The following is a 115,644-nucleotide window of genomic DNA, read 5'->3' as shown; positions in this document are numbered from 1 at the left end:
AATAATAATCATACGAAGATTAGTAAATATAAATTTCATTCTTGTGTATGTGTATTGTTTCAAATGCGTATATCACATAAATGGTTAAATTAGAGTGTATTCGTTTTTTTTAAATATATATGGAAATGGTAATTATTCGATCGAAACTACGAGAACAAACAATGTATTTTTGCTGTTCATCAAATAAAATCACACCCGTCTAACAAAAAGGAAAGTGAGTGAGTCTCCTGGATTCAATATTTTATTTCTCGTAACCAGACTGCATTAATAATGAAAGGAATCACATCAACTCACTTAGTTTTAACGACGATATTTTTTGTAGAATGAATGCAACACTCAATTGAACATTTCCCCCTGAGTGAATAGAACTGCTTACGTTCATCAAGAAAAGCGTGTTATCTGTATTAAGTTACATTTATTTCACTTGGATATGTGCGTCCACCAGATTTTTTGTAAACTTGTCATGTGTTGTTGTTTTTTTCAGCCCATTGGCTTGACCTTGCTTGGTGCCACATCACGAATGAATGTGTATTGAAACACCAAAAGAGGCAACAGTTGAATCACATTAAGATTTCGCTAAGATAAATATTGAAATTCTGATAACAGTCGAATTGGAGTAAATTCAACATAAATATTGTCTTATCAATATACTCTTCATGAAACGTTTTCATTTTCTCTTGCTATCTGGTAAGATTGTTTTTTATGCCAAATAAATCGTTTGGTAAAGGACTCGAATATAAATCTCCTTATCCGAAGAGGGCTGCCTTATTTACAGACAATTTTTTGCTACAAAAAGACGAAAGACAGATTGGTTATATCTTGTTTACTGACAATTGCGTTTTGCAAGAAACGAAAAAAGACACTGATGTAGGGTTTTATTTTATTTTGTTTGGCCCAAAGGCAAATGAGAATTGTTGTATGTCTTTCGTATTGATTCTGTGATTAATGACGGCGTGCATGACGTGTGAACAGGTCACCATAAAGTAAACTATTGAATTATAGGTCATGTTGCCCAGAGGATATTTGAAAATGAGGCCTTTGTTTATGCTTCGATCGTTAATACAACTATTCATGTACTTTGTGCGACTACGGAATTGAAAGATAAATATTAAACAGAAATATAATTGTGTGTGTCAAAAACAAAATTTACTAATACGTGGTTAAGGTTAAACATTTTTATTTCTATTAATAGTACAAACAGACCGCTAATCATGTAGTGTGAGGGCATGCAGTATGTCATAGTACGGAGGCGTGTCATATCAGCAAGTGGCTATTGGCTGTAGCGTAAATACAAACTATATTTGGTATGCTAATACAATATAAATGTACTCCGTACCCTTAAGAGGGTGTAGGATGTTTAGTAAGCACCCCACCCCCCACCGTAACCTCCAGGTTCACTTTCGTCTGAAATTAGGATTATCTTAGTTGTAAAGTGATATAATTTTAACGTCATATTTTCATTGTTTTGATATGTATTTACATAAACTGAGCCTTGGCCGGTATAAAAGTGGCAACAGAGTTTAGGAAATAAATAATTAATTTGTTGCTATTTGTAACATTGGTACAGATTTATTAGAACTTTTGAAGTTACGATTAAGATCTTTAAAGTAACGAACCCACAAAAAGCTCTTCCTCTTAATAGACTACTAAATTACTACATTTTTACCAAAAATACAAAAATATGCCCTGTTTAGGGACACAAGGTAAGATCGTTCTGTAGCACGAGAGTGTATCATGTAAGCTTTAACCTTCACAATACCTTATGCCTCTGCCAATGACCACGGTTGTTCTAACTTGGTACAGCGTGTTAATGGCTAGACTCTTGATGTGTAAAAAGCGACGTGAGGTCTCCATATATGTGGTTTGAAGTCAAACTAGTGTAATATCTTTTTTAGCATTTTGTCGGAAAGTGCCTACCATAATGTTTATACTGTTTAAACGTATCGACGTACAGAAACAATGGATCTCGCAACTCAACCGTGCAGTGCTGTACGACCGACGAACACATCGTCGCCTGTTGTCGTATGTCCTCGCCTGTTTCTTCCGTGTAAAAAATCAACTGTCTAGTTATTGTTTCGAAGTACGATCGATCCATGCAACCTTTACTCATCTATTGGTCACTGCTCAAGTGTGTACCAGTCTTGTACGAGTTTATATGGTCTTACAATACCCTTTCGAAAACTACGTAATTTGAAGCCATATTTTTTGACGCAGAGGAATCGGGATAATTGATATCAAAGACACGTGATCATATTTTGAACATTGTTTTGTTGGTAAACATAACATCTAACAATAAAGAACTTTCAAGCATTTGTCCAAAATTTATCAACAATCTAACCAGGCAAAGTGGTCTACCGCAATAGTAGTTCTATCTGGCTGGCCATATCGGCAGTGTGACATGGGTACAAAAGACCTACACAATCTACCTCAACAGTCTGTGCGTGATTGTAATCAGTTAAAGGTTCACACGGTGTGCAAGTATTGTTTTGAATTTGCTTTATGATTTCAAATTGAAGCTAGAGCAAATAGCGCAGAGGTTGGCACACTCAATGTTCACCAATACGTACCGGGTTCGATTACTATTGTTTCGCTTCAAAACCGGACCAATCTTAGCGACAAACTACTTAAGCTTTATGAAACGAGTAATGTGTTGCTAGTTTAAATCGGAGAGCGTTGAATTGCGCATTATTTAGTTTTTACCCGTTGTTCAATGCTAATTTGATACAATTTCGGGTTTTTTCACTCTTTCATTTTCACTCTTTTCACGTTTACAAAAGCTCTGTAAAAACGGTTCGATGTCGGATATTTCTGACATCATATAAGTATAATAAGTACTTTTTTGATGTTGTGGATAATCCAATCCTAAAATGTTATTTCACTCAAAAGGAGAACAATAATCCGCTCCGCGTTTATAAATTGAAACGGTACCCGGTTTTGATGGGAGAAAGTTTACGCATGTTTTAACCGGCTGAACTTTTGCCAAACAATTCCACGTATCCCGTTAAACGAGGTTTGGTTAGATTATTCCCAAAAACAGGATCAAGTTACAAAATGGTTATTGAATAAATGAAAGATAAATTAATAAGGCGATCATTGGGGATGCAAAAATAAAATATGCAATGGATGTTCTCAATAGTAAATACCATACTCGTTTGCACAATATTCACACAGAGTTAACCTTTCACGTTTGATAAACTTGACATTGAAAGTTATCCCCCATATTCGCAGTTCACCATTATTATTAATCTTAATAGTGTGTAAAAACTTCCGGGTTGGTACTTGACGTAAATCAATATCGTAGTTAACATTTTGAGGTTAAATATAGCGAATTTCTGGATTTCAGGCCTAAGGTACTCGAGCATGTTATTCGTGAACATGAAGGCATACGGAAGAGAATAGTCACTTTGTTAACAAGTGTTGCTGACGCTTGCTTGTCCAGTGAAGGAGTTTATAACACAGTGTCTACGTCGAGAAAGGTTAGTCTTGAAATAATGGTTTTATGTTTATTATAAAACACATTGCTTCATAAACCATTATTGTAACTGATTATTTTAATTAACAATTATTAATATCATAATTGGTATACCTTATTAATACATGTAAATTCAAATACAGTTATGTAGCCCACTGTAGTTGATATCATGTCGTTGATGATCATAATATCATGATTAAGTTTTGATGTATATTTACTTATCGTAAATGTATAATGTAGCGCAGTCATATTGGTTTGAGTCCACCTTTAAGTTGCAGATTAAGTTTTAAACATTGTTAGGTCTTCGTTTGTACATACGGTCATAAATATCGTTCGCTTTGCTCCCATTCACATGAAGTACAAGTATCTTAAACGTTATGTGTCATAACTAACCTAGGCTTGCTTAACTTATTGTTGAAGTACATTCAATCTCTTATTTTCCTGTTGTGGTTAGACTTCTGTTTAGTTTTAAATGTTTCATTTTTGTTATTGTTGAATAGAAACTGTATTTTATGGCAGTTATTTCAATTAGTTATAAACAATAACTCGCTTTAGTTGTTTTGCATTCACTTTGTATATATAAAATCTTGACTGCATTAAATGATAAATAGGTTAAAAAGTCGTGAAGAACCTTATCATCAGTAATATGTTAGGTAAGGTCGCTTTACATTGTATCTAAATTAAGATAAACAGTATCAAATTCGATCAGGTTCACTTGCAACCATGTGAAGTCATGTACAACACATGTGTCGCTGTATTAACTTACCATCAAGTATCACCAAGCTACATTCACTCCAAGTCAAGGCATTAGTATCATGATATAATCAGTACATTTTAAAACAGTTTGAATAAAACATGGAATGAAATTATTATGTAAAGTATGTTATTAATAGTGTATACAATAAATTCATTTTAATATCTCGTTATTTTGAAAAGAACAATCTTCATATCTGACCAGTGATCGCTATTTATGTCCTTATTAGAAGCTGCAGTCTCACAGATTTACCGTAGCATAAACTTCTGAAAACCAGGGATACACGACTGTTGACAAAAGATCAGAACGTAGTTTTTTATATTCACGTTTAAAAAAATATTTATCGCTAAAAGCGTTACTTACGCTTAAAAATAATGCATAAAACGTCAATATTTGATCAATAATATGAAAACCTGCGGTCTGATTTTTTGTCAGCAGTCTTACAGCACCAGTTTGTATTTTCGCAAATATTGACTCGATCCAAGATAAAAAAAAGTCAAACCTTCAATCTGTTAGAGTGCAGCTGTAAGTGCCATTATTCAGAGATTTTTGTTGCTTCGCTCTCTCGAACTCGTCTAAACCATGATACCAATCTGCTGATTTTAAATCATTATAGTTTGGAGATCACATAACCGAAATATCTTACAGTGATGCGTTAAAAAGTATGCGTTTTAAAATGGAAATGAGCACGACGCAGAGAATTTCAAAATAAACCAATTGTTTTATAAGTACTTAAAACATTAGTTTTAATCTCCTAACCATGTATGCGTTTGGCCTTGATTATTTGCGAAACTAGCTGACTTGAGCCTCTTGTTTACTTTCCAATTTAAAAACTCTCACGTTGTAGCGAAATGTAATTTTATTATTTCAAAACGATTGGAGTGTGTGATTTTTCTCATATCATACTTATAACACTCTAACCAGCAGGAAAACTATTAAATGGTGCAGCAAAGATAGATCATTCTTGCTGCAAACCCTATAACACGCCTACTAAACGCCAGCTCCACCACTTATCGTCGGTGCAATGAAAATTACTTGTCGGCACTTCCGCTGCGCATCTATATGTTTGTTAATATCAACACATGCGAGTATGACTTATATTTCATCTAATATGTTCATTAAATGGACATATTTCGAAGATAATATAATATGGTACGATATAAGAACACCTTTACTGCAGGTTGACTGTGATTTCCTTTCAATATTGCGATTCGAACTTGTTTATATTTTACGATTTGCCAGCATTTCAACTAAACATAGGTGCATAGTTACACCGTTAGAACATTCCGGTGCATGCATATGTAACTGGTAGTACTAGCGCCGGTGCACATCAAAAAATCTTAACTCTTCTTAAACCTTAAAGGAAAAATGCACTTATTATAAAAGTGCTGGCGCTGTTGATCTAGTGATGGCGATGTGGAGTTTTTTTGCGCTTAAGGTTGATTTGCTTTAAAACTATTGAAAGGAAATCAATAGTGTGAAGCATTTCTATGTTTGTATGCGGAATCAATAGGCTATGCGAAATACCTTAACGAAACTGAAAGTAATCCCGAAAAACAGTAGGCTGTGTGCTTATGTTTTTACCATAAAACGTTAGGTTACTGCTTCGGAAATTTGCTTGGGTGATTTCAACTTTACGATGGGTAATCTTAATATTACCCTTTTGCACGGCGAAGGTTTCTGTGAGTTTTTTTTTTCGTTTTGATCACCGCGTATTCCAGGGTGTGCTTGCACTTATTGGAAAACTTGACACGGTTTCTCTTTTTCTGTTTGTCAGAAACACACTTTTTTCCTTGAAAATCCCCATCTGCACTGTAGACGGCGTGATGAATATTTTTGTTAAAATGTACCAAAATCAACGTTTTTTCATTGTCCAACATTTAACTAAATCAGAGTGCAAAATGATATGTGACAGTCCTTCAACGACGATTCCATCGAATGTTCGTGTTTTGGACGTCTGCAACAAAAGACTGCGGGCATTTCTATGTAAATCACTAAGACATACAGCTCTTGGTTTGTGGTTACCAAGCCGTACAAGTGGGTTTCGTCCGGGTTCTCCGGTTTCCCCCACAACAAAAGACCACAATCTCGCGTAACATCATGCCAACGAGATTGATTAATATAATGTTGTTATAACTTGTTTCACAACCGTTGTAAAATTAATAAGTTTAAACTAAACTACATCTCTGATTTTCACTTAGTCTCACAAAAAAACTTTTTATTTGTCCAAATCTTTGGGTTCAAATCATGACTTCTTATTGCGCCCCTACCCCGACATTCCGACATATCAGACTTTATTTCGAGGACTTTGAGACAGAAAGAGGCAGTTTTATGGTAAAATATATTGGCATACACCCTACTGTTTTTGGTATTGGTTAAACGTTGGTTAAGGTACTTTGCACAACCTATTGATTCAGCAACAGACGGACATAACAAGCATTATAACAATTCACGGTAAAAATGGCACATTATTTTATTCCTTCCAAAGGCTTTAAATCTTCTATTTTTTCTGTGCAAATTATATACATATAAATATGTGCAAATTTCCTTTTTAAAAAGAGCTTGTGATTTTTTTATGTATGCCGGCGTAAGTACTATTCATAACAGCTTGATTTGCATGTGCCGGAATGTTCTTACGGTGTGCCGAAATGTAGTTGGAATGCTTGCAGAACTCTAAATATGCACAAGTCCGAATTGGGAGGAAAGCTCGTGGTACGACGATTTGTACTACATGTATTATATTAAAACGGAATTGTAGCCAACCTGTAGTAAAGTTGTTTTACACGGTCCATCACATTTTCCGGCTTTCGAAATATGTCCATGTCATTAAAATATCAATTGAAATATTTTTTACGTATGTACAAAAAAAAGAAAAAAGGCACAGCTGCATCACGGAAGTGTCGACAGCTTATTTTCTTTGCATCACCGTTAGGTGGTGGGGCTGACATTTAGTAGGCATGCATTTATGAATCATATATATATTTAATATATATGAATCATGCAATGTGCCGGCGGATGCTGACCTTTATTTGTTACTGTTTGATATTTACATTTGGTTCCTTTTCCGAGTTACATATTTAATAAATTTTCTACTTTTTTCTTGGCTTCAGATATACTTTGGAGAGCCATAGTTTCATTGCATTATAAATATCACATTTATCTACGCTATTGTTAGAAAAAAGGATGAGTTGATAAAACGTAAAAACGTCATTATTTTGTTAATTTTAGATAAAAATCGGGGACTATAACAGATTAATTTCTTAGAACATGTTAAAACCCTGTATTTAGATACCTGGTGCTCAGATTAAGATCAGAGACAATAAGATACTTGTATGGAAACATGCTATTACTTTGTCTTCAGACTAAGATGGGTGAGCCGGAAGACGACAATATAGATTGGAAAGCGAAATACAAAGAGGACACAGCAAAACTCCAGAAGCTAGAGACACTCTCCAAAGATGGTAAGATGCAAGCTCAGATGGTAAGATGCAAGCTTAGATGGTAAGATGCAAGCTCAGAGCTTAAGTATGATATTTGTCTTTGATAAAGACTGCACTGTCTCAAATTACTGTATTGCTCATGAGATATAGCCGGTCATCATTGGTGAAGAATCGGATGGGGCATATACATTATATTGACTAAATATGAAACTAGTGTCTTCACAAAGTTTGTTATATGTACTATTGTACATGTATATGAAGATGAACATGTAAAGATCGAAGAGAGTGGAGCATTACCCCATATCATGAAATGTTAAATGATTTGTTGCATTTGTTGTAATATTTGGCAGTGTCTAGTACTACCCACCACCGATATCAAATTTAAAGTCAAAAATGCCTAACTATGTTTTATGCATCACCATTCTTCATTATATATATACATTTAGCATATCAGTTTGTCATATCTGTCTGGATTTACTTTAAAAATCTTATTTTTCTCATTACTTTGAAAAACGCTGTTTAAATGGGGTTTTCTGACCGTCCCTGTGTTCTTATTTCAATCAACGAAATTGATTACAATAAGCGGTGGAATAAGGAAGTGGGTCCTTCAAAATGGTATATTTGGAAACCATCGTTAAGAATCAAATAACTGTGGAATCATCTTTCAGATGGTTATTATAAAACATATGAGGAAAAATTATCGTATGTCAATAACGTGTGAACACATATCTCTCTTCCTATTCCTCTAAATATACTTAAAGTTTTACTATATATATATCCTAGTTACGTAGGAGTAAATGATACGACTTTTCATACTATGATTTATTTTGTTATTCGTATTTCAGTTCTAAAGGAGTATGACGATCTTCTAAAGCAGTTTGAGGAGCTAAAGTCAGAGGTAATTTTTGTAGCTTTATATAGAAAGTGACAATCTCAAAATCATGATGAAATTTACATATGTAAGGCAATTTTCAGCATCTTGTCCTTGGCCACTGAGAGGAAGAATACCTTGGAAAACACCATTGTTGTAATGTACTGAAAGGGGGAATATTTATTAAAAAAAATCTGTATAGAGCAAATATTTATTCAATTTGAGAAGGATTTTGAGGATTTTTATTATTATTATTAATTCATTTTTCCTTGTATCTGGTCGTGATCATGACCACAATTTTGAAATGAAAGCGTTTTATCATAATTTGGGGGAAGCGCACATGAAATTCAGATAGATCGAACAGACAATTGAGACTCGGTTTAAGACAACTTAGTCGTACTAGTTTATCTATATGTCAGTCAGTTTGTTTATTTGGTCAGACTAGTTTCCCTGTTTGTTTATTTATTTTCACTAGTCTACCATTGTGTTGTTGTTTTTTCTAATTTACATGTATGTCTATTTAGTTTTTATTGCTTGCCTGTGTGTATATCTGCTTTACTAGTGTACTTGTGCGTCTGTTTGTTTAAACTTGTTAAGATGTGTGTCTATTTGGTTAAACTTATTTACCACAGTGACTTATTTACCTATTCGTTTAACTAGTTTACCTGCGTCTTCATCGTTTAACAATAGTTTACCTGTCGGTCTATTTCGTTTAACTAGTGTAGCTGTGTGTCTATTTCTGTCTTTATTTTTCGTTTGATTAGTTAACCTTTGTGTCTATTTCGTTTAACAAGTTTTCCTGTTTGTCTATTCCTTTCAACATGTTTACCTGTGTGTCTATTTGGTTCAACATGTTTACCTGTGTGTCTATTTCGTTTGACTAGTTTATTTGTGTGTCTATTGCGTTCGACTAGTTTATTTGTTTTTCTATTTCGTTTCACAAGTTTACCTATGTGTTAATTTCGTTCAACAAGTTTACATATGTGTTAATTTCGTTCAACAAGTTTACATGTGTGTCTATTTGATTAAACTAGTTTACCTGCGTGTCTATTTAGATTAACTATTTTCCTGTTCGTTTATCCGGTTTTACTTGTTAACTTGGATGTCTATTTCGTTTAACATGTGTGTTCTTACGTTCAGTCGGTTTTGTTGTAGTAGTGTTCTTGTGTGTCTATGTTTTAACTAGTTAACGTCATGTGACTCATGCGACTTATCTGGTTGACACTTACGTAATGTGTATAATCTGTATGGTTGATATGTAATACTGACTGGTGTCTAGACTAGATGTGCGGCGTTCCTTACTTTCTCGTCTTCGCAATATTACCATAATGATAAACAAATAATATGAGTTTCAGAAGCATATCAATTTTCAAGACAAGTTAGATTACAGTGTTTTGTATGCATTGTAGGTGTTTACCAGGCCGGTTTCAGAGCCGTTAAAACATGTCAATTACGGTTGAATTGTCACCCGATTAACTTCACAATATCAAACTACAGCACAGATTGCTAATTTACGTTGTATTCATAAGTTGATAATATATTTGGTATCTTCTTTTTTCGGTATCTTTTCTTTTTGATATCCGATATTGTATATGCATGTTTAAAAGATATGAATGTTTAAACTTCATTGCAAATAATGTAAACAGGACATAATCTTAGTTTTCACTTCCAGATGAATATAACAGCGTCAGCAATTGCTAGACAATGTAATGACTAACGACTCGGATACGTTCATGAGTGCAGTCTTACTAGTTGGTTGAAATGCGCAGAAAATTTAGTAACTAAAGACAATCTAAAATAATCATTCAACATTAACAGTCGAACCCCGTTGGCTCGAACTCGCTTGGCTCGAATATTAAGTTGGCTCGAACTGAATGATAAGGACTGAATGTTTCTACTTAACATCAGCATTACTGCTTGGTTGGATTTCCCCGAGGCTCGAGGTATCTACGCCTGATTCTTTGAGTTCGAGTCAACGGGGTTCGACTGTATGCCAATGAGGTACATGGTATAACCAAACATCATAGGGTGATGTAACATGAATGCAAACTGGTTTGTGCCATATGCCTTACTTTAAGCATAATTAGTTCTTAACAATGACCGCTCGGCTGGAGGCGCGCTTAACAATGATTTAAGCGCAAAAACAGCGCCACCTATCAGAGAAATATGGGGAAAGAGTGACTTCAGAGAGCGCTTAATAACTATCGTATTTATGTCTTAATACTTAAATTATGTAACACTTCCCTCGTTATCAGTATTATACTTTTCTTTATGTACAAGTATATTATGTGTATTTCCAGAATGCCTCTCTGTCCAAGAAGGTGTCCGAGAAAAATGCAGAAATAAAGACTGTGAATGAATGTACGCATCTTTGTATCCATTTCCTCACTGGTTTAACTAACTGTTTTGATTTATGCTCACCTTCATCAGACAGTTTATACTTTTGTATAACATCTTGTCATATATTTTTGTTGACATGAATGACTTGAGAATGTTTACAATCTGGAGTATTTATTGCATGTAGAGTATAACATATTTAGCCATTTTAAATATCACTTCTTCATTCTAGTTTTACCATGTTTCTGTTTTGGGTATTACATTACCCCAGAGATGTGTTGCTAAAACACTTATTGTTTACATTTGTAACAAAATCTTATGTCAGACAGAATTGGCGTGCACATCATCATCATCCTTATCATCATCATCCTCATCATCATTATCATCCTCATCATCATCATCCTCATCATCATCATCCTCATCATCATCATCCTCATCATCATCATCATCATCATCATCATCATCATCATCATCATCATCATCATCATCATCATCATCATCATCATCATCCTCCTCATCATCATCATCATCATCAACATCATCATCATCATCATCATCGTCGTCGTCGTCGTCATCGTCGTCATTGCCATCATCATCATCATCATCATCATCATCATCATCATCGTCATCATCATCATTGTTATTAAATGAAGCAAATCATCTCAAGGGTCACGTAATAACATTTAAGATATTTAATGAATATATACTTCATAAAGTGTGTTTGTATTATAGTGCATGATACGAGTATTTAATATTTCAGATATCGACCCAGCTATTGCTGAATATGAGAAGCTGAAACTGAAATATGAGATCGAGAAGGGTTGTCGACATGAGGCAGAAATATACGCCTCCCAGGTAAGAGATCGAGAAGGGTTGCCGACATGAGGCAGAAATATACGCCTCCCAGGTAAGAGATCGAGAAGGGTTGTCGATATACGCCTCCTAGGTAAGAGATCGAGAAGGGTTGTCGATATACGCCTCCCAGGTAAGAGATCGAGAAGGGTTGTCGATATACGCCTCCTAGGTAAGAGATCGAGAAGGGTTGTCGATATACGCCTCCCAGGTAAGAGATCGAGAAGGGTTGCCGACATGAGGCAGAAATATACGCCTCCCAGGTAAGAGATCGAGAAGGGTTGCCGATATACGCCTCCTAGGTAAGAGATCGAGAAGGGTTGTCGATATACGCCTCCCAGGTAAGAGATCGAGAAGGGTTGCCGATATACGCCTCCTAGGTAAGAGATCGAGAAGGGTTGTCGATATACGCCTCCCAGGTAAGAGATCGAGAAGGGTTGCCGACATGAGGCAGAAATATACGCCTCCCAGGTAAGAGATCGAGAAGGGTTGTCGATATACGCCTCCCAGGTAAGAGATCGAGAAGGGTTGTCGATATACGCCTCCTAGGTAAGAGATCGAGAAGGGTTGTCGATATACGCCTCCGAGGTAAGAGATCGAGAAGGGTTGTCGATATACGCCTCCGAGGTAAGAGATCGAGATGGGCTGTCGACATGAGGCAGAATTCTACGCCTCCCAGGTAAGAGATCGAAAAGGGTTGTCGACATGGGGCAGAAGTCTACGCCTCCCAGGTAAGAGATCGAGAAGGGTTGTCGACATGAGGCAGAAATATACGCCTCCCAGGTAAGAGATCGAGAAGGGTTGTCGATATACGCCTCCTAGGTAAGAGATCGAGAAGGGTTGTCGATATACGCCTCCGAGGTAAGAGATCGAGAAGGGTTGTCGATATACGCCTCCGAGGTAAGAGATCGAGAAGGGTTGTCGATATACGCCTCCGAGGTAAGAGATCGAGAAGGGTTGTCGATATACGCCTCCGAGGTAAGAGATCGAGATGGGCTGTCGACATGAGGCAGAATTCTACGCCTCCTAGGTAAGAGATCGCGATTGTTTCTAAGCATGATACAAAAGTTTACATCTGAAATGTAAGTTGGTAAGACTTCACAATAGATGTCTATGACTTCCACGAGAGTGTCTGTCTGCACTAGAATGATGATAAAATGCTAGTAGAGGAGTGTCTCTTGAACATTTTCTATGAATGGACTCCCATGTCTTTGAGACCCTTATCTAGTGCCGCTAAACAGGGTATTTATTTTATTTATTAATGTACATGACCATGAAGTATTCATTGTATAATTAGTATTTTAAACAACATCCTGTCAGAATAAATCAGATAATATGTTTTTATCAAATTTAAATATTATTAGAATAACAAAATGTTTACTCTGATATATTAAGTTGCAGATCTGTCAGGTGTTTACATTAGATCATGTTTGGACCATTTCTTCCTTAATACTTCATTTTGATAAAGTTTTTTGTATTTTGTTTACTTAATAAATATGCAATGAAACAGGATACACCACACAGTTCTACCAATGAACACCTAAATCTGAATAATCGAAATAGTGTATATAATCTATCATAGTAACTAAATATTGTTGCCTATTTCATTGGAAAAAGGACACCGAGGACGTAAATTAAAGACGACATACATTTTTATGAAGTAAACTGATTGGCCAAATAAACCCCTCCTATACATTTAGCTTTCCTGCAATAATCCTCTTATCCGATACATATATTTATACAATGATAATCACGTTTTTCGCTTCTAAAGCCTTTTATTTGTATTGGGGTCGGATTGGGGAAATGGGGGGGGGGGTCCTTGCTGGTCTTTTGTAATGAGACAAATTGTTTTCCTTTAAGACAAGTGAATAAAAACCTTGTACCGGTAAACTATTGAAATGTTTTGGATTAATCTTAAATATGGTTATATGTTTACTTTTGATTTTAGTAATAAATGTCGGCGAAAATGTGAGTTTGATTACTCGTTCATCGGTTAGCCCCCGCTGACCTTTGAAAGGCAATAACCAAAACATGTGTTAATACAGATATCTCATGTACATGTTATCTATGTTTGTGATAATTTTATCTCTAAGCAGATTTATCGTTAAATATTTGGCTACTGGGCTTGCCCCTCTAGTTGCTATAACAGTATTATTATACCAATAAGTATAGGCTGCGTCATAAACCTTCAACTGTGTGAACTGTAATTGGACTAAGGCAGCTGTTGAAATGTCCAACTTATTAATCAAATTTTCAATATAAGTAAACATTGAAGAGCTGTTCGAAACCAGTTTTTGAATAGTGAATAGCAAAGCAATGTCAAACAAAATTAAGCTTACCTTTTTGCTATGATACTATTACTATTAACATAGATGTTGTCCCTTTACCTCAGATACACCAACATAACAAGAAACTGAAGCGACAGACGGTTGACCTGTGTTCAATGCTCAGTGCTGGTGGATCGGCTAACTTCAACGTCGTCGATCTGAAATTTGAGGACGAAGATAAGGAGGAGAAGGAGATCGAAAACGGCTACCAGACCTCACTCAATAATACAATAAAAGGTGAAGAACGCTTTGATATATAATGTCTATAAAAACCTAACGTATTTCGAGCTTTGAAATGAGCTGATATGTAAGTTAGGTCAACGCAGGGTATTGTTAACTTTCAGTTTGCATTAATAGCAGATACACTATGTCTGCTGGATAAATTGCGTATTAAGGTTTATCGGTATTAGTTTCATAAATGATTAAGTTTGTGGTAGAAAATTCAAAACTACATGTATATGTATGCATCATACTTTGCATATAGGAGAAGAGTCTGTGTAATGATATCTCTTTATTATCTCCTGTTATGTTTAAAAATTATACATATTTTCATTAAATGTCTTTATAGTCTTACCAAATATGACCACATGCTGATATTTTATATTGTCTGCGTATTAGATATTGGCTAATGCTGCCCTGTTTGGGACATTATGCCTATATAAAAGTGTTGTTGTTGTTGTTGTTGTTTAATAAATCGTCATGATTGTCATTCAAAACATGTGATTTCAGAGCTTAAGAATGAAGTAGGTCACTTGAAAGCTTCGCTTTTGTCAACACAGAACGACTTGGAAGCCAAAACAGAGAACTACAAGTCCATGTCTAGTATGGTATGTAGATAGTCCAATGTGATAATAGACTGCTCAGTTAGGATAATTATTATCATAAAAGACTGACGGCAACGGACTAAGTTGTGTATACGTTTTATGTCATTTTTGCCATATGGCCAGTGTCGTTTTATCTAGGCAAACTTTAACTCTATAAGAAACTTATTTTTAGTACATCATTAATTCTAATTCATGAATTTTATAATTCATGTAGATAAATACTCGCCTAGGAATATGTCGTGATGAGGGGAGTAATACATCCTAATCCAGAACTGGTTCAGTAAACGAGTTGAAATTATTATTTTCAGTACAAAGCAGCAAAGCTGAAACTCAAACAGACAGAGAAGTCGCTCAGAGATCATAAAGCAGCTTTAAAGGAACTTTCAACAGGTGAGCTGTACTGTAGGGCCATATTCGCTAACGTCTTGGGCCTGAGTTTGTAAAATGGTGCAATGTATTGTCTATATCGAATATAATGGTTGCAAGTACAATAAAACGAGTACAATCATGCATGTATGTCCATAAACATAGTATACGTTAATCCTTTTCATTCACCGCCCATTTTCTTCTAATGCTAGTATTTCTCACCAACAATGTAAATATTTGAACATGTGCTCTGTATAAACCTTAACTACAATGTATGTCTGTTTAGCCTAAAACCTACTACCGGTACATATATCGTAGCTCAGCACATACAGTGTATTTTATCACATCATATACACGTTCTTCCTCTGAGTGCTCAGTGACAACACTTTCTACAGCGAGTATCTGAGCCTCAAGCGCTGTCACAGCTCGCAATGATTGAGGGAATGTAAGTTCACTGTATGTGTGTATTGTATTCCACATCTTGTATTTCTATGTTTTCCTGCAGTATCCGAGGAGGCATATCAGGAATATGAAAACCTTCAGGACAAATTTAATCTGGAGATGCAGAAGCGGGGCTTTGCTGAACGTAAAATGGCCGAGGTAACGCAAATAAAAATGGATAAAACTGAAATAACATAAGTTGACCAGTCTGTAGGCAAAAGTAAATACTAACCACGTCCAGTTTTGTAAGATCAATACTATATACAGGGTTCACCGTGCAATGTGTAATTCATAAGCCGTATAGTTATTAAGAAAACGTTTCATATGGAATATTCTATTCTGAAAATGGCGCTCAAAATATTAGGCTTGATAAATCTACATTCCGACCTGAAATATGTATTACTTTAGATAGTTGAATGAAAGTATTTTCGACTTTTTGTTTTTTCTACCCGGAAATATCGAATTTTATCGAAAAGACAATACAGAAATCTACTGGCTTTTTCCAATAAATTTTGTAAGTTCGGAACGAGCATGTGAATAAGAATATACAGCTGTGTTGCTGAGTCAGGTTCCCCTGGCGAATAAACTACATCTCGCTTAACTCGACACTGATAATTTCAATTCATGTCGTACAGTTGACGGTGGACAACGGTAAGATGAAGCGACAGAGTGCGGTGTTACTGAGCCAAGTCAGCCCGGGCGATAAGCTACACCTCGCCCTCATGGAGATTGAAGATCTCACAAACAAACTTGAAGAACAGAGAAAGCACTATGACAGACAGGTATCATCTTCGTAATAGCAATGCATAACACTTGGTATATGCACCAGTCAATTGTAACCACGCCCCCCCCCCGGTCCGGGGCTATACCGGGTATGGCCGGGGAAACGGTCCGTGTTTTTCCCTTCCAGGTGGCCCCGCAGTGCCGGGTGAATGCGGTGGTTTTGTGTTCGCAAAAGAAATAGCGGGGAATGGGCCTAACCTGAGGTCCCTTGGGTAAGGGGGCATTTGGCGGGGATTTTACCATCTGATCGTTCCCGGGGGCGGGGCTTTTACTCGGGGTTGGCTGGACCGAAAGTCAAAGTCCTCGCGATTTCCCCGGACATGGGGTGCGTGGTTACAATTGACTGTGCACTACTGAAACACTCACAAGTCAAATTTAAGGTACATTTTCTGTTATCTAGTAGTAATGTTTAGGGATTACGACATGTGGTACATAAGCTGTCTTGCTATAGAGCTAGCTTTTATAGCGACGCGAACGTGTACACCTCCAGAACGAAGGGTTATCGGTTCGATCCCAAACAGATGCTAAAGTATATTTTTGGAGCTTGTCACACTTGCCTCGTCCCTCGCTGGTTTGGGTCAATAATTGAGTACAAATTGAAGACTTCTGTACTTGGCTGCACATCACTGTCGTTTAGTATGTTCTGAACGAATACAATATGTGTATCACGATTCAATTTTGATTTGGTAAAAAGGGAACAGAAATGTTTTGAAAAAAAAAAAAGAGAAGCTGCGTACAAAAGTTATGCACCGTGCCTTATAAACAAAACTTTGCCACAAATATTTTGGAATTACAGCTAAAAACAATATTGTGTTCAGTCTATATACTATGTATTACGATTCATTACTTTAATGTTGAAATATAAATGAACACAAAGTACCCATCAAATTAGATCTCAGAGCTGGAAGAGAAGGTGGACTCTGGGTCGTCTGAGAGCATGAACGCCAAAGAAGAGGAAACTCAAGCGCTTGAAGGTGAGAGGGATGATCTCATCTCGCGAGTGAAGGAGTATGAAGACAAATACGCCAACCTGGAAACTGAATGTAAGTAAAGTAAAGTACAGATATATGTAAAGTAAATTTTATCTTGGACCGATTGTATAAAACTGGTTAAGTTATCCGCAAATAATATTTTTGTTAGTTTGCACATGCAAGCAATTTAATTGGTCAAGAGGCCGTTATTGAAGAAATATTGACCAATCAATAAACATTACGACTTACTTTCACCAAACTAAAGAATTTACCGGTTTAATTCAATTGGCTGGTGATGTTTTCGTAAATTAACGACTTCGTTACTTAATGTTCATAAATTCGTAAATTGCCCAAATAAAAAAATATCGTTCTTCTAAGTTTCCAAAAAGCTTGAAATATGCAAAAGTGTTTTTCTTGCAGTTCCAAAATATCACACCAGTGCTAAATAGAAGAACTTAAACTAAACAAACAGTTGACTTCATGTTAATGATCAATGAGACACACACAACGGAGAACATGATGTGGTCGAACTGAGTAATGTAAGGTTTTCTTTATGTGTTCCAGATGACGCATTGTTGAAAAAATATGAAGAATCAAAACGACCCCCGCCGCCACCTCCCCCACCCCCTCCACCAGCGATTTCTACCACTAAAGGGTCAGTACTATTTATACTAATTAATGCAATCTTATACTAGCTCGGCTGTGAAGACAATTATATACCTAAGATGACATGAATCGCACTCGAATATTATTACTTGGTAAGTGTACTTTTTTGTGTGGCCATTCGAACGGTCCTCTGAAAAACCAGGACCTTTTGGATAAAATGCCTCTACAAGAGAATATTAGAGCAGTATGTCCACAATAGTCAATATTTAAATCGTCGGATAGGTTGGTATTATATTTGGTCATCCTCATATCCATGCATAGTGATTGCTATCATTTTGATTAGTAATTACATAGAAGACAAGAAGGAACGTTTTGTGTAGTGGTCATATTTCTCGGGCTTATTATATAACGTGGGTATATTGTACTTGACAGACGATAAATTGACATAACGCTAAATAGGATGATCTCCACCCCAAGTAGTCGACCATGCGTCTAAGGCAATATATTACCACGCCCCGAAAAATAAATGGACATGTATAAACTAAATCATCTATATTGAAATGTAAAACAACCCGCATCTTTTTGTTTCCGAGTCATATATATTTTATTTGAAGCATTTACGCGTATGGGCAATTGAGAAGATATGCTACTGAATCTGTAACAACTTGCATATATCTAGTATAATCACGCTTGGTATTTGTTGAATGGTTATGAACATATTCTGTGAGGCGGTCAAATGTCGAGTGGATTGAGGCAACTATATACAATGCATTTTTTGCTTTTAGATTTTTGAACAAAATAACTCGAAAGAAAAAGAAAGACATCGAAGCTACAAGTAAGTAATGTATTTAATAATCCTTCAATCTTAATTCCTTCCAATCATCGATATTGCTTTATTGTTTGTTCCATTTTGTCTGTTTATCAAAATGTGAGGGTATTGTCTACGAAATAACCAAACTTAGATCTTTCGCGAACTCTGCTATCTCTACAGTGTATACAGCAATACAAACAAGAAATCTCAAAATTGCTGTAAGTCAAGTTCATTCAAAGTCATGCTGAGGAAACTTCACAGACAAGACAAGCGACTACAACTCAACTGAAATCGTGTCAAATGGTGAAAAAAGGTAAATCGAAATTATACTTATATCTATCACTTCTTCCGAATGGTCAGCGACAACAGTGCCTTTAATTCTCCTTCAGTTCGTTTGAAGGGGGGAGTTGTGAATGACGATTTCAGCAAAGTGCTTGAGGACATGATGTCCAATATCAAAACTGGCAAGACTTTACGGAAAACCCTAAAACCGGTGATAACGGTAAGATTGATATTTGTTTTCAGCAATTCATTTCGAAATACCGACGACCTTAAAATACCTGCTTGATTTTGACCGCTAAAGTAGGCTAAAAGAGTTAGCACATTGTAAGGCATCACTGCGGCATGGAAACTCCATATATGTACCTACCAAAATGAATGTAATACAAACAAATGTGGACGACTTACTCCCTATAACTCCATGAGCGTGTCCTTAACACATATAATTACAATGAATAACATGTGCACACAGTGTATCTCTCACTACGTATTGGCTGGCTGGTTCTGTGTTGTGATGCAATGTGTTTCATTTCTTGCGGATGTATATTGGCACTTTTTTTTATCTTTGGTGACATTTTGGAGATGGAAACTTTGCTTACAACTACAATTATGTTGCAATAGGAATTTCAAGGAAATATTAGAACTAATTATTGCAAAGCTGAACCTATCACTCAACGGCCGTATTGTGTTATTGTTTATTCATCATCTTGTAACCCTACCATATTTTTGTATTAATATATCGAAGATGTCCAAAAACGATGTTGAAATGAACTGAGTGTTAATTATGTAATAACATTGATCCTTTCCTATCTAGCTGTGTAATATCTGTATGTATGTTTCTCTGCTCTATGTCTCTTGGTTTCAATACGAATAAACAGGGCACAGACGAAAAGGGTCACACAGACGTCAAAATGGTGTTAAAGTCAAAGAGCTTTGACGATATCCAAAGCGAGGTGAAAACTGTAGTGTATTGTGTTATTTGAATCTTCTACTAACACTCAGAAATCATATTCACATGTACGCCAATTGTAAACAGGTAGTTTACTTTTAATACCTTTTACAACTTTCTTAATCGTTTCTTTATCAAATATTGTTTCTGTACTTTATAGTGTAGTGTTGTATGCTTTCTGTACTTCATAGTGCTTTGTTTAACGCTTTCTACACCTCATTTTTGATTGTCATTTGCATTAGTTTACGCTTTCTATACTTCATATTGTACTGTTGTACGCTTTCTGTACCTTGAAGTGAATTGTTGTACATGTTCTGTTCCTCATACTGTATTAGTGTACGCTTTCTGTTTCAAAAAGTGTATTGTTCTACGCACAGTGTATTGATGTACGCTTTCTGTACATCAAATTGTACTGTTGTTCACTATCTATACTTCATAGTCAATTGGTGTACGCTTTCTGTACCTCCAAGTGTAATGTTGTACGCTTTCTGTACTACATAGTGTAATGTTGTACGCTTTCTGTACCTCCTAGTGTAATGTTGTACGCTTTCATTACTTCATAGTGTATTGATGTACGCTTTCTGTACCTCCAAGTGTAATGTTGTACGCTTTCTGTACTACAGAGTGTATTGATTTACGCTTTCTGTACCTCCAAGTGTAATGTTGTACGCTTTCTGTACTACAGAGTGTATTGATTTACGCTTTCTGTACCTCCTAGTGTAATGTTGTACGCTTTCTGTACTACAGAGTGTATTGATTTACGCTTTCTGTACCTCCAAGTGTAATGTTGTACGCTTTCTGTACTACAGAGTGTATTGATGTACGCTTTCTGTACCTGCAAGTGTAATGTTGTACGCTTTCTGTACTACATAGTGTATTGTTGTACGCATTCTGTACCTCCTAGTGTAATGTTGTACGCTTTCTGTACTACAGAGTGTATTGATTTACGCTTTCTGTACCCCCAAGTGTATTGGTGTACGCTTTCTGTACTTCATAGTGTATTGTTGTACGCTTTATGTACTTCATAGTGTATTGCTGTACGTTTTATGTACCTCATGGTGCATGTTGTACGCTTTATGTACTTCATAGTGTATTGTTGTACGTTTTATGAACCTCATGGTCCATGTTGTACGCTTTATGTACTTCATATTGTATTGATGTACGCTTTATGTACCTCATGGTGCATGCTGTACGGTTTGTGTACCTCATAGTTAAATATTTACATTCACACTTCATTCCTAAACGATGGTTGTTGTTTATCAATTGCACTTTATTTCTGTATAAAGTGCAATGGCATTTCCCATCGATATCGCGTGCGTTTGTTCGATACTTCTGTCCTGTCATTGGGCGCAATAATACCAAGGGGCGGGGCATATTTACTACTCATAGTGTATTGTTGTACGCTTTATGTACCTCATAGTCCATTGTTGTAAGCTTTATGTATATCATAGTGTATTGTTGTACGCTTAATGCACCTCATAGTTCATTGTTGTACGCTTTATGTACCTCATAGTCCATTGTTGGAAGCTTTATGTATCTCATAGTGTATTGTTGTACGCTTAATGCACCTCATAGTTCATTGTTGTACGCTTTATGTACCTCATAGTTCATTGTTGTACGCTTTATGTACATCATAGTTCATTGTGTACGCTTAATGTACCTCAAAGTGCATTGTTGGTTAAATTTTGTACATCACAGAGGCTTGTCTCAAGCTTTTTTGTATCACATAGTGATCAATTTTACGCTTTCAGTACTATGCGTTCTACAGTTAGTTACATATATAAACTGTGTTTCAATATAGTAAGCGACTAATAGTTGGTGTTGGGTCTTACTTAGCATGTGTATATATATATATATATATATATATATATATATATATATATATGCAGTGCGTTCTAGTTTATTAGTGTGCATTATTTATATGATCTCTGCTTATATTACCTCATAGGAGAAGTATTTACGGTCAAACATGATCAAACATGTTACTGCGTTATTGTTTCCTAGCATTGTAATCCTTATAAAAATGAAGTAAAAATGCAATAAGGACTGTTTTAGTTCACTCAGCAGGATATGGCTTTTACGGAATCATAGTGCGTTGTTTGTTTTTTGGTTTAGGCTGTTAAGTATTGTATTTTATTATTATGTAGAATTGGGTCCATTCGATTAGTGTTTAAATGTTTGATAAACCGGTAACGCATATGGAAAAAACCTATAAAGTACTTTCATGCGCCTACTAATGTTTCAGGCCAGTGAACCAAAGTCCGATGACGGTCATGCTATGAAAGAACTCAACAATATTATGGTATGTCTGTTTCGATTAATAACATCTTTATACGTTTCTTACATGGCTACAGGTGTCTGTGTTGGGACGCGTACAATTTTCATATAGGAAAGGAGAAAGATAAAAGCTAAAATAAATCAGAAGTAAGTGGTAAATCCTTGATCATTTCAACTGAAGGAAATGACAACAATTATTGCAATTAAAGTCAAGTATACAAACCATGAAAACTCGTTACTTCTGTAATTTGCGTATGAGTGGTATTTGTTTCCGACTAGAGAGGGGAAAACCATCTCGATTTATTGTCACTAGAAGGAAAGAACTTTCCATTGAGAATATACATATACAATATGTTGTCAACTACTGCCATAATGAGAAATAAGACAATGTCAACACAACTGTCCGGTGAAGTGTCCCATACAGATAGTCTGGAGTTGATTGCCCAGTGTAGTGTCCCATATCGAAAACCTGGAAGTAATTGCCCAGTGTAGTGTCCCATATCGATAGCCCTGGAGTTGATTGTCCATTGTAGTGTCCAATATCGATAGCCCTGGAGTTGATTGCCCAGTGTAGTGTCCCATATCGAAAACCTGGAAGTGATTGCCCAGTGTAGTGTCCCATATCGATAGCCCTGGAGTTGATTGTCCAGTGTAGTGTCCCATATAGATAGCCCTGGAGTTGATTGTCTAGTGTAGTGTCCCATATCGATAGCCCTGGAGTTGACTGCTCCGTGTAGTGTCCACTACCGGTAGGCTTGAGTTGACTGCTCCGTGTAGTGTCCACTATCGGTAGGCTGAAGTTGACTGCTCCGTGTAGTGTCCACTACCGGTAGACTGGAGTTGACTGCTCCGTGTAGTGTCCACTATCAGTAGGCTGGAGTTGACTGCTCCGTGTAGTGTCCACTACCGGTAGACTGGAGTTGACTGCTCCGTGTAGTGTCCACTACCGGTAGACTGGAGTTGACTGCTCCGTGTAGTGTCCACTACCGGTAGACTGGAGTTGACTGCTCCGTGTAGTGTCCACTATCGGTACGCTGGTGTTTATTGCTTTTCATCAAAATTGTATGGGCCAATAACACCAGTTCTTATTTTGTGTAAGCTGTAAGGGTTAGTTAAAAAAAACGCTTAACATATATTCACAATTGTTACGTATATATTGTATATACTTTAAATCCACAGAAAAAGTTTAAGCGTGCCCACAGTGTCAGTGACCTGGAGCCACTCGAGAAAGATCAACCGGAGTCGGAACTGGCTGCAGTGTTCCGGAAAGTGAAGAAAAGTGCCTCCGTCGATAGTGGTAAGGAAATAACATCTAAAGTCAGGACTCGGATCATTACTTTTTTCAGTGACAAATACAGTGTTGGAATACTTTTAATATCCATGCTTTTCGACCAATTTTCGAGCCCTTATCCTCAAACATATACATTTTATTGACTAATTGAGTAGATAACCCTGAAAAGAAGTATTGAATATTTTTATCACGGCATGCAATAAGTAAGAATTAACTAGAGTGTTGATAAAATGCATCCAGTAAAGAAACCTTTAATAAGAACGACGCCTTTTAGTAGCAAAAGAGAAAACTATATTTTTAAAAAAAAATGGTGTTTATTTGTTAATAAAATAACTTGTTGAAATGCATATTGCAGACACAGATATTGTTACTAGAAGAAGCAAACTATCGCAAGTGACCGAAGAACGGGAGTCAGAGGTTATGTAAGTAGTCACTTCTGAATATGACTCACCAAGTGGTTGGAGAGGATGCAGTTAATTATGAAGAGATGTGTCGTGTGCAGCGGATGTAACAATAACCATTGTGTGTTTCTCACAGTATAATCGATATGTTTCTTTTAGTATGTATTCTTCATTGTTTATTTTTTCCATTTGAATTGCCGGAAGCATGAGTTTTGACATCTTGTCACTGATTGTAAGAATATGTCATGTTTTTTTTCATGTTTAATTCTGTAAGCTGCTTTCGCATTTTGGTCAATGCAGGATGTCTTTTCATAGACTTGCCAAATGGCCTCGGATACCCTGACAGTGAAACTCATTTTGTTTATCTTGCTTGTATAAATCTTGATGCTTCTTTTTCACCATTCGGAATGAGGCTAGATTTATCTATTAAACTAGACTTTCAATTATTGTTTTTTTTAAATAAATTTAATCATATTGTATTGTTCTTTTCTGCAAACAATATAAGTCCAATTTACACTTACAATCAAATAAAACAAAAAAGAACATACGGGTTGGGCTACAAGTTGTTACAACATTAGTTTATAATAACTTGTAGCCCAACCCATGTGTTCTTTTTTTAAACTTTGTTGTTGTTTTTTTTGATCGGTGCAATCAACCCAAAAACATTTAGCAAGTCAGGTTAAACGCATTTCAGGCAATCAGTAGTTGGAAAAGGCACGACAGGACATTGGTTCCACACTTGTCTTCAATATGTGAATCATATGTTTATATTAAGCAATAAAACTACATGTAGTAAGTTGACCTCAAGGCTTAGCGCAATTCGAAATAAGAATGTTTCAGTTACTATAACAGCTGATATTGAATTGAATTGAAACCCTCGATATATCACGCAAAGAGGCAGACAGCTGTTAGCTTTAAATGTACGGCAAATGAAGTCCCTCCCTTAATTATTATTAAATTTCCTCAAAATTTGTAAGCTTATTTAACCCTGTATCATTTCAATCTCTTTTTTGTATAGGCTTTTCGTGTTCTTGTAATTCTTTTTCCTGCTTTTTAATGATTTGTGGGGTACAATTAGGTAGGACTATAAGTTAAATCAATATACAGACTTGTTTAACCACAAGTCAGTCAGTGTCTCAATCAAGAGGAGTCTGTTGTTCCCATTCTTCGGATGTGCGTTGTGCTTCTAAAAATATATATTCCAGAATGTATTTATGGCGAATTTCTTTGCTTATTAAACTGTTTGCTTTTCTAATAAGAATCATTCTTTCTCAGCTCCAAACCTTCCAATGTGGCGTTCCGTTAGCGATGGTAAGTAGAATACCTTTGTCATGAACAGCTGTCCTACGTTTTTACAAAATACTCAACTCGTTTAGCCACTTAATAGCCCTTTGAGGTGAATAGTCAGTGGCGTAGCTACATATAGGCTTTGTAGGCCTGGGCCTACAGCTTCTTTGAAAAATGACAAATATATATATAACCCCAAAACACTAATAACAACTCAAAAGTTGTATATAACGTTATTATAACAAAAACAAGTCTGGCGTTTATTTAAACTATGTGCTGGACGGATTGCTTGATTTTATTGTAGTCATGGCATATATATTTAAATTTGTGTAATGTGCATGTAAAATAGATGTATTTGTTACTTTTGTTTTTCTCTTGGGATGCTTCCAAATTTCACTATGTTGATTCTTATTAAGAAAGAAAACTTTTGGGTGGGTATCCCCGAACTCACCTAAAACCATCGAGCTTATAAGTTTGTTAACGCCTAGCTACGCCCCTGAGTTTCAACAAAAGTTTTTAAGTATTCCGACCCATGCCTCCGCCAATGAAATCCCCTGACATATTCATATTTAATCATTTAGAATTGCCCTGACAACAGAGTATCCATCAATCAAATCACAAAGACCAAAACAAAATAACAGTGTAGAGGCATTTTTGGTTTTCTGAACGATAAAGTCTTCAGGCTGGGCGCCTAACACTAACTATTTCCTGGAGCAAAAATGGTTTACTCAAAAATGTCAGTTGTACTCGACTTTTGTTGCGTTCTTAAAGAAGATGTATTTAAATGATCAAAAAATGATTAATCAAACTATGGAGTAACAAGAGTTAATAATTTCATCTCAACATCATAATTATAGACGAGAAACAAAATTAATACTAAACTGGGGACAGTATTTTGTAGTTTTGAACGCTAGAATAACGAAGTTAAATCAATGCTGTGTCCATGCCAGGTTTTTGTTGATTTTAATAATCCAGGTGTTTTTTTCATAATTATCTAAAAAGTGTCTATACTTGTTTTCTTCCTGGTATCTTCAGTGTTTCACGTGTTTTGATGTAACTTCTCTGATAAGTAGATGTCCTTGAACCTTGTAACGCTATTGTTAAACACAACTCGTGTATCCTAGTTGCATGTATACGTTCACATGTTTTCAACGAATGATTGAAAATACTTCGTACAAGATAGAGTGTTGTTTGTTTTCAAATGCTAGTTATTGTCTGTTTTCAGTGAAATAACCCAGATGTAACGCGATCGACCCAGTGGAGTCAAATTAAGTAAAGGAACTAAGCGGAGTTCAGGAGCTGATGTATAACACGAAAACTGCATTAGAACGGGTGTCAAATGTGTTCTTCATTCATTTATTACGGGACAGTGCAGCTGTTAAGCATTTTATTATGCAAACATGTTTATTGTTGGAGTATGTTGGTTGTATACTTTGTATACTTGGTTATAGAACAATGTTGTAGTTTACTCAATTGTTAAAATAAACACATAAAAAAATTTGATAATATATAAGAATTAATTTTTTTGATGGTCGCAATATTCGTTGTATTTTTCAAAGATGTTTTTATATACATGTATCTATAAAAGAGCTTTACTTTTACATGTTTTTAATTTTTAAATCTCTGTGATTATAGAATGGAGCGTAGCTTAGAGAACATAGGTTGTACACTATAAGAGTAACATATGCAGATATATATTCAGCTTTCGAAAACAGTTTTGCTGTAGCAGTAGGCCTTCATGTATTCGTAGAGCTAGATTTTAAGTGCAATCATTTATGCTTTTAGTAGTTATTTTTTATTATTATTACTATAAGCTGAGTTCTAACATACCTCTTATTTAATATGCTTCCCTACTTGATTTACCTTGTTGCAAATATTTGCATTTGTTTGTATATATAGTTCGACTGATTGGAACATCAATCACAAATATGTCGTAGCCTGGCGTACGTGAGTTGTTACATGGTACGTTCCTTAACGCGTGTTGCCTCCTGCGTGTCCACCGTTCAGTCATCACTGCGAGTTTCAGATAACGTCAGTGATTTAGAAACAGTTGGTCTGTTTTTATTTTGTTATGATGGACTTTTTGGTGACACATATTGTGTTGAATGATACTCTGTTTCTAAGTAAAATATATGTATGTGAAGTATTAAGTACAATGCTTTACTACTTTTCTATAAGACACAAACTCTTTGCCATGGAAACCGTTTAATAAACGTTTATTTACATCCTCCATTTTTGTTTTATATTCATATTCGTAACTGTTTATGATTTGATTTTAGATTAAAAGTCGATCACATCACAAGGACAACGTGACTTGTTTATATCCGATTTCACTATTAAACTAACAGGGTAGATAGGTCGGGATTCTTTTCCCGTTTAGATTCGAAGAGTTGTGGTGACATAGATAGTTCATGTTTACGCGAAAAACCTGTGTCAGCGTTTAAGGCACACACTGTAGATTGATGCATTATTTATTTTTCTTTCAAAGCATTATCATCTTTAACTCATTTGACTTAAATGATCAAAACAAAACAAGTTCATAATTTGTGTGCAGAATAAACAATATTAGCGATATTTTGGAGCTTTTGGGGGAATTTGTGGCCACGTAGCTATTAAAATAAAAATATAAAGAAAATTCAAAATATACCTACAAAAGCTTATATGTATTTATCTGTGCACAATTCATATCATTTGTTTTTTCTTGATCATTAAAGTCAAATGAATTAAACACGAGTATGTATTATAATTATATACATAGACCTTTATTGTGCGTCTTCAACTAGGCGCTCTATAAGAACAGTATGTTCACTCTTTTTGTCGTCACAATAAACAACCGAAAGAAATACTCAAAACTATTAGGAAAAAAAAACATGTCTGAAGAGGTATGTCGTGCCAAAAACAAACAATAACAGGGTCGGATGCAACAAATTACGGTGTATTGGGATACATTTTATATTTACGCCAAAATAATAAACTTTCATTCCGAACGCTTAATAGTGTTATGGCTCTCCGTAGCCGGATTTATCGCGACTTTAACTATTCACCCAAAGCCAACTTTTAGTTGGATGTTACCTAAATAAGTATATTACAGATCAATTTCTTCGAAAATTAGGATCGGTAGTAATATATGCTAGGACACATAGTTCAATCGTAACTACAGGGGCAAGACCAACAGCCAAAACATAAAATAAGACTTTTTACGGGACACAAGACGACAGACATACGTTTAGATGTGGAGCCACAATAAGCAGTGTCGTTTGTGGGCAGGCTTTAAGGTGTATAGCCATATAAACTTGGGGCGTCTGCGGGCATACTTCCAGATGTGTAGTCACACTAGCTAGGGGCGTCTGCGGGCATGGATGTCGATGCGCATGCACACTTACTACGGGCGTCTCCAGGCATGCATGTTGATGTGCATGCACTTTTACTACGGGCGTCTTAGGGCATGAATGTAAAGGTGTAGGCACACGTACAAGGGGCGTCTGCGGGCATGTATGATGATGTGTAGGCACACGTACTAGGGGCGTATGAGGGCATGCATGTTGATGTGTAGGCACACTTACTAAGGGCGTCTGAGGGCATGCATGTTGATGTGTAGGCACACGTACTAGTGGCATCTGCAGGCATGGATGTTGATGTGTAGGCACACTTACTAGGGGCGTCTGCGGGCATGCATGTTGATGTGTAGGCACACTTACTAATGGCATCTGCAGGCATGGATGTTGATGTGTAGGCACACTTACTAGGGGCGTCTGCGGGCATGCATGTTGATGTGTAGGCACACTTACTATGGGCGTCTGCGTACATGCATGCATATGTGTAGGCACACGTACTATGGACATCTGCGGCCATGCATGTTGATGTATAGGCACACGTACTAGGGGCGTCTGCGGGCATGCATGTTGATGTGTAGACACACTTACTAGGGGCGTCTGCGGGTATGGATATTGATTTGTAGGCAAACTTACAAGGGGCGCCTGCGTAAATGCATATATGTGTAGGCACATGGACTAGGGGCGTCTGCATGCATGCATGTTGATGTGTAGGCACACTTACTATGGGCGTCTGCGTGCATGCATGTTTATATGTAGGTACACGGATTAGGGGCGTCTGCGGGCATGCATGTTGATGTGTAGGCACACTTACTTGGGGCGTCTGCGTGCATGCATGTTTATGTGTAGGTACACTTACTAGGGGCGTCTGCGGGCATGCATGTTGATGTGCAGTCACTTTAACTACGGGCTTCTGTGGACATGTTTGTAGATGTGTAGCGCACTTGCAACAGGCGTCTGCGGGCATGAATATAGATTTGTATGCACACTTACTACGGGCGTCTGCAGGCATGCATGTTGATGCGCAGGCACTTTTACTACGGGCGTCTGAGGGCATGCATGTAAATGTGAAGGCACACTTACTAGGGTCGTCTGCGGGCATGGATGTAGATGTGTAGGCACACGTACTAGGGGCGTCTGCAGGCATGCATGTTGATGTGCAGGCACACGTACTACGGGCGTCTGAGGGCATGCATGTCAATGTGTAGGCACACGTACTACGGGCGTCTGCGAGCATGCATGTTGATGTGCAGGCACACGTACTACGGGCGTCTGCGAGCATGCATGTTGATGTGCAGGCACACGTACTACGGGCGTCTGCGAGCATGGATGTTGATGTGCAGGCACACGTACTACGGGCGTCTGCGAGCATGCATGTCAATGTGTAGGCACATTTACTAGTGGCTTCTACGGACATGCTTGTTAATGTTTAGGGACACTAACAACGGGCTTCTGCCGTCATGCTTGTAGATGTGTATGCACACTTACTAGGAGCGTCTGCGTACATGCTTGTAGATGTGTAGGCACACTTACTAGGGGCGTCTGCGGACATACTTGTAGATGTGTAGGCACACTTTCTAGGGGCGTCTGTGGATATGTTTGTAGATGTGTAGGCACACTTACTAGGGGCGTCTGCGTACATGCTTGTTGATGTGTAGGCACACTTACTAGTGGCGTCTGCGGACATGCTTGTAGATGTGTAGGCACACTTTCTAGGGGCGTCTGCGGACATGTTTGTAGATGTGTAGGCACACTTACTAGGGGCGTCTGTGGGCATGCTTGTCGCTGTGTGGGTACACTTACTACGGGCGTCTGTGGGTAGGCTTTTAGAAGTGTAGGCCACAGAAACCCATCGGTTCATTTCTGACTTTTGAATGCAGGATCGGCACTTTCAAAGACTGTCTAGCGCAGTCTTGAATAATTTCATTATTCGTACAATGCAACTCAATCGTTTGGCAACTAAATTGTCACTTTTAGGTTCAACTTCTGATTTCGTCATCTTTGTTTTAATCTCTCTAATGTAGTTTCTGCTATTGATGTTGTGACTTCGTTTGTAGATAGGTCCCTGACGGACACACTAGCAAAATTCACACCAAAACATGTCTTTCATTATTATCATATGCAACAACCAGGTGCATGAGGATACAACATGCATGGATTCATGAATGACACATATCATCTATAACGAATATATTAATTATGTCGCTATCAATCAGTACACAACAATTCCATTTCAAGATGAAAAGATATATTGGTACATAGCTTAATACTTGAGATAAACATAATTTTACAGGTAACAATAATCACGTACTAATTGTACGTGGTTATTGTTACCTGTAAAATTATGTGTATCTCAAGTCAATGATATAACTACTTAAAAGTATTTAATAAAGAAACTAGTTCACTATTACAACACAAACTCTTTAATCGGAGGTAACTCCTAACTAAAAGTATAAATATTTTGAGTTGTTTTTCATTATAAGTTTTGAAGTCATTTTTTGTTTTCATTTTATATTGTCTTTAGGCCACACCAAATTGATATTTCGTTCCGCGGATTTACCGCTATTTTTTTGAAAATGTAAAAAAACATTTTTTTGTGCGCCCGCACCCCCATTTTGATCGCCAAGCAGATTTTTTTCAGGTAATAATTTATTAAAAGGCTAAAAATAATCAAGTATAATTTTTCTACGCTAGTTTTCGTTTTTTTTGTAAAGAGAAGTTACCGGTGCGTAGTGTTTTTATACTGTATATCGATCGGTTTAGCATGGGTTTCAATAAATTCAATCAAAATGGCGGCTTCCGGTATACGATTTAAACAATGTGGCTCGAAGTTTGGAAATTAAATCTTATTTTTGACAATAAATATGTTTTGAGCATGCTTGAATTAAGTCATTGTTAATCGTCTCATGCACTAAAGGATCATTAATTAAAGCAATCATTATGCAATAAAGCATGTGTCTCTGAGACTGGTAGCGATTATATTGCGTAATTAATAGTGACTCGTTTTGAATGGAAAGCGGAATGATAAACTTCTACTATAAGTACTATTTTATTCAAATTATAATACAAGGGACCAAAATTTTACCTCGTTACGACGATGCTGAAGATGACAGGTCAACTTAACTGGAACATGAATCATTGTTTGGTCCAAATTGATGTATAAAGCTCATTTTGATCAAATTCTGACAAAACTGTTTTAAACTAATATCTTTTCACTAAAAGCGATATACACACTGGTCTGGATAATAATAATAATAATAATAATAATAATAATAATAATAATAATAATAATAATAATAATAATAATAATAATAACAACAACTTTATTTAACGACGGTTACATACTAAGTGTACAATCATTACAGACATACTACTTATTTCCAGCATGGCCTTCACACAAAAAGTATTACAAAAACACATATACTAAGTTACATATTAAGCAACATACAAAACATACAATCACACTATCACTATCATACATTTCTTCGACAAACACAACTCAGTTTAATATGATGATTATAAATTACAATAATTTCATACTGTAAATAATGTAGATATATTCAGTAATTCCACATTCAATCAATATATTTACATATTTGGTAGTAAGAATGTCACATACGTACATTAACAAATTCATGTAAACAATGAACTATTTATTATAATGTGAATTAAATAAAGTGTCAAGATTTTTTGTTCATGTGATAAAATTATTTTGCCAATAAGTAGCCTTTTAATGTTTAAAGGCTGGTAGCTTATCTTGACATTTAATGTATGTAGGAAGATAATTCCAAATTTTCATTGCTTTATAGGCAAATGTATTTTTGATATAGTTTGTTCTAGGTTTTACAACAAAAAGATCCTTGTTTTCTGAAGAACGCAAGTTATAGTGCTCATTTTTGGCAAATGTTAACAATTCTGTGAAGTACGAAGGAGTCAAACATTTCATGCTTTTGAAAACAAGTAATGAAAGATTATAATAGCACCTGTCTTCAAAAGATAGCAACTCAGACTGTTTGAACATGTTTCCACAGTGGCTAGTTCCCGACTTCATTATTAGCTTAATCGCTCTTTTCTGAATATTAGTGATTTTTATGGTATCTGAGGAATGTGTAAGTCCCCAGACACTACAACAGTACTCCATGTTTGACATGATATATGCATTATAATACAATGATTTCATCTCGTCTGTTAAATAATATGCTAATCTTCTTAGAAGTGCCAATTTTGAATTAAGCTTATTCACTACAGTCTTAACATGTGTATGCCATGGCAATGTCTGATCAACATGCACCCCGAGGACCTTTTGACATTTCACGTTTTCTACTGACAATCCATCTATTGATAGTTCAAGTTGCAATGCATGTTTTGCCTTATAATTAGTACATAGAATCATACATTTGGTTTTTGATGGATGGATTGACATATTATTTGTCTTACACCAACAGTTCACACTATTAAGACTTTTTTGTAGATCTGATTGAATGCTTAATATACTTGGACCTATTTTGTATAACGTGGAATCATCTGCATATAAGTCAATACATGAATTGGAAGAAATTAAAGGCATATCATTGATGTATATTAGGAAAAGTAAGGGACCGAGTATTGATCCTTGAGGGACACCCGACATAGTTTTCATTTTCTCTGAATTTATGTTGTTCCCTTCCACATATACAATTGGCTGGTGCATCTAAATAACCAAAAAAAAAATACTCTAAAAAATATCCTTGTTCTTTTTGTTTTAATAAGCACTTGTCATTGCATTTCCTGTGATAATAAAATCAAAATTTAGTGTATGTTATATGGAGTCTGATGTTTGATGATGCCTGTGTAAGTGATCACTTTTAAAAAATCCAAAATCAATCCTAAGTTATGTCTAAATACAGTTGCATATGATGAAACTGATTCAGGTAGATTTATATAAGTCGTTTCAAACTTTTTACTAAAAGCAGGGTTATTTCTTATTATGAATGATCGTCATATTTAAGTTGGTTTTAATTATATAAGAAATTAGATTTATCCATATAATGTTTGTACTAAACACGGAAGAATAAATAGTATGTATTCCGACATTTCCCCAATATCCATTAGAGGTTCAGTTCAAGATGGCATTAAAATGGGTTTAAGGGAAATTATATTGAACAATCTTTCTTATTTATATTGAATATAAGGAAAAATATATTTATCGCTCTTCGCTCGCTTCGGTTTTTATGAAAACTGACATTTTTTTTCGCTCGCTCGCTCCATTTTTTTGGGCAAAAATCCGAGGAACGAAACATTAATTTGGTGTGGCCTTATACACATCTCGACCACTGAACACACACACAAATTGCTATTTTTTCAACTTTTAAAGAAAGAAAAATAACTGCGTGTCTATTAGATTGATGTTAGATTGGAGAGCTGGTGATTTTTAGAAACATGATATTTCTCGAGTTTACTGATAAATACAATTGGGATTTCTCTAAGTTAGATAGCAAAGATGGTTACACATATCGGGGGCATTGTGTCAATCAACAAACGTGAGACAAAACATTGTAAGATCACGACTTGAATACTAAGCAAGTGTCATAAATAGAATTTAATAGTGTATGTTGTAAAATCTTAATAAGCCTAGGCTAGAATGATATTTCCAACCAAAATATTTCTTTCCAAAATAAATCTCGCAACAACCAAGTATAAAGTCTTCGAAAATGATCGTACGATACGCTCGTTGGTCATATCGCTCATCGTCATTATGTCATACAAATATTCAAGGTCATAATCTTCCATACAAATTATTTAAAACACATTTATACAATAAAGTATGCTATATAGATATATGGTTTAAAGCGGGAAAGATACGTCTGATAGAATGCTGTAAACAGGTGATGAACGTTTTCCTTATCATCGACAAGAAAAATGATTAGAATAGATTATGTGCGTTACTATCCCATATCGGTCGTTCCTTTTAATTTACAAAATACAGTAAAACATATTTGTATTGGTTTTCATTTTAATTTGATGACGAGAAGCTTGTCCCTTTGCCCGCCGACAAACAGAGAGGAAATATGGCTGCTGAAGACCAAAGCTTTGGGGAATTTTACTCCGTCATCGTTTTTGGTCAGTGTTGACAACTTCCTTTCCCCGTCCTTGCCAACTTGTAGCACTGTTTGGGACAACCAACAGCAAACAAACACGTGTCCAGCAGACGTCACGTGTACCACGTAAGGGTGGCGCATGTCAGGGTCGGTGAGTGTGGCCAGCGTGTTGCCCATGTTGTCTAGTGTGATGAGTTCGTTATTTGAGTCGTTTGTTACGTATATTCTCTTCCCATCGTTACTAATGGCAGACGTCCTCACCGTTTTCCGACCCGTGTTGTTCTCGCACAGCTTCTTCACCAGCTGTCCCGACATCGTATAGACGTAGAGCGCGGTGCGAGATGAGATGTAAAGCCGATCCATTGTGAGCTGCGGCATAGCATCTATGAGTAAAACTTAACTTCCTCCTAACAACCAGTTTCCCATTTGTAATATCCATGAAATGAAGTTCGCATATATTATCATCGCAATTTATACAAGCTGCAACTTCATCCCCGCCAATGTGGCACACATCCCATGGAAACTTGGGGACATCACAGTGGTCGACAACCCGGTATCCAAGGTCCAGGAGCTTCACTTTACAGTTGGTCAAATCTGTGATAACAATATATCCACCAGACAATTCACATACGCCATAGATATCACATGTATCTTTGTCTGAACTCATTCTAACGTTGTACTCCTTGAACCCTAGGCTTTGGAAAACATGTTCTGGTTGGATCTGTTCAACAACAGAAACAGATTCAGTTGATACTCCAAACCTTTCTACAAAGGAGAAGAATTCCTCTATTGCTTTGTCGGGCTGATATGTTATATTGTACGTTTCAACTGCTGACATTCTATGTACAACTTCTTTTGCCTCCTTAAGCTTATCTTCACACTTCTTACATCCAATGTACAAGGCGGGTTCGCCAGAGTTTTTTTTTCGTTTTCGATCGCATCTATCAAGCTCTTCATATCTTCATCCATTTGCGTGCACAAGTCAATATCTTTCTGTATGGACATTACTTGTTTCGCTATCAGATCGTCCAGTTCTTGCACAGTTGTTTTCTCCATCCTGTCAAGAATTTCGTTAATCTTTTTTCGCAGTGTCCTTATTTCATCAACAATTACAGCCCGAGTTTTCCTCAACGCGGCGCCATTTTTCTTTCTGGCGTCTTGCATATTTTCCAATTGCTTTCTTAGATCAGCTACCTTCTGTGGTAGTTGAGTAAACATTGGATCTTCCCGGATGCCCTGTGCGACGTCTGGAATGTGCTGTATCGATGAGCATTGTCTGGAAAATAAATTATTAATACATGGAACAAATTCAAGTCTTATCAAATGTGATTATTCTTGCCTATTTATAATGTAAAAACAAAAAGGTTCGATCTATGCATTGTTTGATAACTTATCGAACAAAATTGAAACTGCAACAGGGTAGCTCGTGCAGATATGATTATTTGTTTGTTTGGGTTTATCAGAAGCATATCAGTCAGAATGTCTACTAAAGAGATGGATACAAATTCTATTATAGTAGACCCCAAACCCTACCTTTGATTCACGGCGACGCACCCATGACAACACAGCTGGTCATGGTCGACACACACGAGCTCCACGGCTTTACCGGGATGTATCTCGCATCTCTCCAGTACGTCCAACGCCTCTGGTGCCGCCGCCCATTTCTTCATGTCCTTCCGGTCGAGCACTGCGTGTCTTTTGTAGTTTGTTGTGAACCGGAACACAGTTATCACAGTAATATTTTGTGCACTGATTACAGAAATGCTGAGCTTCCGTATTCAGTCCATCTTCTTCGCAAGGAGAACAGGCGAAATCATGGATGAAATCACAGCCCCTCTGAATGGAGGGTTCAAAGTTTGATGCCATATTCCTGCCACATTTAAATGCAAGTTCCTTCCGCCCTCTTCCAAACAAAGAAGTAAAATTTATACAACGTATCTAGCGGACTACGTACACGGTCACGTGATTGATATCGGATAGTTTAAACTTGATAAAGTTACAGTAAATGATAATGCAATAGTAGAGATCATCGATATTACTTAAAATTACGACATTAGAAATTCTATTAAGACGTTAATTTCTAGTGCCGTATTACAGAAGCATCTTAATTTCTTTTTAAGTATTTTTAAACTGATGAATAAAATTTAAACGTTTATATTTCTTTATAATAAATGCTATAAAATAGAGTTTCTATTTTGTGCACATATTTCACATGACAGGTACTTTCATCTCCATATACACCAGTTGAAGGTCTGACTGTTCTTTTCTAAAATAGTTATCCATATCAGTTGTCATTCAGTTAAAACTTATAATACAAAAGTTGACTTAGTAAAAGGGTAGTGCACACAGCGGCTTATTCTCTCTAGGTCATGGTAAATCACTATGAGGTCATCGGGAATGGCTCATAATGCTAGATACTTCGATGAATCAGTTTGCAATCAAGTATCATCAACTCAAATAAGTACCGTTGCAGGCTTCAATACCACCCCCACCCCCCCACCCCCCCCCCCCAAAAAAAAAAAATAATAAAATAATAATAATAATAAAATAATCTAAGTCTAAGTTTCGGCCTGGTATACATTGTGGCCTTTCCCAAATGACCCAGATTCAAACTCGGCCTACATTTGATGAAGACGATTATTTTGAGAAAGTTTCGATGTTCTGGTAAAAAAAGGGATATTTCATTATTTCAAATAGTTCTAGGATATATTTGATAATTGTGGTTTCTAGGGTTGTTGCCAAGTTTGTTTTTATTTTTTTCAAATTTACCATTTTGAAGTTCTACATACCTTGTCATCTACAATAAAATGTGGCTACAGTTGTTGTGCTCTTCTGTTAAAAGTTAAAACAAATTGTTGCCGAAACATTTGCATGTTCATATGTTGTTATTTCTATGAACATGCATATATGTTTAATGTAATAAAAAATGTTAAGTTGAATTGAATTTACAAACCATAGTGGCACGTGACAGAAAACCAGTGGTTTGATAGGAATGAACTCCTGCTTTAGTGTCATATGACCTGAAAAATGAGTTACATTTAACCGAAAGTATTTAGTTTTTACTTCCAATTTATCAAAGGGGTCTCTCCTTCCAACTATCTAGCGAAAAGTAAATATGAATTACTGCAGTTACATAATATCAGTAAATCTCGAAATTCCTAAATATCTGATATGATAGTTGGTAGCAGATTATTCCCATCAAACACTGTGCAGAAAACCGGCAATGACAATGTCTAACTAGGGCGAGCTGAAAACGAGATATTTCGGACAACACAGATGATGTGTACTTCAAAGACACTTTATTCATTCTTTAACAATTACAAACATGATCAATATACAGTGATTTGATATAACCAATAAAGATTAACTTACTACAACTACAGCAAAGTACTTCTACTTTGTAACAAATAACAATCATTCACAAGTCATTATTTTCTAACCAAACAAGCCGTTCAAATAGCCACCAACCTGCCTCAAACATTCAAGAACAACTCAATGTACCATTGCATACAGTAATATTGCTAACAGTTGACAATCAAAACACTGAAACAGTACAGGAATGTCACGGCCATTGGTCGCCTATTTATTCACCTATTAATGGGAAACTATTGACACACAAACAACAAATGCTATTGGTAGGTTTTACCAGATTACCATGACTGTATGACACAATATGAAGGACACCTGGCTTGGTTTAAATCATGCTAAAAAGTCATTAAATTGACTGTCTTGTCATGATTATAATAACAAACAACTAGACTGGGCTAACAATAATTCACTACAAATTTTATTACAAAATGATATGTTGAAAAATGTATTTTAGCCCAGATGAAAGGAGGAATATATTTGAAATATAAGTGTTTTTATTGTATTTACAACAATAATATTGGGACATTGAATTTATATATCACCAAGCCAGTTGCAATAGCATTATTGGCTTGAATAATAACAAAAATATCACAAAATTGGCTGCAATGTTTAAAGACGAAGTTGAAAACAATTATAAAAGGTGAAATATGGCAGTTATAATCTTATTCAAAGAGTATTTACCAACAATTGGCTTACACTTATGATATCATAAAACTTCTAATTTAACAGAGTGTTTAATGTGTAAACATTATTTGAAACCATTACCACCTGGTTTAAATGAAAAAACCAACAACAGCACAACAGCTCTATAAAGCATTCAAAATGGCTTGCAGCAAAGCCGTGTTCTCATTAAAAACACAGCCATTCCTCAAAAGCAATGACAAAAAAGATTTAAGAGCTATTTTGAGAAACTGTTCTAGATCGAAATCTCTTCGGCATACGACGGTTCTCAAACTCGCAAAGTAGTTCACTATCTAAGATCTCTTTGGCAGTAGGTCGGTCTTCGGGTTTAGGTGAGAGCAGCCATTTCACAAATACTGCCTGAAATACAGTACATGCATATGTAATGGTGTGATTCTTCAAAAGCTTCAATCAATCTGAGATTTAAATAATTGTTTGCTTCTCACTCAAAGTTTTAACTTTTTTAATCGTCAAGGCATTTTGGACAAAAACATTGCTTTTCCGTTCTTTTTCAGTGGCCATTTTTTAAAACTAAAGGCCACATCAGGCATGAAAGCTCAATCATCATGATATTGAAGTTGTAACACTGAAAGAACAGAAGGTCACAAATGAAAGAAACACTAGCAATTGTATGTGCGATACAAATTCCCACCGTGCTCTTCAATTCTGGGAAGTTGACTGAAATCCCCAAAATTAATAAAAGGTATTGTTGAGAAGACACAAATTATTGCTATGAAATCAATATTGCATAACATTAACATTCATATGTGACCTTAACCTTTGAAACACAAACTTTGTGTTTGAAACACCTTCACATTGAGCTCTACAATTCTGAACAATTTAATGGAATTCCCTTTAAAATCTTATAACTGAGACACAAATTATTGCTATGAAATCCATTCATCCATTTTGTATAAAGTTGTTCATTGACCTTTGAAATTAGAGCACAGATTTCATTCCCAACACACTTTTGCAGTGTGGTAAGTTTGACTGAAATACTATCCATAATAACTAAGTCATTGCTTAGACAATGTCCGAACAGAATGACGCATAGATTCATTAACATACAGAGTGATAACTACATGCCTTCAGGAAAATTAAAAACACTTTAACAATAAACGAAATTGCTCTGATACTTAAAGCTAAACCCAGGATGTAACAGTGTACCTCTTTGTGCATCTCTCTTTTGAATCGATTTGGAAGAATCTGTTGTTTTACGAGCACCAGTGTATTTACACGTTCCATCTGTGTAGCGAACGGAAACAGCAGTTCAAACAAGATCACACCCAGAGAAAAGATGTCAACCTTCTGGGAGTATTTCTTACCACTCATCTGAAATGTCAAGGAGAATTGTGTAACAATCATTTTGAAATTATTTGGAACTAATTCCATTTCACTTATGTAAATAGGTCAAACTGCAACAGATACCAGACTTCAAGTAATGAAAACGGGCAGATGATTTTTTGCTTTGTTTGTTTACGGAGTCATAAAGCATAACTACTTTGACAAATTATGCTTTTGAATAATTCCAAATGCAATACTAAATATTATACGGTCATTTAAACTTTTTTACAATGACACATGTGTGTGTGTGCAGAGTGGAATATGGCCGTATTGTATTAGGTGGAATGTTGACAGGCATATTTTGCATATGTATAGCTTGTAGATTGATAATTCTACCTCAATTCATTATTAGATAAGTTATTTTGTTATTTACAGACTACTTTCAAACAACAATTGATATTTGTTTTTTTCAGAATTATTGCATAGTGTCAATATATTTGGGAATTTTTCATTCAAGACTTAAACATAAATTGTTCCCTCTTACATCAAATCAGGATCTGTTAAACTAGAACTGCCTCCCAAATTATTTACAGAAATGTTTTGTACTACATTATTACCTGTTCAGGGCTCATGTAGAGCTGTGTGCCAACTTGAGCTGTGTGTTTTTTGTACGGGCTTCCCCCATACAGGGCCTCATTCTGTTCTTCGGAAAGTGTCGTAGCCAAGCCAAAGTCCCCCATTTTAACAACTCCATCCATAGAGAAGAAAATGTTTGACGGTTTTAGATCCCTGTGCATGAGTCCTGAATCATGGACATACTCTATTGCTGATGTAATTTGATCAAAGACATCCAGAACTGTTTGACGACCACGGTTTAACGTATTTGAGGCGAGCCAATCCTTTAATGTCTCTCTTCGGCATAACTGCATTTGAATGTATAGGAATAGTTTTGGCTTTGGTCCCTTGGTTTGTGATTCCGCAGGTTTGTCAGCACTGTTATTCGTCTCCTTTTCCATTGTCAAGTGAGCGAGGTCATGGCTTTTTGATCGGGAATGACTTTTAGAATTTGTTCTTGCATGTGTTTTCCTGAAATTCTTTGACTGGTCTGTAGAATTTGTTCTAGAATGACTTCTCTGGAATGGTTGAGTGCTATCCTTACTTAAATTTGAGCTATGTAAACCAGACAAACTTGTGCCAGATTGACTAGACTGTATGCCAATACAAACATCATCACATGACCCTTTTGAACTTTTATCACCACACCCTGAATCCTCAAACACGATCTGGAAGGAATCATTCGACTCATCTATTGGTACAACATGATTCAAGAAATACCCTTTCTCACTTGTACTAATGTCTAAATCATGTTCATTTTGTTTGTTCTCATTTTTATCAACAGTTCTGACTGGTACGTCACCGCAGTCATTTCTAAACGAGATATCAACACTGTCATCATAGGAATTAGATGTGAAATTTGGAGTTCCCATTCCGCTAAATGATCCACTTTCTTCTTCTTCAGTATTACCCCACATACTTTCTGATATATTATGCACAGAAAATTCCTCACTTCCCCCTCTTTTAATCCCACTCTCACTCAAATCTAGCAAATTCTTCCCAAGTGGGTTTTTCAGAAAATCTAAGGGACTTGGATGTTTTGGGGATGCTTTACTTATTTTATAATTATCTCCCTTTGATTTTAGACAACCAAGCTCTTCAGGAAATGTATTGGAGGTCATTTCTGGTGGTGTACCGTTGGGAACAGAACTAGGAGATCTGCTGGTGTATTGAGAATTGATAGGGGAAGTAACTCCTTCACTGAAAACAATAAAATAAGATTTTTTATTTCAATAATACAATGGTGAAAATAAAAGCATTCTTAAGCATATTAAGGACCACTGTTATGGTGTCATTTTGAATGACAACAACGTAGGAATAAATAGAACATTGTATTAAGTGGCGCCTGACACCCCTGGCCTTCACTATATGGAACCTTATATTACCTTACATGTACCTGTATTTCAACAGTTCCATTTTTGTATTGTTTCTCTAGGGTTAGGGCCTCAAATCACATGTTGAAGTAGAGCATTATGCCCATATGGTTAAGTTAAGCTAAGATAAATCTTATCTTAAATGACATACACATATTCAAACTCCTGGTCCTTTTCCTCCTGCCAGCCGGGGGGTGGGGCCTCAATCCATGTGTGAAAGTAACGCACGATGCCCACATGGTCCAGGTTGGCCAGGGCCTTCACTTCACGCATGACTTTTTCTCGTGCACTCTCACTGTCAAAGATAAAGTAAGATATAAATTAAACACTGCAGAATTTGAATCACCAAAGGGGGCATTCCTACAAAGCCTCTTGTGTGCAGTCAAACTAAAGCCTCTATCCCATACAATTGCTACCACTTAATCAATAAATGTAAGGATGTATGTTTCATAAGTAACATATTTCAAAAAATATGAAGACACACACCATAACAATTTCAAACATATTTCTAGAATCAGATTTACGACCATTCCTACAAATGGTCGCACAAATTATTTCAGCAATACAAATTTCATTCATCGCAAGGAGAAGCCAGTGCTCAACTCTGATAGCCAAGGGCAATGGGCACCACTCATCAATTAAGCCAGAATTAAGGGGGTTTGCCATTGGTAATAATTATTCGAGTTAAGTTTCATTTGAAAATCTTGAGTTTTAACTTTTAACATGTTTCTTCCATTGTTGCAGACACACTCAATAATGAGTCACTCATTATGACAATACATGTACAAAGTTGAAACAAGGGGAACAGCCAAGTGTTAATCACCTGTCACTCTCCTCATTCACTCAGATTTTCACCAAAACAGTTAGGCCAAATAAAAGATATAAACTTTATTAATAGTTCATACATAATGGATATACAGTTCTGTATGAATTATATGGCATAGAGCATGAACACAGTTAGATCTTGAGTGGTCTTGATCTTTACGGTATGTGCATTTACTTTCCACAAGGTTCTTCATACCCTTCAGAATGTCATTTTTGTTTTTTATTGATATTAAAGAAAAATTGGAATATACATTTATAACAGTTTGGGTCGCATAATGATAAACCTGTAGATGCACTTTTAAAATGCATTGCCTTTAATTACAAGTTCAAAGAAGTAAAATAAGATGGGATTTTATTTGCGAATAACTTTTATTTAGTCACATGTCAGTCTACCAAGACAATCCTCTTGCTGCATTGTTTCGGCTTGCATATTGCAATTAAACAATGCATCAGTTTAATACTATCAATTTACAAGTTTATTACTATCAATTAATGAGTTGTACAAGAAGTGCTGATTTACTGAAATAAATGTACAAAAAAGTACTGCCATTTCACCTGGCAATATATAATTTTGAATGCTAAGTTTTATTAATATACCGGATAGTGCTGAGGCAGAGAAGAAAAACATACACTGTACACAATCCTGTACACTACTGTACTTGCTCTCATTGTGCTTAACCATTGTATGAAGTTTAATTAAATTCCATCCAGAGGTTTTCAAGTAATGCTGGAGACCAGATAAAGTAACAAAGGGCAATAACACTGTTATCAGCTGGAATAGAGTTATGGTTCTAACATACAGCACTACCTCTCAATATATTCTATCATAGTATGAAGTATTATTGAATTCCATCCAGTAGTTTAATGTTATGCTCTGGAAAAGAAAACGTAACAAAGAGCAGTAATTCTGTAATTAGCTAAATTCAAGTTATTGTTCTTGTACACTTCACTTCCTCTCATAATATACTATCACTGTATTTGTTTTATTAAATTCTTCCCAGTAGTTTTTAACTTATCCTTCAGACAAGGAATAATTAAATCGACCGACCGACACGCCTTCGACCAACCACAGGGTGACTCCAATATACAACCTCAAGGCTTAACTTTGTCTGACAGGTATAAAGACTGCAGACTATACAAAAGATTTTTTTTGATAACCTCTGTTTAATGTTTGGTAAGGATATCATTCATGGGTTAATGAACTTGTTATCACTATGACATGATTAAACAAGAGCTGTCACAGTATGTGACGAATGCCCCCGAATGTGACATTGACCTACGAACAAGGTCAGTACATGAAAAGTTGATCTTGCCTTTACGTGTCAAATACATATGGCAAGTTATTTTAAATTGCCTCTGAACATAAAAAAAGTACCACCCATACTTGACAACCTACACTGTTATGTCCTTATATTCAGAATTCCCTTGTGAATTAACACTTAGTGTATCTTTCACCTTAAAGGTAGGGACATGGGTCTTGCACACGACACGTCGTCTTCGTATGTGGAACACATGTAGCAAGTGATTTTAAAATCTGTCCATACAAGGGAAAGTAACAGCCCTGACACGACAACCTATACTCTATGTCCTTATATGCAGCACTCCATTGTGAATAAACACTATGTGTGACCTTGACCTTTGAGGTAGGGACACGGGTCTTGCAGGCGACACGTCGTCTTGGTATGTGGAACACATGTAGCAAGTTATTTTAAAATCTGTCCATACAAGAGAAAGTAACAGCCCGGAAACGACAACCTATACTCTATGTCCTTATATGCAGCTCTCCATTGTGAATAAACACTAAGTGTGACCTTGACCTTTAAGGTAGGGACACGGGTCTTGCACGCGACACGTCGTCTTGGTATGTCGAACACATGTGGCAAGTTATTTTAAAATCTGTCCATACAAGAGAAAGTTACAGCCCGGACACGACAACCTATACTCTATGTCCTTATATGCAGCACTCCATTGTGAATAAACACTAAGTGTGACCTTGACCTTTGAGGTAGGGACACGGGTCTTGCACGCGACACGTTGTCTTGGTATGTGGAACACATTTGGCAAGTTATTTTAAAATCTGTCCATACAAGGGAAAGTAACAGCCCGGACACGACAACCTATACTCTATGTCCTTATATGCAGCACTCCATTGGGAATGAACACTAAGTGTGACCTTGACCTTTGAGGTAGGGACACGGGTCTTGCACGCGACATGTCGTCTTGGTATGTGGAACACATGTGGCAAGTTATTTTAAAATCTGTCCATACAAGAGAAAGTTACAGCCCGGACACGACAACCTATACTCTATGTCCTTATATGCAGCACTCCATTGTGAATAAACACTAAGTGTGACCTTGACCTTTGAGGTAGGAACACGGGTTTTGCACGCGACACGTCGTCTTGGTATGTGGAACACATTTGGCAAGTTATTTTAAAATCTGTCCATACAAGGGAAAGTTACAGCCCGGACACGACAACCTATACTCTATGTCCTTATATGCAGCACTCCATTGTGAATAAACACTAAGTGTGACCTTGACCTTTGAGGTAGGGACATGGGTCTTGCACGCGACACGTCGTCTTGGTATGTGGAACACATTTGGCAAGTGATTTTAAAATCTGTCCATACAAGGGAAAGTTACAGCCCGGACACGACAACCTATACTCTATGTCCTTATATGCAGCACTCCATTGTGAATAAACACTAAGTGTGACCTTGACCTTTGAGGTTGGGACACGAGTCTTGCACGCGACACGTCGTCTTGGTATGTGGAACACATTTGGCAAGTTATTTTAAAATCTGTCCATACAAGGGAAAGTTACAGAGCCGGACGGACGGACAGACTGACGGACGGACGGACGGACGGTGCGATTTAAATATGCCCACCTTCGGGGGCATTAAAATACAACAACATTCAAACCAAACTCAAAGATTACTATGCTTAATACTATAAAGCAATGTCATTATTGCTGTAAATTGTTGAATCAAATTAGTAAAAGCCCATTTAGTAAATTAAATAACAACTAACACACAGACTTCCAGACATATTCATCTGTTGACTTTTAAATGACAAAACAACACAAATCACATTTTGTCATTACACTCCTTGTCTGGAGGGAAAAACATATTATTAAAGATATTTTCATTCGTACAATAGGGTTAACCAACTGTTACACCAGGCTTACAGATAGACAACTGCTAATTTTTTGAAAGGGGCATAACAAACAGGGGCTGGTAGGGATTCTATCTTAATTTTTTTTTGCAAATATACCAGCAGAATCCAGTAACAGTACATGTGAAAGTACACCAGGGCTATTTCTGATTTAATTGTTTCTGGAAATGGTGACATGATACAAGGAAGCACTACTGCGTTGTGTAGTTGAAGTGGAGATCAATAATTAGTGCCATGTGGCATAATAAGGACTGGCTAGTCAGCCCCTGGTGTGTATGGATCAAGGCTTCCTTATAATGCAATATTGCCTGAAGTGGTATGTTGTATTCTTATATTATACTAAACATTTAACATTACCTAAAAATCAGGGGGGTTTTATAGTGTTTTTTTCAACCTGGCCATGTTTCCTCACAACCATTTTCACCATTGTAACAAAACTCAAAACCACGTTCACCCAGCCCTAATTACTTTATGAACCACTGATGTCATAAAATTGGATTTTTATTAAAAAACAGGGATCAATCAGCTTTAAATATACAAAGAAGGGACACAGGATATATTATTTGAAGTCAACAGCATAAACATAACAAACTTCTTGTGATAACTTGTGATAACACATTTCTTATTACACATACTTTTTTCTGATAGAATATTACCTGTAAGGTAGAGGGATCCTCTTAATGGCGTAATGACACTCATCTACTTTATTTCTGGCCTCGAACACCACACCAAATCCTCCCTTGCCCAACACGTGGAGATGGTCATAGTCTGTGGCGTATCTGTATATGTAGAAATATTACCATAACACTCCATGACATTATTATGAGACACAGAATATAGTATCTCTAATGCTCTCATTTTCATATAAATTCATCCCTCAAACTTAACTCAAGATTGCTATAAAATATATCAAAAAGGTGGCAGGTATATACATGTATGAATACATGACATCTTCAGGATTACTGCAATTCAGTTTGTTTTTATCTTGATCCTTTCTTTAAAACAAAATTATTTATAAAAGACCAATTCTTCTAACTGAAAAATTTACTATTTGTATTCAAGCATGAGTAAATCCATCAAACCAACATACCTTGAGATGTACTCATCAGAGTTTTGTCGACTAGGTGGGTTAGCAGGACCTTCTGTTTCTACAACTGCCTCCTCCTTGCTTAAACTTTCACTCTGGGTCTGCAAAAAGTCACCCAGAATGAACTTTTGTGGTGTGAGTAAGTTCAATGAGTGAGCAAATTAAAGGAATGGGTAAATTAAAGAAATCGGTTTAAAGTTAAGGCCCCAATTTCTCGAAACTTCTTAAGTCCCTTATAACAGGATTAAGCTAATCTCACTATTTTTGTTTTTCTACATTATGCGTAACATTTACTTCTGCGAGAGTTTTTATACGTTATGAAGTTAATATCTATATGATAATCACACTTAACTATTTTTCATTTACCAAAATCGATTTTACGTATGTATTTTGGCTAATTGAAATAAGCGACTTAAGCCTGTTAAGCTTAAGAAGTTTTGAGAAATTGGGGCAAGGAGTATATTTTATTAGTGAGTCACTCAGTTTCAGGAGGAGTAAGGTTTAAGGTTTAAGTATGAAAATGAAAGAAATTACTTTCATCTTGTTTCTGCTCACCCCAATATGATTTCCAAACACCCTATAGTATCCCCCCCAACATGCTATATGAACCCACCAACCCCCTATATGATCCAAACAAGCCCCTATAAGACCCCTCCAAACCCCTTTATGATCCCACCAACCCCCTCTTTGATCCCACCAACCCCCATATGACCCCAAAAACCCACTATATGACTCCACTATATGATCCCATCAACCCCCTATGTGATCCCACCAATCCCCTTGTATGACACCACCAACCCCCTGTATGATCCCATCAACCCCCCACATGATCCAACCAACCCACTATATGACACTTTTAACACCCTATATGATGCCACCCCCACTATATCACCCCATCAACCCCCTATATGACCCCTTTAACCCCCTATATGCCTACCCCACTACATGATCCCACCAACCCACTATATGAACCCACTTACCCCTATATGATCCCCCTCATATGATCCCACCAACCACCGATATGACCCCACCAACCCCCTATATGATCCCACCAACCCCTATATGACCCCACTTTATGATCCCATCAACCCCCTATATGATCCCACCAACACCCAATATGACCCCACCAACCCCCTTTATGATCCCACCAACCCCCTATATGATCCCACTATATGATCCCATCAACCCCACCAACCCCCTATTAATTCCACCAACCCCCTATATGACCCCAATAGCCCCCTTTAAGCTCCAGCTAACCCCCTATATGACCCCACTAACCCCCTATATGATCCAACTAGCCTCCTATGTGACCCCACCAACCCTCCTATATGGCTCCACCAACCCCTATATGATTCCACCAACCCTCCTTTATAGCCACACTAACCCCCTGATATGCTCCCACTAACCCCCCATAATAAATTATGATCCCACTGATCCCACTAACCCCCTATATGATCCCACCAACCCCCTATATGATCCCAAGAGCCTCCTGTATGCTCCCACTAACCCCCTATATGATTCCACCAACCCCTATGTGATTCCATCAACACGCCTATATGATCCCACTAAACCCCTATATGACCCCACCAACCCCTATATGATTCCACCAACCCCCTATATGATCCCACTAAGCCCCTATATGATCCCACTAGCCTCCTATATGCTCACACTAACCTCCTATATGACCCCACTAGCCTCCTATATGACCCCATCAACCCCCTATATGACCCCACTAGCCTCCTATATGACCCCACTAGCCTCCTATATGACCCTACTAACCCCCTATATGACCCTACTAACCCCCTATATGACCTAACTAGCTTACTATATGCTCCCACTAACCCCCTCTATGACCCCACTAGCCTCCTATATGACCCCACCAACCCCCTATATGACCCCACCAACCCCCTTTATGACCCCACTTGCCTTCTATATGACCCTACTAACCCCCTATATGACCCAACTAGCCTCCTATATGCTCCCACTAACCCCCTTTATGACCCCACTAGCCTCCTATATGACCCTACTAACCTCCTATATAAGCTCAACTTACATGTATTTTTAAATTTTGTAAGAATAAAGACATCTGCAAACCGACCAATCAGATCTCAGAATAATCAACAAATACTATATTCAACATTTACATAATATCTTTGAAACGCGATTACGGTACACGACCTAATCACCATCATTCCATTACAAATAGCTGCATTTCTAAATGTCATTTTTTTTTTATTGGTATTAAAATATTTTTATTTTGATCTCAATACACCCACTGTTTTCTTTGACATGATTTAAGATGGTCATGTGAAATGAATCATATAATATTGCACAACATAGTTCTAAGACAAGCCCAGCCTTTTTGTGCTTTCAACCAAAGTGTTCCGACACAACAAAGGAGTTAAATAAAGAAACCATTAGTCATATAAAACATTTATTTTAAAATTCTTTCTTTACGTTAATAAGTTTCAGTTCAATACAATTATATTTCCATAAATACCTGACTATTAATCGGGCACTGTTCTAACTGCAGTTTCCTGTGGAGTTTCTTAAACCGATGCACCAAAACATGGGTTAACAGAGAAAATACCACACTAATAGCGATCACTTCTTTCCTGTAAAAGAAATTTGGGGATTTTTTAGTATGTAGATTGAACACGAGTGTGCTGTAATTGAGTGGCAATATTATTCATTATGTTTCAAGACTTAAGTTATTTAGTCAACAATAAACAGCTGATATTATATGGGAAATAAATATTTAAATGGCCCAAATATGATGTTCAACTCGAAACCTAAGGGGGGTTCAGGCCAAGATTGAAAAAAATCCAAATCGTCCTTTCATAGCAATCTAAGAAAGTGTAAAACTATAATCTGTTAAACCCGCAAATTTAGCTGATCTGTAATCAATATGACAAGGTAGAGTACTATTGTTGACATATCTTCAAGATGTAAAGCAATAAAAAAGTGCTGGTTGCTTCCCTTCTTTAACACCATGTCATCTAAACCGAAAGTTTTATAGAAGGTTTATCAATTTAGAATGGCATCTTCAACAATATCTGGGCTGCCTTATGAGTTATCAGGAGCAGATCAAGGATTTGAATTTAAAGATGACGTAACTTTTGGGGGTAACCTTTTTACTGGCTCCCCTTCCTCAGAACCGAAATTTATTTGGTTTAAAGTGTTTGCAAGGGGTTACTCCCCTAAGAGAACTTTAACATTTTTCTAGGCGGATATAATGCATCTTGGGATTGTTTTATTACTTTTTTTCCTATATTGAAATAAAAAGAAATTGGATAATTTACGTGGGTAGTGATGGAAAACCCCTCCTCTACCCACCACACGTTGCACATATTAGGCAGTTTTAGACAATCCTTGGTGGATGTAATTGGAAGTTGGCACTAGCTACTCCCCTGGCCGCTTTATCTTAGACATTAATGCAAATCTCTTCCTAGACATACATATGCAATTTGACATACATATTTAAATATGTGCTACAAATTGAGCAATCACAACTCGAAATTTGATTTTCCCTTTTAAATACATACCACCATGTCCAGAGTGTAACTGGCACAGCCATCACCTCCTCATACAATGTATACTCTTGTGAATGGTTCCCATCATACCAGCCCTCTGGATTCTCCTCTTCATCCGGGGGTAGATCTGTGAATTCTGGGTACAGGTAGAATCCATTGTCTGTAATATCAAAATATCATAAGCTCCTAGAGTAACAGCAAGGAAAACGTAAACTTTGTGTAATTCAAGCAATGCAAGGGCTGTAACTCCATGGTGACTGGGGTGACATTAATTGAGTTATTTTGCCTATCCATATGTTGTACAAGTTTGGTAATAATGGGCAAATACAGTGCTCGTCCTCCGGCGCTGCTGCTGCCCAGCCGGTAAATTCATTACATTTCATGTTGTATAAAAACAGGCACATAAAAGGTATCATTTTCAATCTGACAACAATAACCTGCTGTTACTTCAGCTTTGTGATGGATTGTTGTAAGATGTATTGCACTGCATGTAATAAAAATCTGCACATTTTGTTTAAAAAGTCAACTTCGTTTAAAAAATATACAAATTCTGACCAAATTATGTGATGATTGGCCAAAGGTTTTAAAGGTTTTGATCAGACAAGACCAATTTTATATAATTTATGTCAATAAAAGGCATGAACTCATTATAAAACTTCTCCTAGATATATGCCAAAACACATTCTGACTAGGTAAACTTAGTGATGATAGGAAAGATGCTTCTAAAGATATTGATCGAACATCATACTGGAAGCCGCCAGTTTTATGAAAGAAATTTAAAAACATGGAACATACCAAATGGGTAATTCTCATGCCAAATGGCAAGTCCATGCTCGCTGGACTCTTCACACTGTTCTTTTGGTCTGTGCGATTGGTCGGCCGTAATCTGAGGGCGTCTGTTGTTCATGACAGGTGTTCGCCAGTGGGCTAAAACAAAGATATGCATGAATTAGGCCACATAAGCCCAAAATCATACAAACAAATTCAATTGCATCAAACATAATCATTTCAAGAATGACGACCAAAAAAAGTCAACAAATAATGTTGTCTAAAAATTGACAGTCCTATCAAGAGTACTCATTTTGACATTTGACCTCTAAGCCTGAAGCTTTACTTTTGAGGTGCGCAACACACCACCTCATCATATTGAACATCAATGGCATGTTTGTTTTTTAAATCCTATAATGATACAGCCTGGACAAGGTTCAGTCTGAACTGATAAACTTACAGACGCACGCACATACACCAAACCACCATTGTGACAACTATGTCTCGCTCACCACAAGCATACTCAACAAAAATTATGATAACTGATATGATGATCTGCTAAGTTTATCGGAATACAGAATACCTTTGTGCACCTCATGCTTTTGGAAAATTTGTGGATTATACATATAACCACATTCACACATCAGATATCAAATGTTAGGTGCACAAAGACTAAAATTCTATTTTCATAAAACACCATAAATGGTTTTCCTATGAAATATTGCAAACATTTTTGGCAATGATCCGATATCAAAATATAATCCATTTTTAATAGCATAAAAATAATAGTTAGTTAACTATGCATGCATCTAAATACCTGTATTCAAATATGGTTTCCATGCAACTTTTGGCAGTTTATCATCCTTGCGACAAGTATTCTGGAGATTGATGTCTCGAAACTTTTGAGATGCAGTGGCCATTTTTTCACGCATGTGCTCTGATGATTGTACGTAAAACTGCGTGTTGTGCATTCCTATTGATAAAAAAGAAATGTTTGAAGTTATTTGTTTAGAGTAGAAGGGCTATACTAGATAAGAAATATTTTAACCTTTTAAGAACATTCAGGTGGTGTTCCCTGGTCCTCCAGTCACCAATGAGGATGTGAGTTTCATCTCCATTAATGCTTCATTTTCATGGCCTCTAAGAAAAGACAGTTCTGGTTTCTACCCAGAAAACAGACTTGAGAGTGATTCATATGAGCTTACGGCTATCTTTGACTCATATGAGCTTATGGCTATCTTTGATTCATATATCAGCTTACAGATACCATTGATTCATATTAGCTTACAGCTATCTTTGATTCATATCAGCTTACAGCTATCTTTGATTCATGTATCAGCTAACAGCTATCTTTGATTAATATATCAGCTTACAGCTATCTTTGATTCATATATCAGATTACAGCTATCTTTGACTCAAATCAGCATACAGCTATCTTTGATTCATGTATCAGCTAACAGCTATCTTTGATTCATATATCAGCTTACAGCTATCTTTGATTCATATATCAGCTTACAGCTATCTTTGATTCATATATCAGATTACAGCTATCTTTGACTCAAATCAGCTTACAGCTATCCTTGATTCATATATCAGCTTACGGCTATCTTTGACTCATATGAGCTTACGGCTATCTTTGATTCACATCAGCTTCCAGCTATCTTTGATTCATATCAGCTTACAGCTATCGTTGATTCATATCAGCTTACAGCTATCTTTGATTCATATCAGCTTACAGCTATCATTGATTCATATCAGCTTACAGCTATCTTTGATTCATATCAGCTTACAGCTTTCTTTGATTCATATCATCTTACAGCTATCTTCACAATGATCTCATTCACGTTATGGATAAGTGCATGGACACAGTTTAAAAATGCAAGTGAGTTCATTAAAAAGTCAATGATTTGGATTGTTTTCAGCATTAGGAGTGTGTATTCAAGGCAATATTAAATGTATGATTACCTTTTTGAACTTGTGAGGAATATGTTGTTTTTTTCCCGAAACATTAATTTGTTTCTTACCTCAAATGATCTTTCTTCAACTGAATAATAACAAAAGGATTGGAACAACAAAAGGATTGGAACTTTATAATAGATATTTTAATGTCCTTGAAGGCAATTAAACTGCTTTAAAATGTTGCATAAGATGAAATAATACACCATGTCAAAGCCCTTTCATAACATAATCCTTGTACATGTTATGTTTAATTATATTTAACAATAAGATGAGAGTGCAGGTACGTCAAAATGTGCACTTATATTGGAAACATTTGATGATTACGCATGTTTGTGTGGTTTTTATAACAATTGTCAGATGATAGAAAACTGAAATATCAAAGTAAATTTTTGTTTCCGAGAAATAACAAACATAAGTTAATATTAAATTTCAAATAACAACAACCCCAACAAGAATAAATATTGAACACGTTCAAGGAAATTTTAGAGCTTGATAGTATATAAAACTCTAGAATTTTAAAATCTAAGTCATTTTTACATTTCAGTTTATCAGATTTTAAAGTGCTGTTTTTGTATCTATGCATTTCTTTCTGAGTATGCTAATAACCAAGATCTACCAGTATGGAACCAATTTAAACATCATTAATGTCTAGCCTAGGAAAATTAATTTTAATACTTAGGGATTTCGTTATATAATACAAGTGACATATTGAAAACTTTCTATAGAAATTTATCTCTTATAATTTAGAATTAAAGGAAGGCAAATGTCAGACTTTTCAATATTTAAGTCCATTGCTGTAGTTGAAAACCTGAAGAAGAGGAAGTGTACTTACTCCAAAAAGTGTGCAAAAACATTGAAACCACTGAATAAGTTATATTTTTTATATTTTTTGCAATATAGCTGAGCACTCACAATACTGTACAGTGAACTTTATTTAGCACAATTTTCTTACTGTTAAGTTTTTTTTATCAGCGTAGGTTAAGTGAGATGTTTGGGCCAGTTGAAATCAATGATAATTATGCCTTTTGTTTATACAGTCGAACCCCGTTGACTCGAACTCAAAGGGACCAGCGAAAACACTTCGAGCCTCAGAAAAATCGAGCCAAGCGGGATTTTTACCTTCAGTACAAAGCAAACGGTCCTTTACATCTAGTTCGAGCCAAAGATGACTTCGAGTGAAACGAGTTCGAGCCAAAGGGGTTCAACTGTACATCGATTTGTTTCACCTTACCCACATAAAGTAGTGGCTGATGAGTGGGGCTTTCATCCGGGCTGAAACTTGAGAGTGCCGGTATGTTGCGGTTGTCGAAGAGGTCAATTTGTTGTAATCTCCCTTGGAAGAGTAGCCACACATTGGAAATGGGACTCTTGAACTGTGCCAAAGAAAGACAGAATCTTCGTTACTTACAAAAGCAACTTGATTAAAATGTGGCAAACTTGACAACTATTAGAGCTCGAGTCATGGGCCTTTCTATTCAATTATATATCAGCACTGAGAAAATATTTAAGTTTTAAATTATGTTAATATATAGCATCTGGCCCCAATTTCTCAAAACTTCTTAAGTCCCTTATAACAGTTAAACTAAGCTCACTATTTTTGCTTTTTTATAATTCACAAAATATTTACTTTTATACTTTAGATAGGAATTAACACCTGTAGGTTGTCAAGACTGATGCCCGCCACCATCCCCTTCCCAACCCACCTTGTATGTCCACTTGATGGCCTGTAGGTTGTCTGGACTGAAATCAACCACCACCCCTTTCCAACCCACCTTGTATGTCCACTTGACGGCCTGAAGGTTGTCTGGATAGACGCCCCCCCTCCCACCCTTCCCAACCCACCTTGTATGTCCACTTGATTACCTGTAGGTTGTCAAGACTGATGCCCCCCACCATCCCCTTCCCAACCCACCTTGTATGTCCACTTGACGGCCTGTAGGTTGTCTGGACTGACGCCCACCACCATTCCCTCTGGCACAACAACTTTCACAGTACTGCTAAATCCTTCCATGGTTTCATCACTTACAGCATCTCCATCTAATCAAGTATAAGCTGTCAAATTCATTGTATCAAATGCCACATCATAAAGTTGCCCAAAAGGTCACAGTCATGTCATACAAAACATCTTTAAATTCTTTTGTTCCCACCCTTTCTTTGTGCTCATTATATCAGGGGCAAAGAATGCATTAAAGTATCTGTAAGTGGGAACCCTGGTCAATATACATTTGTAGGTAAAGAGATCTAACTACAGACTAAGTGATGTCTGTTTTCTAATTGCAATGTTAAGTTAAGCTTCTTTATCTTAAGGTTAAAGAAAGCTACCCTATCTAGGATGGAAAGATCTAAAAAGAACATAATTATTTTATGAATTGAGAATGTGATTTGATTTTGTGTCAGCTTTTCTTTCAAAACTGTCTTCAGCTGTAAAACTGTACATTGCATTCACTGCGAGGCTTTAAATTTTCTTAAACATTCGAAAGTACACCATGTTCTGACATCAAAATGTAGCTACATTTTACATGAAAGTGCCATCAAGTATATGAAAGCAATTGACTTCATCATGTGATCACAAACACTCAACAGTTAACTATCTATAGAATGTTTGAAACCAAACCGCAGACCAGTAACTGTTTGAAAACAGAGAGAAGCTAGAGTATAACACCCTAACCAGGGGAAAAACATATATTTATTATGTAATCAGATTTTCGCTCATCTATGAAGGAAAACTTGATTCATACCTTCAACTGCACAAGTAACATCCTCCTCGTCCGCTGTGATGTCGCACTGGCGATGGTCAATGACCTCCTGACCCCTTACATACGAGACCTCGTGCTGTCCTACACTGTAGTTCCATCTAAAACATTATCAGTGATTTTACTCTCACCTTTCATATATTGTTGTGGCCAGAACAATAAAAACTGTGAAAACAGTAACATGTTACACTAAAATGCGGAAACAATGATTATCTGTAAAAGGTGCTAGTAATTAACGTAACAAAATAGCCTACTGTAAATTAAATGTGAAAATACATCCGTCTATAATCAAGGTGCTAGTCAGAGGAAGAAGATTTTATAGTTTTCTGACTGATAAAACTTAACCAGTACATGTAGGCAATGGGAGTCCACTGGCATAACCTACTCAGAGTTTAACGAGCTCAAATCCTTTTGAATCATCCATCTTTGCTGGCTTTGTAAATTTTAAGCTATGGCTAATAAGATAAGATAATCTTTATTAAAAGTCGGTTATGATAAACATAAATAACACTAGCTGAGAACTTTTCTCCGACAACAACATTTTTGTTTTAACACACCATTGACAACAGAGTTATAGATGACCCAGGATTTGTTGTTCTATGACAAACAGCCATATTAAAAATTTACAAGTTATTTAACACAGCCCACAATCAAATGTTTATACTTTTCTGCCCCAGTTCTGGACTCCACAGCTCGTACAGTCTGTGTCTGCCGTGTAACAATCAGTAAGTCATCTTCATGCCCTACATCGTCACCAAACGTTCGACATCCTTGCACCCCACAGGCATAGCGAATCTGACAGAGACATACAATGAACAGCAGTTGAAAGGACATTTCATACTGTTAGATGTTGAAAAAGAGTGCCATGTGAACGAACATCTTGTAACGAAGTCAACTCTTTGTTAGATCTTCTAATAGTTATTTTCTACTTACATTTGTATTTTGTTTGAAAATATGTCAGTTTGCCAACAAAGGGTTAGTTATGCAATTAAACGGGATGATTTTAGGCTTTAATTTAATAATTTCTGTTCAAATTAGTATTTGTCAGTTCATCTTTGGAATTTGACATTATTCATAACAATAAATAAAACAACTAAATTTATAAACCAGAAATCTTTGCAATTATATGTATAAATGGTGGACACCCAAACAAATAAAATAGCATTGGAAATTCCACTCATGCTGTGCTTTTAAAAACAGACTGAAGACAAGTCTGGCCCCGATTTCTCGATAATTCTTAAGTCCCTTAAATAAGAGTATTAAGCTAATCTCACTATTTTTGTTTTTCAATAATTTGTGTAATATTTACTTTTTTAAGAGTTTTAATACTTAAGATTGGAAATATCTTTATGATAATCACAATAAACCATTTTCAATTATCAAAATTAAATTTAAGTTTGTATTTTGGCTAATTGAAATAAACTACTTAAACCTGTTTAGCTTAATGAAGTTTCGAGAAATTGGGGCCAGGTAAGTTCTTACATAATAAACAAAACATTGACAGATGGTGGTTGTAAATAAATTCAGAACACTAAATTGATACCTTCAAAACTGTGGGAGTAGTTCCTTTGACAAAATAACAAAAGAAGTTATATCTGATTCAAGAGAACACAACTCTAAGACAAAATGGCCATAGAACACAACAGTCATATGCCAGGCACTACTATCCACCATGAGTCATATGCCAGGCACTACTATCCACCATGAGTCATATGCCAGGCACTACTATCCACCATGAGTCATATGCCAGGCACTACTATCCACCATGAGTCATATGCCAGGCACTACTATCCACCATGAGTCATATGCCAGGCACTACTATCCACCATGAGTCATATGCCAGGCACTACTATCCACCATGAGTCATATGCCAGGCACTACTATCCACCATGAGTCATATGCCAGGCACTACTATCCACCATGAGTCATATGCCAGGCACTACTATCCACCATGAGTCATATGCCAGGCACTACTATCCACCATGAGTCATATGCCAGGCACTACTATCCACCATGAGTCATATGCCAGGCACTACTATCCACCATGAGTCATACGCCAGGCACTACTATCCACCATGAGTCATACGCCAGGCACTACTATCCACCATGAGTCATACGCCAGGCACTACTATCCACCATGAGTCATACGCCAGGCACTACTATCCACCATGAGTCATACGCCAGGCACTACTACCCACCATGAGTCATACGCCAGGCACTACTACCCACCATGAGTCATACGCCAGGCACTACTATCCACCATGAGTCATACGCCAGGCACTACTATCCACCATGAGTCATACGCCAGGCACTACTATCCACCATGAGTCATACGCCAGGCACTACTATCCACCATGAGTCATATGCCAGGCACTACTATCCACCATGAGTCATATGCCAGGCACTACTATCCACCATGAGTCATATGCCAGGCACTACTATCCACCATGAGTCATATGCCAGGCACTACTATCCATTATGAGTCATATGCCAGGCACTACTATCCACCATGAGTCATATGCCAGGCACTACTATCCACCATGAGTCATATGCCAGGCACTACTATCCACCATGAGTCATATACCAGGCACTACTATCCACCATGAGTCATATACCAGGCACTACTATCCACCATGAGTCATATGCCAGGCACTACTATCCACCATGAGTCATATGCCAGGCACTACTATCCACCATGAGTCATATGCCAGGCACTACTATCCACCATGAGTCATATGCCAGGCACTACTATCCACCATGAGTCATATGCCAGGCACTACTATCCATTATGAGTCATATGCCAGGCACTACTATCCACCATGAGTCATATGCCAGGCACTACTATCCACCATGAGTCATATGCCAGGCACTACTATCCACCATGAGTCATATACCAGGCACTACTATCCACCATGAGTCATATACCAGGCACTACTATCCACCATGAGTCATATACCAGGCACTACTATCCACCATGCCGTTCACAACAGTCATATGCCAGGCACTACTATCCACCATGAGTCATATACCAGGCACTACTATCCACCATGAGTCATATGCCAGGCACTACTATCCACCATGAGTCATATGCCAGGCACTACTATCCACCATGAGTCATATGCCAGGCACTACTATCCACCATGCCGTTCACAACAGTCATATGCCAGGCACTACTATCCACCATGCTGTTCTAAGTATCATAGGTATACCTCTTACACTGTGGAAGATGTTCGCACAACAAACTTGAAAATCGCCGAAAGTGTAGAATCTTATTCAATGGCACATAACTCAAAGATGAAATGGCTTTGAAGCACTACTAAGGTCAGGCACTACAACCCATCAATGTGTATTTACTATCAATTTTTAGATAACTCTAAAACTATTAAAAATGAAAAGTTCACTCCATAAAATTTTGCAAACAGACTGACGAACCATATGGCGACCCCAAACAGACTGACTAACCATATGGCGACCCCAAACAGACTGGCTTACCATATGGCGACCCCAAACAAACTGACTAACCATATGGCGACCCCAATATACCCCCTTGAAACTTTGTTTGCCAATAATAATTTGTTTAACAACCTATTGGAAATCAACATTCATTTTATATACTGCTATGCTATGCCTTTTTCAGTTTGAACAAAGGTGCAAATGGGTTAATTGCTTTAATTTTAATGTTGAGAGCAAGTGGAGGCTGACCATTGAAAACAATGATAGTTAATAATTTAACTCTTTTTGTACATTGTAATACACATACCTGTCCTGTCTGTGGATCCAGTCCATAAGTTACAAGATCCTTCCCGCCAACCATCATTGTATCTTCAGACATCTTGTTGGAGGAGCTAAGTAGCTTATCTGCCGATAGGGGAACAGGGTGAATACTTTCCCCATCATAGCGATATAACCCACCATCGAGGGACGGGATGTAGCGGGTAGAAACACCATTCTCCATTATCTGTAATTGAAAAATAATATAACATCCCAATTACTTCAAACTGGTTAATTCAATGGTTTGGTTCAAGTTAGAACTTGTTAAAATGTTTATTCATCAGTCAATATCCAACCAATTTAATCCTGTAAACCTATCAAATTGCTTTTATGTAAAACTTAAAGCTAAAGGAAAATCTTTGGATAACTTATCCAGTTGGCTGCTGCTCTGTATCTTAATCTGGCCAAAAATATGGAGAGCAATTAAATTACAAATTCAATCATTCTTGCAAATTTAGACAAAGATTGTCTGAAGTGGCCAGTCAAACAAGTTGTTTTGATATCTTTCATTATTGATAAGAATTGTTCAAACACATTGACCGTACAATATGCAAGTTGATGATATGCAGGCCTTCTTCCAGACATTAAGGGAAGTATGTTGTAAAATTTCATGCTAAGATTTGGTGTTGGGAATGCAAAATTTTGAGTATACATGCCAAATTAGGGATCCTGAATAAAATACTTTTGCCTTTCGGAATGAGTCAGAATAGTTCAACTGTGGGATGCCTAGAAAAAGGCTTGTGGAGCCAAAAGGACATGTATACCTCAAGCTGACTGATGCTTGAAGACAGGAGGGGTCTAGTGTCCGCAGGCACACTCCACAACAATTCCCCTTCATCGTGTACATCAAGGGCAGATAACTTCCCATCCAATGTACTCACATAGATCAGTTTTCTGAAATAAGGAATGTTATTACTTAATTATTGTTTATAATTGCATCTCACTACAGTAGTTTACCTATTTCATCAAACATCGAAATCTATGGAAAAGGATTCATACAATGTCAATTCAGAACTAAGAAAAGAAATTTACATATTCCCATTAGTGTGATGTTTGTGATGAAAAAGTGAGGGAACCTTGTACATGAAATACCTAAAAAATAAAACCTACTTTTTAAGTACCTACTATTTTTTCTAAATGAGAAATTAACCATTCATTTGTTGGGTCTAATTGAATATAGCTGTGGCAAGTCGTGTTGTTTTTTAACAAATGCTTTTAGCTCAGCTTCTTTGACTAAATATTACACGAATATTTACTAAAACAAAGAATCTTTATTTGAAGTTTGGAATATGATAACAAGCTCAACTTCTTTCCGATGTGAATAACAAACATTTATATAACAAAACATAACATAGAACTGGTGACCTGGTAATAACAGCATATAACTTTAAAAAGGTTATACATACTTAAAAGTATTTACAAAAGCTGTTTCAAACTATATTCATCATTCATGCAAACAATTCCAAAAAGTATGATGGAAAAGTGCACTGTAAACAATAACATCAACTAGTTTTCCAAGCTGTACGGCCAGTCAACACCTGCGTGGTTCAGCTAGTTGATAACGACATACCACTGTTAAAAGGTGAGTTATTTCAAAAGTATGAATTAAAGATAATGATAGTTTGCATTTTAAACAGCAAACATTGTCGAAAAGCATTATGTACATGGGAATAGCATGGTGTAGTAGTTTACAGTAGTTGGTTAAAAAAAGAAGTTAATAACTTAGTTATTAATTATTTTACTTTAGCTGGCTAGAAAAACCTTTAAAAAGATTATTTACGCATTAAGCATTTAGGTGAGGGACCTATCCCGATGCAGATCGGCTTTCTTAATCCTAAGTAGTTACCCTTGATATACAAATGAGAACATGGTTGTAAGCTAAAGTAATGCACATTCCTGACGCAGTGCCAACATTTTGGAGGTGCGACCAATCAAACACTTCCTAACAATCATCCAACTCCACTGGGACCAATCAAAAACGTCCTTACTTTTCACAACGAGGGTCAATGTCATTTATTTGTTATTGTTTCGGAGTATGCCTACGTAAACCAAAACAACACGAATCTTGCCAAATTCATAACTTTCATTCCCTACCTGCTACTGTCAACAGTGTTTACAGAGACAGCATCCTGATTATTAGTTGGAAAACCTTCATCTTCCACTACAATCAAAGTGTCTACGTCAGCTTCGCTTGTCGTCGCATTGGATGATGAAATCGTCAAGTATAAAGCGCCTAAAGACGTTACGAACCAAAATAAACAAGAATTCCATCTTTTATTTCGCGTTCTACCCATAAAGATTTGCAGAAGAATGAGTCAGAAACACATAAACTTTAAATAAGTCAGCTTCTAGTTACTTCCACCATTCTCTGTTTATTTTTGTGAGGTGACATGCATTCTACAATTTGATTGGTTGATGCACCGGAACCCACAGCAAGTGTGACGTGTACCAATGAATTTGTAAATTACTTCCCTTGGTGATGAGCTGGACATTTGATTATGCGCAAACTTGGAAAGGAAAAAGTGCATTTGAAAAGTTTCTAAAAGCTGTGACAAATAAAAAAAGTTATACTCTCCAATGGCGTAGCTGCCGTTACGCACAATACGCCCGTGCGTACAATTCGTCGCACAAGTCAGGAAATATTTGGGGCCAAAAATGCAATAAAAACTGATGGGGTAAAGGGGGTGAAGCGTTCGCGGGCCGCCTATTTTGAATATTTGAGACAATAAAATCTAAAAAAATCCTATAAATCAGTAAGAGCCTCGTTTACCGTTTAGTTGATGTCCTCTGGACAACGACTTTTTAAAAATTAATATTTCCCTTATTGTTCAGTCATGAATGAATCGTCGATTAATACTGATTATACCCGAACGATGTTAAGAAAGCGGCCAGTTTCAAAATATCAAACGCCCTTGAACCTCCTCATCTTGACATGTTCAAATATAATCTTCAAACAGTTGAAAATGCTGATAACAAAACATCTAAGCAGCAAAATGGAAACATTTCTATGAGTTTTCTTTCCCAAGGTGGAACATTTTGATTAGTTTATTTGTGAAGCATAATATCATGTGTAGAGCCCCGTAGCATTTGATATTAGAAGACGATAAAGCACACTAAGATGCAGGGGGTCCAACGTGGTTTGTGTTTTCCGAATTTTAAATAAGGGAATGTGTGATGCGGAATGAAATGGTGGTGTTATCATTCTGACCTATGACAAAACCGAGAGCTCCATGGGCATTCCGCCCATTTAAACCGCAATTGTGCGTATACTTCGAAACGGCCTAGCTACGCCCCTGTACTCCCAGATAATAGTTATGCATCTGACACTAAATATAGATTTGTTTGTTGTATATAATTTATGTAAATTTTTGTTCAATATGTTTCTTTTTTTTGTATTATGTTCTGTTTATAATGTGTCATGTCTCTTCATATCGGAGGAAATAAAGAATCTCTCTCTTTAAAAAAAGGTTGTTTTTGGTGTACAAATGTATAATTATCATTTCAGACAAAAAGATGAATTTATCATTTAAACATTAATCACCTTTGACTTGAAATATGTTTGTTAAAATATGCTTACAAAACTATTCTGATGTTTTGCTTAAAGGAAAAAATACTATAAAATTAAAAGAAGGATAATAAAAGGGTTGAGCGAGCTAAATGCTGTATAAATGGAGATTAGAGGCACACTACCAAAAAAACAACATAAAATATAGGGCAATTTCATTCAGGTCTAAAAGTAGGTTAAAACTACCCGAGAATGGAGATATAGATAGCTCAAAATGTTAATTTTACAAGAAATGCAAATGGAATGATTATAACAGATTGCATAAAAGAGGTTATAGCTCGCGTAGGAAAATATAAACAAATACAAACAATTGGCCTGCTGTAAATTTGTGATATTTTAATATAAAACTACTTTCAAAAAATGTGTCCAAAATAACCTATGGGACTCACGTTTGAACAAGTCGGAGATGGAAAAAAGGAGAATGACAAGAAAGGCGTGTGTTCATAAAGGAGCATGACAAGAAAGGAGTGTGTTCATAAAGGAGCATGACAAGAAAGGCGTGTGTTCATAAAGGAGAATGACAAGAAAGGAGTGTGTTCATAAAGGAGCATGACAAGAAAGGCGTGTGTTCATAAGGAACCTGGTCAAATAGCCCCCAAGTCAAATAGCGCCCAAGTGAATAATTTGTAAAGTATTTCAAAATTTAAAAAAGGTTATATTATTATATTATATATTCTTGTTATTATTTAATTTTGGTGCATAATCAATATTAAAATAAAGAAAAACACCAAAAAATAACTTACAAACATTTAAAATGTAGATTTGATGAAACAATATATTATTCATAAATTATATATTTTATTATTATTATGTGTTGTGTTGTGAATAATATGTAAAGTACTTCAAAATTAAAAAAGGTTATATCATATATTCTTGTTATTATTTAATTTTGCTGCGTAATCAATATTAAAATAAAGAAAAACACCAAAGAATAGATTTCTTAAACACCAAAAAAACAGATTTATTAATATAAAAATAATGTTATTTGCACTTAATTCAATAAAAATAAAGGTTGGAAAAAGTTTTTTACATAAGTATACATATAAACATAAAAAAGTGGGGGCGTTTTTGGGGGGCTATTTGACCATTTTTTAAAAGTGAGTGGAGGCTATTTGACCAAAATGGGGTCTATTTGACTTGGGGTCTATTTGACTTGGGGACTATTTGACTAGGAATCGTTCATAATGGAGCATGACAAGAAAGGCGTGTGTTCATAAAGGAGCATGATAAGAAAGGCGTGTGTTCATAAAGGAGCATGACAAGAAAGGCGTGTGTTCATAAAGGAGCATGACAAGAAAGGCGTGTGTTCATAAAGGAGCATGGCAAGAAAGGCGTGTGTTCATAAAGGAGCATGACAAGAAAGGCGTGTGTTCATAAAGGAGCATGGCAAGAAAGGCGTGTGTTCATAAAGGAGCATGGCAAGAAAGGCGTGTGTTCATAAAGGAGCATGGCAAGAAAGGCGTGTGTTCATAAAGGAGCATGCCAAGAAAGGCGTGTGTTCATAAAGGAGCATGACAAGAAAGGCGTGTGTTCATAAAGGAGCATGACAAGAAAGGCGAGTGTTCACAAAGGAGCATGACAAGAAAGGCGTGTGTTCACAAAGGAGCATGACAAGAAAGGCGTGTGTTCATAAAGGAGCATGACAAGAAAGGCGTGTGTTCATAAAGGAGCATGACAAGAAAGGCGTGTGTTCATAAAGGAGCATGACAAGAAAGGCGTGTGTTCATAAAGGAGCATGGCAAGAAAGGCGTGTGTTCATAAAGGAGCATGACAAGAAAGGCGTGTGTTCATAAAGGAGCATGACAAGAAAGGCGTGTGTTCATAAAGGAGCATGGCAAGAAAGGCGTGTGTTCATAAAGGAGCATGACAAGAAAGGCGAGTGTTCATAAAGGAGCATGACAAGAAAGGCGTGTGTTCATAAATCAGGCATTGCCAAAATAACTCCATTTGATCAATTGAAAAAGTATTCGTTGCCAACATAAAATGTGTGAGAATGTCCTTTTAAAGCTATGTGTTGACAGATGAGGCATTAACAAAGACAGACAGACAGACAGGCAGAATTGCTTATTGTCGTAAACATGTTTATAACAGTTTCTTGACAAAACATGATATGGATCAGGATTGTATTGTAATTAATATGACCACAATATACATGGCGTATTACAAGAAAACATATAGAATAATAGAAACATAACAGAAAAGAAAAATGTTTTAAAAAATGCAAATGATAAATATCTAAATCAAAACGTATGGTTATATCTGAAGTGACAGGATAATAGTAATTTGGGGGGCTAATATCATATACTACTTTATAGTGTAAGTCATATTATTTATCATAAATTTTTTAGAAGAAATGCTTGGTTTATACATTTACTTGATTTTTATTTGTTATGACAATGTTTTGCTATTTCATTAGTTCAATAAACTTGTACATACTTGGGGTTCTAATATGAAATGGTTTAATCAACTCCTTTCTGATATTGTTATACACAGGGCATATTATGTCAAAGTGGTTTTCATCTTCTATACCGTTAGAGTTCCACAAAGTACAATGACGGTCAGCTCTATCAATTCCATATCGGCCTGTTTATATATGTTATTTATGAGACGACAGTCTTAGCTTAGAAAAAGCCATTCTTGATTTATTTGGTAAAACTTCTAGATATTATTCAATTTCAAATTGTTCCTTAAGGTATTTATACGTACAAAAGGTATTACTATTGTAAACATTTTCATACCATGACTGTTTAAATACATCGAGCACCCTAATTTTAAACACAATATGGAAAAATTAAATCTCAAATTAACAGGGTTTGGATTTATTCACACATAAGGGAAACCCATCAGAGGATTCATAATGATAAAGCTAACGGAACGCACAGCATCATCACTCAATAATGAAAACAACCCATACATATCTAACAAAAAATTACATCATTTACCCAATTATTACGATTATTAAGACTTCCTAGCATATCATTGTAGAGCATATTTATTATATTGATATCAGAAGAAATGGTCTTACACCAAAGTTTAATAATTCTATAATGAGTATCCACCTAATTCACCATAAACGGCCATATTACATGAGCTCGTTTTAACCCCAAGAACATTTTTGCAAAACTTTAAGTGAATATGCTCAATTTCTTTCATTTCGGAACCTCCCACAATTCACATTCATAATTCAACGTGACACTTTCAGAAGCCACAATTGGCAAAAACACTAAGTTTGCAAATATAATATTGAGTGTTATTAGAAGTACATTTAGAGCCTTAAGACCATTTCCTGTAATGGTTTCTTGGCTTAAAACGACATAGTTAAAAACAGTACCAAGGTAATTCAAAATATCAACCATTTTAATGTACTTATTGTCGTATAACCATTTTTCACTACGTACTTCGCCAATTTTACGAAAACCCATGACCTTTGTTTAATCTTTATTTACTTCTAGATCCCATTTAACACAGTATTCATGTAACTTAATTGGACTTTTTTGTAATTCATCAACAGTTTTTCCAAAACAACTCTATCATCTGCAAAATAATCAGTAGCATAGTTATATCGCCAATCGTTAAGTCCGCAAAGCGGGTCATCTTCTAGAAATAGCTCAGGAACATTATCCCCCCCCCCCTTGCTTAAGGTTGACAGCACAATCAAAATATTCGGACAGCAAACTACATTTTTACACATGTTTTTACATTTGTATACATATTCTTAATAATTCTAAGCATTTTCCCATCAACTCCTGATCTATATAACTTTAACCAGAGGCTATTAAAACTTACTCTATCAGACGTACGTTTCATATCAATAAAGGCACAATACAATCTTTGTTTATCATAAAACAGTTTTTGCACAACTGCATCGAAAACAAAAATAGCATCTGTAGTAGACCGACCCTTACGTTATTCCCCGGTAATTCCCCGGTAATTACTTGGATTGCAAGGGCCGTTTTTTATAGATTTGTACAATAAAACCTTTAGACCAATTATAATTCATGCATGTTTTGTTTTCACAAATAACATAACATAACTTTATCATGCAAAGACTATTTGTAAATATCTAAAATTCATTACACATGCTTGTAAATAATAATAAGCTGAGCTGGTAAATTAGATTGGTAAATAAATTAAGTAATGTTGAAAATATAAATTAAAGTTCAAAAAAAACATTTTCATGCATGTATGCATTTTACAATTGTTTCATGAAGCTGTGCAACTAGTAAGAGATAACAAGGTCATACACAGCTATATAAGATAGAAATAACATAAAACACAGTTTATTTATAATATGTTCTTGTACACAGTTAAAAGCTTTATACTTAATTTAGTATACATAATACACTGTATTTATAAATATATATTTACCTCACGTGATCTAAGTTAACTTTCTTACATCTGACCAGTTAATATTTTCATTTCAATATTTCAATATTTGTGCTTTTATAAATATTCCAACCTAATTTTAAGCTACTCAAACAAAATATGGTTTTTCTTTTACAAAAATAAATGTTTTTCTCCCACTTCAGATAAGTAGATCCAAAAATTTAACCATGCTAGAAATTCTTATCTTGCCCAAGGGCACATATAAAACAAGTACCCGTATGGAACTCCTTTTTAATGGTCATCACATTGTAATTACCTCCCTTGTTGAAGACTGTCGTCTGTAGCATCATAAAAACCTTGTCTTGTGGCAATATTTAGAGTGCTTATTAATTATTTCTCGATTCAAATGTCACCATAAAAAGTTTTTACGCACCTTTCCAGAACTAATGCTTTACTCCCCTCAAAATTATAAAAAAGACCGATTTGAATATTAACACAATCTGAATCACTGCGCGCATATCCATGACAACCACGAATTATCGCATATCAATACGCATTTATTTTCACTACTCACAAAAGAGATTCAGCAAAACATACAGTTTTACTTAATTTTGTTTGACTGAGGTGGGAAAAAAGCATCTACCATAGCCGCACGTGTAAGATAGGTTCATCCCAACCCTCGGGCAGGTGTAAACCTCGTTTCCGCAAAACACACTACGTTCGGGTCGGGATGAACCTATCTTACACTCTCGGCTATGGAAGATACTTATAATCTTGATTTCATAATAAAGTATATTGCATTGACCACAAGTTGCACAAAGGTTACACTTCCGAAATAAATGCACCAAAGTTTCCTCCTCTGATAAAGTAAATGTACACAACATGTCATTTACAATATTTATTTTAAAAACAGTGAGTTTGTAGCTAAAATCCTATGTATAGTTCTTGCTTTGAACCATTGTATCACTAGTTACCACTACATAAAAAAAATCCGGTTAATATCCTGGAATACATTGTTCCAATTAGCTTGGCAAGTTGGAGTCTCATTATCATTTAAAAGTACATTGTGAAGCTTTTTACTTTAATCGCTTTCAAGCAAAATACTCTTGACATAACTTGACATGGCTGGGTTTGGAGTTCTATCATTTACATTTAATGTAACTTTACACTTTTTCAGGGTTTAGATATCAATGTACACTGGACCAGTCGCCAAGCTTGCGGATCCATGGTCTAGTGGTAGCACACATCAGTCACCAAATCAACTATAGCGACCTGTCGAGATCATTTGCCGAGATTAATCCATTGAATAATGTAACCATGTGCTTTTATGAATTAACAAAATAGAACCGTTTGTGTTACACCACGTCGATTCACCCCTATCACACATGTGAACAATACAAACGTCACATACATCAAAGTTGATCAACCGGTCATTTAAAAATAGCCGGTTGCTCTCCTAAGCTAAAACAGAGTAAATGCCGAAAGGTAATTTTATAGAGAGCTATCGTAGTTTAGACCAAGATAATGAAAAAACAAAACAAATGAGCCACTGGCCATACGAACCTTCAAGGCTAAACATTTAAACAAAGTTATTGCTAACCTTTATTACAACTATTCTTATTTTAAGATGATATCACCGTCTAAACGTCCCGAATTAGTGCTACTACAGATATTACTCAATTGAAGAAATTATTTTTTTCAACTCTTTATAAGCATAGGAACATTTTCATCTTTATTTCTCATTTGTAAATTGTAATGAATGTGTTTGGGGGGGGAGGGGGGACTGGCCATTGGGATGTTGCATAACAACGCAGCTCGCCCCTCTGCCTCGAAATGCAGTACATGTACATAGATCAGGAACTCGAAAAAGCAATCTGACGATTAAAGACCAGACCTATACCATCGCAGGTGCATGAATTACTACAAATCAATTTATTTTAATGTTTATAATTCACTATTAAACTTCTTCCATTATTATACTAGTTCATTTATGCCATTTTCTTCGCTATATTTATTTTCGAGGGCCTTCATGTTTAGCCTATCACCTAGTTGACGCTATTCATTCGGAGGTACGCGAGCATTTCGACAAATTATAGGTATTTGTTTTTTGGTCCTTTTCATATATTTTAATTGATGTTGAATTGTTAAAGAATTGGAAGCAAAATTACGTAATGAATTGCTTAAAGGTGGATTTGCCATGATGTTTCCTGACTCATAACCTGTGGGTTTTTCATATTAAAGAAATGTCTAGGCCAATATAAGAAGTAATTGTCGATCCGGCTCCAGAGGTCAACTCGTCCACAGACAGTGATGACCGTATAGGTGGAGCAGAAAAGCTAAGATACTTAAGATTTGAATTCGTTATAAATGCCGTTTTGTCAGTCGCTATATCCCCGTCTTAATTGTTTTGCAAATATTTTAATGAGTACAGAAGGTATTCTCCATGAAGGCGAAGACATACCATTTTTGCCTGCCTTGTCTTGATACTTTTGATATACTTGAAATGACAGGCAACACCAATACATTGTCCAGACACTCATGGTTTATGAACGTTTTCTTTAAATTAATCTTTTTGAAGAGCCCTGTATAAGGTATTTATTACTTGCAGCGTCAGATCTGTCTCCTCCTCGTGTTTGAAAAAAAAACACATTTGTCTAGGAGTCCTGCAATTAAAGGTACAGACAATAAAAACGCCATCACCATATTTCCACTTTCAATGACTATCTACCGGTTATATCAACTTAATTGACAACCGCAGACCATCAACAGTCAGAATTGAACTATTGTATAGAATATATCATATGGGAATATTGGTAAGTTTATTGACGATCTGAGGGCAATTATCTAGTTGCCATGATTCACTGATGTATTTGAATTTCATGTCACAGACATTTCTGTATAAATAAGCATGGATGTTTGCGATTTCCTTGCTGTCGGGAGAGTTGATTAGTCACGGATCCTAAACTATGCAGGTAAAATATGGATGCAGTATGTCATATATTATATAAATCAATGCAACAGGGTTGTTTCATATATTGTATCAAACTAATTTTTAGTACCTTTAATATTTCATAGTTTACATAACAATATTTAATTTTAAGAACTGTAGTTTACAGCTTTTTCAAAGTATACCTATTGTAAAGGCATTTAAAAAAAAATTAAATGAGTAAACTGAAGCATATTTTCTTATATTCTAGAAATAGTTCCTTTTCCTAGAGGATGATTCCGAATTAAGCCCGATGTATGGGTCGATTCAGGCACTTCACCTTAAAAAATGTTTTTTTATCAGCGTTGGCTCCATTAATTAATTGTATCAATTTCATTGCTATAAAAAACGTTGACATCGTCAATAGAAACTAAAACCACACATAACACAACAATCAAATTAGTATAAAAATATATTTCTGTAAAAAGATCTTTAGCAGCAAATCCATAGTTGAATTCTTTGGGATATGGATTGATCACTATGCAAAAAACTCACATCCAACATGAAAATACATTGCATATAATTGTCACATTATACCAGATATATGCAAGGATAACAGTATATGGGGAATGCATTTTAATAAATATTTATTGTTTGGATTGCATTTCGTTATGATAATTGTTTACTTTCACCGAGAAATTGAATAACAACTTAGTGTAAACTGTTTTGAGTTTACTTCTATCATTATATGTTGTATACTAACGAAATCTGAAACTACCAATACAACTTACCTTGCCGTTTCCAAAAAATGAATATATACTTTTTTCCTATTTATAAGGCAAACAAAACCATGTTTGCAGTTCATTTTTGCAATGTTTAGTATGAGGGTAAACCGGGAGCGAGATTGCCGCTGTACAATTACATATCGTAAAAATATTTTGTAATGCCAAATGGGAAATTTCAATTCCACCATCGACCTTAGTAGACGCATAATTTGTCTGCATTATATAAATTAACTCGACATGTATCTATGGTGTGGGGGATATATACTGATGTAGTTTATGTAGTTTTCATTACACTGCTAAGCAAATGGCAGGTTAGTTTTACAGAACTTCGTGTTTTGGGATGATACACACCAAAGATGTTCTAAAAATTCTAAACGTTCGTTTTTAACTGGAATTATGTCTAATAACTTAGTGGATCAAAGTATTTGTTTGCTCTTTAATTATATTCCCATATAATCACATACTGCCAACAAAAACTTCCTTTTTCTCGAACACATTCTGTACTGCAGCATGTTTTGATAAACAGACAGACACGTAAAGTAATTGTTGCTTGATTATTACTTAAAATATTGTATCAATTACTTGGTCAGACTTTGATTTATGGATAGTTTTTTTTAATGAGGGAAGGCAATTTTGGATTTGACAAATATGTACTTGACGTCCATGAGTATATGCAGTTTACATTTCCGACTATGTGTAAAACATCAATAAGTTTTCATAAACTAACTTGCATTTTAGTTGTTTATATATTTTTTCGAAGAAAGCTTAAGTCTAAGTAAAGGTGACTTAAAGTATCGGAATACATGTATGTTGAATTGTATTTAAGAGCTTTTCTTGATACACTCTCGCGAAACCTGCTTTATATGTGTATATTTTCACAAAAAGCAGTAGAATTCACTTTCTAGAGTCTCTGCATAGGACCAATTCCCGGAACGGCTCATACAATACAATTTCGGTCCATATAGCAGCATAAAACCTGTAAATGCGCCTGTGTGGGACTCGAACAAATGGCCACCGGTTAGTTATGTAGGTGCAAAACTATTGTATCTCAATTACAATCCATAACAGTGGTGTTTTCAATGAACAGCATACTTCTATGTACCTTTGTGTCTCTGACGGATATCTCTTAAATAAGTTGTTATTCTTACTCAGTAAATCATGCGTTGAAGATAAGTGGCACTTTCGACCAATACTGGCTAAGGTCACAAATCCGAACACTTTTTGAGGTTTTTCACAATTATTTTGGAGAGTTTTTGTTGTAGTAAGTTAATATTGCGTATGAAACATCTTTGGTTAATGTGATAACATCTGTCAAAGTACAGATTCATGATCTCATCAATTTTATGTCGAAAATCGTTCATTTTATAGACAGTAATTCACCCTTAAATTTATGCTATGGAGGGCACAAATACCGAACACTTGAAAAGCAAAAATACATGGTCAAACAATTATACTTAATAAGTATGCTAAATAAACACTTAGCTGCAAAGTGATTTATTGTTTCCGATGTTTTTTTAAAACATGAAATTCACATGTAAAGCGTGATTTCTATTTATAAGTATCTTGAATGTAGGTCAACATAACTGCAAAACCTAAAGATGCGCGTGCGCCCTCTGACGTCATTCCCCCGTGTGCTACATTTTGATCTTTAAGCGTATTAACATTGAATGGCAATTTTTGGAAAAATACTCAACAAGACCAGACGAAACTTCGCAAGAGTGACCAAGGCAAGCCTTTGTATTGATATAGATCATCGATTAATCGATCACGATATACAAACGCATGTTTTAGCTGGTGTTCGGGATTTGTGCCCAATCGTAACAACTCGGCCATCTCCGGCAAGCTTCGAGATAGACCTCGTTAATAGTAGTAAGGATATACGAAAGTGCGATGCGGCTGCCGGCGATTAACACCGTTTTCAATCCGCGTAAAGAAGGCCCATTGTAACAACAAGGAAATGGATTGTGTTAAATTAAATGTGCTTGTTTAAGAGAAAATATTTATTGCAACCTCGAAGAATGTTCGTTTTATGAATATTTAGATGTTTCCTTATAGTTGAAGCACTCTATTTCCTCTAGAAAAATCGTGAGCACACAGAAAATGTACTTGACAGTCATTGAAATGATCATACTGGGTGAGTACCTAAATCGGAACAGTACCTAAATATGGAACACCCGTTATAAAAGCGTTTTTTCCGATTGTGATCAGTTTATTTACAATTTTAATCAATATAGATGCTTGCCTTAGATACACGTTCCAAATAACACGATACTGCGGTAAGTATTTAAAATGCTCCTATCATTCAAAGTTGTTCATGTTCAAATGTCAATACATGGCACACGGGGGAATGACTTCATGCTTGCAACAATTACAGCATGTTGGTACAGTCTGTATTCTTTTACTTAAATCGTAAAAGTCTACTGACAAAAATGATAAAAAAAACAAGCTGGAAATAAAATAAATTATTAGTTTACTTAAAAAAATGTAGCAATAATTTTATAAGGAAACATAAAAATACATAACACATTAAAACTGTTCCATATTTAGGTACTCCAGGGACAAAAATGGCAGTCCTTGACTGTGCGGTTAATAAAGTACTTTTCATGCAGATTGGAAGTATCTTGAAAAATACCATTTATATCAACCAATTGGTCTGGAGTCCTAGTATGCTGATGGAAAATTTTGCAGTTATGATGCAAGTCTAACTAAAAATATTTCAAAAAAAGTGCCAAAAGTGTTCCAATTTAGGTACTCACCCAGTACGGTTCATGGCATGCATGGATCATTACATCGGATTAAATGCATGCATGAACTAAATGTCAATATTTTCTCAACAGTTATAGGAATACCCTATGAAATGTAAGTTTTAAGTCATACTTTGCCGTGTTATTTTTCACACCATGCCTTGCCATTAAAACAACATCACTATTCTGTAAAATCATTGATTGCCTTGTGCAGAGTTTTGTGGGTTGTGGTAGGATGGGTGTGAGCTTGGCACCCAGTCAGCTATACCAGCTGAAATCTATGCATGCCTTTACTTCAGCATTGTTGGGTTTGGGCTGCAGATTTATTTGTGTAAACAGTTCTGTGGGGTTGGGGTGGGGCGGTGACTATCCACGCAGTAAGCTCAATTGTTAGAGTACCAGTACAACGTTCATGTGGATATGCACCAGACAATTGTAACCACGCCCCCCCCCCCCCCCCCCAGGTCTGGGGAATAGTGGGGACTTTGACTTTCAATACAGCCAACCCTGGCTAAAATCCCCACCCTGCGCGGACGATCCAATGGCAAAATCCCTGCCAAATGCCCCCACACCCTAGGGACTCTAGGAAAGGTCCATTCCTCTCTATATTTTAAGCGAAGATAAAACCACCGCATTCACCCAGCACTATTCACCCGGACCTGGGGTGGGGGTGGGGGTTACAATTGACTGGTGCACTAAGTTGACAAATTAGGTTTTGCTCCCATTTTTACTTTCATTTCTGTGCCAAGCCCTTTTAAGTGCATTGAGTCTTTTGGGAGACTTCACAATATTTCTGGCGTTTAATCCCCATATATGGCTTTAAGTTGCCATACAAATTTAAGTCTTCATTATAAAAAATACTGTATGTCTCCACTTTAACCATAAACACACAATGAGAGGACTATTTAAAGCATTTCCATGTGCCAGAATTATAGATATTTCTTTGCATTTTATTTGTCTAAATGTATCACCGGTCTCTTTAGCAATATCCTTGTGCCTCTTTGAGTACTTGGCTTGACAGTTTGGTTTTAATTACATTGTTTTGAATGTTTTATTTGTACACAACAATGATGATGATGATGATGATGACACTATGCTATGCCAAAACCTCAACACATTTTCTTCAAACAAAAAAGGACAGTCATTCAGAATAACTTTTATTACATCATTTGAGAAAATAAACTCATACAATCAACGAAATAAACATGCATCTGTAAAATCACAAGTCATGTTATGTGTTCGTTAAATTTAACTTAATAAAGAAAATAAATTGTGGTTGCAGTAAGCAATGCGCATCACTTCTAATAAATATTCCAACAGACTGAAAAATAAATCAACACAAATGGAAAAACTGTTTGCAAGTCAGCTAGTATCTTATTTTATGCCTTATCAGATTGCTATGCAAGCTGGAAGCTTACAAAATCACTCTTAAGTCTGTTGCCTAAGTAGAAACAAGTACGGACATTCTTTTCCTGAGGTCAAGAGAAAGTATCTTGGAGGTCTTGAACTCACAACCTTGAATTTGAGGCTTATCCTCTAGACCACTTTCACCTTTCCACTTTTTAAAGAGCCCAGTTTACAATATGGCATTTGCAAGATGTGCCCTATTAACGGATTTTCTGAAGTCTAATTGAACTGAACAAAATAGTTCTCCTTTATTTGGTCTGCCGATGCCATCTGTTTCTGTTTTTGTAGTTATCTTCCCTCCATAATATAGGAAAACCACTTTAAGCGTAGATATATCCTTTACCATATTACCCTTTTAAAATATATGTTCGGATTTATTTAATAATCACGGACTAACAGATGACTTTTATCTCCAACTTCACATCAGTATGTAAGTCATCAAATATTTGAGATGTTCCACTGAACGCTTTGTTTCCATCTTGCACTCATTTTTCCAAGGTATGCATTGCAGTTGTGTTAGATGATTTCCATGCATTGCAGGTCAATCCTCATACAATGGCATTTTTGATTACATTCGGATTCCAGTGCCTGAAATAGAAAACAGAAAATACAACAATAATAGAAATTATTTTAAAAGCCGGTACAACAACAGAAAAGTATTCACAAAACATTAAGTGCAACACCAATTTAAAGCTGCATCCTCACAGTTTTACTGTTCTGACACCTTTTTATTTTTATCTTTAAACGAGCCAATTGGCAATTATTGTGCAAATGTATAGAAACCAGTGATATTAGACTGCTGGCATAATATCAGATCACAGTCTTTCAATGAGTTTCATATACAAGTTTGAAAATTTGGTAAAAATTCCTCCAACTAGTCATATAAGGTCACACATAATAGAACAGATTTCAATTGTTTGGAAAATATTTTTTTGCTATTGCTTTAAGCCATATAATTAATTATATGTGTAAATTTAATTTAATTACTCCTTTGGGCTTTTGAAGAATGACCAAGAAGAACTGCCAATCTGTGAGAGAGCAGCTTTTAGCTCTGGACTACTGGTAAATTAAAAAATATGAAATGAAATTGTTATCATGTTTAAATTCATCTACAATGTTGATATTTTAATACTGTCAATCCTTGTTGGCTAATTGTACAAACATGCAGGTACTTTTGGGCTTAAACCAATAGGATACTTGACTGTTAAATTATTGTCCAAATTTTGAAAATAGCACAACCATTACCTCATCTGCCTTTTTTCATTATAAGAAGCCGGGAATCAGAGTCAGCTATACCCCTGGTACCATACTCTTCTCTGAAAATGACAATAAGATTAAAATTTAAATGTCTGCATTTCATTTGCACAGTAAAAATGTCAGCATTTTTCAATGTTTCTGCATCACCACAACGGGTGGATATCATAGAATTTAGTCTTGAAAGAAATGTGTGCTGGTTTATGCGTTCAAACTCATTTTAATAAACCAACAGAATGAAGATCTAATTTATTTAGAGAACTATATTAGTGAGCAGGCCGAGGCATTCATTTGTGCCATTACATTAAGTTGTTCGATACCAACACTCACGGACATATAAACCATACATCCTTGGTTAAAAGAATGTAAATTTTAATTATAATAATTAAAATTAAAGTTAATGATATGAAATGTATGAGATAAATACACTGAGAAAGAAAGTCTAACCTATTATCAATCTAAGTAAAGTCAGATTCAGACTTATTTGTTATTAAAAAAAATCAAATAGAGTATTTGTTTTCTTATTTTTTGCCACTGATCACTGGAGCTTCAAAATTGTTATTTATTATATTAGAAGCTGTCAAATAAAGAAGACTTTACCTCACCCACTAAGAATTAATGACATTTCCAATTAGTTTCTCATTACTAGTTCTTTTAAAACTATTTTTATATTTTATTAAAATACAATAAGTATAAAAATAACACTTACACACAAATAAGTGGTAAAAGTTTGCTCCTCATTCTGTCTTTGGACTAACATATCTCTTGGTTGTTTGAACATCTTCTTGGTCGGCCATGATGGACTATTTTCCTACGACCCGTATTATATCCGAGGCCATATCTTGATACTAGCCGAGGAGTTCCGATTGGATTTGTGCCCTGTTCGGAAATGTGACGTCAACCAGTACAGTCACACGTCACTGATAAAATATAAAAGCGTAAATTTTTGTTTCGTTTGAGAAATATATATATCCTGACTTATTTGTATTGTTCAATGACAAATTCTTTTTCATATTGGTTTTTCTGAATGAATGTAAGACCTTAAAATGGTCGTGAGATAAATAGAGTTTAAACATAACAGGACTTGGTACGGAATTCGACGGAGATATTATCACGCTTACAAACTATGCAAAACCGAGTAAGTTTGATAACTATTCTACTAATATTTTATGATAACCCAAATCTACACTTATGGCATGTTTTCATCCAAGATGTGAATAATGGCATGTGTGTTAACCATTGAATAATGCAAAGTAAGTGTTCTACACTATTATGGTTTACCTTTATTTTTTATCACCCATTATGTTTAAATGACAATTATAATATCCTTTATGCAATTCTTCATTACTATTACAATCATCATTCATCATCATCATCATCATCATCATCATCATCATCATCATCATCATCATCATTATTATCATTATTATCATTATTATCATTATTATCATTATTATCATCACTATTATCATCATTATTATTATTATTATTATTTATTATTATTATTATTATTATTATTATTATTATTATTATTATTATTACATCGTTTTAATCTATCGCACTAGAACAGTACAAGATTTACCAACTAACATTATTTTTTTGACAAAGCCGAAGGAATCATTTGTTCACCGATTGTATTAGTAGGTTTAGAAAAGTATAAAACAACATAATATATTCCTTGAACGTATTATTTATGACCAAAATAGTTTCAAATTATTGAAATTATTGTTAAAATACGTGCTGTGTCTTTGTGTTTTTTTTGTATTTATTGGCCATGTTGTGCGTTTCACTGCAAAATCAAAAACTATAATGAACGCTAAATTATTCATTTGATAACGAAAATTGAAATTGTTTTTATATGAATTTCGCTGCTGACAATCACGCACAGTATTACTGAAACCAGATTTGTGATGTTTTGTACCTGGTACGTCTATTCTCGCTATATAACCGTTGCTGGACGTGCCATATCTGTTAATACATTTTTGTTAGTTTGTATATTATTAATAACAATAATCGAATATCCCCAATGTTATTAATAATATACAAACTAACAAAAATGTATTAACAGATATGGCACGTTGGGGATATTCGATTATTGCAGTCAAAGATCGTATTTTGTTTCACGAGCGCCATAAACAATATTGTTAGTGTTTGTATGATCAAAAGTTAAATAAAATCCGATCTTAGACTGAAATCAACAAAAGTTATGCCCCTTCATACGTTATTTTCGGAGATTTATTCGTATCTAATTATGGTTTCTTTCTCTAAAGACTCCCTTTGTGCATATTCTTTTGCTTCCCGTAGAACAGTTTAGACTGCTAGCTTCACATCCATATTCCTACGCCGGCATGCGGAGAAATAGTTCCCCATGATTATTTTTTTACTTGCGTTTCAATGCAAATATTCTATAAACACTTTGATTACTTTGCGCTACAAAGAATAACAGTAAATTGCACGAAACAAATTAAATTTAACAACTCACGAATACTTTGACCAAATTACACCGGACGCCATTTATGAAAGGAATATTTGAATGGTAAAGCATAAACCATGGGTTAAAACATGTTTGCAAGTTTTCGAGTTTGTTTCATGACACATGTGTATGTCGGAGATCATTTTGTATCGCGAAGGCCACGCTTCATTGATCTAGTGGAACTGAAGTATTTCAGTTCATTATTATTTTAATGTGGGATATTTTAATTTATTAATAAGTTCATTGACTTCACTGGGAAGTTGGTATGACAACGTTGGACGGATACTAAATTGATGAATTTGGCATCAAATTTATGAGCAAACCTCGAAGTGTTGTTCGTATGTTTCAAAAAGTAAAATTGAAATGGAATGTACGAGCACTTGTTTTCGTTTTTGTAATGTTTTTTTTTGTGCGAATTCAAATGTTCTAGCATACAGATTCCAGAAAACATTTTGAATATAAATTAAATTATAAGATTTTTTTTCCATTTCTTTTATCAATTTTTTTTTATATATCAACTTTTTACTTTTGATATATGAATTTGCTGTGTCAAAGTGAAGTAATTTCATGTTTAACATTAGAAGTGGCGTCATAGTATGTTATGATAGGAACGCCAATAAACTTAAGTTTGAAAAAATTAATGAAGACAAACATTCTTCAACAACTGATCCAAGAATATCTTTAGAAAAACTAAACGAGAACAAGATGCGGGGAAAAATAAAACAGAATAAAATGAGACAATTCTATAGGGAGTTTCGTAGTTTTTTTATGATCATATGTCATTTAAGTTCGTTGACTTTTAAATTGTCATTTAGGAGTGCATTGTGTTTGTTATAAAGCTCCAGACGTATGACCTATATTTATGTGTTTCATGAAGAATATGATTTCAAAAGCATAATTAAATTAATAAGACTACTAACATTCGTAAAAGAATACATTCTACACTCTCACAAAACGAGAAAAGCACCAGCTTACAAACATATAAGTATTTGATTACTATCATTTTAAGCTACAAATTATTACACATACATGCTCACATTCAGGCATAAATACACACATATATTAATACAATCAAAATGCTACTGTATGTAACAGTCAAACCAATCAAGAGACAGCGGCAGCAAGTACATCGTTTCGTTTGGACATGACAAAAATAATTTCGCTGATAGGTTCCTGATAGCTCTTATATTATTACTAGATAGGTAGATACAATTTTTTCATCGTGTGAAGTGATCTGTTTATGTTATACTTATTTCTCAGGTCCACATATAAAGGGCAAATGCATAAAAAGTCATATTCTGACTCAACCATATTGATAGTACATAGTTTATATTTTCTATACTCTCTAATAGTGTTTGTTTTCCAGTTTCAATCTCTAAGGAATTGGCACTCAGTCTGAATCTTGATAAAGCCATTCCATAATTTGCCTTATCAAAAGTATCAATATATATTTCAAATTTAAGTTTCGTTTTTAATCTTTACGTATATTCTAATTTGCTCTGTGAATTCACAATATCAAACCATATTTGAACATACTGATCACGTCGCTGTTGTTTGGGCATGGGACCACTATCTTAATTAACTGTTCTTTTATCAATACTTGTTTTATTTTTTTCATCGACTTGAACGCTGCTTTGCATTCACGTTCTGTTAGTAACCCTTCGCGTCTTGCTTTATCTTCAACACATACTTTGGCAATTGGTGTGGAGAAAAAAAAAATTTGTCAGTATGTATTTCATTTTCGTATTTTATATAAGTATTTCACTTTTTGTAAAACGTTCTTTTAATATTTTGGAAAATTAAGTTATAATTTTGTTGTCAAATTTAAATTCATGCATTGTTTTCATTTCCCCATGCCGTTTTTTAAGACCTTTTTCCCTATGTTCTACATGCAATGCTTTTGTTCTTAATAACATTCACTTCGTTTTTTCGTTTCTCCTTTGTTCAATTCGCCCTTAAGTCTTGAAACGTTTTCCATGATTTCATTATTTTCATTATCAAAATGCAGATTGTATTTTTCATTCACGTCATGTGAAGCATGCCTGAAAAATTACAAATTCTAAAGTATATGATTAAACAAATAAATACTCGAATGTATACGGCATGATTCACAAGAATATACAAGCATACGTAACAATCACATATGTAACTTAGATAATATGCATGTTCTCTTTAAGCATTTCTGGTAAGCAGTTTGATTAAAATTGAAACGTTAACATAAAAAACACCGTATTTTTTTGTCTCAATGCAAACATAGTTCCATTCAATTTAGAAACAATATTTGTGTCAAGGCTGGATACTGTTTCACAATTGTCTGAGTTGAATGGTTTCTTAAATAACATACTGCCTATATCAAGACATTATCTCGGTGATTAAAAAAAAATCTCAATTTACCTTTCGTAATTCTATTATGCAACTTTACCCGTAGGAATTCTATTTGTATTAACTAGGCGCGTACCTGAAGCATTTTAATGTGTTTGTAATTTAGAGTGGGAGGCGGATGGGTGTCGCCTGCTGGCCTGAGTGTACTGGAGTATGACTAGGAACGCCCCTGTTTATCATAGACGGATTACCTAAAACTAACACTGTTAAACAACTTTGTAATGTATGTCTCTAACACGTTTTGCTCATGCTGTAGAGTTAGGTAATCTCTCTTAATCTATATAAAGTATTACATGCACTGTTCTTACTTACTTGATATTTTAGCATTGTAAAATTCTCAACCAATACTTGATCACGTTTAAGACTTTTCTAGTGTTTAATGATGTTTTTCCTAGTTCTTCATAAATTAAAATATCTACATGAAATTATTCTGAGCAAAACTCAACTCTTCACAACTATTAATTCAAACAGGAAATATAAGTCTGTCAAACAACGAGAAGTAATGACCAATCGATATACCAGGATATTATAATTTAGCCTGACTTAAGCTTATGAACAAAATTCGTAGGATTTTTTGGAACAAAACAAAATACAAGCGTCGCATCGCGATATTTCCTCGTTTGTACGAGCGTATAAATGTGACGTAATACGTTAAAAAACGTTATAGTTAAGATATAATTAAGATTTAATTAAATGGATATGTGTCTACATACTGTATGTTTATGTAGGGCATATTTGATTGTCATTTGAATATGGAAGTGGTTGACAGCCGACCTGGTACAAATGTACAAAATGGTCATGTTAATTATAAAAACGTGTATTCCGTGGGTTGTAAAGCTGTCATATTTATACAAAAAGTAGTACTTAAGAGAGATGATTTTGTATGTAAAAACGGTTTGGTTAGAGAAGGCAAGAAAGCGGCCTTGGGTCCTTAATGGACAGCAGTTAGGATGCGGGATTACCTTAAATGTCATGCTGTATTTAGAACTTATTATTATACTTAGAAAGAACGTGGAACAATAAAGAACTGACATTCGAACGGTTGTTGTTTAATAACTTAAAGACTTCCAACAAGTTAAGTGAACAGTAGCATTACGTGACATAAAATCCAAAAAACATCGAGCGTATCCCAAATCACATACTTTAACGTTTAGATTGATGTCGTACGGAATTATCAAAACACGGTGTACATAAAATCATCATATACGACAGTGACATATAAGACAACATCGAATAATGCTAGAGTCACAGATGTTGTGTGTGCCTATTAATTGAATTGCATCTTATGTTTTGTACACAGCATTTTTTCTACCATTGAATATTTGTTTTTTTACAGCTCAACGATATGACAGAATATCACGCAAAGTTATCGGTTTCTTTAAATAATAAGCACTTTCTAATGCTATTTTATTAGAAACCAACATCTAGACCCTCTGTGCACAGAAACAGTTATGTATTCCTCCCAACCATTGTCAAAACCTCCATAGAAGTCTGCCCTAGGTATATGTTTAAAGCACATACTACTCGGAGTTGACAATGTGTCAGCCAATGAGGCTGAATTCTTACATGACCTGAAGTTAAATCATAATGATAAAGAAGGGCTCGTTCGCTACGCTCATTCCAACCATTCTTAATCATTAAGATTTTACTTCATGTCATCTAACTTTTATTTATATATTTTTTATTATCTTTATATAAGCAACAACATACTTCACAGTCAATGATGTTTTGCCACCAATAAAGGTCGCCATAATTTCTTCTCAATTGATCAGCTTTAATACAAAAACACATCTAAGTCGTCGTTGAAGTCTACAAATATCAGATTACACTTCATAGACATGTTTTGATTAAATTGAAAATGATTTATTTCTATATTAATGTTTAAAATTATAACTTAATTTAATACATAATCCAAATATTGACAATAACTTTTTCATTTCTCCATCAATTTCCACAAAATGTCCATGTTTTTTAAATAAAGACTTTAATTCATATTCCAATAGTTTTGAGTAAATCAACGATTCTATACCACTTAAAACATTTTAAGAAACCATCATAAGAATACATTTAACATACAAAATGTAACTTACTTTTATCAGCATTGCTATGGCCTTGATGTTGTCATTGATGTTACTAGGCTCATTACTTGTATAGCTTTGTCTTAATGGCAAGTACACGTTCGTGCGTCCGTGTCTCAATGTAATCGATGTGACTATTATAGGACACCAGTGGATGCCGACATCAGCTTGTTTACATTCAAAATACCGGCGACATTGTTAATGCCATTTTTGCGCCCAAGTGAAAACAGGCGTTAGCCCAAGTGAGAATTACAGGCAATTTGTAATTATATTAAAAAAAACAGCTGTTTGACTTGTTTTGCAAGTAACCGGCAGGTCCTGAGACATATCACCAGCCCATGCGGGTATGCTTCGAATTTGTTTGAATGAAATTGGCCACAATGTTAGGTTATACGCAGTCTAATGGTTGCTTTGGGCACTGTGATTATTATGTTGTTATTTTTCAGGTTCACGTGTGTGTGTCAGTGGTTTTGGTTTTGTACTGCATGGAGGTGTGCAATTCCCAGTTTCAACCCAATGCTCGATCAAGGAATAGAGCCACAGGTAAACACACTCTCAACTGTATCTTCTAATAGTTTATCAAGTTAATCTTGCACAGTGTCAATGTGGATTTGTTATAATTTAACTAGTCGTAGACGTATACATGATTCGTGCTACTTGATTAGCTTGAAAAACAGAAAGAAAGCACGCACCGCCATGTTCTTGTTAATTGAAGCTTTAAACAAAATGTTTTGTTTTAACAACAATGGAGATTGGCCAGAAATGCTTTTTAATTATTTAGTATTATAAATCTTATTCATACGATCGATAACGTTGCCATGTTGGTTTAATGCAGGTAATACTCTGCAGACCAGCCGTCTTTACCTTATGAATGAACGGGATCGAACGAGGAGCCATGGACAAGGAAACACCAGAAGCTATTCTGGTAATAGGACAGCAAATGGCTACACCAATGAGGACTTCCCCAACCCTAGCGACTGGACATGCGTGTCGCAAATGAGATGGAGGGATCTTGGTGATCTGCATTATCCAAGATTCATCCGAGAAGCCGTGTGCCTCGCTTCTAACTGCTTCAATGGTTTCTACAGTTGTAGGCCAGCGTCGTACAGCCTTAGTGTCCTCACATACAGACAGGGGCGGCCAGTAACACAAGAAGAGGCCATTTTGCCGTCGACATTACGATCAACTTGGATGTTTGACAGTGTTGATATAACTGTAGGATGTGAATGTGTTCCTTGATCGGTCGTCGAAATACTAATAAACAGATGAAAAACTTCATGATAAGGTTACAAATTAGGGTACAAATGATGTTTTAAGTTTCACATTGGCATAATCAACCTCCTTAAAGCATCCGTGGAATGTTATAGTTACTCAAATGAAGCATTTTTTAAATATGAACTTATTCTGTTTGACATCAAAATGATAGGTTCAAATTATTGAAACTACTTTTACAAATTGAAATATAATCATATTAAGAGTATTAATTTTAACTAAATTATCACTGTATCTTTCAAATGTTCAAACTTTGCCAAATAATTTGCACATATGATCATTTAAAATGATCGGAGAGTGAAAACAATTATCGTTCGATCAATGATTAATCAACAAAGATTGGAACATTAACAGATTTTATTAATACATATATATCTTTATTATTTTCAATATTCCAAGCTTTCCATTTAAACGCAAATTATTTGTTGTATGGAGCTGTGAGCTTACTTGCATGGCTGTTTTGGATGAGGAGCTTTTCTATTATTGCTCTCGGGTTCACAGTTTAAACCATACTTAAATCTATATTAAATATCGATAGCTCGGTATAACAAGTTGATTTGCCGCTAGGACAAATATTGTTTTACCTATTAGAGATAATAAATATATTAAAACTTGTTTGATGAAGTTGTTTCACTCGCAGGCGCCTGCACTAGAATGAATACAACCCACCAGTTTGCTGCACCTATACTCAAGATATCACGTGACCACATTGGACAACCCTATTCAGTTAGACTAGTTCATTTGAACGTTATGTGGCTATCGTCACTTTCCGTACGAAGATCGCCTATTTATTTAAATATTTCACAATTTAAGAAAATAAAGTTATTAATATAAAAAAGTTGAGTGCATATCAAAGACATAAGAAATTTAAAAAATGATTGTTTATGAATACTTGAAATATTTCCTATATCCTCCAATTTTTTTCATCCTCGTACACTTGAGTGCTGATGCTGATTTATTTAAGATTTATCACTATCAAACCTCTGATAAATGAGAATGAATCTTTTAAAACTTAAAAACAGCGGTTTTCTATCTAACTATTAATAACGAAAGTGAGAGTTACAATATTAGAAACCTATGCCTCTAGTACTGTTAACGCAGCAGGAAAGAGTTTAACGACATATCGCTCGGCTCAATTTCGCTACAATCACAAATGCCCTTGAAAACAATCAAAGGGAAAGTGGTTAAATTCATAAAAAAACTAAGTGAAATATCAAGGGTAGGTAAACTCTGCAGTTTCTCTTTTTAATTATGTGCAAATCCTGTGTACTTTAGAAAGAAACAGGATTTAAATATTCTTTTTATATCCAGATAAATCGAATATATTGATTCAGTTGTCCGAGCTTACTTTTGATAAAATTTGAAATGTACAACATTTGGTTTCAATTGGAATTATAATGTTAACGATCAAACCTTCATTTTTGCACAATATTATCTTCAAAGGTAAAATGACAGCAGTTCCAATGTTTACTATAAGTGTTGAGCATGGGGGTTCGACGTCACTTCAGCGTTCAGGGTCTTTAACAAATGAGAGGCCAACAATTGAAACTTTTTAACGCGGAATGTGCTGATAGTATGATATGTAAAGCTTCCAATAACGTTTGATTGAATTCAAGTGGATAGTTGCTGATAATTACCCTCAAACACTTATATCACACTAAATAGAAATAGAGAGTCAATAATTTGTGAAAAAACAGCCATTCGAAACGTGCTGATAATAAGCGCATATGTTGTAAGTAAACATGAACAATGGGTTGGATAGTCAATGTTTCAAGAAATTAAAAGGGTTATAACTCTGTTAAACTCAGAGAGCAGGTACGCGGAACGTGTTGATGATAAGCACAGGCCCACTTGTGAGTAAACCTTTTCAAAACGTTCCATTATATTAAAGCCAGTGGTTTCTGAGAATTAGCCCGGACATGAATGGACAGATATCACTAGGTACAATAAAAAAGGAGACTTACGCTGTGTCTCATTGTCTTGGTACCGAAAGCTAATTATAAAACGCGCATCATCTTATAAGCGTTAGCCTGTCATAAAGTTCCATTGAATTCATGCCGTCAGTTGCTGATAAAAATACGCCGGACACTTATAGTTGGTCGGCCTTGTCTTTTAGCAAACTATTTAGAAATTAAAGGGCTATGACTCTGTGTAAAAGCCGCTACGTGGAACGTGCTGGCCATATGCAAATCATCTCTTGTTAGTGAAGATCACTATAAAGTGTCATCGAATACAAGGCTTTGGTTACTGTGAAACAGTCCGGACACGAATAATGGGAATGATCATCTCGCGGACGCACGGATGAATTGGCGATTATGTCATACCCTTTTTCGGGGAGCATAAAATACAAATATACTTTTCGTAGAAGCAATCACAACAAAGCCACAGGTCAACAACTTTCACAGACACGTACCTAGGCACTTAAAGGCACTGGACACCAGATGGGCCGAAACTCGGCAAATACAGTATTTCCTCCATACAAGCATAGAATTGTCATTGCAAACTAGTATGATGCTGATAATACATCGTTTTTCATAATTAAAAGAATAATCGCGACAATTATGTCGCTGTCTCAGCTAAGTTTCCCCGTTTAAAAATATCATTTCCCAGTTTAAAAAAGCGCGGAATGGTTTTTCCGAACACCTTGCAAGTCATGTGCTCGTTTCACACACTAAATCCATAACAACCCAAAGCGGTCGCCACCCAATGGACTTATACCAGAACGTCAATGGTTACTTTTAAAGACAGATGTTTCTCTCTTATTTGAAACAAAGAAATTATTATTGTTTAGATTTTTTTTCTTATTCGGGTCGTTAAGATGATAAAAAAATGTAAAGATGTTAATAACCTTCAAACTACAATGCTGATCATATATTTAAAAAATAATGCTTCGCACAGCGATAACATTGCATAGTTATGACATGTTCCATCTTTTAGCCAATTTATATGAACACAATGAATTGTTATTGATTGAGTGTCTCTGGACGAGTCAATAAAGTAATGTTAATTGAAGTAAGGCAAAATTTAGTCAGTTTGAAATATCTGCTATGTAAATTCAGTCTAATTTAACTTTCTACGGTACAAAACATTTAGTCTAAAACTGAAGTGTGCTCCAAAATCGTTTTCCAGTATGCCTTTTAAGACCGACTGACCAACCAACCAACCAACCAACCAACCAACCAACCAACCAACCAACCAACCAACCAACCAACCAACCAACCAACCAAATGTTGAAATGACTTCAATATACCCTCTACGAATTTTGCAAGGGTATGGTAACGTAATAAAACCCTAATGACAATAATATGCCTCTGACACATTTTGCCCATGATTTACATTAAGGTTGTGTCGCTGAATCTCTATTATATACACTGTTTTCACATACTTGATATCATAACATTGTAAAATTCTCAACCAATACTTCATCACGTTTAAGACTCTTAGTTTGTAATAATGATCTAGCTCGTTTTAAATAAAATTGTTCTGAGCAAAAAGTAAAAAGTAACTTTTTATGCTATCGTGTAAACCCCAAACATCACAACCATAAATTAAAAGAGTATTTATTAGTATATACTAGTCAAACAACGGCAAAAATGACTTATTGATATACCAGGATATTTAACTTATGTCTGACTCAAGAAGTAATTTCTAAACCTAAGAAAGCAAAACTATTCACAATTTCTTACACTTGCCCGTGATACAAAAATCTTCAATTTCATTGTTGTTTAACTAATATTAAACTAAGTTTCTATCTATTACAGTGATATTATAACTACAGTCTATTTTTTGTAAGATACAAAATAAGATACCGATAGAATAACTTTATCATCAGCATACACTACGAGAAACATTTCAACATATCTAATTCAACACCCTCAAAGCCATTCAGCATTAACTGTTCTTCTGTATCATTTCGATACATACAACATAAAAAAGCTGACGGCGATTCATTCTGTCTAATTTAGGATATATTTTGTGACATATGAGACTAACAAACGTTGGTTAACCATTGTTCAGACGGTAAATCGACACCAAAAGAATTGGAATCATTTTTCTTTCCATATACAGAGAAAGATATGCTGCAAAAAAGACAACGGCAATGATAAGGTCAAATAAATCGTTATATCACGCCTCCAACATAAATCACGCAACGTCATTGGTCCAGGACTGGTCACGCGCTGACCCCATATTTTTCCATATTAGGTCACCAAATTTATATGATACCAAAATGGCGTCTATTTTCCGATTCCGACGAATAAATGAAACATTTAAACATGTTAACAGGTTGTCGACGTGATATATGCGTTACGGGGTTAGTAGGTGACCCGATATGGGATATGCGGAAACAATATTGGTTTTTAATATGATATGGTTTCCTATGCCCCATATATCCCATTTCGGGTCACCTTCTAACCCCGTAACTTATAATACTTATCCAATGAAACAACTGGTTTAGAGACAAACCTTGTCAAAGTATCAGAGAGACCTTGAAAAAAACCTATCCTTATTGCTGAGCATTGCTATTTATCATATTTTAATTGGGTCGTATATATATCTTCGTTGATTATCTGATTCAATACTCATATTTCATATTTCATGTATAATTAACTGAAATAAAAACAAATGCATAACAAGAAAACATTAAATCACTATTGTTTTATGCGGCACCACAAAGAAACAGACTGTTTGGTTCCTTGCTTGTTCCTATTTGACATATTACGTATAGTATAACGAACGCAGTGTCGTGACGAGCGCTCTCATTTATTTTTTATGCATGGACTTACAGGACTGCTCGTTATTCGATGACGGTGATGACATGTGATATGTAAATGAATTGATGAATTTTAGACGTGCGCAGTAGAGGGTATAATTAAAGTTCCCCAAGGTTGTGAGAGGACAACGGATCTCATTGTAACTGAAACTGACCATCTCTATTGTCGTAAGTACAGATCATTTAATATTTATACTAATTAATCAGTTAGACTTAAAAGCAAACTAATCTCTGATTAACATTATTCGCTTGTTTAGCAAATTTTGTTTCATTGATAATCGATGATTTAATCTTAATGTACTGGCACCATTGAACATGTACAATTTTCCCCCAGAAATAATAATGATTTGGTGCTATGCCCACTAAGAGCTTTCATATGTACATAATTCTTGACAAGTCTAAACTGTCATTTAGTTTCAATGACGTTTAGATCAAATGGCTGGTTTAAGAATAATCTTAACTAGTTTTCGCGTACCTAACAGGACCAATTATCGGCCATTGATTTTCACATACATGAGCGAAGTACAAACGTTGTAATAACATTACTCCAAACAGTTCAAAGAACAAAACAAAATACTAGCGTCGCATCGCGATATTTCTTCGTTTGTACGAGCGTATAAAATCCAAAAAAAACATCCAGCCTATCCGAAATCACATAATTCAACGTTTAGATTGATGTCGGTCGGAATCATCAAAACACGGTGTACATAAAATCATCATATACGACAGTGACATATAAGACAACATTGAATAATGCTAGAGTCACAGGTGTTTTGTGTGCCTATTGGATTGCATCTTATGTTTTGTACACAGCTTTTTTCTACCATTGAATGTTTTTTTAAAGCTCAAAGATATGACAGAATATCAACCAAAGTATTCGGTTTCTTAAAATAATAAGCACTTTCTAATGCTTTTTTATCTGGGCACAGAAACAGGTATCTATTCCACCCAACCATTGTCAAAACCTCTATAGAAGTCTGCCCTAGGTATATGTTTTAGGCACAATATATTCGGAGTTGACAATGTGTCAGCCAATGAGGTTGAATTCTATGTCACTAACATACCTGAATTTAAATCATAATGATAAAGAAGGGCTCGTTCGCTACGCTCATTCCAACAATTCTTAATCTTTTAGATTTTACTTCATGTCATCAAACTTTTACTTATATATTTTTATTATCTTTATATAAGCAACAACATACTTCACAGTCAATGATGTTTTGCCATTAATAAAGGTCGCCAAATTTCCTTCTCAATTGATCAGCTTTAATACAAAAACACATCAACGTCGTCGTTGAAGTCTACAAATATCAGATTAGAAGTGTTTTGATTTATTTGAAAATGATTTATTTCTATTTTAATGTTTAAAATTATAACTTAATTACATAATCCAAATATTATCCAATATCTTTTTTCATTACTCCACCAAATTCCACAAACTATTTATGTTTTAAGATAAAGGCTTAAATTACATATTCCAATAGTTTTGAGTAAAGTTGCGCAACAATTCTATAACATTTAAAACATAACATTTAAGAAACCATCGTAAGAATACGTATAAGATACAAAATGTAACTTACTTTTATCAGCATGTCTATGGCCTTGATGTTGTCATTGATGTTACTAGGCTCATTACTTGTATAGCTTTGTCTTAATGGCAAGTACACGTTCGTGCGTCCGTGTCTCAATGTAATCGATGTGACTATTATATGACACCAGTGGATGCCGACATCAGCTTGTTTACATTCAAAATACCGGCGACATTGTTAATGCCATTTTTGCGCCCAAGTGAAAACAGGCGCCAGCCTGAGTGAGAATTACAGGCAATGTCGTAATTATATCTAAAAAAAAATCAGCTGTTTGACTTGTTTTGCAAGTGACCGGCAGGACCATAGCCATATGACCGACCAACGCGCGTTTACTTCGAGTTTGTATGAATGAAATTTGCCACAATGTTAGGCTGTACGCAGTCTAATGGTTGCCTTTGACACTATGTTTATTATGTTATTACTTTTCAGGTTCACGTTTGTGTGTCCGTGGTTTTGGTTTGTATTTTATGGTGGTGTGTAATTCCCAGTTTCAACCCAATGCTCGATCAAGGAATAGAGCCACAGGTATACACACTCTCAACTGTATCTTTTAATAGTTTATCAAGTTCATCTTGTTCAGTGACCATGTGGATTTGTTATAATTCAACTAGTAGTAGACTTATACATGACCCATGCTACTTGATTAGCTTGAAATACAGAAGGAACACAGCCGCAGTTTTGTTCTTAATAGTTAAAGATTTAAAGAAGATCAATTTCTAAATGTTTTGTTTTAACAACAATTGAAATGTGCCAGAAATACATTTGACTATATTTGATATTATGAATCTTATTGATATTATCGATAACGTTCCCCTTGGTTTAATGCAAGTAATACCCAGCAGACCAGCCGTGTTTACCTTATGAATGAACGGGATCGGACGAGGAGCCATGGACAAGGAAACACCAGAAGCTAGTCTGGTAATAGAACAGCAAATGGCTACATAAATGAGGACTTTCCCAACCCGAGCGACTGGACATGCGTGTCTCAAATGAGATGGAGGGATCTTGGTGATCTGCATTATCAAAGGTTCACCCGAGAAGCAGTGTGCCATTACCATCAACTTGGAAGTTTGACAGTGTTGATATAGTTGTTGGATGTGAATGTTTTCCTTGATCGATCCTCGTTTGTAAGCTATGTTGCGAATGGTGTTTTCAAGTTTGCATTGGCATTATAAACTTATTAAAGCATTCGTGAATTGTTATAGTTACTCAAACGAAGCTATTTTAAATTAAATTATTGTGTCTACCATCAAAATGAACAATTGGTTGAAGGTACTGAAACTGCTTTTAAAAATTATAATATCCGTTCGAATACCGCTACCTCGGCGCGCTACCGTAACCGCCTTATGCAGACCAATTGTTCAAGGGTGCTGGTTACCGCTACTGTTTTACTGTAAGACTACTGTAGATGACTGCTACGTCCCGAAATAATAGGTACATCCATTTGCACAAATGCAAAATGCACATTTTCCACAAATTTGTGGTACGTTTGCCATTAAAATAAGAAGGATTTTGATTTTGAAAACCAGCATAAGTACGCTATGGTACTTTGCCTTAGAAACAGTTACTACACTGCGGAATTTCTTTCCAATATAATAACCATGCAAACTAAAGCAACTGTATTTCTTTAAAAATCATCATTTAATATTATTCGGTTCTGGTGTTTTTATACTTGTGTTAATAAAAGGTCATGCTTATGTTTTTCAAATTTAAGAAAAACAAAATTGCTCAGTGGTATAACTGTGAGATTATTATTTGTTTTATGGACCTTTGTGTTAACTTTGATAAGTTGAACATTTCATGGTTGAATTAAACTATATTCAGTCACTTAAGTGTACTTTGGTAGCGCTCTCGAATCTAATAGTATGCAAAACTACGCAGCGGTATTTTCGGTATAAACATAATACGTACCTGCATAACACAACTCTGGAAAAATTTCATAAGCGAATGAAGTTCATTTAACGCTAGTTACGCTTCCTTAAGCTTTTGAAATGTTAGCTATAAGGTTCTTATAAACCCAACCGGACATCTTTTACCTGATTGCTATAAAATTATCATGGATAATATAGTGACTGCAAATATATCAACAGAACAATCATTACCAAATAGCTGCACAGTTGCCATGGAATTCACTGCAATAAAAATACCAACCAGACAAATATCACAAGGTAACACAAGGTTGCTATAAAGGTAACATTTTAGCCACGGTGATCCATCTTATTAAAGCTGTTTGGAAAAGCAGCATACATCAATACAATCTGTTGATGAAACAATGATCAAATGTCAGGGTCACCATTCAAGAATCGTTGGTGCTCCTAAGAAGACCGAAAAAAGAGGATTTGATTTTTTTGTCTGTTCTGATGCTGTCACGGGGCATCTCTGGAATTTTTACTCTAGCATTTGTAGAGAACTAAAGAGAAGACACCACACGACGAGATCATGTTGTATTTGCCGACATGTTTAAAACATCAGTTCCCCTTGCTCTTGGCAAATCTACACAATGGTGTGGCGAATTTGATATCGGGAGGAAATATGACATGACTCGAAAGACCTCTGAAGGGAAGCTTGTGTCCACTGCATAGGAATACACATGCGTGAAACCCACTACATATTCCAATCCTATAGAAAATAGCCGACAGAACATGGATTCGAGTTATTGTTGAATTACATTACATGGGTGTTGTGGGCAATCGTGACCATCTCAAAATCAATTACAGTGTACAAACGCAGAGCGTTCGTTGGTGGACCTTTGTTGTGTGGTTTGCCGTGGACATCTCGCTAGTGAACAATTTCATTGTGTAAACGGCAGTCAATCCTCGGGCTACCCATAAACTGTTGCAGCGAATGGTTATACTTCTTTTGACAGTAAATTACAAACATGCTGCAGAATGTTAAGTCGTAACCATTATCACGTGAAATAACATATTGGTTGTTGCACGTACTACCAAAATGAAAAGAAGAACACCATCTTTTAAAATCAACCAGCTGTTAAACGTTGTATGTATCTATTTTAGTTTGCAGAACAAATAATCGGCGGGTATAACACTCGTTTAAGAAAATCCAGACAAACAAGCGCCATTGCTGAACTTGACCGAGAGCCTGTTGCCTCTTTGGCTATGTGCAGTGCAAGAAGTTTTGATAAGAATAGTATAAGAGAATCATTTTGAAAATGAAAACAATGCTGAACAGTTTCTATCATTCACTGTTCATAAATAAAAGTATAATGAAATTGTTTAGGGAATGTTTTCTTCCGTATCATGACATTGCCTCTAGAATAGGCCGAATGAAGATCAAGTCCACCAAGACTTTGGCTCCAGTAACACCGAGGAAAGAAAAAAAGTATGTAAAAAAATCAATAATGTATGTATTTATATAATTGCGTTTTAAGACGTCCCTTTCATGAACGGTATGTCGGTATCTTAAGTTTATGAAAATGCATACATAAAATGGTTACCTAAAATGATTAAAAATTAGAAATACTTATCGTTAAAACAATGTTTAATCAACAATGATACGAACGTTAAAAAGTATTCATAGATATAATTTATAAACTATTTTTTTAATATCCATAGCTAACCATTTGAAACTGTTGCAATTGTATTATTTTAATGAACGTGAAATTTCTTTGAAAGATTTCTTGCATGGCCTTTCGTTAAGAAGACGCTTTGATTATTAATCTTAGGCTCACAGTTTATGCTATACTTATATCTATATTAAAAACAATGTATAGATAGTTGGTAAAAACACCTAGGGAAATGACATGTTGATTTGCCGCTAAGACAAATAGTGTTCGGCTTATTAGAGATAATAAATATATTACTACTGGTTTGATGAGGTTGTTCCACTACCACAAGAATTAATAAAATCCACCGATTTGTTGATTATTCTTACGATATCACGTGACCACATTGGACAGTCCTGGTCATTTGGACTATTCCATTTATATCGTTCTGTTTCGTTTATAATTTCACAATTTCAGATGATAACAGTATTATTATTATAAATTGCTGTTTGCATTATTATTATTATTATTATTATTATTATTATTATTATTATTATTATTATTATTATAATTTTTGTTATTATTATCATTATTATTATTATTATTATTATTATTATTATTATTATTATTGTTATAATTTTTGTTATTATTATTATTATTATTATTATTATTATTATTATTATTATTATTATTATTATTATCCAACCCTTTCATTTCAATTAACTAACTGGTAATTTACTGACATTTTCATGAATAATAAATTCACCACATGCACTAGTTTCATACACCTTCATGCGCCTATTCTCTTAAAAATCATTTTCTTATGAAATAATAAGAACAATATTGTGTAAAACAGCGGATTCCAACAATACAAAACGAAAGTGAAAGTTTACAATATCAAATATATATGCTTTGCTGTTAACGCAGCAATGAAGTTTATAATAATAAAGCAACATAATCAATCAGCCATTTTGAACAACTCGGACAATTACCATCGAGAACAACTTGGGTTATATCTCGGTACATCCTTAGAAGGAGTTCGAACTTTTGAAATAGTAGTATTATATTAATTGCAGCCTCTTTTGCTGCAACACATAAGCATTTGGCCATGAAGAATACAAATAAAAAGAGATGTACACAAATCGAAAAGGGGATTTATACAAAAAAACAAGTTAATATTATACAAAACAGAAAAAATTATATAATTCAACTGCATTATCATTCTATAAAACAGCATTGCTGATAGAACGTCGTAGAAAAGCATTCATAGGTGCTGAACAAAGAAAATCTTAATCGCTTTAGCGTATGATTAAGGGTAATTAACAATAGAAAGGCCAGCAATTGAAAACCTTTCAACACGGAGCTTGCTTATTATATGTGATGTGATGTAAACCTTCAAATACAGTTTGATTGAATTCGAGAAGGAAGTTGCTGATAAAATCCCGCAAACGCCGATAGCACACTTAATATAAAAAGAAAGAGTCTAACATCTGCTTAAAAACAACGAACCGGAACGTGCCGGTCATATGCGCATTTCTTGTAGGTAAAGCTTACCATAACGATTCATTGAATCAGGCTTCTAGTTGCTGAGAACTAGCCCTGATACGAACAATGGGATGCACTTGCTTGTTTCTTTTAACCCTGCATAAACGGAAACAATAACCTTCTGAAGAAAGATAAACAAACCAAAGCAGCCTGAGTTATTCTTTGATAATACAAAATAACATCCAGTTTCCCCCACACATATATTAAGGATTAACCCTTTTGGACGACTGAAAGTGGACGTCACATATTTCATCAATAGTCAGTAAAGCCTTGCAACGTCTCGGTTCCATTCTCGAAAACGCATATCTTTCAAACATTCGCCCCTTGCTCGAGTACGGTGACGTGATCTGGGACAATGCGTCAAAGCACCTCAAAGCTGACATCGAGGCGGTGCAGCTCGAGCCGCAAGTGCCACAACATACTGTAATATAAATAAATTCTACAATAAAGTTAACTTTGCACTTTCCAATTATAGAAGGCGCAAACATAAACATACCATTTTGTATAAAATGAAACATAAGCTTAAACCAAACGCATCGCTCTTGCTTCCTGACCAGCCCAGATACAACAATTCCATCCCACCGATCGCTTGCAAATCTCAACTCTACAAAGCATTATTGTTTCCTTCTGCAATTCGTCAATGGATTCTCCTTTCTCCAACCGTTACCTCACAGCAGTCCATTGTAACTTTCAAATCTGTTCTAAATCCCGTTCCACGTCTCAAATCTTACCCGCTTTTCAATGTTGGTGTGAGGAAAAATCAAATCCTTTACGACCGGCTTTTCCTTTCCTGTAGCTCACTTAAATACGATCTCGATCCACGTTCTCTTATCGACTCACCTTTATCCTCGTGTTTTAAAACTAAAATCGTAGCCAATTTCCTTCTGTATTATAGAGATAATTAAGTCTTGTTTTTCAACCGTAATCAAAGCGTTTAAAGCGTTGAATGCGTTCGGCCTGCAACGTATTTTGAGTATAGTCATGTAATTGTAAGACATAATTATTAAGATAAACATCTAAAGATAGTTTATGCTCACTCATAATTTCGTTTGAGTTTAATGCTGATTCTCAATGAGATCATGAAGTATAGGTCACTTGAAATGTGGAATACGCCAAATAGTAACTTATAACGCATTGAGTAATTCTCAATATCATATAAAACCTGATCTGGAGCTATGGTTTTATAAACAATGCACTGCCATGGGTAAAGCATTACGGATTTTTTAGTAAAATCTACCCTTCTATTAAAACCTGACTTGGGCGTATTTAATTTACTACCAGGGTATGTCAGCTAAACACAATGCATCCCAACAAAATGCATTGGACATATTAATAAGACTTATTTCTGCATCGATAAATTCCTCTGGATCGAATCACCCACATACTATTTATTCCCTGTATGTTTGATGTACATGAATCTTAATAATGCCCTCAACATATGTCACTCGAGGACAAATTTATATCTGTTGCTTTTTAAATATGCATATATGCATTTTGTTACATGCTCAGGATATTAGACTGAAATTACTGTGACAATGATTTGAATGGTAAATGTGTTTAATATTCATTACGTAATGGTTAAAAGGTTGTTAGTATGTACTAACACAGGAGAATGTTTTTATACGACACTCATTTTAAAAACACAAGTATAAACTAACAATCTCAATAAAAGTTGTCAAGTAATAGCCGAAATAGGCAATTTAAAATATAGAAAATATCACTTATGAGTGAACTACAATCACCAAAAAAAAATGGGATAAAATGAAGTATTATATTTCATTTAAGTCATTATGAATTGATATTTTACACCGAATTAGCATTTAATTGCATCATAATACGATCCATAATTTTCCCGGGTTTTAACGACTTCTCAGAGATAATTTCCGGTGAATAAACCTGTCCGAATGCGATAACTCACATTATATTCTTAACTACAATGTACATGTAGATATTATCGGTTTTCGGCGGAAGCAAAATCTAAACACAGGTATATAATACATGTATTTATTTGATTCATTACATGTCCATTTTGAAACAATTTGCGGCTTCTGTTTTTTTTATATTGCGCTCTGTAACTCGCCGATATTAAAAAAATGCTTTTTGTACAATTTCAATGCGTTATTACGCAAAACGCAGCTTGTTCGAACTATATTTACCGCATAACATAGATTAAAAACTCATTACAGCGCTATTTCTAGCAAGCTTATTAATATGCAGAACGCAGTCCGTAGCTATTAGAGCAGATTGCCTACTAGGTATTTTCGATGTAAATGTTAATGTAAATTAGTTCGGTGACCACCACAGTTCTAGCCGCGCTGGGGTTGATACGCCCATGCGCGCATTAATTCGCCAAAAGTTAAAAAACTTATGTCGATCTGTCGATGCGATTTCCGAGATACGGTTATAAAAGTATGCATGCCTAGCGGCCTACAGCCTAAAAACCCACTCTTACTTTAACTAGGGTAACCTTTTTGCATTTGAATGTGTATCATACTTAATTTTGCTATTTGACAACTGCTTCCTTTGAGTTTTTACCACAGCGAAATAAGTTTAGATATTTTGCCAAACTTGTTTTCCTATCTCTTTTTCACGTTTGGACTTGCTGTTCATATGTGAATTAACCGGCAATACCCAAATAAATTAAACTAAAAGTTCTCAAGTCATAAGGAGATTGATCAGTGGCACAGTAAATAACTCGGTACAGGTAATAAAATTTGATAATTCATTACATGGATGAATTTTTTACTTTATTTGTAGTGCATATTTGTTACACGTTGCCACGTCGTCAGTAAAATGTTGCCCCCAACCGCACACCCTCCTCCCCATCCGCTCCTAAAAATGTATCAAATTATATAATTTGAAATCAAAAGCATTATTTTTCTATGGACAAGGTCGCATGCAATATGCATTGGTAAATACTTAAAACCAACACATATGACAGTAACATAGGTAACAACATTGAACATGCGAGAGGCACATGTGTTTTGTGGGCTTTTTGAATTGAATTCCATCTGATATTTTTTTAGAAAACAGGTTTTACTAATCTTAACAGTTGAATGGAATGATAGAATTTCAAATATTATCGTCATTTTCTTGTTTTCCCTTCCGCTTTGTAAATAGAATAAATATAGCAATATTATAGCAAAACATCACATTCTCTATTATTAAATGTTTAAATTTCATGCAATCAATGGTTTAATAATTGAATATGACAAGACGGTTCTTGAAGTTATAATACCGCCTAAGCCTGTACTAGAAAGCATTGGCGGTTAGCACAGTAAGGTTAGAATCTACACCTGGGCACATGTGAGTTAGGCTGGATGTCATCAAGCAAGGAGGTAAGGGTTCTGTCCTGTGTTCCTGTTTCCCAGATCGCTAAAGAACATCAGCTCGCGTTACATCCTGCTTTACATTCGTTTTGAAATAAATCAGTCTGATGTAAAAACGACTTTGACAGTTTTGCAATAATCATTGTTGTTTAATGATCAACCGAACATGCTGTTAAACAATCAGGGGACGAACGAGTATAAGGATTGATCGATAACAACGACGCTGTTGTTGTGGTTGAAATGAAAAATCAAAAACTAAAGTTAGCTCTTTATTTAACAGGTCATTATGTAAAGGCTTATACTTTTTATATCCCAGTTTCATGGAATTAAAAATGCTGAGGTAGCTTCGGTACATTCATGTGTATCTGAAATTTTGAGTTCGACTTCAAGTGAATGGTTTTAGATAGAAAATATGACGTCTCAACCCTATGTATGCACAGAAATGTCGATTGAAAACAATATGAATGACGGACATGCCATGACAAACAGCAATGTATGACAACGAAAACGTGATTCGAATAAGTTTTGCGTGTTCCCCTGAATGATACGAGTTCATGTACGAGACTTGGCCCATCCTAATGCCTCGTCACATCTTTCATGTACAATTTTCGTTTTACGTGGCTGTCAAGAGTCTGCCTTATATTACCAATGCGGCTGTCGTGCGATTTAAATTTTATCGTTTTTAGTCAAACAATTCTACGACTGTCGCGCTACTGTTCTATGAGTTTCGAATGGCTCTTTTATGGAATTCGCAGGATTGTCGATTGGGACGAAACCTAATGGCTAATGGAATTTCATTCCAGAAAGATAACTCAGTAGAAACCAGTACTTGCGTCCACTTGGAAAGGTAATGAAAACTCACGTCTGGTTAGGGATCGAATACACAATCCCTTAGCTAAAAGGCTGACATCTAGACCACCTGACAACCCTCATCCTGACTCGGCTCGTACCACTTATTTTGTTTGAGATTCAGATACATAGACCACAAGATCTCTCTCACACAGCTTGGGCCTGAACACATTACCTCTTGGATCAGAGGCGGACACCTAAACAACTAGTCCTCTTTCTCCCAGATGGGGCCTTAAACACTTAACGCCTTGGGTGAGAGGCGGACACTATTTCACTAGACCAATTTCACCTGGTGGGGCTCGAACTCCAATCTGTTTATTGAGAGGTGAACACCTTAACCACAATGTCCATCTCGCTCTGAGTAGGCACGGACTCATAACTATTAGGGTAAGGAGGGGTCAGCTTGACCGCTTGACCTCTTTTACCCTAAATTGCCCCCGAACACTGTCACACACCTTGTTTCACTGTAAACGTGCCAGGATTGGATCAATAATAATTATATGAAATGTATCTTTTACGGGGTTCTAAATATAAATATATCACAAAATGTTATTTGACCTTCAAGTTCTTGCATGTTATACACTTCCTGACTTTACAGGGGATACAGTTTTGGACGATGCCACCCCCCGGTTTTAAGAAAAGGTTATGCGATTAAAGAAGTAATATTATTACTGGTAAATTATTACATAGGATACATTTGAAATAGTAATGAAAGCCAAAGAAAATAATTGATTTTACGAAAGTGCTGCGTAGTAATTTTTCAGTGCTAGCATTCAAATTGTGTACATTTGTATCACACAAACGCTGTTTAAAAAGACTAACAAACATAATAGTTTTACCAATACCCTGAGCTAGTCATTCTTATGACAATAAATGATGAAGAAATTTAACTCACGGCAAAAATGTGGAACCAAATGCGCCTCAGTTTTAAAAGAAATCGTAAACAATTTTCGAAAACTTCAAGTCTTCAATAGTTATAATCTAAAACCAATTCCTCACAATTGTGATACACTGTTGTAGGCTAAATCAAATCAACCGGGTACACCATAATCGAAATCACTTTAAGAACAACGTTTTTTTTATAATTTTAACGCGAATACCAAGTTTTATCAGTTTAGACCAAATACTTTAGCGTTCAACATAATCAAAAGCTTTACTGAAATCTATGAAACAACAGTACTGTTTTTTTTTACCCTAATTGATCATATGTGCAATTATACCATGTAGGACGAAGATATTTTCAGGATTGCTTATCCCTCTGCGAAAACTGTAAACATTGTAATTTTCAGTCAAAGATGTCAATCGGTTATCAAGAATGCGGGGAAAACGTTCAACCAAAACACTCAATAAAGTTATACCCCTGTAGTTTTCCAGGTTGTGAAAATAGATCTTTGCTTATAAAATGGCACTATATATCCGTCATGTTTCTAGAAAATAACCATTTTTGAAATAACATTAAATTGTGATTGTAAAAAAGGAATTAACACGGTGTTTCCATGTAATAATTATTCATTTAAATATTAATCTAGACCAATTATTTTATGAAAAACTACAGAAACAAGCTCATGATCAGTAGCCGAAAATTTAAACATATAACCCGTTTAATGGCACAGGATAAACGCCAGGATAGACATTTAACACTAAAACAAACAATCACAAACTAAATACATGGAACAACAGCAAAATATTTTTCACAAACAACACAGTACATATTAACTATATAAACACTTTTACTAAGTTTAAATTGTTTAATACCTTGATTTATCTCTGCTATACTAATCTCAGCATCTAATTTCCAAAACATATGAAAAATTCGTCGCGTTCAAATCGGTCAATAAAATACATGAAATCCTTCTCAGCCTGGAAAAATGAGTCACCAGGATGGTTAACTGCTTTAAAACAAAGTTCAAAAATGGTATGTCTGGAGGTTTAACGCGCGCTGACTGTTTTAATATTTCACATTTAAGTTTGGCATAATTATGTCTATATTGCTCCGAAGTTTTTGTTCTTTCTGCAAGGTATGTTTTCTTACAGGAAAGTATATTACATTTGTATTCCGACTTAGCTATAACAAGTAACAATCTATTTTCATTTTAAGGACAGCTGCGCTATTTCTTTAAAGATGTAAAAATATGTCTCTGTTTTTGCAGCATTCATCAGTTAACAGAGGCAAGAATTATAACCAGGATGTTTTTTGTTAGAATTATTAGCATTATCAAAAGTAGTAGTTTAAAAAGACCATCAGTAACATTTTCATAAGCTTGGAAAACTAGACAATACGACAATGTGCGTCAAACAATCAATCGTAAAACATGACATTGTGTTGAGTTCATCAACAAATATATCAGTGTTTATTGCATTATAAAAATGTTCGATATTTTATTTTACCTGAACCTAGAATTAAGCTCTTTATACTTATCATTGTTTGCAGTCTTATCACATGATAAAGAAGCAACGTCAGGGCTGTACTCAATTAAACAATGTTCAGAAAAAAATAATTGGGAGCATGTACTGTAAATGAAGTTATGATATCAAACCTGGATTTAGAAACTAAAACATAATCCGCTAAACTGCATCCTCTCGACCCTACAAAAGTAATTTACCAATCCCCGCATACTCACCAAAACGACCATTCACTATGCAAACGCCTGTTTGTTTACAAATATACAAAAAGATGTCTTTGTTGAATAAATGACTTTATGAGAACGAAAATAAGGCATATTTGCATTCTACAATATCAAATTCAAGCTACGTCGAGCAAGGTCAAGCAAAGTCTAGCAAAGTCAGATTAATTCTGAACAAAATCAATATTTTTACACTCATAAGTAATATTCAAATACAAAAGGATGTCTTTGTTGACTAAATGACTTTATGAGAACGAAAATTAGGCATACTTGCTCAATACAATTTCTAATTTAAGCTACGTCGTGCAAGGTCAAGCAAAGTCTAGCAAAGCGTAGCAAAGTCAGATTTATTCTGAACAAAGTCAATATTTTAACACTCATCAGTAATATTCAATTACAAAAGGATGTCTTTGTTGACTAAATGACTTTATGAGAACGAAAATTAGGCATACTTGCACGATACAATTTCTAATTCAAGCTACGTCGAGCAAGGTCAAGCAAATTCTAGCAAAGTCAAATATATTTTGAACAAGGTCAATGAATTAACACTCATAAGTAAGATTTAAATTTAAAAAACATGTCTTTGGTCAATAATTGACGTTATGGGAAAGAAAATTAGGCATAGTTGCATGCTGCAATATCAAATTCAAGCTACGTCGTGCAAGGACAAGCAAAGTCTAGCAAAGTCAGATTTACTCTGAACAAAGTCAATTTATTAACACTTATAAGTAATATTTAAATACAAAAGAATTTTCTTTGTTGACCTAATGATTTTATGAGAATGAAAATAAGGCATACTTGCTCAATACAATTTCTAATTCAAGCTACGTTGAGCAAGGTCAAGCAAATTCTAGCAAAGTCAAATATATTTAAAACAAGGTCAATGAATTAACACTCATAAGTAAGATTTAAATTTTAAAAAAAAGATGTCTTTGTAGATTAATTGACTTTATGATAACAAGAATAAGGCATATTTGCATGATACACTATCTGAGTCTAGCAAAGTCAATGAAATTAGAGCTAAGTCAGTTTCATTTTGAATTATGTCGATGAATTATTTTGCTTGGCTTAACCAATAAAGAGGTGGGGTGACAGGGACGGGACAGAATATTTTCATTGGCCAGGGAATACAGGCCACATTATGTAAGAGGTGTGAATATTCTCATTGGCTGTGGACGGGAGATGGGGGGAGGTGTGAATGTATTCAGTGGCCGAAAACTTGACAGCGGCCGGATGCGATGTTGTTAATGGCCTGTGTCAGTTAGGCCCTGTGCATTAAAAGACACCTGAAACCATTTGACTCCTGACAAATGTCGTATTATGTGTGTTTCCGTAATTTACCGAGTTCCATACATGTCACCTTGATTTGTTATTTAACTTTGTATTTCTAAACCATACATAAACATTCGAATTTAACATTTTTAAAACAACATCAATTCCTTTCCATATACTCCTTACTTGTTAAAGTTCGAAAATTGTATACGGTAGAGTCTGACTCTATTGATGAAGCACCTTTATTGAACAGAACCGAACATTAATGTTAAATTGAAAGTGATCATTTTTTACAAATCCAAAATCAATCCTAAGTTATGTCTAAATAGTATTTAGACATAACTTAGGATTGATTTTGGATTTGTAAAAAATCTTTAGTAAATACAGTTGCATATGATGTTAAACTGATTCAGGTAGATTTATCTGAGTCGTTTCAAACTTTTTACTAAAAGCAGGTTTATTTATTATTATGAATGATCGTCATATTTAAGTACGTTTTAATGAATTATATAAGAAATTAGATTTATCCATATAATGTTTGTACTAAACACGGATGAATAAATAGTATGTATTCCGACATTTTCCCAGTGTCCATTAGAGGTTCAGTTATTATTTTGAACAATCTTTCTTATTTGTATTGAAATTAAGGAAAAATATATTGTTCGCTCTTCGCTTTTTTTTATTTCTTTTTCGCTCGCTCGCTCCAATTTTTTTGGGCAAAAATCCGAGGAACTAAACATTAATTTGGTGTGGCCTTACTGCTTATACGGAGATAACGAAATGAATGAGATTTGGTCGGTCAATGTTTGGCTGTCGCTGTCGACAGACATCAGTCGGGAGCCATGCTTACTTATTTCTAAGACTTGCAATACATCATCGAGATAAACAAGGTAGTAAGCACTCTTGACTCCCTCTTGACGCGCGCCACGTACTACGTCGAATGTATCTGACAAAAGGTCTTGGCAAACACGTACTGTACACTGGAGTGGTTTATTTATGGACTTGTGGGCCCTTAGAGGCTTACATTTATAGCCAAGTTAACCTAATTTAGTAAGTAATTCAGAGTGACTCACTGTGTCAAAGGCGGCTTTCTGATTGATATTGTTTTGTGAAAAACTACAGACACAAGCTCAGTAGGAAAAGTTTAAACATAAACCCCGTTTGATGGTATAGGGTAAACGCCAAAGACATAGAACACAAAATAATCACACACAAGCAACGTGGAACACCAGCACAAAACTCCACAAACTTGAAACCGCCTAAGACATGTTAGCATACGCCTTTGTCTATAGCATAGCAAGTTATTTATCGGACATGGTCAAACAACTTAATCCCTTTTGGAGTCCGGTTTGTTGCGGGCTTGGGATGGTGTTACTTGTTGACCATTAGCACTCTTATGAAGAATGTTGCATGCAAACCTATTGGCCAATGCATGCGTCGAGTAAATAACTTAAATGAAATAGACAAATTGCAGTAATATACAGACGTGTCCAGCTGGTGTATATATTTAGAAATATGAAATTTTAAATTCGAAAGTATTAACTATTTAAATGCATGATAACTCCATACAAAAGTATAGCCGTCATGTTTCAATACTACTACGGAACTTATTTGTTGGGGTTTCAAGACGCACGAGCAAATGTTGACTTCTGCGATGAATACCACGCAGTTGAAAGTTTTAGTTTTAAGCGAACGTACAAAAACACCACTGTTGTTGCATACTTAGAATATGGCATTTAGTCCAAGTTCTAATTCGTTTTCTATTTCATTTATAACTAGATTTAAAATTCATCATTTGCTGCGCAGATTTTCCCTTTTTCCATACCAATTCGTTTTAATTTAGTTTACAAATAGTCATAAATAGAATATTATATTTAATATGATATTTCAAAAAACTACCTTCTACTAAAACTTCCTATTTGCGGCACGTTATTATTATATAATTCAAAGTCAGGTGGTTGCTGACGTTTTCATAAACCGCGTCGAATCGTTTCAATGGCCCTGCTCACAAGAAAATTCTTATAACATATTGAGCGTAAATGTTCTTCTCTTAAACTTATCTCAACTATATTTAACATTATCACGATGACATTAGAAAATACATCAGCACCTATTTAAAGTGAACCTCTACAAAGTACATTCAAACCCAACATTTAATGGATTGTTCCATTTACTGGTTACATAAACTGAATCTAGAATACCGTGACCTGTAAATCCTGAAGTAAATCGTTTAACATATTCGAATATCTTTTGAAAACTAGATCTATACTTAGTATTTCGGTCTTCGAAAATGCATTAAGGATGATACAGAAACAAATTGAATTCAATACATGTGGTATAATATCATACACGCGTTTATAACTGATGAATATAAGCATTTACCGATTTGTGAATTGCACATAATCAAGCTGGATAAGACTGTCAAATCCAAAATTGTCCTTGTACATTCAACAAGCCAATGTCTCTAAAAGTGATTTAGCAGCTGATACACACTTTTTTGATATTCAATAATTACTTAACATGTTTTTAATATCAACACATGGTGAAGAATTTAGGAATGTAAGTAAATTGCCCTATGTCCGTTTTGACCACTTTGACAGCGGAATCAAACACATTTAATGTGAAATCTCACCTCCTAAACATAAATTAGGATTCCTTTAAATATATTGTTAAAGTATGTTTTTCGCCAAATTTATAAATTTAACAATTAAACAGCAATTTCGCAACAGTTATAACATGAATTGGACATTTGAAACTTCACTCTACGATTCTACTTTTGTTTTTTTTTAGCGCACGAGGATTGTCTTTCCTATCACAAGCTTGTAACTCAAAATAAACTCTTACATACCATCCAATCTTCTTATAAAACAAATCCTATTTTAGTTAATTTTAAACATTGAGAGAGAACTTTCAGGAAAACCTTTGAACATTCCGTATTTGATACATATAATAAATGTCATCCAAAATGTCTACGTGGGAAATAATTGATCTTGTCTATATATTACATTTTAATTGATCGATATCTATGTATGGCTACCGAACCCAGCCGCGTTTCTCTTGTCTTCCACCACTTCAAATTTAGACGACTTAGGCTATAACCCTCCTGTGTTTCTCTTATCTTCCACTTAAGATCCAGACGACCTGGGTCAGAATCCTGTTGTTGTTTCTCTTGTCTTCCTCTTTCCACTTTAAATCCAGACAAGCTCGGTTTGAATCCTGCTGTGTTTCCCTTGTCTTCCACTACAGTTGCAGACGACATAAGTTAGAACCTTGTTGTGTCTCTCGTCTTCCACTACTGTTGCCGACGACCTGTGTAAGAATACTGCTGTGTGTCTCCAGACGACCTTGGTTAGAAAACTGCTGTGGTTTTTTCGTCTTCCATTACAGTTGCAGACGAGCTGGGTTAGATAATGTGTGTCTCTTGTCTTCCACTACAGTTACCGAGGACTTTGATTAGAATCCTGCTGTATCTCTTGACTTCGACTACACTTGCTCACGACCTGGGTTTAAATTCTACTGTATTTCTCTGTCATCCACTACAGTTCTAGATGACGTAGGTTAGAATCTTACTGTGTGTCTCTCGTAATCCATACCAGTAGCAGACGACCTCCTACTGTGTTTCCCTCATCTTCCACTAACGTCCTTCTTCCACTTCAGTTCCAGACGACCTTGGTTAGAATTCTACTGTAAGTCCCTCGCCCGCCACAACATTTGTAGACGACCTGGATAAGAATACAATGTGTTTCACTCTTCTTCCAATACAGTTGCAGACGACCTGGGTTAGAATCCGTTTGTATTTCTTTTGTCTTCCATTACAGTTGCAGGTTGCCTATTTTAGAATCCTGTTGTGGGTCTCCAGACGACCTGGTTAAGAATCCTGCTGTGTTTCAATTGTTTTCCAATAAAATTTCAAGCGACCTGGGTAAGAATCTTACTGTATGTATCTCGTCCCCTGATACGATAACAGTTGATCTGGTTAAGAATCCTGCAGTGTTTCTCTCGCATTCAACTACAGTCAAAAACTACGTGTGTTAGAATTATACTATGTTTCGACCTCTGTTGCAGAAGACCTGTGTTAGAATCCTGCTGTGTGTCTCCAGACGTCCAGGGTAAAAAAATTGCAGTGTGTCTCTCGCATTCCACTACAGTTGCAATCGACGTGGGTAAGAATCTACAGTTTTTCTCCTCTTCCACTTCAGTCGAACACGATTTTGGTTAGAGCCCTGCTGTGTGTGTCTCTCTCGTCTTTCACAACAGTAGCAAACGACCTTATTAGAATCCTGCTATGTTTCTCTGGTCTTTCATTTCAGTTGCAGACGACCACGATACGAATCCTGCTATGTTTCTCTCTTCTTCCACTACAGATGCAACGACGTAGGGAAGAATCCTGCTTTTTGCTATAATCTTTAACTACAGATGTAGACGACCTTGGTTAGAATCATGTTGTGGGTCTGTTGTATTCCACTACAGTTGCAGACGACCTGTATTAGAATCAGTGTGTTTCTCGTCTTCCTTCAATGTTCCAGACGACCTGTGTAAGAATCCTACTGTGTGTCTCTAGTCTTCTTCCACTGTTCCTGACACCCTGGGTTAGAATCCTGCGGGTGTTGCTTACCTTCCTCCTTTGCTTACCACTAACAAATCGGATGCACTAAGCTATCCAACTCCTTCCGACTGGTCTTGCGAAAGTTCTACCCATTGGCGCGACCTCGGGGCCCTGCATTTCCCAAGATTCATTAAGGAAGTTCACTGTACGGCTACATCATGTTTCAATGGGTTTTATGTCTGTGAACCAGAGATTTATCCACTCCATATACTGACTGCTCGGGCTTCAAACAAAAGACCAACACATGAGAGAGCCCTTCCAGTTCAAATTAGAACGACATGGATATACAAAATTGTACATACATCAGTGGCCTGTATTTGCCGCATATAAACGGACTGATTTTACATCTGTTTAATTTCTAAAATAGTGCATACCCTCACTTTAAAACCTAAACACCAGTAATATTGCCCACTTTTAAGGCCATGTTTACCTTGTGGTCTTAGGCGTTTGAGCTAATCAACTTCAGCAACACTACTAAAAGGAAATAGGACGTGTGCTATCGGGATTAAAGCATTTTGCTAAGAAAAACTTTTGTTATTATTTTATATTACTTTGAATGAATGGGGTTAACGAAATACTATAAAAGTCGGTTGATCAGTTGAATTTTATTACGTCTAGTTGCTGGATACAACGTCTACATACTTCATATGTACTCTACGCACGCAGCTCGAAGTGATACAACACCATAGGTCTAACGAGGGTATAATATTGTACGTATATTACATATATCAATGTGAATAGTATTTTATTATAATTAAAGGTATGTAACCGCAGATTGTGAGCAGGGATTCGCATAATAAAATTAAGACATATGCTCTATTTTCATATTCTTTTTTCTTTCGTTTATTGAATCAAAATACATTTTGTATAAAAATGTTCAATTCCAAGTCATAAAAGTGCCCAAAAAGAATGGTGAACCCGTAGTGTTGTTCTTCTTGACTATGTATCTGAGCTTGATCGTTGAGCCAAAAGCGATTGATATTGTCAGTAAGTTATTTCTGTAATTTCTGTTGTCAACATCTTACAAAGGACATATACTGAATGTCATCTGATTATAAGGGTAGTAAGAATGTCGGTTTACTTACTGTTTAAGTTACATATGGTCCTTGTATTACCAACAGTCACACGGTCACAAAGGCAGGACTTGAACGATCAAGATTAACAAACACAACAAACTAAAAAAAACACCAACATATCGGGATAAATTGATTTGAAACGGGTAATGGAAAATAACTATGAATTTGGCTCTCCTCTAATGCGATGGTTTTCGTTCGCGCCGCTCCCCGAACGATTTTACACGCGAAGTATGTTGACTCTGTTATAACTGATTATGTGTTTTCCGAATTCTAAGTGACAGAAATGTGTGATGCGTAATAAAATCGCGGTGTTCGAAGAGATTTTGGTGTTTTGGGGGATATTTTAACCATGTAAGGAAGTAATAACACTTTTCTCGCAATATTAACACTCCTACCCGGAGGCCACACGTGTACGCTTCTCTCAGTTATTTTACCTGTGTTTAGCTTTTTTTCGTTGATTTCTTTTATTTTCGATGGTTAGTGCACTAACATAGGCATTATACGACCTATTGTTCTATGTTCAAACAATTAAAGAAATCAACGAAAAATAGCTAAAATAGGTACAAGAAAGGTGCACTTAGACTAACTAAAAACAATATTTTAAGTCTCGCAAGTTTCTATTTTCACTTTGTAATAGAGCAATCGCTCAGCATATACATTCAATAACTTTTTGTTAATGCCTCTAGAAACACAGGTAAAATAATTGTTATGAAATTTGGTCAGACTACTTGTCTGCATATTGTCTTGAACAATTATGAATATGGGTAAACTCATGTCAAAACCTAAGTCATTAGGTCAAATCTAAGAAAAGAAAACCTCGTCAGAAAATAATTTGAACCCAATACATATTCCCCTATTGTTTTGCTCCAAACAATACAATTAATGACACTGAAAAACAGTTTTTGCCGCCCAATAACAGACACGTTCAAATAAAGATGAAAAGTATAATGCATACAACGTCAACGACTATTCATATTTAGTTATTAAATGAAACAAATTGTTCAGATACAACTCCTGTAAAAATATTAAGAAGAGAGATTCAGAAAATCCGTATTTCTGGCTAGTTCCAAATTCTGTAAAATCTCTATTATTGTTAAGCATTGTCCTTTATCATATTTAAATCCAATATATTTGTTTTGTTATTTATCTGATTCAATGATCATGTTTCGTGTGGTATAAGGTTTTGACTGAATTAACAAGGGTTAAACAAAACAACAGTCAAACACTTTTGCATGATGCGGGACCAACAAGCAAAAGCTTGTTCCTAGTTTATTGTTATTTGGCATCATATAACAAACATCAGAGTTGTGGAGCCATAAGGAGAGTTTTCAGTGACACATGTAAATAACTGATCGGTACTCGATGGAGGTAATAAAATTTTATATTCATTGAGTGGATAAATTCATTACTTTATTTTCTATTGCCTCTCTGCTCCCCGTTGCCCCATCTTCAGTATTACGTTGCCGCCAAACACACACCCTCCTCCCACAAGCCCCTCAAAATGTATAACATAATACAATTTGAAATAAAAAACATGTATAGAAATAAATATTGTATTTCTACATACAAGGTCGCGAGAATTATGTATGAATACAATCCTAAAGTCAATACGATAGTAACATATATGACAACATTGACACAGGTGTGCTGAGGTTATATTTCATTAAATTGCATCTTATCTTTTTAAGAAAACAGTTTTACTTTTACCATTAAATGGTTTATTTGTCAATCTTAACAGTTATGATAGAATATCAGCTATACTATCTTCATTTTTTTTTAGAAAGAACATAATCTCATTCTTCCATTTCCATCACAACAACCATGACATAATTTACAGTTAAATGTCTGTTTCGCTCTCCATTAAGGTCGCCATATTGTATATCAGCTACAGCAATTGAATCAAATATTATTTCAAATTAATTTTTGAAAATTTAAAACGATTTTTTTATAATGAACAATGGTTATTTTCGGAAATGATGATTCGGAATTTTATTCAGCGATAAACAAAACAGGTATCAGTGAATTTTTGAAAATTAAAGACGGCATGAAACATGAAACAAATTTAAAAAAGAACAACAACACATTTTTCGTGCACATAACACTTTTTATTAATAAGCCTTAATTGCTTTGAAACACTAACTATATTGACTAGCAACAAAAACAAATTTTCCATTCCGCCATCTTTGTTTGCAAAGCGAACGAGATCAATGAGCGTTTGCGAGTATGGCAGACGTTCTCGGCGAACGCTTGGTTCAATATGGAAAACGCCCAAATGATCGTTTTAAAAACGCTCGCCTTAATGAATGCATAACAGTTTAATTGTTTTTCATCATAATTGTGTGATATTTTTGCAATATAACATTTCAAAAAGTACCCTCATTTATGTATACGTATAACCACGCACCTTAGTATAACGTACAATATGTAAATGAAAGATCTTGTTTGTCCGTTCCGTTATTGTAAATATCATAGATATAGCATAAAACAGTAAATTATAGCATAAATAATGCATAAATATAGTATAAATATAGCATAATTACGGTAAAATATAGCATAAATACGGTAAAAATATAGCATAAAGAAAGGATAACTATAGCTTAACAAGATGGCATTGAGACATAACATACTCTTAGATTCACCGAGATATATCCGTTCTTTTATCTTCCACCACACTGTATAATATTTAAAACGTTGAAATAAGGGTTTAATCACTTAATACGACAAAATGGTTCTTGAAGAAAGCATACTGCCCTAGCCAGTACGAGGAAGCATTGGCGGTCAGGATTCTGGTTAGAACACTCCCCTATCACCATGGCGTCCTTGGTTCGATTCTGAAACTTGGCACACAATAGTTTCGCTGGTTTCCACCAGGTTCTTCCCTGTTCTCCTGTTTCCCATACCGTTTAGGTCCACTATTTCGCTTAAGATCGTGCTTACGAATGTGATTTATTTATTGTTGTAATAACTGTGAAATTCGTTGTAACTTAATTTAACTTAATGTAACTTAAATAAACCTAAAGTAACAATGACTTGACAGTTGTATCATTACTGTTCATGAACAACCGAGAACGCTGTATTAAATAATAATACTTTGCTTAAAGTCTAGAAACCATGCAATAGTTGAGGTAGAAGGGGGGCCCTAACTAAACTATGTTCATTAGTAGGCGTGACATTTTCGCCTTCTTTCGGATGTTTTATAGACATCATCCATATACCACGTATGTAAACCGTGCGTTCAAGGATTTCTACACAAGAATATATAAAACAGATAATATCCCTGTAAAACAATGAATGGAAGAGAATTAGGATTTAATCGATAACAACGACGATGTTGTTGTGGTGGTAATTACAGGGCAAAAACAAAAGTTCGCTCTTTATTTCATGCATATCGGTGAAGGAATGAAATATATTGGTGAATACTAACTTTATAATATCACTCTGGCTCGAGTGAAATCATTTCACTGCAGACAAATCGGGATTACCTTTTCCATCTTTTGAAAGATTTGCTTCCCTTGTCTTGAAAAATTAAATATATATGTAGTAGAACATGCATATACGATCTAACGCTGAATTCAACAACATATCCTCTATATATTTAACAGGTCACTATGTTAAACATATACTTCACATATCCGAGAGTCAGGGAATCAAAAGTGCTGAAGTTGGTCTTGTACATATCTTATATTTTTAGTGCGACTTTAAGCCAATGGTTTTACAGAGAAAAAATGTAAGGTCTCAAACGCCAAACATTCATTTTTTTTTTAATGTCTGTGATCCAAATATTTTATCTGCCCATTGTTTTAATTGAATTTTCTTTCTCATTCATAAGTAAGCGCACAGGCGTCAAAACTAAGGATAACACGCAGCATGTTCAATATAAATATACATGTATTTAGGATACTGCATATAAACAGCCATTTATTGATAATATACCACGTGTATATTCGTGTGTTGGATGATTTCAATGAATGTGTTAGGAATGCCAATTATTCAAATGATATAGATTGTTGTGTTGATAAATATTGCAAAATATTTGATAATACGCCTCGCCAACTCTAAGGCGAAAATTACGTGATTTTTAGACTGATAATACAGTGCCGTATGGTATTAATAAGTGTTTTACTGAGGAATGTTTTAATAACAGGCGAACATTTTACAATTTGTTAAATACATATCGACATGATAAAACAGACGAAAATAGAATTAATATGGTACATGCTCGATCTTTGTATAAATCTCGATAGATCGCAAACGTTGAGATTAACTCAATCACGACATAAAATGCTAAGCAGTATTGGACTTTGTTAAAGAAAGGTATTAAACACTGTAAATAACCGTTAACTATTTTCAAACAATATTTTAAATGTCTTAAAACCCCAAACGATTAATATTTTATACCTGCCAAAGATGTGTTAGAGTTTATATGTAGGTATGAAAATGATGAACTGACTATTTTGTACGATGAACTAAATACCCATTTTACATTGAATGATATTGGAAAAGCTATTAGCTAATTAAAATCTAATAAAAGCTCATGTCTTGATTTATTGTTATTTTTTTATAAATTCTAAAGATATTATTGCACCCTTTGAATTTCTGATATAGGATGTTTTCCAGGTAGCTGGTCAGAGGGTTTGTAGACCCTCACAATATATGTAATATCATTACATAAAAGGGGCTCTATAAATGATGAGAAAACTCGGGGAATAACATTGTTAAGCACTCTAGGTAAACTTTTTACACGAATATTAAATAATAGATTGCCAATTTGGGCAGAAGAATATGGGGGTTATATAGAAGCGTAAGCTGGAATATGGGCGAATATGAGTACGATTGATAATGTTTTTGTGTTGCATGGTTTAATTACACATATTTTGAATGAAGTTGAACAATAATATTGTGTTTTTATTGATTTTTCTAAAGCTTTTGATGTTGTTGTTAGAGAGAACTTGTGGATTAAATTGATACAACTAGGAATTAGAAGTAACATATTTGACATCATTAGACCAATGTCCTTGTCTATAAAATAAAGGGTGAAACAATGTAATGAGTTAAGTGATCAATTTGATTGTGTGTTAGGGGTTCGTCAAGGTGAATGTTGGTCTCGGTTTTATTTAGCATGTTTTAAATGACATAGAAGTTTCTTTTAACTCAATTGGCTTAGAGGGTTAAGAGGTTGATGTTTTTAAAATGTTTCTTATGTTATACGCAGACAACATAGTTATTTTTGCAAAACGTATTGAGGAAATTTAATTCAGTTTGAATACACGGGAATCTTATTGTTATCGTTGGAAACTTGTTGGTAATGTCAGGTAAAGTAAAGTAATGA

At 35.4% G+C, this 115,644-nt stretch overlaps 4 protein-coding genes across 7 annotated transcripts; 1 reads left to right on the top strand and 3 right to left on the bottom strand.

Moving 5' to 3' along the window:
• Positions 1–3,252: 3,252 nt before the first annotated feature.
• LOC128211390 (shootin-1-like) lies at positions 3,253–27,569 on the top strand. Of its 4 annotated transcripts, none has more exons than XM_052916125.1 (20): positions 3,254–3,476; positions 7,588–7,687; positions 8,512–8,564; positions 10,838–10,898; positions 11,635–11,729; positions 14,119–14,290; positions 14,783–14,880; positions 15,186–15,267; positions 15,749–15,843; positions 16,320–16,466; positions 17,360–17,510; positions 18,003–18,093; positions 18,830–18,879; positions 19,245–19,357; positions 20,013–20,087; positions 22,329–22,385; positions 23,540–23,657; positions 24,007–24,073; positions 25,328–25,363; positions 26,565–27,569. In XM_052916125.1, the coding sequence occupies exons 2-19, from the start codon at positions 7,594–7,596 to the stop codon at positions 25,356–25,358; spliced, it is 1,650 nt and encodes a 549-aa protein (XP_052772085.1). In that variant the 5' UTR covers positions 3,254–3,476; positions 7,588–7,593; the 3' UTR covers positions 25,359–25,363; positions 26,565–27,569. The 4 variants fall into 4 exon arrangements, with proteins under 4 accessions (XP_052772088.1, XP_052772085.1, XP_052772087.1 ...); XM_052916126.1 differs by lacking the exon at positions 3,254–3,476 and adding an exon at positions 7,349–7,370 and having other exon boundaries at positions 7,589–7,687; XM_052916128.1 differs by lacking the exon at positions 20,013–20,087 and having other exon boundaries at positions 3,253–3,476.
• A 1,208-nt stretch (positions 27,570–28,777) lies between these two features.
• LOC128210852 (keratin-associated protein 16-1-like) lies at positions 28,778–30,532 on the bottom strand. The gene is made up of 3 exons (XM_052915205.1): positions 30,160–30,532; positions 29,755–30,033; positions 28,778–29,271 (listed from the first exon to the last, which is right to left on the bottom strand). The coding sequence occupies exons 1-3, from the start codon at positions 30,530–30,532 to the stop codon at positions 28,778–28,780; spliced, it is 1,146 nt and encodes a 381-aa protein (XP_052771165.1).
• Positions 30,533–35,529: 4,997 nt separating this feature from the next.
• LOC128211144 (uncharacterized) lies at positions 35,530–36,585 on the bottom strand. Its single transcript, XM_052915586.1, has 2 exons — positions 36,282–36,585; positions 35,530–36,024 (listed from the first exon to the last, which is right to left on the bottom strand). Exons 1-2 carry the CDS (start codon positions 36,416–36,418, stop codon positions 35,559–35,561), a joined length of 603 nt encoding a protein of 200 aa, XP_052771546.1. The 5' UTR covers positions 36,419–36,585; the 3' UTR covers positions 35,530–35,558.
• Positions 36,586–38,025: 1,440 nt separating this feature from the next.
• Positions 38,026–62,324, bottom strand: LOC128211891 (eukaryotic translation initiation factor 2-alpha kinase 3-like). The gene is made up of 17 exons (XM_052917003.1): positions 62,035–62,324; positions 60,705–60,834; positions 59,930–60,127; positions 56,834–56,964; positions 56,155–56,270; positions 55,329–55,453; positions 54,648–54,789; positions 52,275–52,430; positions 51,485–51,616; positions 50,702–50,849; positions 49,657–49,771; positions 47,160–47,257; positions 46,726–46,848; positions 42,222–42,365; positions 40,700–41,897; positions 39,966–40,130; positions 38,026–39,158 (listed from the first exon to the last, which is right to left on the bottom strand). Exons 1-17 carry the CDS (start codon positions 62,232–62,234, stop codon positions 39,009–39,011), a joined length of 3,471 nt encoding a protein of 1,156 aa, XP_052772963.1. The 5' UTR covers positions 62,235–62,324; the 3' UTR covers positions 38,026–39,008.
• Positions 62,325–115,644: the final 53,320 nt, after the last annotated feature.

Source organism: Mya arenaria, chromosome 12, assembly GCF_026914265.1.
Source record: "Mya arenaria isolate MELC-2E11 chromosome 12, ASM2691426v1".
Lineage (NCBI taxonomy): Eukaryota > Metazoa > Mollusca > Bivalvia > Myida > Myidae > Mya > Mya arenaria.
This window is presented reverse-complemented; position numbering and strand designations above follow the sequence as displayed.

Bases quoted from the DNA above. Each gene is read 5' to 3' on its own strand.
- LOC128211390 (XM_052916125.1), top strand. From the start codon at position 7,594: ATGGGTGAGCCGGAAGACGACAATATAGATTGGAAAGCGAAATACAAA. The intron at 7,688-8,511 runs GTAAGATGCAAG...TTCGTATTTCAG, and splicing joins AGAGACACTCTCCAAAGATG to TTCTAAAGGAGTATGACGAT. The intron at 10,899-11,634 runs GTACGCATCTTT...TTAATATTTCAG, and splicing joins AATAAAGACTGTGAATGAAT to ATATCGACCCAGCTATTGCT.
- LOC128210852 (XM_052915205.1), bottom strand. From the start codon at position 30,532: ATGAACCGATGGGTTTCTGTGGCCTACACTTCTAAAAGCCTACCCACA. The intron at 30,034-30,159 runs GTAAGTGTGCAT...GCATGCTCGCAG, and splicing joins CATGTACGCAGACGCTCCTA to ACGCCCGTAGTACGTGTGCC. The intron at 29,272-29,754 runs GTAAGTGTGCCT...CCATACCCGCAG, and splicing joins CATGCCCGCAGACGACCCTA to ACGCCCCTAGTAAGTGTGTC.
- LOC128211144 (XM_052915586.1), bottom strand. From the start codon at position 36,418: ATGAAGAAATGGGCGGCGGCACCAGAGGCGTTGGACGTACTGGAGAGA. The intron at 36,025-36,281 runs GTAGGGTTTGGG...TTTATTTTCCAG, and splicing joins TGCGTCGCCGTGAATCAAAG to ACAATGCTCATCGATACAGC.
- LOC128211891 (XM_052917003.1), bottom strand. From the start codon at position 62,234: ATGGGTAGAACGCGAAATAAAAGATGGAATTCTTGTTTATTTTGGTTC. The intron at 46,849-47,159 runs GTATGTTGGTTT...CTACATATACAG, and splicing joins TCTGATGAGTACATCTCAAG to ATACGCCACAGACTATGACC. The intron at 42,366-46,725 runs GTAATATTCTAT...TATCTTTGACAG, and splicing joins AGGATCCCTCTACCTTACAG to TGAGAGTGCACGAGAAAAAG.